At 32.7% G+C, this 103576-nt stretch overlaps 12 protein-coding genes, 1 long non-coding RNA gene and 1 pseudogene across 23 annotated transcripts; 5 read left to right on the forward strand and 9 right to left on the reverse strand.

Moving 5' to 3' along the window:
• Positions 1-700: 700 nt before the first annotated feature.
• Positions 701-6139, reverse strand: LOC100776683 (NADH dehydrogenase [ubiquinone] iron-sulfur protein 1, mitochondrial). Its single transcript, XM_003552963.5, has 5 exons — positions 5610-6139; positions 4363-4609; positions 3889-4183; positions 2477-2851; positions 701-1865 (listed from the first exon to the last, which is right to left on the reverse strand). Exons 1-5 carry the CDS (start codon positions 6034-6036, stop codon positions 969-971), a joined length of 2241 nt encoding a protein of 746 aa, XP_003553011.1. The 5' UTR covers positions 6037-6139; the 3' UTR covers positions 701-968.
• Positions 6140-8367: 2228 nt separating this feature from the next.
• On the reverse strand, positions 8368-9275 carry LOC100812692 (signal peptidase complex subunit 3A). The gene is made up of 4 exons (XM_006603042.2): positions 9268-9275; positions 9096-9189; positions 8753-8839; positions 8368-8666 (listed from the first exon to the last, which is right to left on the reverse strand). Exons 1-4 carry the CDS (start codon positions 9273-9275, stop codon positions 8541-8543), a joined length of 315 nt encoding a protein of 104 aa, XP_006603105.2. The 3' UTR covers positions 8368-8540.
• A 962-nt stretch (positions 9276-10237) lies between these two features.
• Positions 10238-16910, reverse strand: LOC100818367 (nicastrin). Its single transcript, XM_014770988.2, has 16 exons — positions 16600-16910; positions 16392-16505; positions 16149-16263; positions 15868-15950; positions 15691-15767; positions 15175-15252; positions 14811-14882; positions 14644-14717; positions 14076-14208; positions 13887-13958; positions 13282-13401; positions 13047-13118; positions 12738-12878; positions 11838-11922; positions 11289-11730; positions 10238-10732 (listed from the first exon to the last, which is right to left on the reverse strand). The coding sequence occupies exons 1-16, from the start codon at positions 16670-16672 to the stop codon at positions 10468-10470; spliced, it is 2016 nt and encodes a 671-aa protein (XP_014626474.2). The 5' UTR covers positions 16673-16910; the 3' UTR covers positions 10238-10467.
• Positions 16911-19544: 2634 nt separating this feature from the next.
• Positions 19545-20985, forward strand: LOC100813231 (agamous-like MADS-box protein AGL80). The gene has a single exon (XM_003552834.5). The coding sequence runs from the start codon at positions 20051-20053 to the stop codon at positions 20768-20770; it is 720 nt and encodes a 239-aa protein (XP_003552882.1). The 5' UTR covers positions 19545-20050; the 3' UTR covers positions 20771-20985.
• Positions 20986-22166: 1181 nt separating this feature from the next.
• Positions 22167-23823, reverse strand: 13-1-1 (syringolide-induced protein 13-1-1). Its single transcript, NM_001251665.2, has one exon. The coding sequence runs from the start codon at positions 23753-23755 to the stop codon at positions 22460-22462; it is 1296 nt and encodes a 431-aa protein (NP_001238594.2). The 5' UTR covers positions 23756-23823; the 3' UTR covers positions 22167-22459.
• Positions 23824-26289: 2466 nt separating this feature from the next.
• Positions 26290-30215, reverse strand: LOC100813768 (receptor protein kinase TMK1). Its single transcript, XM_003552835.5, has 2 exons — positions 27755-30215; positions 26290-27176 (listed from the first exon to the last, which is right to left on the reverse strand). Exons 1-2 carry the CDS (start codon positions 30174-30176, stop codon positions 26644-26646), a joined length of 2955 nt encoding a protein of 984 aa, XP_003552883.2. The 5' UTR covers positions 30177-30215; the 3' UTR covers positions 26290-26643.
• Positions 30216-34332: 4117 nt separating this feature from the next.
• Positions 34333-41542, forward strand: LOC121174026 (uncharacterized). Of its 2 annotated transcripts, none has more exons than XR_005889695.1 (6): positions 34333-34566; positions 39043-39111; positions 39902-39997; positions 40392-40536; positions 40678-40839; positions 40986-41542. It is a non-coding gene; the product is annotated as an uncharacterized lncRNA (long non-coding RNA). The 2 variants fall into 2 exon arrangements; XR_005889694.1 differs by having other exon boundaries at positions 40678-40830.
• Positions 41543-55303: 13761 nt separating this feature from the next.
• Positions 55304-58663, forward strand: LOC100815175 (zinc finger protein 4-like). Of its 6 annotated transcripts, NM_001255238.3 has the most exons (3): positions 55314-55732; positions 55822-55986; positions 57533-58663. In NM_001255238.3, exon 3 carries the CDS (start codon positions 57630-57632, stop codon positions 58383-58385), a length of 756 nt encoding a protein of 251 aa, NP_001242167.2. In that variant the 5' UTR covers positions 55314-55732; positions 55822-55986; positions 57533-57629; the 3' UTR covers positions 58386-58663. The 6 variants fall into 6 exon arrangements, with proteins under 6 accessions (XP_006601838.1, NP_001242167.2, XP_006601842.1 ...); XM_006601775.3 differs by lacking the exon at positions 55822-55986 and having other exon boundaries at positions 55304-55732; positions 57533-58660; XM_006601779.4 differs by having other exon boundaries at positions 55318-56128; positions 57533-58660.
• A 1848-nt stretch (positions 58664-60511) lies between these two features.
• On the forward strand, positions 60512-65149 carry LOC100814301 (protein GAMETE EXPRESSED 1). Its single transcript, XM_003552836.5, has 7 exons — positions 60512-60618; positions 62704-63232; positions 63326-63913; positions 63991-64117; positions 64205-64391; positions 64469-64616; positions 64694-65149. Exons 2-7 carry the CDS (start codon positions 62754-62756, stop codon positions 64944-64946), a joined length of 1782 nt encoding a protein of 593 aa, XP_003552884.1. The 5' UTR covers positions 60512-60618; positions 62704-62753; the 3' UTR covers positions 64947-65149.
• A 3291-nt stretch (positions 65150-68440) lies between these two features.
• On the reverse strand, positions 68441-70361 carry LOC100785424 (uncharacterized oxidoreductase At4g09670). The gene is made up of 2 exons (XM_003553019.5): positions 69714-70361; positions 68441-69307 (listed from the first exon to the last, which is right to left on the reverse strand). Exons 1-2 carry the CDS (start codon positions 70188-70190, stop codon positions 68687-68689), a joined length of 1098 nt encoding a protein of 365 aa, XP_003553067.1. The 5' UTR covers positions 70191-70361; the 3' UTR covers positions 68441-68686.
• A 5825-nt stretch (positions 70362-76186) lies between these two features.
• On the reverse strand, positions 76187-77183 carry LOC100814832 (uncharacterized; annotated as a pseudogene).
• On the reverse strand, positions 77064-79409 carry LOC100783829 (60S ribosomal export protein NMD3). Of its 2 annotated transcripts, none has more exons than XM_041012052.1 (2): positions 79236-79409; positions 77064-78796 (listed from the first exon to the last, which is right to left on the reverse strand). In XM_041012052.1, exon 2 carries the CDS (start codon positions 78768-78770, stop codon positions 77238-77240), a length of 1533 nt encoding a protein of 510 aa, XP_040867986.1. In that variant the 5' UTR covers positions 78771-78796; positions 79236-79409; the 3' UTR covers positions 77064-77237. The 2 variants fall into 2 exon arrangements, with proteins under 2 accessions (XP_040867986.1, XP_040867987.1); XM_041012053.1 differs by lacking the exon at positions 79236-79409 and adding an exon at positions 79027-79222.
• Positions 79410-86198: 6789 nt separating this feature from the next.
• On the forward strand, positions 86199-89382 carry LOC100799172 (uncharacterized). Its single transcript, XM_003553034.4, has 3 exons — positions 86199-86781; positions 87973-88210; positions 88934-89382. Exons 1-3 carry the CDS (start codon positions 86485-86487, stop codon positions 89080-89082), a joined length of 684 nt encoding a protein of 227 aa, XP_003553082.1. The 5' UTR covers positions 86199-86484; the 3' UTR covers positions 89083-89382.
• A 6077-nt stretch (positions 89383-95459) lies between these two features.
• On the reverse strand, positions 95460-101740 carry LOC100815360 (transcription repressor KAN1). Of its 4 annotated transcripts, none has more exons than XM_006601961.3 (6): positions 100274-101740; positions 99914-99990; positions 99340-99385; positions 98775-98931; positions 95767-95863; positions 95460-95680 (listed from the first exon to the last, which is right to left on the reverse strand). In XM_006601961.3, the coding sequence occupies exons 1-6, from the start codon at positions 101205-101207 to the stop codon at positions 95561-95563; spliced, it is 1431 nt and encodes a 476-aa protein (XP_006602024.1). In that variant the 5' UTR covers positions 101208-101740; the 3' UTR covers positions 95460-95560. The 4 variants fall into 4 exon arrangements, with proteins under 4 accessions (XP_006602024.1, XP_006602022.1, XP_006602023.1 ...); XM_006601959.3 differs by having other exon boundaries at positions 95767-95866; XM_006601960.3 differs by having other exon boundaries at positions 95460-95677; positions 95767-95866; positions 100274-101739.
• Between the last annotated feature and the right edge of the window lie 1836 nt (positions 101741-103576).

The raw sequence follows: 103576 nt of genomic DNA on the forward strand, positions 1-103576 counted from the left end.
ACATTTTGTGTTGCTAGTGCATATGCTCTGGAAAGGATAAATCTGACAATACAATAATAAAATGTTCAAGGTTTTGGAATGTTAATGCTTCTAGTTATAAGGTTCCGATCAGTATAAATATTTCTTGTACTATCAGCCAATTAGAAGTTAATATATAACTTTTAAAATTATTATAATAGTCAATTTTTAACAAATTTACTCTGTATGACAATTATAATTAAATGACAATATAAAATACTTTCATATTATCAGTACATTTTAATTAAATTCATTTGATGAGCCTCGTTTTTACCGTTCATAATCACCTTTGTTTTATAAATGTAAAGAATTCATGAAAAGAAACATACAACTGCTGAAGAATAAAACAGCGAGACCGTGAGAAACTAGAGCTGCACTTGAGAATCCAACTTTGACCTCAAAATGGCCTGTTCACAGCATGATAAATAAGATGAAAATCATAAATCAAGAATAAAGTGACATTTTGATATAGTTAGAACTCTGTCAACACTTCTACCAAATTCCCAAATTTTCAAATGTAATCTTGGACTAAAGGATTTGAAAGTTCCAACTCATTTTTCAATTTGCCACTTCTATCTTTCTGTCGCAGTTCCCCCCTTCGGTACCCTAGCACGTCAAATTTACCTTGGGCTTAAACTTTTCAACCTTGTATACAGCAACAGTAAATAATTTGCAACAAGAATTTGACTTTGCAATTTCCTGGCTATGGAAAATTGATGAGACGAGTAAACCTTCACAATCAGTCGGATAACTCAAATTTTACATGGCAACAGTTCTAAAAAGTGGTGCTTTCACACCGCATATTACAAATGGAAACAGATAAATCCTAGTTTTAATTTATTGGATACTTCAAACATCCAATAAGTTTTGGGCAAGCAAAGTCTTGCATGGCCAGGAAAGGAAAAACGTGAATCTTCATTATTGAAACCAAAAAATAAAAAATCCATGTTTCACTTCAACAGCATGGCACTGCATTGTGCCATTATCTTTGATGCCCTGGTAATGGCATCAGTCATATAGAAATTCTCAACTACAGTCCCGAATGGGGTGGTGTCCACCTTCTCAGAGAAGGTTGGTCTGAGTGAAGATGGCAATGTGGCCGGTTCTCTCTCATCCATGTTCACAAGGTTTGGGGCTACAGTACTGATTCGGGCACGAACGGCCCCAATTGTATCATAGGGCAAAGGCACTCCTGCCACCTCAGATAGAGCTCGAATTATCTTCCAATCATCTCTGGAGTCACCAACTGTTGGAACTGCAGGCAATGTTTGTTGCGTGCATCCGTCGGTATTTTCATAGGTTCCTTCCTTCTCACTGAATGCTGCTGCTGGCAAAATAAAATTTGCTCGATAAACACTCTTGTCACCATGGTGACCTTGATAAACAACAAAAGCATCATCTGGGATCTTGTCTAAGTTTACATCATCAGCACCCATCAAATATACAAATTTTGCAGACTCAAGGCTTTTCTCAGATTGTGGAACAAGTCCAAGGTCAAGGGCAGCAGCCTGGGCAGCATGGAGAAGTAAAACATTAAGGCCATTCCAGTCAGGTCTGACAACATTTGCTTTTTGCGCAATGGTTTCAACAGCGGCAAAAATTGCATCCTGGTCCTTCCTCTCAAAAACCCCAGCACCAACAATGATAACAGGGTTTTTGGCATTCGAGAGTGTCTTGAAAAATGGGTGGCGACCCTCAGCAATTTCGAGAAGTGTTTGAGGGCCAGTACCAAGATGTTTGTGGTCATAGTTGAAATCAGTAGCAGGCCCAATGTACCCAACTTTGGCTTGGTTTGCTCTGACAGTCTTGCGTATTCTGGCATTAACCATGGCAGCTTCCACCCGTGGCTGCAAATTTGAGAATGAACACATAAGATAATCAAAGACACCAGAAGCAACAAATAAGTATGCATACATAGAGAGGACCCCAGACCTATGTATAACTAGCATATGAGCTCAGTCAAAAACACAAAATACTTTAAGAAAGTTTAAATTGTTGAATAACAAAAGCTCCTCCATGCCATAAAGTATAAAAGCCCCAAAACAACAGTTCTCAAAATCAAATCCAGTGCAAAAGATACAGGATATTGCTAAACAATTTATTGATAGGAAAATACCATTTTCTACAGCTGCATGTCATTGTAAGACTTCAGACTGACCTCTTATAGCTGTTGTCATCAGAGTATAAAGAGAGAACTGAAGGTATCCAAGGGTAGTGATAACAGAATAGAATAAAAACCTAGGATCCCTAATTTGTTAACAAGCCAAAAAAATATGAAAAATCAACAAAAAGTCATAGACCTTGTAGAATACTTAATTTTACATAAGTGAATTGCTAAATAATTATGGGATGAAGTACTTAAGAAAAATTATTTAGTCTAACACAGGAATCATTTGACCATCTGTAACATTAAAAAACAGACATTATTAAAATACATTAGAGAGATAATGAGATATACCTGGGTACCAACCAACAGGAAGGCATCCGCTTTTTCAAGACCAGCAATGCTAGTATTCATAATATATCCGGATCTGAAATCAGCATTAGTATTTACACCAATGCCTTCACCCCATACATCATTTGACCCCATCCTATTTATGAAATCTTTTAGTGCAATCATGGACTCAGCATCCGAAAGTTTGCCAGCTATGCCAACAATTTCTTCCGGTTTAACTTGGTGGGCAATCTCTGCTACCACAGCAAGTGCATCACGCCAGTTAACAGGCTTAAAGCGTCCATCAGAACCACGTATCATGGGATCATTTAACCTTTGCCTTTTCAAACCATCATAACAAAAGCGGGTTTTATCCGAAATCCATTCTTCATTTATCTCCTGCAATGGGCAAGCAGAACAAGCTTTAAAAATAGCAAACTATGGAAAGAAGCCAACCTCTTCTATCCCTAAGAAGTTTTTTTTTCTTTTTTGGAAAAAGAGAGAGATCTTCCTAATGGTAATAGCTCTAAGTTTTCCCAAAAGCACAAACATATAATTTTTTTTTCCCAAATTAAGCATTAGAAAGGCAATCCAGAAAGTGATAAATGAAACCCCTTGGTCCCAAAAGATCAATCCTTACAGGGACTCCTCACTAGTTGCTCATTTAATTACAATGTGGATCCAATTAAAAAACAGATTTGGATTCTATCACGTGAGCTTTTCGCATGAAATATTAATATGGAGAAAGGCAAAAAATATTTGTAGCACAATTTGCGGGGTCCTATACAGTAGATGTGGGACTCTGTGCAGCCTTCTCTCCACATTGCCCTATCTTTGGCAAATTAAAATGAGAGGATCTCAATAACTGTAATGATACATTAACATTTTATAACAATATAGTCAAGGTGAGTTGAATATCATCACTCTTCATAAAGCAACTACCTAAGAAATTAAGATAAAAAAATATATATCATCAATTTTGAGTACTACATATATAGTTCCTTTAACCATGTGTAATGTGTTTCAGAGGTTGCTGGTAAATATAAAGTTTTGAAAACCATCTTGCTTATGCCATAAAAGTAACTGCCATACAACAACAAAAGCCGTATCCCACTAGGATGAAAAGTAGTAACTGTCATAATGCAATGAAAAAAAACTACAGTCAAATAAATAATAGATCAAGGCAAAAATTCATCAGAATATTGTTTTGGTAAAGCATCAATTCCTATTAAGTTTTAGATCAACTTAGTGAACAACAATTCCATTTTCCAAATAAACTCATACCATGAAAACAAGGGAGAAGTACTTCTTAAGCACCAGTAACCACGGGACAACAGTTTTTCTTGCAGAAATTAAATAATTTTAAAAACCACAAAGCAAATTGAAGCCTCAGAAATCCCAAACAGTTCAACAAAACATTTCCATGAGAATCTAACCTCATTTAAACGAGGAACAATGCGCATCACTTCAGGTCCTCTGCTATCAATTCGAATATTGGATCCAACCGCATCAGTAACATCAATTGTCTCTGTGCCCTTCAACTCCCAATTTCGGGCTTTAAATGCAAAAGGTTTTGAAGTGAGAGCTCCCACGGGACAGATATCTATGACATTTCCAGAAAGCTCACTTGTCAAAAGTTTTTCAACATATGTTCCAATCTCCTCTCCACTTCCACGACCTAACATGCCAAGATCCTGAACCCCAGCAACCTCTGTTGCAAATCTAACACATCTGTTGGAAGAAAGAAACATTCCACCAGAGCCCTTTCAGGCACTCAGATTAAAGTAATTGATATTTTTCTAAGAAATAAGTCATAATATGATTTCCAATGTGTAGCATGTTTAATAAAATCTGCATTCACAATAATCAGGTTTACAGGGGGAAAAAAGAAAGTTTAGTCCAATATTGACCTTGTACATTGAATGCACCGAGTCATCACAGTCTTCACCAGAGGTCCAAGATTTTTATCAACCACAGATCTCTTCACTTCAGTGAACCGTCCACGATCAGAGCCAAATGCCATTGACTGATCCTGAAGATCACATTCTCCACCCTGATCACAAATTGGGCAATCTAATGGATGATTCATCAATAAAAACTCCATCACTCCTTCTCTAGCCTTCTTTGCCACAGGTGTGTCAGTCTTAATTTTCATCCCTAAAGATGAGCATCTCATTAGATTACATCTTTAACAAGAATCATAGCAATAACTGGTTAAAAACCTCATTAGAACAAAATCCAAGGATGCTTATCTGTTTTTGTGTGCATAAGTGTATATGAATACTGCATGAGTATACAACTAAGATCTTATAGAAAACGAAGATACCATCAGCAAAACCAACTGACAAATTGTAATTTAATCTCAAAATGTCTCCAGAATTTAAAAAATAACAAATTATATTTCAAATGGAAAAGACAGAGTAGAAACCCAAAAATAATGAAACTATGCAAAGTATTTAACATAAAAACTGCCAAATTAGCAACAAACCAAACATAACAGATTACACTATCATCCAATCACAAATATTGTCATGTACGATAAGTTTGTTGACTTTTACAATAACTACCTTCAAATTCATCATACCATGATTTCAGATCGATTGACAGACCCAAATAAAATTTAGACAAACAGTGCATAGAAATTAAACTCTACTACATAGCACATAAATGTCATCTGGGCAACTTAATGATGTACTAAAATCAAATATAACTCGATTGAATTTCACTAGCATCACCATTATCCACAAACTACAATGTGCAAATAACATAAACCAATCAAAACTCATAACTACTACAACGAATTAGAAATCTGAACATAACAGGAAGAAACCAGACAGTCATCAACTAAGATCGATAATGTCCATCTAAAATCCTATCTATGCTATGGAAACCAAACAAAGAACAATTCATCAAATTAAAACAAATGCAGAATCCTTCTAATCACCAACAATATCAAACTCTAACGAACTAAATGTCCATCTAAAATCCTATGCTGTGGAAACCAAACAAAGAACAATTCATCAAATTAACACAAATCAGAGTATGCAGAATCTCTCTAAACACCAACAACAACATCAAACTCTAACGAACTAAATCACCAACCTATCAGATAATCACAAAAAACAGACACCAAAATCAGGAAATGGAAGAGGCTAACCAGGAAGAGCGGGCATGGCGCAAGAGGCGACGGGTTTGGGCGATTTCTCGACCTCGACGAGGCACATGCGGCAATTGCCGGCGATGGAGAGTCTGCTGTGATAGCAGAACCTCGGGATGTCGACGCCGGCGACCTCGCAGGCCTGAAGAACGGTCATTCCCTTGGGGATTTTCACGGGGTAGCCGTCCACGAAAACCTCGATGGAGTCCTCGGGGTTTGGGAAGTGGACGCGGGCGCCGGCGAGCGGAGTCCGCGGCGGGAGATCGGCAGGCGGCGGCTGCTCCGGATGCGCGGCGGTGGCTTCGGGATTCCGAAGCTGGGGCTTGGAGACGATGGTTCGGAGGAGGAAGGTGCTAGGGTTTTGGGAACCGAAGAGGAGCCTTGATGTGGGTCTCACGGCCTTCGAAGCTAACAAAGCCAACCCCATTTTTCTTCTTCTCCGATTCGCTTTCTCTTTTCTTTCGATAGATTTTGACTTTGTTTAGAGAGGGATTTGGGGATGCAACGTTGAAGCTGCAAAGTGAGAGAGTGTGTTTGGCTGAAGAACAAAATGGTCTTTCAGATATGGGTGGGTGGGCTGACCCGACGAGCTATTTGGGTTTGACCCGAACCGAAAATTTTAATAAATGGTTGAAAATGAATGACAACTGCCATTTCAATGTTAAAAAATGAAGTTACTAGATATCTTTGGGAGGAAGGCCCACTAACAACTGATTTTTTTTTCCTTAATACAACAAACTAAAAACCAAAACGGCATAGCGTTTATATAATAAATACTGATTTGGGGTCATTATATAATAAATGCAAAAATATTTATTAGTTTTATCAATAATTAATAATGTTTTTTTAATATAAAAAATAAATATCTAATACATCAAGACCAATAAAAATGATTTCATTGGTTAATTTTAATTATTAATATTATAAATTTTAATTTAATTCCAAAATTACTCATAACATTAAATGGGTGTAGTGGTGATTAATGTTCAAAAGATAATTTTTCAACGAATGGATATAATTTGTTTGGTTAGTAGTTCAATAAATACATCAACTTTCATCGAAAGTGAGTGCATATTATTAATAGGTGTCACAATTAATCAAGGAAAAAAATTAACAATTAATACACTTAAACAGTAGTCCTATATTAATTAAGATCCAAAAAATATTTTATTTTGTTTATTATATAAAGGACAGAAGATAATATTTGTTATGAATATGACCATACTTTGAGTAGGGTTTCCACTTACTAATATCTTTTTTTTTTATATATATAAGACTTAAATTTGAGATTTTGTTTAAAAAATTTAAACATATGACATATTGATAATATATGCACGGGTTTTACATCATTTAATTACATATGCAAGTTAGCTAACTTATTTTTAAAGTCATTCCTAAGATAGTTTGATTGATTGGGTAAAGTTTTTTTTACGGAGAGTGCCTACTTATTAGAATCTATATATATCATGTCTACTGCAGTTCAATTAAGTAGCGTTTTATTTCTATAGTACTGCTAACAATCAACCATCTTACTGTAAAAATTGGATGGGTCCTATTTATGGTCATTGGAGCCTCCTAAGAAGATATATTAAATTTATCAAGTTGTTCCAAAGGATCAAAACGATCACTTATTAATGGAATTCCTTGTGTTGACTCTCTGTAACATATTTGTTTGGGTAGGGGCTTCCTAATACATCGCAAGCTAGGCTCAGACAAATAACCAACATGCAAATGAATACGGAGAGCAGACTAATGTTGTGAATAATCTAGTATTGGATACTGGTAATAATATCAACAAAAGAACGTTCTGTTGTGCTTTCAGACATGCTGAACTCCACATATTCTTATTCTTGTACAGCAGTCAAGAGGGGGTCGATTTCATAAAAGATGAGACCAGTAAGTCAAAATTTACTGAAATGTAATCCTTGTTAGATCGTCCATTTTGTATCAACTGTGTCTTTTGAGTTTACTGAATTAGTTCAACTAATTGAGTTAGACATTCTTAGTACTAATATAACATTATTAAGAATTTTGTGTCATTGATTCAATTCGTTCAATCAATTAATTTAGCTGTTGAATGAGAATCAAACAAAAATATGACAAGTTGAGTGTGTGATTTGTCTGTACCATTAAAAATACTAATGTATTCAATTTTACTTTATGTACTATTGAGTTGAAAGTGTCAAATACCAAACAAAATTTCTACGTATCAAAATAATATTAACTTTTAAAATACATTCGCAAATGATATAACACTTATTGTTATTATTGTTTCATTTTGTAATGATTAAAATATCCATCATCATTCTAAATACTTGTTTGGATGTTTGGAATTAATACCGGGAGAGACAGTGATAGTTGATGAGGCCATTGGATTTGTTGGAGCAGGGTGAGGGGTTGAGAAGTGATCTACATCTAACAATTTTGATTTAACCACTGATTGAATATGTGAATTGGTAAATACAAATACTCCAAATCCATTTCCATGTCTAATGCTTGGTGGACAAACATGTCAATTTCGTTCTACAGATAATGTATTAGGCAAAAATAAATGATCGGGACATAACATTAATTAACAAAGAAGTACATTTAAATGCTAAAAATATTAAACTGTTATTTTCTACCTCAAGGTAGAGAGAGGCATGTTTTTTCTTTGTTTTTGGTACCAGTTTCAACAGTAAAGGGTTTCATTATAGCACAAAAATGTTTTCTTTTTCCTGGAGGTATGAAAAAAAAGTTAAGATGAAGCAAGAGACAATTGAAGACCACAATCAAACTTCCAATGTTCATGTAATTCATTGAAACGCTATTGATTTCACTTTCCAAAACACAAACTCCCTGATTCTAGTTCTTTGAACTAACCTTCTATATCCGTTATAGAAAAGGTTAAACCTACAGCAGCAAAAGAATTAACACGAAAAGTAGGCATCATCATCTATATTCCTCTGGCAATCGGTAACTTGGCATGACTATTTTATCTGCAAACATTTTGCTAGTTTTTGGCATAACATGCCAATGCAAAGTCAGATTATATTCTTTGCCACGCAAATTGCTTCCCTGGACATGAAAAAATAGAAATAAATAAGGCCTAAAGAAATCTGAAGCAAATCATAAATTAAAACATCCTTTGAGAGTTTGTATACCTGGTCAATGAAGCGGTGCTTATTTGATGTATGAATCCAAAACTTGGCATGCTCTTTAGAGGGAAGGATACCACCCCATAGAGATATCTGTAAAATGGCATTTCAAGAACCTAATCAACATTTGTGACACGACATATACGAAAAATGGCACAGATACAACACATTATGCAGCAAAAGCACAACTATCTGAGTGACATGCATAGTCTAAACAAACTCTGAAGCTACTATTACTATGGCTTCATTTTATTCTTTCCTTTATAAAAAGGAGCCGACAAGTGACAACCTTAATTACAGTTTAAATATTTTATTTCAAATGTAGAAGCAAACAAACTAATAAACTCACCTGATTGAAGGAATTCTTAGGAGTTTCATACTCAGCAGCTAGAGACACAAAAACCTGCAGCCATACAAAATGACACAAAACTAGTCCTGAAATTCTACATTCCAAAATGTTCAGAATAATAATTGATCATTAATAAGGATCTCATGGTTAAGTAAAATTAAGCAGTTCCAACATTTCCATAGAAATAAAACTTTGTACACAAATAAAAATGAAAGGGCTAGAAGATAAATATTCGATGAAATGAAACAAGATATAACAATAGATAAGACACGCATTATGATGGGAGACATAGAAAAGAAAAAGACGAAAGAAATGATAATGAAAAATGGGAATAAATAGTGATATTTGAATACGAGAGAAAGGGTTGATGAGACAATAATAGGATATGCAATTGTGAGAGCATGTGGTGAGAAATATGAGGAGCATGTGTTAGGAATCAATTTTATATGTCATCCTAGTGTTTAGTGTTGTGTTGTGGCCTTGAGGGAGTGGGATTGGGGAATGAAATAGATAATTTGGTGGGAAAAAGTGGGTGTGAAAATAGAGTTTAATACGTATGCAATTTTGCATTGAAAACAATTAATTCTTTTTATTTGCTCTATTTTTTGTTTTGATATATTTATTGTTCTTTACAGAGGTCTTAGACTAATAAGAATAAAGTAATATTAATTCAAATTGCTATAATTCAAAATAACTAATTAATTATTAGTGCTAAATTTGTTAATTAGAGTCATATTTTAACATTTTTAATTATTTTTTTCTTGTTTACTTTGAATATCTCACTATAATAGAATGCTATTAGGTTGATCTTATCCAACAGTTAAAAACACGTTTAAATATATATATATATATATATATATATATATATATATATATATATATATATATGTATATATGTATGTGTCCAAAAATAAATCTTAATTGGTATAATTATATCATTCAATTAAATAAAAAAAATAACGAAGTTCCAACCTCGTTTGTCAACGAGAGGATTGTTTCACTATACGTCCATTAAACAGTTAAACCCATATGATAACTCTCAATGACACCGAATAAATTTAAACAATGATAATAAGTAGTGAAAATAATTAACCAAATAAAAATCGTGTAGTCACTAACTACGCATTTATAGCACAAGCTAATTTTAACTAATTTCATTATATTTCCTTACACTTACCTACAAGTGACAAAAATGATCGTGTTATAGAGAAATTTCTGAAATAGAATTAATGAGCACAAGAATGCGGCCCCAAATACTGCACATCCTTGGAAATTCTTCAGAAACTGTTATTTTGCCTATCAAATGACCCTAATCCCCTATAGAATTTACTAGTTTCACAAAATTTACTAGTCAGATTCTGGAAGTAAAATGTCAATCCCTCTTCATTGCTTTGTTGAAAAAAGCTCTTGCGGTTGCTATTGCAAGGTATGCAAAGACGGTCAGAGTGATGCCCCCAAACAGAACAAGACGATCATAAGCAGCATTTTGTACTGTGTAGACCCGCATACCTATTGTATTCCAGTTGCTCTCTGTCCAGACAGGGTCCACAACCCCCATTTTGTCAGAGGAATTAGGGGGCAAAACATTCCACACTCCTGATTCAAATTTTAGCCGTGTTGAATATGCTGGAACATACCTGTAAAGGATTAAGCATTAACGTAAAATTACAGCACATCCATTTAGCCATTTATTCATGCCAAGGCAACAAGAAGCACATTACATGACCTGGCATATAAATACATTATGCAATCTACCCAATTGCGTACACCATATGAGCATACTTACAAGGCGCCAATTCGTGAGGTAAAGTCTAAATATGGTATAGATTGTAGAACACGATGAGACAAGTGATGACACCACCTCTTTGGAGGATGCAAAACGAGTATACATTAATCTGCATTAATACCTAGTTTGGTGAATATGACACCTCTCTTGTGGGTGTGTCAAAAGCTAAGTGAAGTACCTTTTAAAATTAAGCTGCACACCTAAGTGGCTTAGCCTCTCATTCTATCTCATCTAAGACTCACCAATGTGGAACAGAAAAACAAAACTATTAGTTTTAAAGGAGCTTTTGCTAGCTAAAACTACTAAATAACTTTATTTTTAACACTCTTATTTTAAGCTTTAACTTTAAAGTAGCTTTAAAGTCATAAAAAAGTTGAACCAAACATAGCCTTTGACAAGGAAAATACCTCGTTGTAGAGAGAACACAAACTCCCTTGCCATCTGTCTCTGCTTTGACACAAACTTCATCTCTACCATTGCAACCATGTTGACAATCTGAGATATTATTCTCCCTTGGGATAGAAGTTCTGTCGGCCAGAAAATTCCAGATGAACCTGGGAACGTCATTGATGTATCCTGCATATGGTGCAGATGAAGGTTCGTCCAAGATAACACCTACATAATGGCTTGGACATGTTGACATGGGTGAAATATATTTCTTCACCAATTCACAAGAAAGACCAGGATCACAGTCTAACAAGCAACCCAAAAGTTGTTCAACAAGTGAGACATTAACATTTATAGCAGCCAAAGTTGAATTTTGTACATCTTCAGTTTCACTAGCGAGCATGTAAAGGGTTCGGGCAATGAGAGAAGCAGCAGCAACTACAGCTGACGAATTTACATTTGCTGCATTAATCGTACAAAAATAAGAATGCATGTGACAAAAGAGGCAGCAATTATGGATAAGTCGAGCAAGAAAAAGAAAATAATGCCAAGAACATTGAGTAGCTCACATAAATCATCAAGATGACTATGGTAGAACTTGTTGACAAAGACAGAGTCAAAATCTTCTAGGACAACACCAGAGATTGCAGGATTCTGATCAAAAGGAGGGAAAGAACAAAAGAAAAAGATTAATAACCAATGGAACTTTTTTGAATTATATGCCAATATACAAATGAAATTATTCAACACAGTACATTCACAAAAGCAGTCAATTTATGCCAATAAGAACGATGTGAGACTTATTCATAAAAAATGATTTGACATGGCATATTAATAATGGGGTCAACAACATCTTCTGCCTAACTTATTGAAGTAGTTGCAGAGTTCTCATAACCTTTTTTTATTAGAGCATGTTATTGTAATTTGTCCACAGTACTGGCCCACCGTTTAAATATGGGGTTGACACTTACTGATACTACTCAAAATGTGATGTTCACATGTCTAATATCATGTACATGACTATATTGAGTGCCCATGTATCCAAATAAGGGCCATCTGTGAGATTAATATCAAATTAATTTCAGAAAATGTGCAGGAATCTTACTATATGAATGCTACAGATAGAAAAAGGTCACTCAAAGGCACTTAATGATCTCTAATGTAAGAAAGAATAAATAAGAACCATGAGATCAAGAAGGCTCCTTAGAACTTCTGGAACACTATATTCACAAACTTAGCTCAATCAACCACGTCCTTACCTTATGAAGAATTTCACCAATGTACTTTACAAAGTCTGAACTTTTAAAACGTTCATTTTTTAAGAAACCACCACTAGACACTAGTTACAAAGGATTAATATTCTGGTAACTGTTTCTGTGCTTCCTAGTCAGCTATTTTCACAATATCATTATTTGGGGGGAGGGTGGGGGGAGAAAAAAAGAGTAATATGACTAATATCTATCCAGCACCTTTTCCAAAAAGGACATTAAAGAGGATGGAGGTATCCCAGGATTTGAGGCACTTGCAGATGCTATCTTTATGTTTTCAGATATCAGTGACTCCTGTGCACGTTTCAAGGCAGCCACTGTCTGATTTGTGGCAGAAGAATCCTGCATTGATGAAGTGTTAGTCAAAAGCAGATTTGGCATGTTTCTCTAATTCTGGTAGTGCATACACAGAAACTATGTATCATAATGCACAATAACCCATAAAATTAGCAAAATTTTCTGTAAGAGTCATGAATGTGGACATAGTTGACAGATCAATCAAGATCTCACCCCTTTTGTATGAGCAAAAAAGTTTTTAACACCTTGACTGAGACCCTTTCCAACAGAACCAATTTCAATGACCTGTGAAATACCAACCAGGAAAGAATAAGTTAGGTTATTAGCAGAAAAAAATAATCAAGTAGAGGCATTTATTAACAGTCTAGCTTATAAATTTAAATGTGGCACATTAGATCCCCCTCCAATACTACCCAGCAATCATATTTACTGGGAAGATAAGAAATACCGTTTCAATTAATGTCTGATTAAGGCCATGAACAGCATCTGAGTGCATGTCAAGTTCTACCAAAAATCTCCTACTTCCAAGGTAACCCCATGCCTCTCCAGTGAAAACTGCAAAAACAAGCTGCATTGTGTTCAAGAAACTATCAGCAATGAAGTTTAGACTAGTGGAAATATGTCAGTAAAGTACTTTGTTCTTGCTTATTTTAATAAGCAACCCTGGAAGTTTGAAAGCATAAAACACCAAACAATAGGAACTATAATGTACATGTGTACGATAAACCCTATACAATTACTCTTCTATCCCACCCCCTGGGATGGTAAGAATAACCATAAGTTTCGTGTCATTGGTGTAATTAGTGCACTCCCACCAACAAAATATAACTCACAAGCCTCAAGAAGATTACCAGTAATTAAGATATTGATCTATCTGGATAATTTACCCCACAAAAAGATCTTGAGGTAAAGAAAGAAACAAAGACATAAAAGGAAAGTTAGATAAACTCACAGCTAAATGACAACGAACAGATTTAATTTAAGTTACACTTCCATGGACCAAAAACTCAATGAAAAAAAAGAGTAAAAATCCATGGACCATCTTGAACACACCTGTTTACTAAGGTCACCAAGACCATCCAAATGAGAAAGTGCATCAACAGCTGCTAGTAATGCAATTAAACCCTGTAAAGTAGTCAATACATTAGGCTATAATTTAATTTAGGGATAAGCAAATATCATAAAGAAACACATAATTTGGCCAGAAATAGAGAGAATTTTAGTAGATGCACATGCACTTACAGAAATAGGGGAGTCTGCACCAAGGCTTTTGTCCCGAAAAAATGAAGCAGAATCCATAGATGCCACTGTCAATAAAATGGGCTTAGACCGTTGTAAGGATGAAATGTTGATCGGAGGAAGAGATGACCAGACACTGCCTTCCATATGAAACATACACAAATTAACATAAAATATAATGGTGAAATTATAATTTTGTTAAGATATTCTTCATAGTTCATATAAAACCAGGATAGCTCATTTCCACTGTGGGAACAACGTGATGTTTAATCTTTTTGCATTTTGATGATAGTATCAATCCATCTGATCTAATAGTGGATACCATATTCACTCCATGCTTTCTCCAGTACATACTACATAAACACAGCTTTCATACAGCAATATGAAGTATAAACTCATAGCTGATCTTATTTTATATATGGCAATACTATATATACAGACAAAAGGATTGCTTTTGAGACTCCAAGAGATTATCAATAAAAAATCTGAATATTTGGTCTTGACTATCTTGCATGATTAACATTGTATCTAGTTTAACAGCATTTATAGAATAGAGTCCAAGAAACTTCACCTGTATCCACCTAAAGGAAGGCAAGTTTCTTCTTTTAAACAAGACTCTGAATCATGTGTTCCAGATTTCACTGTCTAATTGAAGATTAAAAAAAAAAGCAAATAATGAAACATTTTTCTTCATAAGCTAGATAATAACAATTCTTTACAAGAGAATCTGAATAATACCTGCATCACCAGGTCAAACTCAGCCACATTAGAAGTATAAGATTTCTTTGTGTCCTCATTCTTTGTTACAAACTGTACAAACAGGAGAGAGAATTAATCTACTTTATTTTTACATACAGAATAATAAAATTCTTATCAGGGCACTACAAAATTAATGGCAATGGAATTACAATATCACCAAAATTATGTAGATTTGTGTAGGTTAGTTTCTCTCTCACTCCCTCTACACACACACACATAGACAAGCCAATACTTGGTGCAGTTGGCTGTATGGATCAATTAACTGACTGACTACAATCTCAAAGTACAATGAATCATCACCAGTATTTTGCAAGTACAAGAACATGAAAATACCAAACAATACCTCTTGAAGAGTCTTTGAGCCACTTTCTGTGAGTAAAAATACAGGAAAATTGTAGGATTTCCACATAATACCAGAACCCTGCACATGTTGAGCCAAAAATAAAAAAACACCAATATACTAATCATTCTAAAAATTGATTGTGTTGTCTCAAGACTGAAATAGCATTAGCCAATATCGCACAAATAATTGGTAATATTCCCACCATAGATCTTCAAAGTCATCTAACATCACTATATGCTTCTGATCATAGTCGTAGACATGCTTGACCTATTAATTTGTTTCTAAAATAATAGCTCTATGTCACTGGATTTTAACAATGCACATCCATCAAAATTATGAACCATAAAAAGCAGAATGTAATCTGAATTACACTCTGTAAAAAATGATCAAGTTAAAGTTGGAAAATGATTATTGGTAACAACAAGAAAGGATAAAAGAAAAGGACAAATGATTTATGCTGTCATGAGCTATTAATACACCAAGAAACTTGATGAAAAGGGACAGTTCACATCATACAATTGGATTCCATTCATAGCTGGTATTATGATAAAGAGCGAATTGAGCTTGTGGAAATTTTTGGTCTGGAGAAAATCCTACACACGACAAAAAAAGCATTATCACAGATAGCTCTATACACAATGATCACTCTAACTTTGTTTGGAAACAGACAATGAGCAAATCAATACTATTTACCCTTTAACTTCTTCTGAAAATCAGTGCTTGGTTCAACCAGTACACCACCAACTTTACTAGCAAAGCTAGAGTCATCCGATATTCTGAAATGGAAAAAGATATTCAGAAAACAAACACAATTTGACGAATCACAACCGAATATACACTATTAACAGCCAACATCACTTAAAAGCAACTAAGCACCTCTTAATTCCAAGGATTCCAAAACTTTAAGTCAAACATAAATGCAATAAAGTTTAGCACCTCTTAATTCTTAAAACAGAAACATTGAAATACGATACCTAGTAAAGAGAGTTGGGAACTCATCCAGTGACACCAATACAGCAGAAGGCTCAGCTATTCTGTCAACATTTTCGAATCTTACAATCGGAGCCACAACCTTATCTCGTCCAGGATCTAAGAATTCGAAAACAATAAAAGCAAAGAAAAAATCATAATCGTTCATATATTTAACTTGCAATTAATCCTTAAAAATCGCAAAATAATCGACGATAGAGAGAGAATGCGAGAGCGAGGAGACTCACTTGAACAACCGATGGTTCCAGAGAGATTCATCAGGCGCACGCAAGGATAACCGTCGATGGAAGCGTACATAGTGTTCTGAAGATCAGGCACTGATTCCATGGAGCTCGATTGCCCTGCGAAAAGGAAACGCGATCAGTGAGAGAAATGACAGCTGAAACAAGGTTTTGCGAAGAAATCGCGAATCGGAGATTGAAGTCAACGAGGTACCTGAGAAGCAGGAGGGAAGGTGGAAGGTGAAGGAGAGGAAGAAAAAGAAGAGAGAGAAAACGGTTAGCGCCATGGATGAATAATATAAAACCCTAGTGATACTGAGAATGGTGTGCAGAGTGTGTGTGTGGTTTTATTTTCTTCTTCTTCTATTCCGTCTTCTCAGCTTTCTTCCTCTCTGATTCTGAATTTGGTAGGATTCTGTGATTTCATAGAGATCAAATGCATCGTACGGCTTTGATTCAGCTTCCAAATTACAAGTTAGGACTGCTTTGCTTGCTTGGGTGGAGTCCACTGCTTATCAAACTCCAATCGGAAATTCAATATTTATTTGGTGATTGTTTTAAGGACAAAAAATAGGTGTTAGGTGTTTTTTCAATATTAAGTTTCATAATTTTTAATGTAAATCATTGTTACGTAAATTATCAGAATAATATTCTAATTTTAATTAGAAAAAAATACAGACAAGACTTCAAAAACTTTTTTTAAAGGATTATATAAAAAAGTATTGTAAAGAAAAACTTTGTAATGTAAATTTTAGTTAAACCATTTTTTTCTATTAAACGTCAAAATCTAGTTAATTAAATTTGGTATAGGAATTTTTTAAGATAGGTCTCAACCTTTTAAAAAAACTTATCGTAATAAAACGTTTAAATAAGTTAATGCATCCACTTTTAAATGTGCCAACAAATTTAAGGAAAAAAAATTATACCCGAGAAAAGTTTTTTTATACTATTATTCAATTATACTTGTTATACATATTTTTTTGAAGGTGTTATGCATGTTAAGAATATTAATTTTTGTAATAATTAATTTAAAAATCATATTTAAGATGATTTTTAATTAATTTATAGCATAAAATTTTAATAAACCAATACTTTATCAATATTTTTTAAATGATTTAAAACTTTTTTTTAACTAAAATTTATAATAACTTAATTTGTTTAATAAATACACCTAAATCAAGTCAGAACTAATGCTATAATCCTCAACTTTAGGAACCCCGCTACAAAATTCCTAATTAATATCTATGCATTAGTTTAACTCATATATTTTATTGTTCACTTTCTCCGGATCATGACGATGGATAGATTAATTTGGTTACCACATTAGATTTGCATTCAGCAATTGAATATCTAACAAACTTTTCAACCTTGTATTCAATTTAAAATATCTCTCACATTCTATTATTTTTTAAGTTCGTAGTTTAAATTTATGGGGGAAATTTCTTTTTTTTTTATTGCTAAAGTTTTTTTGTTTTTTAACCACAAGTGGCGATCAAGCTAAATTAGGGTCTGTTTGGGTAAGTTGCATGTTTTTAGTTTTTGGTTTTCAGAAGCAATTTTCAAAATAAAATGTGTTTGGAAAAAATTGAATTTTTAAATTATTTTTTAAACACTTTTACACTCATCTTTAAACTAAAACAACAAGATTTTGTAAATTTGATTTTTAGTTTAAAAACACACATTTGACAATGACAATTTTTGCTATCACCACCATCAATACCAACTCCGTCGTTGCCATTATCATTATCATCGTCATAAATAATTGTCACCGCCACGATCATTAGAATTGTTACCACCACCACTATTAATAGTGACACCACCAATATTATTATCACTGTTATCATCAATGTCATAGTCACCACGACCACTAGCACCACCACCATTGCCATCAATATCATCCTCACCATTAACATTGTCATCACTTTCACTGTCACCATCATTGTCATCATCATTGTCATTGTTGTCACCAACATTGCCACCTTTATAACCGCCACTACAACCACTACCAACTTTGTTGCAATCACCATTGTCACTATCACCAGCATTGTTATCACCCTCACTAACAACAATACCACATTTGTCATTGTTACCACAACCGCCATCAACATTATCGCAACCACCATCATGACCACCACTTGTTGTCACCACCGCTACCACCAACATTGCTACCATCACCACATCGACAATATCATAACTATCGTTGTCGTTACCACTATCACAACTGTCATGTCATTATGACCACAACTGATATCTCTATCACTGTTATCACCATCATTATCATTTTCGTTACTACTACACAAAAACACTCGTAAACTAATTTTAATATGATATGAAACTTTTAAATTGAGTTTATTTGAAATTAATCATATTTTAAAAACTGATTTAAAATATTTTTGAAACTAAAACTAATTGTTATTTTTAAAAATTTTAAAATTCAAAATTAAAAATCACCCCAAAGAAAGACCTTACATGTTGGTTGACTAATTTTATGTCTTCGGTAGAGATGGAGCTGCATTCTACATCATTTTTTAGTAATGTTATATATAATTCTGTTATTCTTATACTCATCTCATAATTTATATAGATTTGCCCCCACTGTCCAAGGCATAAAAATAATACTGATTAATGTCACCTAATTAGTTAAAGGTCTTTTTAGTAATGGAAATATCAGAAGATATCGTGCTTTAATGATTTCATAGTTTTGATTCTATAAATTAGATGTGTAGTATCTGAAACATCAAAGAATATCGCAAAAAATATCATCTTAGGATTTTTTTTTTCAATTGTTAATTACATTACTACTGTATTAACTTTTTTTTTTGTTGATAGAACTACTGTATTAACTATTAAGTAAGATTTTTTTGTCAAATCAAGAAAATATACAATCAATCACACACAAATGTATAAAAAAATCACACACAGACACAGCTTTCACAAACGTTCCATTCCTTTGATAATAATTGATAGCAATTTTGTTTCCTTTAGATTTTCAAATGATAATTAATCCTGATTATCTTTATAGTAAGATATATATAACTTTATTCTTTAAACATGTGGTTATGTATTCTATTTCTGACTTGTGCCTATAAAAAATATCTATTGGAAGTCTCGGGGAATTAGTCTTTAGTTTTTGGCCGAGGGATACCGGGTTCACACAACAAAATATGGCTTCTCATAATTTTTTCTTTTCCTATTATATTTGATTTTATAAGTTGGAGGAATCTTGTATGTTATTGAGAATCTTGTATCTTTTATATAAGCATTTAACATAAAATGATGTGAGGCACTTACAATTCAAGACTGAAGCATAAAACTTTGAGACGATAAAATTTTATAAATGAGAATATGTTTTCTCAATGCACTCTGATTCTACTCATTGAATTTCATACTTATATTGCTTATTATTCCGTTCGAATATCTTAGTAACAAATATATTCTGTAGCCTCCATTGATGGAAGGACACTTAAACTTAACATCTCCCAGTCGTTAGACATATATTTGGTATTGAATGGTTCATGTTAATGCTGCCAAGAGTGACTTGATGTAAAATAATTTTGGTTACCACAAAGTGATCTATATAAAGAAGTGACTGCTTGAACAAGAAAACCACAACAAACAACGTTTCCAATTTCCATATTTTCTTTTACTGTTTTTTCATCAGCACCATGACTAGAAAGAAGGTAAAGTTGGCATTCATAGCCAACGACTCAGCTAGGAAGGCAACATTCAAGAAGAGGAAGAAGGGTCTAATGAAGAAGGTTAGTGAACTTAGCACCCTTTGTGGGATTGATGCATGTGCAATTGTTTACAGTCCCTATGATCCTCAACCCGAGGTTTGGCCATCCCCGATGGGGGTTCAAAGGGTGCTTGCTAAGTTCAGGAGAATGCCTGAATTGGAGCAAAGCAAGAAGATGGTGAACCAAGAGAGTTTTCTGAGGCAGAGAATCATGAAGGCCAAAGACCAGTTGAAGAAACAAAGGAAGGATAATAGGGAAAAGGAGATGACTCAGCTCATGTTTCAGTACCTTAGTGCAGGTAAGATTATGCACAATATAAGCATGGTTGATTTGAATGATTTGGCATGGTTGATTGACCAGAACTTGAAGGACATCAACAGAAGGATTGAGGTGTTGACTAAGAATGCTCAAAGTCAACCGCAAATTGCAGCACCAGCGGTGACTGATGTTGCTGCCAAGGTTGAAGACAAGGGACAAGGGAGTCAGCATGGCCATCAGGGGTTTGATATCAACATGGATCTCATGCAGAAGCAGAATTGGTTCATGAATTTGATGAATAATGGTGGTGGTGGTGGGAATGAGGCTATGCCTATTGTCGGAGATGTTAATCAACAAAATGGCTTTTGGCCTAATCCTTTTTTCCATTGAGAAATGTCACGTGCTTGGTTTGATGTTTAGCTATCATGGCACGAAAATAAGTGACCATGGATTCATTCATGGTCTAGGAGTCGCATGTTTATTTCTTTGTTTCACCACTATGTATATAGCTTGTTAAGAATGTTTACTTTTCAATAAGGGCCGTTGAGTAGAATCAATACCCTTTTGGTGTGGCTGTTTATTTGAAGATTTGGTATTCACTAAAATGATGAGATATTATTGATTTGAAGCTTTGAATACCCACTGGTTACCAGCCTATATTAAAAAGATAGTCGAAAAAAACTTTATCCTATAAATTAGTTTATAATTTCTTATCACCTTAAAAAAAATTATCAATTTTCATATATGGCTAGGCGCTTTGTTTAGCTGAATCTAAAATTGAAATACAGAAATTAGAAATAGATGACTTGACAATTGTATTTGATGTTTTTTAAAGAAAAACTATAGACAAATACTAGTAGTTTAAGATCTCATGAAACAAAAAAAAAAAGATCTCATGACATTATCACTAGGATTGTGGTCACAATTATCATTGTTTCTACTGTTATACTGTTAACTATCACCACCACCACCTTCACTATAATAAAAATCATGTCCTAAGTCAAGGTTTTTGCCCTCTAAAAATGTTCCGAAGGACTAAATGACAAATTTGCTTCAATAGCTTCTTTTCACCATACTTCTTAACTGTAAATATCTAGGATTTCCAATTGTGACTAGCAAGGTGACAAATTCTGATTTTAATTTTATCATTGGTAAATTAAACTCAAGATTGGTAGGTTGGAAAGGAAAACTTCTCAATAAAGGGTGAAGAGTAACTCTGGCTTCATCTGTCCTATCATCTATTATGATGTGCTGTAAGGACAATATTTGGAGATTATTTTCTCATGCTGCCCAAATTCTTAGGCCAGGATTCAGTTTTCATGTCGGCAAGGGTATATTTCTTTTCGGTACGATAATTGGATCAAGGAGGGTGCTATTTGTAACATGGTCCAGTATGTAAATAGAGTGATGGGTATTTTTGTTGATAATACTGCTGTGCTGAGGATCTTTCAATTTGGACTTCTTCCACAACTGCTGCTTATTCTGCAAAGGATGGATATAAGTAGCTTCAGCAAACAATCATGAACCGTTTATGATAAAGTCAGGTATTAATAGCTGCAAACAAATTATGTTAAATTACAGTGTAATGTACACACTTAATGTAGCAGAGTGAAAAGTTCAACTAGCCTAAAAAATTGAAGAATAAAGTACTTTTTAATTTTACCCTAAATCCTATCAAAATGTATTCAATCATTTTTATCTCTTCTTTCTTCAAGCTTAAATTGGCTTTAGCAGTGTCATAGAATGGTGTGATTTATCTCATGACTACGTCTTTCTGCACATTTGACTTTTAATTTTTTTCAAGTGCTTGTTGGTTTATTGGACTTGCTTCAAAAATCAATCGGAAAACAATACTACTACATACCATATGGAAGACAATGACATGAAGATACTTGTCTGTATTTGCCACAACCATGATTATTATATCTAACTAATTACTTCGAATCAATTTTCCAAAGAATGAATTCAAAGAATCAATTGATGTGTGTATCTTTTTACAGCAAAGAATTCTGTATCAATAAATTGACCTACACAAAAAAAAAAAAAGAATAAATGAATCTAGTTGCCATTCATCACTAATTAAAATGGCTTCTTAAGATGCTCGAAATTCAATGATGAGTCAGTGCACTCCGCTTTGTTCCTGTAACCATTCAACAGTTTCAACAACCCGGTAGCATTCTCCTTGGTGCTCTCATCACACCCAACCTGCAGCAGAACCAAGAGCTTCTGAAAAAGCCCAACTTGAAGTGCCTCAATCAGAATCCCTTCCTCCCTCTTGTCACAAATCTTCCTAAGAATAGACACAGCAAAACCTGAAGCCAATGGTGACACCCTCAAAAGCTTCCTAACAACAAGAGGCAAGGCTAGAGCATTGCTCTTCACAACCTCCTTCCCCTTCTCGCAATCACAAATGCAATCCAACACCCCAAGTGCCTTCTCACACACCCCTTTCTCTCCATCAACAATAGCCTCTAGCAAAAGTGAAACCAAACCCAACTCCACAAATCTTTGAGCAATTCCCTCTCTATTCGCAGCCAACGACACCAAGTTAAAAATTGTTGCCAAACAAGCCTTGGTGGAAGTGCTCCCAATAGGCTCCCTAACCATCTTAACCAAAGCTTCAACAACTTCTCCAACCTTGGCCAATTCTTGAACACACACTTCTTTAAGCAACAAAGCAGCACTTTGCCTTGATGCAAGGTCTTTCCCCTCTAGAAACCATACCAACGAATTCAAAGAAGCTCCTGAACTCAATTTAGAAACACCCTCTTCCCCAAGTGGGACCATCCATGTCATCACCTCCAAAACCTCCTCCAAAAGCACCACATGTTTTTCAATAGAGTTACTTGAGAAACAATCAAAGGCATATGCAAGAACAGCACCAGCACCAGCACCAACTATGCACCTCTTGTTCCTCTCACTCTCTCTACTCCAAACCTTAATCTTCCCGACCAACTCCTGACACCTCTTGTCATCTCCACGCTGGCAAGCCGACAAGATCCTGGTACACGTGTCGGAAACCTCGTATGCCGAGATAGGAATACGAGGTGTGGGGATTCTATCAATCCCATAAGAACTATTTTCGACACACCAATCCTGAATCATCCTGCGAATGGCGTGGTTGGGGATGATGTCGAAGGTTGTCAGCACCTGGTTGGTGACGGGGCAGGTTCTGTTCCCTCCCTCGATCCACTTCTCAATGCTCACACGGTCGTAGGTGATGCCGGTTGATAAAGTCACTGGGTCTGTCATCAGCTCCAGACTCACCGGGCAGTGAAAGTGGTTGGGAATCACAACCTCCACTTCCAATTGAGTTTGTGACTTCTCCTTCTTGGCACGGCGGAAAACGTTCCTTCTTGACCAAGACAAAACCATTTTTGATGATCTGATCTTACTACAAAGCAATGAACGATCTTTGTTTCTTTCTTTCTTTTTGTTGTGATGAAGGTGTGAGGTGAATGAGGAACAGAAGGTTGCGTGGTTGGTATATATATGTGAATGGGTCAAAGTAGCTCGGTGAGATGAGTGGTTGAATGAGGAATTTTTCAAATCAAATGAAATACTAATGTTTTTATATTTGGTTGAATGTTGACCGTTGAAAGGTTGAAGATGTGGAGGGTAAGGTTTGTGATTAAGGATGGAATAAAGATGCTACCAAACGATAGCGTCCTAAATTAATGGCTTAACAAAGTAGTAGTCATAGATATATTTTCTACTCTATTTACTTATATTTTATTTGATGAAATTTTCTACAAATTTTTTATTATTTAATATGATAAAAAAATTATTTTTATATTTAATATTAAATTTGAATAAATGATAATTTTTAAAAAATATATTTTTAATTAGAAATAATATAATTTGATGAAGTTAATTAATTCTTTTAATAAGTATGAAATATGTTTTTTTATACTATTATTATCAATCAATATGGTGTATATGATTGGTAAAAAAAAGTTTATTTTTTAAATATATGATCATAAATTCAATCTTAATTCATGCATATGAAAAATATCTATTAAAAAAGATCAACCTTAAATAAATCTAACTGTCTAGAATAATTAATCCTTAACTTTTAGCTTAACATTACCTTGTTTTAAAATTTAAAAAACGAGTACTATTAGGATTCGAATTTGAAGGACTTGGATTTGCGTTTTAGAGCACTGCGCGTGTGCCAGTATTGTAGCGTGTACGCGTGCACCTGCGTAAGCCTCTTTGCATTTGCCTTGGTTACACAAGCCGCGTACGCACAGTGAGATTTACATTTTTGTTAAGATGATGCACTGAGATTTACTGTACAACTACAACCTGAAAGAGAAATAATATATATAACAATAATGATATTTATACAATATTATTTTACCTATTTTTTCTTTTCATGTTATTATATACTTTTTAGTTGAAAATCTTATTTTATATATATAGATATATATTATCTTTTACTTTTTATTTTTTCTTCTTTATTCATCTCTCTTTTTGACATTTCTTTCATCTTAAAAAACTAGATGTATGAATAACATTATTCTTTACGAATTCCACGAATTACATGATACTTTTTTTGTAATCTCACACTTAAAGGAATTCAATCACGTGACTCAACTATTGGGGTTAAATCACATGACTTGTTTTTATTATTTATATTATCACTTATATCAATATTTTAGTTAAGTGCATATTCACATAGATAATGTTAATTTTAAATGAAATTAATTTTGAAGTGATATTATTTATACTTAGATATTTTCTTATAAAAGAAAGTATAATTTTTTTGAACCTTAAAAATTATCCAAAATTATTTCAACTAAAAAATAATTTCAGGTCCAAAATAAGTTTTAGATTCTTTTTTTATATGAAAAAAAACATGTGAAAATTTATCTAAAATCAATTTTGAGCTTGAAATTCATTCTCCTCCAAGTAACCAAACACACACTAAAATATTTGGAGTTGTATACAATATAATTATCTCCATTGTCATTGTCAATACTATTACTAATACATCATGATTGTGGTGATCATGATGATGATGAGGGATGATGACGACGATTATGATAATGAATTAAGGATAATTTTAAAAAGAATGATATAATTAATTAAGATATTAATTATAAAATCAATTAATCGTTTGATTTGAGATATTAATTCATTAAAATCAATTACATGTCACCTTTTCATTATTTTAATCATATTTTCTGATTTAAAAAAGTTATAATTTTAAAATAATAATCATAGACTAATTTGAAAAAATAAAAAAAATTAATAAGAAGATAACATGCAATTTGATTGATTAAAAAACTAACCTTATGAAAACCCTAAAAATTATTAGAGTTAACATAGAAACTCTCTGTTTGTAATTGCTATTCTATTTAGTAGTTGTTTTATATAGATGAGTGCACAACATTTGTACTCAGCTGTTGTGATCATGTTCACGCACAACTTGTGCTTTGAACTGAATTTTAGTAATATCATTATTACCTGGCCTTTAAAAAAAAAACTCAAATATTTGGTTGGATGTGCACTTTATATATCTTGGCTTCGTTTGCACCTGCACGGCTGCACCTCACGGACACATCTGTTTAATTTTCACAAGTCACATAGTCCCGCTATGCGACCGCATTAGGTGAGGAAAAGGTTCAATCATCTAATCTAACACCTCCATAAAGAATTAAACAACACACATCTTCGTTGAATTTCAACCTCCCCAATCAAAATATTCTCAATATGCTAACATATATACTTAGTTTTTAGTCAAATTAATTGAAGTTCATTATTATATATAGATTATGGTTGCCTGACAAAAAAGGATAAAGCAAACAAAAATGCGTGTGTTTTTATCAGTCTCATTCAATAACTTTCCCATCAACTGTTATAATTCACACTTTATCATATAAAAAGGCAACCCCATCACAATCTCGTTCAAATGATCTACATTCATGTAATTCGACTTGGAACTCATTGGTTCAAAAGAATGTGATATCATGTAAAAGAATTAACCATGACATTTTATTTACATCTCTTAACATTAACTTAAGGATTAAAACATGAGCCTAAGATGAGAAATGAATATTCTGCTAACAATATTCTATTCTCAATTTGGCAGCATAAGGCTGAAAACAGACACTGAAGAAGTACAAGATTAACCGTGGAAGAGACTACAACATGAAAAATGATAAACAGCTTCAAATAGAAAAGCCAGCAAGAAGCATTCAGAATGAAAATACAATACAGAACCACCGACCATTAAAAGTATTTACAACCAATCATGATCACCTACCATCTGCTGATGTGAAAGACTCCACAAATCCATTCGGACGCGTAGGTATGCTTGTATGAGTGTTATCCAAGCTAGGAGGTAGGAGTGATGAAGAAGAAGATTCCATTTGGCTTCTACCTTCATAAGCCTGCCACTTCTTCAATGCTTGTGGTAAAGACATGTCTAGGTCAATGCCATATACATCTTCAGAACTTTGATCAGATGGTTTCCAAAGTTCTACAAGAGAAGAAAGCACATTAACAGCATGACCTGCGTCAGGCCTTTGATATGGCTCCCTTGCACAACAGTGGCCAGCTAATTCAGCTACAGTGTGAATACGGGGAAGCGTTTCCTCATTGAGATCAATTGTGTGGTCAATGGCTTTCTGGAATGAGTCTTTATTTACATACATTCTACGGAACCATGTTACAAGGTGCATGCTATCCTCTGGTTGGGTATCATCAAGTGCTCTTCTTCCAGTTATCAGCTCCATCAATATTACCCCAAAGCTGAACACATCAACTTTAGTAGTCACACGACCAGTGACTGAAAGCAGATAACATGGCATTGTTAGACACCCATTTGCCTTGAACTTAATCAACAACAAAATTTTGATAGCAACAATTACAAGCAAAAATCAGTTTCACAGTTGATATAAGAAAAACGTGGTTACCTTCCTAATGAAATGAAAGTTACCAGTTACTTATAAAGCATTCTAGACACTATCTTGCTATTGAAATGCAAATCAAACTAGATTTTATGATATACTTTTCCCTGAGATACTTAGCCATTGACTTAAAACATATAGCCAACATCCAAACCACCAATATCTAGATCAAGGACAGACTATCTCTACTTGCTTCTTTTAAAATAATTCAAAGAATAGATGATATATATTATAAATTGACAATGTAAAGATAATCTAATCACAAATTGTCAATTGTCATGTACTGTAAATTTGTTTACTTATATATTAACTAGCTTAAAATTCATATCAAGATTATTTCTAATTAGTTGACAGTGTAAGAACTTCCGCACTAACATTGCATTTCTATTAAACTCTAATTCAAAATTGATCTAGAACACAAAAAGTGCTTAGAGAAGGGGAATAAAAAACAAGATACCTGCATATTCTGGTGCCAAATATCCAAAAGTTCCAGCAATCCTTGTTTCTACGGAAGCTTTTCCTTCTGGAGCAAGACGCACAAGACCAAAATCTGAAACCTTTGCTCTCATATCATCTCCAAGGAGAATGTTTGAAGGCTTTAAGTCTCTATGAATAAAGCTTTGATGGGCCAAGCTATGAAGATACTCAACAGCCCTTGCCACATCTAAGGCAATGGTCAATCTTCTGTTCCATTCCAGTGGCTTCAGTCCTTCTTCCATCCAGTTAAAAAGGTGCTTACTTAATGTCCCCTGAGGCATGTACTCATACACAAGAAGCTTCTCATTCCCATCCAAGCAGTAACCAAGAAGGGAAACAAGATGCCGGTGGCGAACTTTCGTCAAAACAGCAATTTCAGACTTAAATTCTGTTGCACCTTTCCCACTTATTGCCCCAGATTCCATCCTTTTCACTGCAATCTTCGTGCCATCATGCAGTTCACCTTTGTAAACAGTTCCAAAACCTCCTTGTCCCAGTATATTCTTCTCACTGAAGTTGTCAGTGACATTCCTCAGAACTTGAATAGAAATAACCATGTTCCCTGCTTCACCCATTTGAATATCCCCTGCCTCACTGCCAGCCATGGTTTGCATTCCAATTCCACTAACATCACAAACACTGAGACTTGAACCTGCAACCGTTATCTTCACATTTTCATTATCCGATCCAGAATGCCGCGGGTGAATAACCAATGCATTTGGACTCTGCACCTTGCTCAACCGTTTCTGCTTCATCCTAAACAGACAACACACCAAGAAACTAATCACCAAAACCAACACCACACCACCTATCACAGCAAGCACAATCACCCCTACATGTGAAGATCTTTTGCCACCATTTTCTTCACTTCTGTTTGGAGCTCTTGAATTTAGTGGACCTAAAGGTGATGATCTAGGCCCCGGGTTGGGCTTATCCTTCCCTATGTCCTTATTCCCATTTGTGGTAAGAACCACATTGCTCTTAAAACTCGGGATCTTCCCATAAAGCCGATTGTTTGCAACATTCAATTCAACAAGTCCAGGTAAGGAAGCTAGCTCTTCTGGAATTGACCCAGTGAGATTATTATCAGCAAGCACAAGCCTTTGCAGTGATTTAAGCAAACCAAACTCAGGAGCTATAGTACCCTCAAGACCCATCTTCTTAAAATTAACAACAGTAATGTCCCCACCACCACTACAAGTAACCCCAATCCAATCAGCACAAGGACTATTCCCCTTCCAATTCTCAGCAAACCTCCTAGGATACCCTAAAACCCTCACAACAGAAAGCAGAATCTCCACCCTTGGATCGCACTTCCCTCCACGTGACAAACAGAAACTGTTAGAATCATCACCCAAATCCAAGTCCACCTCAACCCCAGAACCAAACTCAGGCACTGCCCCCTGAAACAAGTTATTAGTCAAGTTCACAGCTTTAAGCGATTTCAACTCCACCAAAGACCCAGGAACAGGACCCGTGAAGGCGTTATCCCTCAAGTTCAAATCTTGCAAGCTTACCAAACCGGAAAAATCAGGAAGAGGCCCAGTAAAAGCGTTGGAATGCAACCAAACCTGCGTCAACGACGTCATGTTCTGCAAAACATCAACATTGCCGCCAAGGTTGTTGCTTTCAACACCCTTTTGCCCGTTCAACCAGAGAGTCTCAATCTGAGACCCGGAAAAGCTCAAAGGCAATGCACCCTGGAGGTTATTGAAGGCCAAGTGCAAGTGGGTCAACGTGGGAAGACTCGAGAAGAAATCCGGGAGTGTGCCGACAATGTTGGCGGAATTCGCAGAAAAATTTTGGAGGGAAGAGCAGTTAACAATGCTGTCGGGGATCTTCCAAGGTTTGAAGGGGTTGTCGTCGATCTCGACGCTCTGAAGCTCCGACATGCCGGCGAAGAAGTCGTCGGGGATGGAAGAGAATTGGTTGTTGCTGAGAATGAGGACTTGGAGGGAGCCCAACCCGTTTAGGCTCGGGAGGGGACCCGAAATGTTGTTGAATTGGAGCTCCAAGCGTTCCAATTGGGTCAGGGTTTGGATCACGGTGGCGTTGGGAAGTGTTCCCTGGAGACCCAAGTGCCCGATTTGGATACGAATGATCCGTTTGACCTCTTCGGAGCACGCGACGTGTTTCCACTTACACGGGTCCGGGTCGGACCACCCGAGAGATTCGGGCGGGTTGAGACTGTCTCTGAGAGAGAGCATCGCTGAAGCGTCATCTTGGGAGTGTGCGTAGAGGATTATGGAGAGGAAACAAGATAGGTAAGTAGCGATGTGGGACTTGTGGTTCTTCATGGTGAAGAAGATGGAGGGAGAAGGGTGGTGGTGGAAATGGGGTGGGGGAGGGTGTTTGGGAAGTGAAGTGGAGCAGTGAGACTGTGAGCAATGGGGGTGGCACATGGAGGTGGGGACCACGTGGTTTTATCATGGCTTGTGACATTGGAGGAAGAAAAGGTTGGACTTTACTAGTAGTGGCTGTGGTCCTGCCAAGTGGGGGCTACTAGCCAACTTGGCATGTTGGAGTTGTGTTTCGTGAATGTTTATACAAATATTTATAGATTATCTGTTAAATTTTTTTACTTTTGTTTGTGATGAAACACGTTGTGAATCTTATCTAACTGCATTTTTGTTGATACGGTTGAGTTCTATCGCTTGTTGGTGTAGCTGAGTTGAGATCATGTGTTTGTGTCTTTTACGGAAAAAGGGAAATGGGGAGAGAACGAAACAAATGATTGATTGGTGATTGTGGTTTGATATTTTGTGAGATGTGTAATCATTTTGTGCAGGGGATATTGATCTTAATCATTTGGGAGATATCAAAACTCTAGGCTAGTTTAGATTATACTCTATCATCAATAATAGCAAAAAATAATAATTCCAATCTAATATTTCTTTCAAATATCAACATGAAGATTCATTATGTGTCATCCACTCTAAATTGTGTTATTTTTGCGCTTTTTAGTGTTAAAAAAATTATACTAAAATCAAAGCACAATTACCTCCTTCGTGAGTTGTTTGTTTTTTACATACTAGTTCTTTCTTTTTCTTTTTTCACAGGTAGTTGTTCTAATCCTGGGTTATCTCTCAATTGAGATCATGATCGATTGCTTGAATCTTTGTTGACCCCAAAAATTAAGATCATCAATCCATACTTGCTCAGCCTACGATAAATTTAAGATTGACAAAAAATTTAAATATTTGGATTAGAGTCCAAACTCAACCTATGTGGACCTAAGATTGGCCTAATATAAGATCAACCTACACTGAATTTGGCTTATGATGGACTTAAGGTCACCCTAATACTATATTTGATTGAGAAGATGAGAATATAAAAGATAAAAAAATATAAAATATAAGAGAGATATTTAAATTAAATTAGGCTGTAGAAAGTGTAAAACTTATCATATTTTCATCTTTATTTCTCTCTTTTTTTTCCTCTACCAAACATGAGAGCTCATAATGATCCACAACTACTTGACCTTGAACATGAAAGGCAAAGAGAGCAAAAAGGTATGAAGAGGTTTTTCTAAAATGTGATTTGCCAACTTAGTTGACATTATACTTGAGCTTAATCCAAAAGTTAAGTATTTAATCTAAAATTGATGATAGAAATATATTTTTTATAAAATTGATTTTAAATAGATGATAATAACTACAATATATAGTTATATATATACTACAATCATTTTTAACTATACATTTTTTTAATAGTGAAGTGTATTTCAATGGAAAGAGTTTAATATCCAAGTTAGACAAAAAAAAAAAAGCTATTCACCCAATAGCAGTAGTACATGTCAATATAGAAAAAATATAATATCTTGGAAATAATAATAATAATCCAATAACAAAACGTTGACCGTGAATAGTGAATACTACGTCAAGATCAACACGTGGACAGCTAAACAAAAAAGAATTGATACAGCAAATTGATAATAGCCAACACGTGGACAGCTAAATAAGTTCACTTGGCATGTAGTGTAGTCAGTTAGAAGGAAGTTGAATTTATAATAAATAAATAGAACAATAATTGAATAATAAAATGAATTTAATTGTGGTGAAGTTGTTTATTGGAGGTTGGGCTCCATCTCTCACAAACACGAGCATGATCTCTTGTAGTTCTACGGAGACTTACTGGGCTGGTATTTTATTTCATTTTGACAAAGTTTCTTACTCATCTTTCCTTGCATTTTCTTACCATCTTGAATATAAATGATAGATGATATTAAATTGTAACCAAAAATTATGATCTTATGTAAATTACTTAATCTTTTCATTGCTAGGTTCAATCCTATATTACTTTATTTTGAAGTATAAAATACAAATAGAACAGGTTAACGCCCATATAATAAGTGTAGTTGGGGATTGTGAGACAAGAATGCATAATTTAATTTTTAATCTTTTATTAATGAAAGTCATGTATGTGTTTAATTTACTTTTAGTCACACAAAAAAACGTGTAGTTTATTATGCTGAACATATTTCTACTGCCACTCGTTCATCAACCAAGCATCAATAAATAAATTGTGTGAAGAAAAGTTCTGTAGTACGAAGATGATGCTACTCGCGAAATACAATAGACGTTTGATTGAGGGATAATTGTTAGCATTGTTTCTTCTACCTCTTTCACCTCTTAAAATATGCAAAACCGTAAAAACTTAAATGAGTTTACAATCTTAATTATAGCTCCAAGTTTAAGTGATTAGCATCTTTGGGAAGCTATGATAGCAGTTTCACCGAAAAGAAAAGAAAAAGAACTACGATAGCAGTTGGTAGCTATTTTTGGCTTGGAAAAGAGCAAAAGGTTCAAAACATTACTTATAACGGGAAATTTTAAATAGAGTTTCAAGAGTTTTGATTAAAGAAAATAAATAATTTTCTGATTTTTCCAAAAATATTAATCGAGTTATGTACTTACAAAAAAAAATCATTCTTCGAAATATATTCTTATACAGTATTATATAAATTTGAAGTTTTATTTTTGAAAATTATGAAATGACATATATACTTTTCTCATTTTGTAACACATATCTTTGATTTTCTTTTTTTTACATCAAATGAATGATCTTTATAGTTTTCATTATTATGTTAATCAATGCTTAATTTTTGTTGATGTAAAAAATCTTAATCCAGAGTCCATAGCCTAGTGGAATGTCCCTAACACTTCCAAAAGACCTTGTAATTTTCAAATAATGTAATTTTTGGAAAATATCTCAGTAACCACAATGTTTGCTATGGTATGGTGTGGCACGTCTGCCAAAGGAGGTTCACTCATGCTCTCCCTTGCATAAAGGCAGTAAAAAGCAATCATCCAAGGAATGATTAATCAACTTGACATAGGATGCTACAAAAATAACATATCACTGCACTATTTGCACAAATTCGTATTGACCATAAACACCACAAAACTTGCTAACAATCCCATTTTTTATAACTCAAGATTGCCTGAAAAATATATAACATACATATTTCAGAATTTCCTCAAACATTCATTTCATCAAATAATAAAAGAAGCACAAATGAAATAATCAAATCAGGTTCCCATACTTTGTCTAGCTGCTTTCATAGAAAAATTGTATATTTTCACTGCTTTACTTTCAATAGTAAGTAGAACCTCCAAGAGCCCCCCCTCTTTCAGAGTGGGATATATGGCTTCAACTCTTTCACTAGCCTATACAAAAGCAACATATACACTCAAATACAAACATATGAAAATGAAACCAGCTGAACATCTACCTTTACTGTAGTTGAAAATGGAAGGAAAGTATACCTTAATTATCAAAATTTCAACCTTCAAACCTTAGTTACTAGCAACAAGATACCACTAAATAGGTCACAATGACTTAAAAAAAATTATGCCCCGGAAAAAACAACAGTCGAGCTTGAAATTAAAAATAGAAACTGATTTCTTGATCTTGTCATTTACATTATAATGCCTTGAGCTTGACATTTTATAGCAAAACAGAGTGTATTTGGCTGCCTAAGATATAGGATGTCTGCATGAGATTTGAATGAAGTAGAATAATAAAGTCTTTCTAAGAGATGCAGTACCTACATCTAGAATTTACTATGACCAAGATGTAAAGATACAAAATGTTTCTCACAAATGACTTTTACATCACTCTTCTTATATTCTCATCTACATCTTAGTATATTTGGCAAATTTTGTTCAAGGAAGCATTACCATAAAACTTTTCAGGAGTTATAAGATTGGTCTAGTGGTGAAGGGAGAAGGAAAGGAAATTGGAGGTTTGAATTCTCTGCTAATAAAAACTAGCAATACTAACAATTAAGATTTATTGATAAAAAAACCATCAAGCTTTTCATCTTTATCCTAAAACTAAGAAGAATTCTATGAGCAAAAAGTGTCATCCCAGCTTTTCTAATACATTTTTTTCAAATAATTATTGGGAATGATCTGTTTTTGAAATTTTATGTTAATAGAATAAGAATTTAAAACAACTTTTGTTTAATTAAATTTAGAAAAAATTGATAATCTTGAATAAACTTGATCTGGTGCATAAATTTTTTAGTAAAACCGAATGTTAATTAATGTGATATCTTCTGTTTTCCCATTTCCTTTAAATTCAAAATAACTTGATATATTTTTGTTATCTTTGCTTGCTAATATAATTAACAGTTTTTGGTTTCCGCTGTTTTGCTCTCCAAAAATCAAATTCCGTCTTTCAAACTTTCTTCTTCTACGTTGCTGCACTGCACTGCGCCCTGAAGAAGAAGCGAGTTTGGTGTTGTCAATGAGCTTCATATGTGTGGGAGGAAGTTCAATCCATGTGGTAACTGTACTTGTGTTAAATTTTGCTTCATGAATTATTATTGATTGGGATTGAGGTACTGATTTCTGTGTGCCTTCTCTAAATTATGTAACAGAAGCCAAGAAAATTTATCAAAGAAAAATATTTGTATCTACAGAAGCCACATGGGGGCCTGGTAACTGGGCTACTTGGCTCTGAAAATTAGCATTGTAATTGTAATTATAATTGGTGCTTTGTTAAATATGTGATGATGAAGGTTCCAGAGCTCCTTGGCTCTGAATTTAGCATTGTAATTGTGTATTTCTGTTGTCGCGTATTTTATCAAGAAAGGTTCATGAGTCAAGACATTTTGTTGGATGCTTGGCAATCTAGCATCCACGATTCCCAAGATATTTCAGTGTTCTATCTTTTTTTTATCGGTAAATGTTAACTATTAGGTTGTTACTTTTTGTTAGTCGGGGAGATGGAACTCGTGACCTTTTTCTCCTTCTCTTTCTTCTTAACCATCTAACCAACCTTATGCTCTATGATAATATGTGAGCTACTTGTTTGAAATAGCAGCCATCAAAATACTTATTTGTTGGTTCCTCTTACTGGTGCTATGCATGTGTGAAAATAGGTCAACCCTCATAAGGACATTTAAGATGTGTTTGGATAAATAGCTTAGTTAAACATTTATTGGATAAATTTACCCTATGAGAACTTATGTCATAATTATGAACATAAAATGAGAACAAAATGAATTAAAAATAGCTTATTTTGATAAGTTTAGCCAAGAAACTATTTTAAACAAGTTAAAAAGAGTGTGTAGGAGTTATAAGCCATTGTCATAAGCACAGATAAGCTCCACAAACTCCTCTAGATGCTCCCTTAGTGAATACATGGAGGGTTAAAGAATTGGATTAGAATTACTCTGAATTATGCAATTTTATTAGATTGTCAATGTTACGGGTGCATAATAATTGATACACTTCAATTTTCAACATGTTGATATGGTAGTGTTAGTCTGCCGTAGTTAATTTCTGCTTCTGATCATATCTTGATTGGATGTGCAACGAAGTTTTAGCCCATGAACAGATTGCTTCACCAACTAGCAGAAAATCTGCTGCTTTGCTCCCGAAGAGCATATTGTTTTCTTGAAATATTGCAAAGAAGTACTAAAATTCTGCAAGAATACTTTTCTATGTTTTTAAAAGGTTGAGTTATGCAACTGACATATGAACATAAAATGATGAGAATCATGAAACTGGCCAAATACAGGCTAAAGGCCCAAGTGGAGAAGGACGAAGGCCCAAGTGGAGAAGGACGAAGGCCCAAGTGGAGAAGGATGAAGGCCCAAGTGGAAAAGGATGAAGGCCCAGAGGCAGAGACACTATCAAGACTATTAATTGTTGCTGAAGACCCAAACTAATTTGAAGGCCCAAGTTAAATAAGTTTTTAGTTATAATTTATTTTTTATTGTAATTTTGGCCCAAACTGTTTAAAAGGCCCATGTCTATTTTTATCTTTTTGTTTAGCTACACTATAAGTATGGGTTTGTGTTTTGAATAAAAAAGACTTTTGGCATTTTGATCAAATTTGGTGAGAGTTTCTCTTCGGGTTCCTTGTTGAACCAATTATCAGACTTATCAAGGTAATCCTTGTGGCGTCTACCCAGACTTATCTTCCTTTACTGGAAGTGGCGTCTACCCAGACTTATCTTCCTTCACTGGAAGTGGCGTCATCCAAACCTTCGTAGCCTATATCAAACGATCCGCCCCGTAAGATTCACATCATTTGGTATCAGAGCTTCGACTCTTGATACAGGTTCTATCTTATCCTATTATTTTTCTTTGTAATTTGTCTTGGTTCGTGTTTTGTCCTTGTTCTGTTATTTGTTTTTCTTGTTTGCGTCTTGTTGCGTTCTTGTTTGTGTCTTTGTTTCGTTCTTGTTCTTGTCACGTTTGTGTTCTTGTTGTTGTTCTTGTTTCTAGTGTCTTTCAGACTTTGTGTCGTAAAAAAAAAATTGTTTGGGTTCTGTTTCAAGTAAAAAAAAAAGTTGCAGAAATTTTGAAGAAAAAAAAAGAGAAGAAAAGAAGAAAGAGAAAAAAGAGAAAGTGGGTGTTTGATCTTTCAACACGAAATTGAGGCAGTTAGAGGCTTTTTTTTGGCAGAAAATCGTGTACCAAATCCCCTTATCTAGATTCTCCTCTGAATTCTGAGCGTTTTGATATATAGTGGGCCTCAAACGGACAACCGTAGCAAAAGTTATGAGCATTTGAAGTTTACTTGTCATATCTGTTATCTTATCTGTTATCCTATCTGTTATCTTATTTGTTATCATATCTGTTATCCAAATTAAATCTAATTTGTTATCCAAATCTGATCTATTATCCAAATCAAATCAAATCAATTTTTTTATCCAAATCAGATTTGTTATCCAAATCTAATCTGTTATCCAAATCAAATCCAATCTGCTATCCAAATCAAGTCCAAGTTGTTATCCCAAATCAAATCTGTTACTCTGATAATTATATTGTCTTTCCTTTTATTTTATATTACCTTGTGTGTCTAATTCAATCCATCCAGGAACTTAAGAGGGAGTGAGTGGTAAAAGGCAAGAGTGAAAACATCACACAAAAGCCTATATTGAGAGCATCAAACACGAGTGAACTACCATTAAAGAGAGAAACACGTGAGTAGAGTGTGGTGAGGTCCTGAATTTTTTTTAATTTACTGCAAAATTCTTTGTTCCTTAATCATGGCAAGAGCTGGTGACAATGGTGGTGTATATCATCAACTAGAACGAATCTCAACGCTTATTTCTGGACGCGTGGACTACACAAATGCAACGTTTGTTGAACCGTAACAAAGAAAAGCCTTACAGACGAATAGCCAAATCTTCCTCATTTACTCTTAAACCTCTATCCCCTAGAGAAGTGTGTGATGACCAAATCAGAATTGGAGAAAAGAGAGAACAAGAGAAAGAAAATAGTGAGGCACCACAAAGGAATATGAAAAAGAAGAGTGATACACATGAGAGAAAATTTAATTATTTTGCAGAGGCGAGTGAAGTGAGGAAAGTGTTACCTGCTCATGAACCACTCAATCTACAGTATTGCAAAGACAGTAAAATTTCTACTGATAATTCTAATGAGTTTACTATTTCTATTTCTCCTAGTGTTCAACCATTATTGCAGGAATTTAAAAATGTCTTTCCTAAGGAGATTCCTCATGGACTACCACCTTCAAGAGACATAGAACATCAAGTTGATGTCCTCCCCGGAGCTTCATTGCCTAACAGGCCAACTTACAAAAGCAATCCCCAAGAGACTCAACGTAAGGATGCACATGCCAAAGTTGAGTATGTGAAAAGATTGTATGACCAAGTGAAGGTGCAAATTGCAAAGAAGAATGAAAGCTATGTCAAGCAACCCCACAAGAAAAGGAAGGAAGTGGTACTTGAACCCGGTGATGATCCTGAACATTTGAGGACAAATGTTTTCCAAGAATGAGGGAATGATGAGAATCATGAAACTGGCCAAATACAGGCTAAAGGCCCAAGTGGAGAAGGACGAAGGCCCAAGTGGAGAAGGACAAAGCCCCCGAGTGGAGAAGGATGAAGGCCCAAGTGGAGAAGGATGAAGGCCCAGAGGCAGAGACACTATCAAGACTATTAATTGTTGCTGAAGGCCCAAACTAATTTGAAGGCCCAAGTTAAATAAGTTTTTAGTTATAATTTATTTTTTATTGTAATTTTGGCCCAAACTGTTTAAAAGGCCCATGTCTATTTTTATCTTTTTGTTTAGCTACACTATAAGTATGGGTTTTTGTTTTGAATAAAAAAACTTTTGGCATTTCATAAAATTGGGTGAGAGTTTCTCTCTAGGTTCCTGGTTGAACCAATTATCAGACTTATCAAGGTAATCCTTGTGGCGTCTATCCTGACTTATCTTCCTTTACCAGAAGTGGCGTCTACCCAGACTTATCTTCCTTCACTGGAAGTGGCGTCTACCCAGACTTATCTTCCTTCACCGGAAGTAGTGGCGTCTATCCTGACTTATCTTCCTTCACCGGAAGTAGTGGCGTCTATCCTGACTTATCTTCCTTCACCGGAAGTGGCGTCATCCAAACCTTCGTAGCCTGTATCAAATGATCCACCCTGTAAGATTCTTATCATAAAACATTGTCAAATCTTTATGAAATGAATCTACGGTACAATTGTGCTAATTGTATAGATCCCAAGGCATTGCTTGAACTATTCATGCAGTTGATTCCACCTAGTGCTATAATGCTTGGTTGGTGTTGTTGTTGTATTCTTTGTTTCTATTTTTTCTTTTTATTTGTGATATGCTAAACCTTTTTGTTTGTTAAATTGCCTGACAAACTTTTAGCACACAAAAATATTTGAAGTTGGTGCTTGCAGTTGAATGTTTTTTGTGAACTTGTGACTTTTATTAGAAAAGCATTATGTTATGTACTTTGTAAGTATGATGCATTATTTTTAATTTTATTCAGACTTTATCGACTTCGTGGAAGCCATCTCGTGCAAAAGGATGTGCTATTGGGCTTCTTATGGGTGATAAGGTAATTATGTCTCACATTCTTTTTTATGATGTATAATTTAGCTTCAAGGTGATATATTACTTGAACAACATTGTATTAGGTATGCCTTTCCAACATGGAAGGTTATTGTCCTATTTATTGAACATTTAAAACTTCTTCCAATAATTTAGGATGAGTGACTTTCATTGAAAATACTTCTGAGGATGAGTTTCTTGTTTTTAGATGAGATATATCTTATCAGGACTTGAAGAAAAGTAGGAGCAATTACTTGATGTGTTTCTTAATGAAAAAAGTTCATTGAAAAATAATTGAACATGCTCCTTTAAAGACATATCAAGTATGAGGAGGAACTTCTAGGATTCCTACAGTAACAAGCAATATTGGTGTGGGGACTATGGACTGCAAAAAGTTCATTACTATATCCTCATGGTGGCATGAAATTTCGGCCAGAGATTATGCGCTACTATTGTTTTGCAAGAATTTGAAATTTCAGTCTTCTAATGTGAATGTTTTAGTTGAACTTGATACTCCTGTGAAGAACTGCCTGAATATATTTGGCTTGGAAAGATCTGATCTTAATAAATCTACTGGAAAATCAATTCCTTACTTGAAGCTCAGAGAGCTTCCTGATGAGTCATTCAAAATACTCTGTCCAAATATTGTTGAAAAACAGGAAGAACTTTTCAAAGGTTTGGAACAACAGTTATCTGGTTTTGCTTCTAATGTTGGAAAATGTAAAATTGGTAAAAATGCTGTAGCAAACCAAGGTGTGAACAATGTGGTTGCTAAATCAGAGAGTTCTGATCAACAGGTAACAAGTCTGTGGGAGAATCACCATGTCAAATGAAACCCAACATGCTCTGCCAATTGCCCTCAATAAACTTTTTCAGACTCACAAAGTTTGCAGGTATAGTTATAGAGACATCTATCTTTTGGTGATTTTCTGTCTTCAAATGATCATTGAGATAATATTTGGAAGCATATTGGTAGTTAACTTCATACTGCTTTACAAGGCTTTCATATTTCAACACGCTTCATGTTTGTCAATGCTTAAGTGTCAGATCATGCCTTTGATGGTAATTTAATGTATTTGCTAAGAACTAGAAGAGATCATATTTGTCAATATTCTTATATAAAAACAAAAAAAAAAATGTTTTATGTCTGATTCAAATGTCTTGCTAATTGGGATTTTTGTTTTAAATGGTTTGTTTTGAGTGATAGAGAAGATATTGAGGGATTTGATGTGGACATGGGCGGGTAATCTAAAGAGATAATCTTTTTGATTGGGATTTGTGTTGCAGAAATGAGGGGGCTAAAATTGCTGTGGATGTAGCTCACAGTCTTGATGGTCCACATAATGAGTTGAAGGCTAGCTGTCTTAAGTGAAGTTGCACGCGAAATCCATGGTTATTATGTGTTGAGATCATCACTGAATGATCCATTCAGGTTGTTTTTCTCTTCTCCACCCCACCCCCAAAATGAAAACAGAACATTGTTTTCACTCCATGGGGGAAGTCAAAGAATTTTAAAAGCAAGTAGCACATTCCTTTTGTTATATTATGCTCAGGACTGTATTGGTCTTTGCAGAGATATTGTAATTGATTTGCTTCGTGGAAGTGGACCCAAAGCCAAGCTGAAGAAGGCTGAGATACTTGAACATACTTGAACCTGCAAGGAAAAAACACAGTAGAGAGGTCACTAAAAATGAATATAACAAGGCAATTTGACCTTTTTCATGAGGTGACTATGGTATACTATTTAAGTTTTGTCTCAGTTTTATCAGTGTTTTCCGTTATTAATTAAGGCTCATGCACAGGTTTGCTCAGCCTTTTGATAAAAGTTCACAATGTTTCAATTCAACTAATTTCACTCTGCTTATTATGGCTCATGCACAGGTTTGCTCATTCCTTTTGTTATTAATCAAGGCTCATGCACAGGTTTGCTCAGCATTTTGATAAAACATTAGCAAAGCACCAAAGAATGATCATAAGCACAGCCAAGTCCCAGAACATATTGAGAGGAAGCGACGTACCTTTTCAGATGCAAGCACGTGGCTCTAGCCAAATGAACCATATGGCTGAAAAAATTGCACATTGTCTGTTTTTTTGCTTCCTTATTGCCAAAGTCTTTATGAAATGTAACTAGCAGAGAAACTCATCTAGAGTAAGATACCCTCACCTAAGTCTAACCAAAATTCCCCAAATTACGTGTTCCATAAGAAAGCACAGCTATTAAACGTCCAATATATTATGAACTGGCTAGAACAATACACGATGTACAAATTACAAAATAGGCTGGGGCCTACAAATTACAAAGTATTTTCTTCTCCTATAAATACTTATTGAGATATAGATAGGAGCAGCCATGATAATAGAGTTCTGACGCTAGAAGCAATAGATTATTATCAGTGATCAACTCATCATTAGAAGCAATGAAAAGCTCTCAATGTTACATATGCCCTGTTAGGATGAACTTTTGATGAGTGGATCACTGACAAATAATATATTGCATATTTGCAGTTGAAGATGTTGAGCTTTTTTGTTTCTGGATACTTAACTTATGGGCTCTTGATAGTTTTACAGTTTACATCAAGAATCTCTGTGCTGTTTACATCAATATGACTCTCCGTTGTTAGTAATACAGTTTATATCAAGTATCATTAGATTAATCGCCTATATTATAATGACATTCTTGCATGCTTAATCACTGCTCAATTAGTTCAGTATCATGGGCTGTTGATCAAGTTGAATGAATTTAATGTTTCAGCAACCAAAACGAAAGAGTTATAAACTATGTACTTGATCATTATATTACAGGCTTTTGATTCATTATTAAATTTGAAAAAGTTTTCATCATTGACATGTATAAAACTAGTAAGTTTTATCCCATTGTTCCATATACTCATGCATCTATGTGTGTTCACTTGGACTGTCAATGGCTAGGGTTATTGTAACATTCAATTTTTCATAAAATAAATTAAAAATGATTTTATTTAAAAAAATAGACTTTTAGGAAAATAATGAGGTTTTCATAATTAAATGAATAAGGAAAAATAGTTTTATTAATTAAAATAATGGTTTTAAGGTAAATAAAAATAAATATATGTTCTTAGAAAACAAAAATGATGTTTTATTTATTCATTTGATAGAAAGTAAAATAATGTTTCTACGTTCTCTTTCTCTCAAGTTCGTTTTCCATTTTTACTTTCGCAAAATCCTCTCTTTTGTCCACATACACTTAAACATGTCCTAGTAAATCTGCAATCTCGGACTCGTTAACCGTTGGATCATCATGAAATTTGAACACCAGGTTCGAAACTCATTTTCGCACATTCCCAACGTTGGGGTTTACGAAATAATATCTGTGGAGGGAGAAATTTCCCTCGCACGCAGACAGTGAAATTGAGACTCAAATCCCTTCTCCTTCTCTCTAAAACTTGGAAACCCTAGTAGAGCAATCAGAGGAAAAGCTTGAGGAATTTTAGAGAACCACTAGAGACGCCACTATCAATGTTGGACTACACACATGAGTCTGCTTAGAGGTAATGAGTTTATCACAACTGAGATTAGAATAAACATGTGTAGGGATTCTTAGAGGATCAAATTAAGGTTTATTTTGGAATGTTTATTGTATTATAATTCTTCCTTTACGATTATATATATGAGATTGTTGTGTTTGACAGACCAATTTGATGCTCTGATGCGAATTGGTTGATAAAATTGAGTGCTCTTGACATTTTTGTGTTTTTGACCTATGATTTTGATTCCTTTGATTTTGATATAATTATGTGAAATTGTGTTGAGAGGTTTTACTCCCCATGTTGTGAAAAATATTTTTATATAATTTGTTTGTGTTTTGGAAAAAATTTACAAGATTAGCATGATAAATTGTTATATTGGGATCATGAAATTATGATTAAAATTGTATGTGAGGGATAAAGTAAGCATGTGTTAATTTGTGGAATACAGGTGAACATGTGATGATGGATTGTGACATTGTGAGATGTTAAATTGTGAACATGAGATATAATTGTGAATAAGTGTGTGGTTAATACTTGGTGTGACAATACTTGTGTTGTGAGTTGTGAATTATACAATAACCCAACTAGTGTTTACTTTGAGAAAAATGTTTATGCACAAATACTTGTGTTGTGAGTTGTGAATTATACAATAACCCAACTAGTGTTTACTTTGAGAAAAATGTTTATGCACGAGATGTTAAAAGAAAAATATAAGGTTCCAATTTAGGAAGCTCAAGTGTTAAATTGTAGCGCAATGTATTAAATGTGCTCGAAAATAAGTGTAAGACCGTGGATATTGTATAATTCATGAGCAATGTCTACGTGCAAAAGTTATTTTAGGGGTTGGAATTGGTGAAATTGGTGAGTATTGTTATGTCTTAAGTCGAGTGTGTGATTCATGTGAAATGTGATTGGTGATTGGTGATTGAAAAATAAATTTTAAATGATCAAGTGGTGATGTGACGTGTAATGTATTAAGTTGAGCTATGTTATAAATATTTCTATAATGTATTTTGCTTATGTCTTTTTTTATTTGTATTTTATTTAGAAATGTGATAACTCACTCCTTATGTGTTGTTTGTGTTTGGATCATGTGATGATCTCGAATCTTGTATTCATGAGAGTAAATGACTAGGTGGATGAATTTAAAGAACCTTGTACTAGAGGATGCTGGAACACAATGCTCTGATAAGATGTGATATTGAAGCATGAGTTTCTGTTTTAATTGCATAATGTTTCAAACAAGTTATTTTACTTTATTTTATTCTGCTGCTTAACTTGAGTTCTTTTATAAACTTAGACAACCTTTTTCGAGCCGAAAATATTTTTAATAAATTTTATTTGATAACAGTAAAGTAAATGTGATCATTTTATCCACGTGAATTTGTTTAGATAATTTAAATAAAATTGATTTAATTAAATTTCAAATTTTTACATATTTTTCTTAATTATATATATGTCAGTGGAGAAGATATCACAGCTAGATATTATCGGTTTTGTTTATTTACTTATTGTCAACAATAGAGCATTGAATACCGGAACATGAAAGGATGTTAATAACTTAGCTATAAACAAGGGAAGGGAACCTTGCACGACCTAAAACAAGTAGCTTCAGGCTTTGATCAATTGCTTTATAAACAAGATAAAAAAAAGTAGAATGAATGTCACATGCTTAGCCATATGAATTGAAATCAGATAATGATTTTGACACGGAGGGAATGCAAATAAGTATTGCAAAATCATTCGTACATATGATCGTGTTTCCTCATTTTGCATCAGTTATGATTATATTGCTCATTATTCTAATGGTTGTTTTGTTTGTTTGTCTTTTTTTAAAAAAAATCAGGTCATGAGTGAGTTATGTGTCTCATTTTGGTTCTGTTTGGGTCTTGAAAAGCGGTAATGGAAGTAAGCAATGATCCGAGAATTGAACTGCCCCCCTGCTTATGGACTTTGAATCGGATGAATGGAAGTCATACTACTACTTTCTCATGAGACTACGAGAGGTTGTTGGTAATAGTCATTATTCTCAAATATGCAAATCTTTTCCAACTTTTTAGCTTTTTAGATAAGGAGATAAAATAGAAGGAAAACAAATTAAAGAATTATATATGATTTTGGTCCTCCAAATATTGACCCATATTGATTTTAGTCTTCTAAAAATAATTTCATTCCATTTAGTCTAAAATTTTCAAAATTCTCATGTGCATTGCATGGAAAACTCAATAGTTGCAAGTTTTTAATTTTACATGTACTTATGTTTTCAACTTATTTACCGTTAATTTCCCTATTTCTAAGTAAGTTTAACACCTTTTGATATGACCTAATACACATATTTGGGTTTCAAATTAAAAGGTATCAAAAGAACTCTTGGGTAGGAAAGGAATAATTTTCAATTGGATCTATTTGTGAAAATTGCCATAGTGAATCTATCTCATCAAAGGGATATTGAAATCTCATCATCCAGCCCAAGGGGTACCCTTTCTGACCACTGATGAGGCTTAGACATGGAGTTGACAATAGTATTGGATGCCTAGGGATGTTTTAGGAGATGTTTGGTGGTGTACCTTTGTCAGTTAGGCGGTTGTATTCCGTATATATATGTATGCCACAGGTGCCTGCTCATTCCTTTTGTAGACCTTGATGCTATTTCATTACAACTTTGATAAATGCATGTAGATATGTGTGTTATCTTCTACAGACACGTCTATTTTAGATTCAGTTGTCTTTATAAATTGTTTATCAGGTATTTGCAGACGAAACCACTTGCAAAGTGTATCTTGTGAAAGTATATCTAGAGTATCTATATGCCATATGCTTCTTTTACAAATTACTTTATATATAAGAGGTTATTCCCTTCTCTTTATTCAAATATAACTACATTGCGAAAATAAAATCTAAGTTATGAAAAATGTGAAAAATTTACCCGCTTCTACATCACATTAAAAACTACAATTAATGTTTATTTTCACTACCCTTGGACTAAAAAGAGAGTTAGGTCCTAATTCTGGTAGCGGTTACGGCATATAGTCGCCATGGTTCTTACCTTCTTCAAAAGTGTGGTTGATCCTCCTTTCAAGTTCTATCTGGCAAGAGTACATATTCGTCTTACCATAGTTGTGTTATTGTTTCTGTTGCTTCTAGCAGGAAATACCGTAGCAAGAGCTGCTTTATGAATCACTTTCTAGACTGAGATGCTTGTCTGCATCTTCCCAAGCCAATTTTACCCCCCTAAAATTTCCCAAAACTCTAGTCATTTTAAGCCTTTATCAACTTCAAAATTTGGAATTGAATTGGTTTAATTGATAAATGGTAAAATTACTAGTGCATGAGTACCAATAGATAAAAAAAAAAAAAGAAGCAAACATCATAAAGAGGAAAAAAAGACAACTGTGAGATAGAATATTATGCAAGCTCTTGTGATTTGAGTAAAGGAAAAATCTGAAAGGGAAAAAAAAGAGATGCCGCATGGCATAGGATCAACTTTAAGATGTCAACATGGAATGAATGTGGTGTATAGATACAAGTTGACTTTAGATTGGAAGAATTCTTGAACACACATGGCATCTTATCATGTCGTGATCCAAAATAAAGAGAATTAAATAATAGGTTTGATTCGAGATTCATTATATATATATATATATATATATATATATATATATATATATATATATATATATATATATATATATATATATATATTCTAAACAGTATAACTATATTTGCTATTCATCCAAGGTATATGTACCCAAAAATATTTAAAGTACAACCCACCATTTTAATGCTGATGTTTAATTTGGTCATAATGTCATATGCCAGCACCATATATCCAATCATCTATTGTTTTTATAAAATGCTCTTAGCATAAACCAATAGTTTATCTTTTGATCTCCCAAACCAACGATACCAATTGGTATCTAAAATTCAAATTAGTTCGGCAATCTATCCAATAGATTGGAATCATGAGCATGTATTTGATAGAAGGTCCAATATAGGAAAAGGCATGGCTATGAATGACTAAGCCTAGTCTCTGGTGGGCTCTTACTAATCAGCACTAACTAAATGTTTATACTAAACAACTGTAAAGGAAGGAAGCATGAGAATATATTAATAGTCACCAGACCAAGTGGAAGAAAGAAACTGCCTTAAAATACATCAATAGATTAGAGACGGTAATTATCAAATTAAAGAGGGAGTTAATATTTATATCTTTTTATATCTTCTGCACTAACCTATGAAGTACGGATTCTGACGCTGACATCGACTACGATACTGACATCGACAGTGATATCGCGGCACGATTAAATTCTAAAACATAAGACAGGGGACACGACATATATAATAATAATAATAATAATAATAATAATAATAAGCATAAAAAATTATATTAAGTAGCACCATTATCATTTAAAAGAAAATTTCACAAGGCAAAAACTGTCTCTTTAAAAAATAATTTAAAAACAAACTTATCAATATATTTAATAAAGAGTCTCACCTAAAAAAGTACCAAGATAAATCATCATAATTGAAAAGATAAATAAAATACTGTAAATCCTAATTTATCTAAGTTCTTCCTCTTCCTTCTTGATCATTATAATTGAAAAATATAACTTTTAATTCTGATTCATTAAGAGATAAATTAGCAACTTCAAGAATTTCATTCTCATCAAGTGATCCAAACTCATCTCCTGCAATGTCTCACATTTTAGCTTCTTCTTGATGATATTGTGAGAAATTTCTTAAAAGAAGACGAAGATTACTATGAAGAAATACTAGATCCGCTGCTCGATGAGGTGTTTTCTTGTTTCTTTTGATTAAATGAATGAAAGAGTAAGTACTCTAGTTTCTTTCACAACATGACGATGAACAAGGTTGTCCTAGTAAATTAAGAGCAATCTTTTGAAGTGTTGGTGCATGAGCATCATGAACTAGCCACCAAGACTTTGCCTTCATTAGACATTTATCTCTTAAAGAGTCAATATCATTAAAGCCTTCTCTTCCACCATAAAAGTTTGCAAATTCTACATTAACTTATCTTCTTTCATTATCATCATCGAAATATCTTATGAAGCATTTCAATCTTTCACAAGTAAGTTCTCCATCTTGGTGTGGAGGAATTTTATTTGAATCTTCACTTAGCTATTCACAACTATAATATCTATAATAAAAAATGATTATAAATTAATATAACATATAAAAACTTATGGAAAAAATAGATTTTATAAATGAAAGAATATAATGTATCACATTGGATTTAAAGAATGAGCTAAACAATGAAGAGGTGAGCTACTCTTAGTTCAATGATCAATTAATATTTCATGTACTACCTTATAAAAGATAGATTCTTCACCTTCTCCCTTTCTTTCATGTCGATATATGACCTTCTTCATATTTTGAATCATTGAGTCTCACATTTCACACACCAAATGAAGACAAGTTGTATCCGTATCTATTTTTCTAAGAACATCATAGATAGGAGTAGTGAAAGAAAGTATATAATCAACATTGTTCCACAAAATGTCATCCAACAATGTCTCTTTCACATATTTTGTCTTATTAATATAATTTGCTTTATAAGAAGACCACTGCTCACTAATAACCATCTCTTGAAGTCCTTTTTTTCAAATGTTTACCTCTGTAGCATCACTATGGTGGAAGCAAATCTTGTGGGAGCAAGAGCTAGCAACTTCAATGTGTTGGTAGTCCTGAATTTGCCTTCCTATAGTAAGGATTCCTTGCTAAATGAAATGGTAGTCCTGAAAGAATAAGACATTCTCGCAATTTCATAATCAAGGGTCTCTCTAACTTGCGTATTAAAAGAACCTTCAAGAATCTCTCTTTTTTGGATCAACATTGGTTGTCTCTTGGTTAGACATAGGAGGTAAAGAGACAAATTTTTTCTTTGACCTCTCTATTCTTAATGCAGCCTCATTGTCTATCTTTGTGAGTTCCACAAGCCTTGAAGGAGTTATCTTCTGACAACTTGTAACTCTTTTTCTTGTAATTTTTAACAAGTGTGTCCTTACTCTTGTGTAAGACTCATTAAAAACTATTTCACAGAAATTGCATCTAACTTTAAAATTTCTATCGCCTCCACTTAGACCTTTAATCTTTGAAGCATAATTCCATAAATGTTTGGTGTCATCACCTTGTTCTTTAACTTGATTAGAAGTAATCATTTCTACAATTAATCAATATAATAAAATAAAAAATAAGAACACAATGATCAATTTAAAAATAAAAACCTATGAATGGTTAGCTGTTACACTTAAAAACTATTATCAAAATAGGATATAGAATTAAAAATCAGAAAGTATTAAATGTATTAGTAGGTAAGAAAGTAAAGGAAAAAAATATTAAACTAAAATTTTTTACAAGCCTATGAAAAATGAAAAAAAATTAGAAAAATTGAAAAATAAAGAAAAAGTTTCAAACTGCAAACCTTACAAAGTTAGAATGTAATAGGTCAAAACCAAAAGGTTTCAAATGTGCATTTAGCCTTTGTAATGAATTGTGGTGTGTGGTGGGAACCACCTTGCCAGTCCAGGGTGTGATGGGAACTGCACTAAGCGGCGGAAACATGCACATGTCTCTAACTGCCATGACCAAAAGGTGGAGTGTCACTTGCTCACGTGCCATTTGTGTGATCAAAATATTCAGTAAGTGAAAACAAAATAAGATACATAGGCATCAAATGTGTAATAATGTTGTTGCCTTTACCACGTGTATTATAAGCTTCGGCACCGTCTTATAATTCTGTTCGATTACCGAGAAAAAAGAGGTATGAAGAAAAAAATATGTTATTTGATTGTATTGTTTATTACTTTCTTGTGAGATCTAATTTCGATTGGACTAAGATAGGACACAGGTGGCTACAATGTTATGCCTAGTCTACATTGTCGGACTCTTAAAAAAAATGTTTTTCTTGATCACTCTGTGATTTGATTAAGAAAATCACTAATATGTTTTGAACATGTACTTTGGCCATAATGGACTCATTGGTTGGTATTCCTCCATATTAGAAGTCCTTTTAAGTGCAAAATCAATAGAGCATTTGCTTTGATTTGAGGAGCCTGTCTATCTTTTAACACCATTTTCTACTTCATCTGACTAAAAAAAAAAAAAAAAGAAACCAATCCCCTTTTAAACACGTGATTAAGCTTCTTATAATTTTCCATTAAAAAAATTGTTTTTTTTTAAAAAAAAAGTGGTAGAACATGGGTCACTCTCAATATTACTGTACTAAACGGATTAACAGAGTGGCAATGGCATGTTGATGAATCTTTAACTACTTCTACTTGTATTAACCTACATTGACTTTAACTTTAGTTGTTTGAACCCAAACATGGCTACTTGTTTTGTTATTTACTCTTAGTGCACTATTTTAATGCTCTTTCTTTAGCATTTTATGTTTATATTAATGTTGTTGTGCATTTTCAATTAATGATTCTTTAAAAGAAAGAAGAAACATGATGTGAGATCCAATTGGATATGTATATACTCGTCATAAAGTACTTTTTGTATTGGAAAATTATGTATGAGCATTTTATGTTAGTAGACACTTACAGAGACAAAAAGATAAAAGAAAAAGAATAGAAATTTAATAATTACAATAATATAATATGATAAAAAATATCAATAGAATATTTATACTCTTAAAGTGAGAAAAATAATTACTTTTCTAGTTTTTATACTTACTAGGTTTTTTGACCGCGTTATGTACGTCATAAATAATTTTTTTAATTATCTTTATTTTTGTTTTATTTTGTATGTACTTTGACAGAAAATAACATTATGTGGAGAACTACTGTTATTTGCTTAAAAATGATTTTAGACATTAATTTTGCATCAAGAAAACATTAGTGATTACGTTACTTTAATTTAATTCTTGTTATGTAATTAAAATTATATTAATTGTGCAAAATAAAATTATATTAATTATGTAATTACTTTATGGAGTAATAGATAGCTCTTCATACACCCTGCCTTGTCAGCCCATTAGCCAAGTGCTTCCTTTCATATTTTTTTTTATATTCACGGTATTGCTGTGGGTTTCGTTCCAATTTTACCTTTTTTTTTGGGCCAATGTAACTATGCAAGGTTGGTGCTTTAAAGATTACAGTGAAGCACAAAATCCTAACACCAAATACAGTTACACAGACACAAGAATCTTAAAAATTGACAACCTTAAAGTAATTGATCACTATAGTCAGTTAAAGCAAAACAATTTATTTATTGGAAGATACATTGGATCTGGTCCATCTATTAATTGGAATATATAGATATTAAAATAATACTTGCTTTAGTTATCTGCCTGAAAATTTTGTCTAAAATTAGTATATGTTTGTCAAAAAAAGTATATGTTTGCCTATTGTTTTTTTTTTTTACCAATTGAAAAGATTATTTGATTTGATAAACAAAGTGTCTGATAAATAATTTTTTTTAATAATTTGTGGTATTTTTTATATGTTCTTCAAATACTGCTAACTTCTAACATTTAATTTCTTATATTTTATTTATTTTTAACCTTAAATATTTATTGAATTTTCTATATAAGGCAGAGTTTTATTGTTATTTTTTGTTTTTTTCTTCTTACATGACTTATTTTAACTATTACATTATTTATTATATTATTTTAACATTATACTTTAAAATATTTTAAACTAATCAACATAACGAAAATATGTCATTTACTTCAATATATGTTAATTTCTTTTATTTAAAACTTGGTTGAAAATATTTTAAGATATATTATAAGGTTAGAATGCATAAAAACAAAATGATTATGAGCAAACACAGATTCAATGACTTCAAGGAGAGACAATTTTCTATCATTTTAGACTATTACATTAATATCACCATTTAGACTTCCGAAAATGGTTGTAATTTTTTTTTACGGTTTAAAATTACTATAGAATTTCAAACATTTGCAAATCCGCTAGACTTTTTTTTATTGTACAAATAATTTATGGCAGTTTAATAACCACAAATTTAAAAAACAAATAAATATGAAAAAAGAATTAATAATTAAACTAGAAAATATTTTCTAAAACAAGTGGGAAAATCTAAGCTATTAAATTGATTTAATAGACTGAGATGAGCAAAAGTCACGACCACTCCCTTCCTAAAAGTCTCAGTTCATTTCCATTCTGATTATAAGTTGCAGGTCTAAGATTTCTGGACAATAATAAAAAAAAGGACATGGGCATTTTTATATGTTTATATAGATAAGATTGTAAGGGCTATGAACGCAGGTATTGTTGGGGATTTTGTGAGACCCATTTGTTTCCTAACCATGTCACAAGCAGTAGTATCATACTAACTCGCGAGGCTGAAATTAAAGATCAAAGGAAGAAAAAGGGTGAGTCCCAAGTTGAAAAGAGCAAACAATGGACCTATGGCCATCATGATTCTATAATTTCGTGCGTGGAATAATGGACCATCCCATTATCTTCCTCAAAAATGTCAGTTTAATGAGGGAGTTGAGGGCCATGATATCCCTTCAGTCTCTTTCCATGGTGGGTTAATTTGCTATTTGTTTTTTTAGGTATTTCATTGGAGTTTAGCTCGTTGAGGATCATTAAATATTATCAAATTCACATCAAATATTTTCTACCTTGGCTGTGTTTGATAAGATACCCTGGAAGTTTATGAACTATTTTGATTAGTTTATGAGTTAGTTTGACCAATTTTGTTTGATAGATAAATTTATTTTAGTAGTTTGAAACTTATTTTCATAAATTATCTGATAAGCTAGTTTATAAGTTATTAATTTTTTTTATTTTCATTAATTTACTTGAGTCATTTTTTACCTTTTAAAACTAAATAATTAATTATATTTTTTATGTCGTTTTACATTTATCTGTTAATCTTATCAAACATTTTCAATTTAATCAGTTAATTTATAATTTTCAATTAATGCATAAGGTTCAATTAACTTACTATTAGTTTTATCAAACACAATAATATTAGTTGTTATTCAATAGTCCTTAAAAACATTATATTTTCCGTTAATTACTATAAATAAATTTTGTGATTTTACACTCAATTTTTACAATAAAATTTTATTCTCACTTATATATGAACATAAGAAAGTTTTATAGTATCACAAACCATTTACTCATAAATCACTAAAATCAGTATTCTAAGAATATTTTATTCTCAAAAAATATTTCATTCGATCTCTTCTATCATTCATGATAAACATACATTTCTGTCATTTTTTTTAAAAAAAAATATTAAAATATTTCTTGTAGAAACTGTCACCCTAAGGCTATGAATCAAAATACAGCTGCATTAGACTCCAATAGATAATACTTAAGTTCCAAATTCCTTTATTTTTATCATTTTTTTTATATTCTCTACTCAACGGTGCTATATATTCTGCAAGGTGACTAGTGATCACGATGTTGATAAGTGTGATATTTTTACCTAGAATTAGGTTAGCTAATGTTTCAATATAATTTTAGACGATTTAATATGAATCTGAACCCGCATTAACAACATTATCATTGCTAACATGGTCACATGACATTGATTGTACTTTTCAAAATGATTGTCATTCATGACCTTTCATTTAAATTGTTTAAAAATAAGATTTTAGATGTTTTGCGCTAATTATTCAACCTACATACAATTCATGTAAACAAAAAGTTGCTAAGATATTATGCAATATCTGAGAAAGAAACTAAAACTTGAAGTCTTTTTTATAGGAAGTTTTATTTCATTATTAAACCGTCAAATGGTTTCACTCACAGTATTTAGATCTTGATTGATCCAAAACTTAAATAAAAGACGTACATGTATACACAATGAATAGAGAAATAGAAAAAAGTTTGTTTAATTTGGCGATTTTTTTTCTTAACTAAGTTTTTTTGCCTTAAAAAATTCGAGAATTCTCATTTTGGTCTTTTATTTTTATTTATTTTATTTTTCAAACAAGTTCTTTATAAATCTTTTTTACTAAATGGTTTCTACGTAATTTTCATTTTACATAATCATTCTCTTTAAATATTATAGGTTTCCATTTTTAATTCCTTTAAATATCACATTTGATCCTCTCAAATGTTACAAGTTTTCCATTTCATGTCCCAAACAGAAGTATCACATGAGAAACTTAAGATATTTAGAAAAAAATGAAAAATAAATAAAAGGAACCACTAAGTAAATATATATTTACAATAAATTCATTTTCAAAAAAATCGCAAATACTATAGATACTAAAAGTTTAATTAATTTTGTGTTATGAATGTCATATTTCTGGCTTTGTTTTATTTAATTGAATATAGATGGAAGAATCGTGAACGAAAAGAAAACACGACATTAGGAAATCCTTTCATTGTTTGGAAATAAGGAAGAGATTGATGCAGTAAAAAACGATTATGTGGGTCCCATACAACAATTGTTCAATTTAATTTTAGAGAAACCTGAAGGATATCAAGTAACAGGAGTGTGTAATTGTAAAAGATGAAAGCATTTAATAATTATTGTGATCAAAATAAATAATTTATATTAAACTATTTACTTCAAAATTTAGTAAAGGCTCGTGATAATTAAAATCTTTTATATATTTGATTTTTATTTGGTGAATTTTTATATATTTAATAGTATATTTAAGATTTTAATGAATTTTTAAGTATTTTAATTTAAATAATCTATTTTGATATGACGGTAATGATTGAATGTTCTTATCCCTTACTATGAGACACTCCTACCACTTGATATGATATATATATATATATATATATATATATATATATATATATATATATATATATATATATATATTATTTTCACTTTCTACGTATTAAAAAATAATATCACTTTTTACTTTTTTTCATTTTCTTTCTTTTATAGATCAAACATAAAATACTTTACTTACAAATCATTTCCCTTTTAACTACTCACTCGTGAATAGGAAAAAGAAAAAAAAAACTGATTACTTAGTGCGTATTTGGTTGTGAATAAAAATGAGAAAAAATTTTAAAATTATATGTATATTTCTTAACCTCTTTTTTTCTTTTACTTTAATTTAAATATTTTTTTTTCTTAATTCTCTCCCTTTTTTTCTCTTCTACCCAACCAAACCAACTATTAGTGAGTTATAAACACAACCTGGGTAAGGGAAGAACATGTGTTGTATTGTTTATGGTCCAATCCCAGTGTGTAGTTAAAAAATAGGAGAAACAAATAATGTTATAGCCTTGTAGGCCATATCATATAGTTTAATTTGGACGTGATTGATGGAATATATGAAACTATGAAAACAGACCCGACCCCATGCATTATGGAGTTATCTGAAGCACTTTTGAAGTGGGGATGAGAGAGAGAAAGAAAAAGAGATACAAGAGAATCTTTGGTGAGAATAATGACCACACTGTTACCTTGTTCTTACTTCTTTCCTATACTATGTTCAATCAACCTAGTTGATCCTTTCAACTTTCAACCTTTTTACATATGTCATGGAACCGAGCAGATGTTGTTTGCTTTCTCTAAAAAGCCCAAAATTCTACCAAAATTAAAAAAGGACATATACTATGCCTCGACACTTTCAAAAGTATAACACATTTTTCTTTGGACAACACGTGTTCCAATCAGATAAAACTATTAAACTATTATTAATAATAAATTTTTATATTTAACATAATTATATGTCTAAATTTAACTCAAGAGATCACTTCATTCATTTACTGATGAAAGTATAACACATGATCAAATTCCCTCTTTCTCTCTCTTTAAATTTTGTTTTTCCCAACACCTTTTCCTCTGATTTCTCTGTCCCCCCAACTCTCCACTCCCATCTTACCTTTGCTTTCCCATAATTAAACACCCACCATCTCTTTGTCTCTATTTACTCTTTCTTTATTTTTGTTCCTTTTCAGTTAAATTGTTTTTTAGTATCAGAACAATAAAACCTCTTAGCTCTCACTTTAGCCTCTATTAGTGGTGTTTAAGGAGCATGAAAAACACATAAGACTTGTTTTGTCTTCTCATAATCAACCACACCAAGAGAAACAACAAACAAGGGAAAAATACTACATCATACATGTCTCCAATTCCAAAGCAGTTTATAGGTGATCTCATAAGCAAGCCACTTTCACTTGATCTTGAAACTTGAGAGAGGTTATGTGATACTCTTTTACTGTCATCCCTGTAGTGAACTGCTGCTTGTCTTCTTGCTTTGATTTTTCTACTTTTCTCCTTGTCTTTAGTCTCTTTCTTGGTTTCTAGACAAGTTTGAATCACTGGAAAGACTACAACATGTTTCTCTGGATCCTACCTTCAAACGTTCCATCAACCCATCTGTGCTCTAGTTTTGCCTTGTTTAACCCACCACCAAAATTCTGAAGTGATTTTCCTCTCTAAACTATTTACAAGTAATTCTTCTTTCCCTCCTAGATTTGGCATTGAAGAAAAATGAAACAAGTATCTGCATGCAATTCTGGCTTGGGATATGCACAAGTTATTCTTCAATGTGTTATCTTTTGTATTCTTTCTCTTGTGTGCTAATAATAACATGTTAGTTACTCACTCTATCTTTTACATGTTACCTTGCACTTAGAAACTGGCAGCGTAACAGTTTTTAAACTGGGAGCTGGGTTCTTTCTCTGTCTTTTTCTCTTCTTTTTTTCAATGCTAAAGGATTGACTGAGGTACAATCTATGATGATGTTCAGTATTATCGATGATTTGGTCGTTGGAAATCTATAGTTAGAAAATCTTCATTAGAGATTCTAGATTAATTTTAGATCATAGGTGAGTAGGTTGTTACTAATTGAAGTAGTAGGAATTTGATTTCATGGATTCATCATAGTACTCAGACCAAGGTGAATGTAAATTCACTATTTATTGGTCAACTTATAGTTCATGGCATGTCTCCTAGCTACCTTATTCCAGATTTTCACATACCTACAAAAGAGTGGGCCAGATAACAAACATATATAGGTAAGATTCAATTAGGAACAGTTCCCTGCATGAAGAGTTCAGTGGGATTTTCCTATCTGAATTGGCAATAGGTATCTAGTTCAACATTAAATTTCAATCATGCATTCAGGATTCTTGTTTTATTGATTTTTCTTCTTCTTAGAAGAGCCTAAAATTGCAGAATAGGCTAGAGATAGTGGTATCTCAGCTACATAAGATAAGATCCAGAAACCTTGCTTAGGAAGAGTGTAATTAATTCATATTGCACTAGCCAATATTTTGTCTCTGGGTCATAGACTAAGAAAGATGGATTTTGTTTCAAAAAATAATTAAAGAAAATATCTGACCATTGCATTGCATTTGATTTCAGATCTACCATAGGTAAAATTCAATAACAATGGGGGAAAAACTGAAAGGCTACAAAAAGAAAAAACCAAACTGGTTTTGTAGATGTTTATCATTATGGGGTTGTAATGGTATCATGATATGCGTCCCATTTGTTAGTAACAAGATAAGGTACCGATGGCTTTTATTGTACATTCTGCTTTCAACCAATACACAAAAAATTTCTAATCATGTACTAATGTTAGATTTTAGTGCCTGCTTCTTTTACCATTTGGGTAGGCCAACATATTGCAAAACAAGCAAAGCAAGTGCCTAGTACAAATGCTTTTTTAGCAGAAAGTCCACCTATCAAGGCACATGCCATCATTTCCTTGTCAATGAAAATGTGTCTCTGTGCCAGGCTGCCAGCACTAATCGTACATCTTCCACAAAGGAAAAGATAAAAAGCATAGGATGTTTGTTTTTATCCCCATACTGGATAACTAATACTCTTTCTCATAAATGGAACCTCTTCTTTGGGGGGATGAGAAGTTTTATGTTCTTTCAAGTTAGATTGGATACCTGTAAAATTATGAGTGTGGTCAAATTGAATCAAGAATTTAGAATTTCTTGCTATGATGCTTACTAAATGTTAACTGTTGGATTTTCATTGCAGGACCAAACATATAGAATTTCTTCAATGGATCTTATTCTGATGGTGGATTGTTGCACTTATTTGGCTAATTAGCTTGAAAACTTAGCACAGCTAAATCATGAAACAACACTTTGATCTTGAAGTGGTGGCCTCAGCAGAATATGAATCTGAAGTTAGCAGCAAGGTTGCTTCCAATATATCTATCCAAGAAACCTATGCAGGTCCTTGCAGTGACAACCTCACCAACTCTTCCAATGTGACAAATCCAATAGAGCTTCATCTCCATTCAGATGCTATCTCCCTTGACTTAACTCTCAAATTCAACAACAATGACTTCTCATTCTCAAGCACAAGTGAGAGCAGCAATGGTCCTCTCTCTCAAACTAATTTAGCAGCCAACCCGCGAGTCTTCTCTTGCAATTACTGCAAGCGCAAGTTTTTCAGCTCGCAGGCTCTTGGCGGCCACCAAAATGCGCACAAGAGAGAAAGAACAATAGCGAAGAGAGCTATGCGAATGGGGATATTCTCTGAGAGGTATGCAAGTCTAGCATCTCTCCCTTTTCATGGTTCTTTCAGGTCCTTAGGAATAAAGGCACACTCTTCACTGCACCACGGCTTTTCGCCAACAATGAGGCCTCCTGAGATGAAAAGCAGTGCAAGATTTGAGCAAGGATATGTTGGTCTTCCAATATTCTTGGAGGAGGATGAGGCAGAACTCTTGTGGCAAGGTAGCTACCATCAGGTTCCCTCTGAGGGAGGCCATACTCATCAGAATTTCACACTCAGTGGAAGTTCAAATTTGAGTTTTGTTGGTTCGAGTCTTCCACCAGTTGACTTAGAGAACTCAACACCTGAGTTGACATTGAAACTTTGAAGGGGTTATTTGACACTTATTCTGGCTTCTAGTTGTCTGTTTTATTTATTACATTTTTGTACAGTAGGACATGCATGCAAGGCAATGGTGTCAGATTGGTCAATATTGTCATTAAACTGGCTGGATCTTATGTAATTTTCTTCTTAAGTTTTCTCTTACAAATCACTGTTTTGTTGTTTTGCTCTGTATGTGCTGTTATTGTATAATTACTCTGGGAGGACAAGTTTGGAGGTTCTGTGTTTAGTCATATAAATCAAGTTTTTGTCTACTTTAAATTACTGAGCTTCCACTGTGTTCTCTGTATCATTTGTTTCTACTATGGATTATGTTGAATAATGAACTGTTTAGCTCCTTTGATTATAGGAAAAAGAAAAACAATTGAGATTTCTAAGTTTACATCTTCTACGAAGTATGATATGTGCTCAAGTAATCACGGATATCTATCAGCTTGCAATAGCAACTTGGAGGTGGTTAATTAGGACTCATGTTGACAAATGAAATTCTACTCTTCTAACATTTTATCTTATATGGTCAGAAAAGACATGGTATATCACAGTTTTTACCAAACCATGAAATGAAAGATAAACGCAACATATTTGATTAGGAGTTGTAACACATAACACACAAGAACCAGAACAAACAAGCATAGATAGATGGTTCACATTAGATCTTCAGTCTCATTTGGAGAATAATAGAGTTGGATTGGATCATACTCCTAGAATCATGCCAAATATGGCCACGAATGTATAACCAACGCATCTGAAAACGTTCCTGAACATCATATAACTGTATAGAAATCAATTGGATCATACCTTATCCTATGCGAACCAATCATCTTATTTATAATTTTTTTTCACTCTTTCACTTTCTTAAAACATAGAATTTTCATTTTTTTTTGTTTATTATGAATCCATATATGTTTTGCATTTAGGCAAGCATTAATATATATATATATATATATATATATATATATATATATATATATATATATATATATATATATTTAAATCATTGTATATTGTTAAGAAAGCATTAGAAAATTAAAAGCTAAATATTTTAGGATGTTCTGGAGGTGTAGAAAAAAAAAACAGTAATATATTGATTTTAAAATCCTCCATTATAACTGTATCCTTCGGTCATCAATGGACCAATCATGTCTAGCCCAATAGACCTTGGATCGATCATCACAGGGAGATCGCCCCTCTCGTAAACATTCTTTTCAATTATAAACGATGGAATCGTCTATTTCGATATATAAAAAATAATCGATTTGAAAATGTCATAAAAAATGAAATTTCAGAATTTTTTTTTCATACATGTCAAAGTGATGGAAAAGAAAGAATATCTTTTATGTATCCACCAAATTTATCAACTTTTCATAAAATGATGGAAACCAAATTTTATCTCTTCACAAAAGATAAAATTTCCTATGATGAATTGTCTAATTATTGGAGCTATACTAATGAAGAAAAAAGAAACAAATTGAGCAATGAATTTGATCATACATGTATTAACTATATCCGAATATATCTTATTCAAATTATATATTATCTCCATGTTTTATGGAATAGAGACAAGATATAATCATAAAATTCTTTAAGTATATCTTATTTTCATGATTTATGGGTTAAAATATAATCTTATCTTACTGTAATTAGAGAGCTTTATATAAATCATGTCTCATCTAAGAAGAAGGGAATAATACACTTTATTGTTATAGAGTAGGAGATCTCTAGCGTTAGGAGAAATCATAGCACAGGACAACAACCATAAAAAAAACACCAAAATTGTACTAATTAGAAACCTAGTAAAAATAGGAAATCATGACAAAATAATAAGATTAGAATAGAAGAAAGAAAATAAGAAAACAGCACAAAAAAAAGTACTGGATATACTTAAGATTTTTATGTTTGCAAATCAAAATTCTGACATTTTAATAAATAAATAAAAACCTGTACTCTTTTAAAAATAATATGAAAAAGATGAGTAATTATTTATATGTAATATAATATATTATTATGACTACGGCCATTAGGTGGTTCAGCTTAGTGAGCAAGCTTGAAAGTTGAAACGGGTTGTAACGGTTACGCGCCTTTTCGGACAGAACGCACCGTTTTAACGGGCAAGAGTTGTGTCCCATTGTTTCCTTCGTCCTATGTAAGGTTGACCACTTCAATTTCATGATCTTTCAAACGCAACACACAGTGAAACGCGCCCTTTCCACTCAATAGAGGTTTGTTTCTCTCCCTCTCTCTGTGTTTTTATCTTTTTATCATTTTCTGGTGCTTGCAAGTTTTTGTGATTGATACGTGCATTCACACAGAAGAAGTGAAAATTAGTCTCTGGGTTTGTTTCATTTGTGTGGGAACTCGAACAATTTACATGGAATTTTTGCTGCTTGACTTCAAATTTATTCATTCAATTCGTAACTTTAATTAACGTACAGCCCTTTCGCGTTCTTCTTGGTTTTCATGAGGACAGATTCTCCTTGTCGTTTGTTTTTGTATTGCAGCGGCAAAACGGTGCAACAGTTTTTTTTTAAGCGATAAATTTACTTGTTATTTAGCCATCAAATTCAAAATCCAGATTCTAAATTCATGTTAATGATTGCATAAAAAGATACGGCATATTTTTTTTTTAATAATTTCTTTTTTGATTTGGTTTTGTTTGGAGATCCTTGATATTATTTTTATGTAATTCAATGGCAGTTACTTTATTTTAATTGAATAGAATTTTTTAACGGGTGTTTGATGTTGAATGCTTTCACATTATTTTTTTTAAAAAAAAAATCTTCCTTTCTATATTTTTTTATTGTTTAGAAATACTAAATTCGATACTATACTTTCACAAAGAATGATAATTGATTGATGCGAACCCTTTCATGATGTGAAGTTGTAAAATATTTTAATTGTGATTTACACTAGTGACTTGTTAAAGGGAAAAAAGAAGAAGGAAAGTTTACTCTCAACTACTTTCAGTTTGTTACTTTGTTTTGTCTCTATCTTATATTTCTTGGTTTCCAAGTTTCTCTTTTCTTATATATTTCTTTTTCTTGTTAAAAAATTTAGTTGAATTGATTGAATAGGATAGTGTGTAATTATTATAAACTTTCTTACCGTGTCTTCGATTTTTACCTATAAAATAAACATATCCCTTTCAAGCATTGACCCCAACAATAAATTATTGAACACACTATTGAAAATAGAGGATCTGCCGAGGTAGACTTTCCTTACAAGTTTCTATTCTCTCTCTCCCAATTTAATTGTGATTTGTGAAGTGCATATACTGCATACTACTACCCGGCATGGAGATTTGTGTTTTTGTTTTCCGCGTTAAAAAGAAGGAAAGAGAATAAAAGGGTATCAATGATGTTTATAGTTTTGCTTATGCTACAATTAGAAAGCCACGATAAGATTTAATTAGCCATCTTCACTCCCTTCCCTGAAGTTAACCTTTTCAAGACTCAAAAGGGCACAATGGAACATGGGTTGATTGGTTTACTTGCCCCAGTTGATTACTACTTTAGGTTCGAGACATCCAACCAAAGGTCTTAGGGGTTTGGCATAGAAAAACCAAACCAGTAATGTAAATTAAGAGTTTCGTTTCGATAGTCTCCAAGTTTTGTTTCCCTTTGTCTTCAAAGAAACATAAGACTGGGTGTTGTCCACAAAAAAGAACAAATAATTATTTGCAATTAAAACAAAACAGAATGAAAATATTTAGGAGTAAATTATATTAAAAACCAATCGTCATAATTCCCAGTGTACCGTTACACCCTTTATAATATAAGCAGCCAACCAGAAATTATTCATATTCCTTCTTTTCCCAAACAAACATTTTGATTTTGTAGTCCTCTACTGAAAAACAACCTTTTGCTTTGTTGGTCAAATTTATATCTTAATTTCGACATGCGAAGCTTATATGGCATGTTTCAGCTTCTCAATTTACTTCGTATTCTGGGTTTCGTCTTTTATTTTTTTAGTGATTGTGTGGAACATGATCTCTATAACCGTTTAAGTTGTGAAATATAGTGCGTGTTTGGTTTGATGTTAGGAATTGATTTTGGATACAATTTCACTACATGTTTGATTTCACATTGAAGAAGAATTCAAAACTGATTTTGAGTCAACTTTGAGTTGCATTGGATCCAAAACTATGTACTGAATTTTACTCTTAATTTTATAATAAAACATCCAAACATAAATCACATCACTTCAAAATTAATACCATTCAAAATCAATTTTGCCAAAGTCTATCCAAACACTCCATAGTTTTTTGTAACAAAAAGTTGATTAACTTTATGGTGTGTTTGATGCAGGCTTGATCATCGCTGCAGAACTTGGACATAAATTCTGATAAAACTCTCCAATGGATCATCAGGGTCGTCTTCTTGTTTTTATTTTGCTCTCGTTCTTATTAAGAGGCGAGTCATGGGGTTGGTTTTCATCATCTAAGGAGACTCCCTCTAGTGACAAGACTCATACCACCAATGAAGGCAATTTTAGAGGTTCAAGTGCTGAGTTCTCTATTGAATCCTTCAATGACCATAAGGGAGTGAAGTTAATAGAAAATGCTAAGAAGAAAATGATTAGCTCAAACTCGTGTTGGCAAAATGCTTATCAACATCTTTTTGCTGGATGTTCTGAAATCTTGGCTGTTGATGAGAAGAGGTCTAGATTGGCTTGGCACCTTAGTGATTGCTTTCAGAGGGATTCTGGCAGGTCTCCTTTTCCCCATTGTGACCCCAAATCTTCCATTGCTGTATGCTCAAGATCCTTAGATGACCTTGCCCATAAGGTTTACCTTGAATTCTACCTCGAAACCAATACCATTTGTTATCAGTTGCAGTTAAGTGCAATTTCTTTTCTTATTTGTGTTTTTACTTTTTATTTTGATTTGTTTGTGTCTCAACTTGACTAAAGTTTTATATCCTTTTATAGGACACATGCATTCAAATATGAAACAGAGAGACTTGTGACTGAATTAAAAAGTTCGGCCCAGTATGTTGAGGACAAGTTAGATAGCATTGAAGAGAAATCAGAACATCTATTACAAGGCTCAAGACAAATTCATGATTCTCTTGATTCAATTGGTAGCCACACAAAACAAGTAGCTCAAACTGCTAAAAATTTGGAAGGTCACATTGATTCTGTATTAACGCATTCGAAGAGTGTTTACGAGCAAACTACAAAAATTGCACTATCACAAACACAGTTAAAAGAAGGGCAAGAGAATATGAAGAGAAACTTGGAGGATGGGGTAGGGATGCTCAAAGACTCTTACAATTATTTGGGTAGAGAAATTGAAAAGTTAAGAAATGAAGCCATTGAGATTGAGAATGAGGTAATTAAAGTTGGAGATGCTATGTCATCAAAAATGGACAACCTGCAAAGCAAAGCTGAAGATATTGGGAATATGGCTGAAATTTCCTTAGATAAGCAACAAATTCTTTTAGACGGGCAATCCGCAGCACTTGAGGGCCTAAACTCATTGACTGAGTCTCAAGCTAAAGCACTAGAAGAGAGCAGGTAGATAAGTTAACTCTCATAAATTTGAATTCAGAAATTATATTTGGAAAAATATTGACCTCCTTGGTGTATTACAGGAAGACCCTACAATATTTTGCTGAATATGGGCATAGACAACATGAAGAGCTTCTTCAGCGTCAGCAACAGATTCAAGGATTTCATGATCGTTTAATGGAAAACTCAAAGGAAATACTGTCTTCTCAGGTTTGCAATTTCTTGTAGACTATTGGTTTTATATATATATATATATATATGAAATTTTAAACAGGACTTTCTATTTCTACTTTACAGGAATCTTTTGAATCAAAGCAGGCTTCCATGTTTGTTGTTTTAGACAGGATTTTTGCTTTGCAAAATACCTTGTTACTTGAATCTAGAATGATCAAAGCTTTCTTCGTTTATTCCGTATTAATCTTTGTCATCTTCATGTTGACCAGTACAAAGCAAACATACAATATCAGACCATTCCTATATATTGGTATGTATTCCAATTAGTGCTTTTAGTTTATAAACCTCTAATTAATTATTTGACTAAATATCATTGGCTGTTTACAGAGCTTTGTGCTACTCTCTTTGTGGAAGTACTCATTATCCGTTTAACCGGTGATAACATTGAGCACCAAACCTGGATAATAAACATGGCCCGATTATTTTTCCTGGTAGCAGCTTTAGTGCAACTTCTACATGCAATTTTCACATACAAGTAAGTGTACAAATATTAGAAGTTAGCTATTCAAATGTAAATTATATATCTTATAGAATTGCTTGTTAATCATGCAGGAACTATGAGACCTTGAACCATCAAATGCTGCTAACTCTAATAAACAAGGTTAACAGCATGCAAAAAGAAAAGGAGTTGTCATGGGACTTGTATACTGATTATGAGGATTGGTCTGAATGGATAGATGCCGATTTACCTGATGATGTGAATTGCCTTGATGATCCTGACTATATACTTCCACAAGAAGTTGCAGAGAATTCAATCACAGTTACAAAAAATTATAATCTACGCAACCGCAATCTTTTTCATTGAATTGTTACCACCCCAATACTAATTTAGTAATTAGAACTTTGATGTCATCAGTGCATATCCCTTTATTCCGTTAACTAGTTTCATGATTCTGGATTATGTACGTACTAGTGTATGTGTAACTTGTTATTTCACTACATATGAAGGTTGGTATGTAGTGGGAGATACTAATATACGTAAATATGAATATAAATGTAGTTTGGCAACTTACGATGACTTAAATCTATGTCCCAGAATTAGTTGTGATTAGGAGTAGTTGACTTCTCAATTTTTGCTAAAATTATGCACCTTCATTCTGATGGTAGATTTTGCATGTTTTATTTAAGGTGTTATCAAACTAGTGTCTCAACCGGTATTTTGTCTTTTTCAAGTTTAAAATGATATAAAATAGACTTTAATATTTTTTTATATGTTTTTAGTCCTTTAAATTTGAGTTAATTTTTTTTAATTTTTTAAATTTAAAGTTATTTTTTTAGCTTATAGAATTTGCAAAATATTATTTTTAGTCATTCTGCACAATGAGTCAAAATAGAAAATAAAAAATTTATAATTTGTGACAATTTTTTTACCGTGAGAATTTGATTTTATATTTCATATTCTAAAACACGATTTTTTTGGTGGTTTAAAGTTCATAATCAATAAATAAAAAAATTTAAAGCAAATAATGAATTTTTACTTTTCTTATTGACTTGATTATAACACAGGAAATTATACTTTAAAATATAAAATAAAAAATCAATTTTTAGCGGTAGTTGATATAAATTGTGAATCTCTTATTAATTGTTTGATTAACATTATGCATAAGATCTAAAAGGAGCATTTTACAAATTTGAGGACTCTAAAAATAATTTTAAATTTAAGGGATTAAAAACAAAATTATTATAATTTGAACAACTAATAATATATTTATTATTTAAGGTTATAAAATGTAAATAAATTTAAAAAATATAATAAAAAAAACGTTTGTATCATTTAACCATGTGTTAGGAAGTCCGGACAACTTTGTAACATTTAAAAATTTAGTCCTGAACCAATCTGTCTAAATAAAAGATAATACTAATATTGCATGTAATTACAATGCCTAAACCTAGTTGGAAGTCTCAATTACGTGCAATTCAAATAAACAACAATTGACACTTGGAAATGCATAAGACACCATTTTCAATTTGTATGGGTTACACCTGTTTTAGTCCTCAACCAATATATTTATATATATAATATTTATTTAAAATAAATAGTAGAGCAAATAAGACAGAAACATTGTGAGGAATTAACACAAAAATGTGATATCCTCCCCAAGTGAATCATGGATTCTTCACACCCCAAGCACTTGAACAATCAATTTCTGCAAACACAACCTTATCCATGAGTCAAGTCAGCGCTTTTTCCATCATAATTCAGAAAAACCGAATACCCTATACCTGAGGATACTCCACCCAAGGGGCCCAAACAAATTTACATATACACACAATATCATAGGAAGTAATCAGTAATTACTTATGGTAATTATTAACAGACTAAACATAACAAAAATAGACTTGATAAATCAATAATTCCTATTACATAATAGTAGTTTGAAAAAGTTAAGATAGGAAAATATAGATCCATACCTCCAAACTCCAGCCCCCCCGACAGAAATGAAAAGCTCGAAAACAAAAATTTCAGCAAATTTAAAGAAATGGAACGACAATCTGTTCCTGCATCAAAGAACCCTCAAAGCTTCCACGGAGGAGGAGGAGCTTCTTGCGGGAGAAAGAATAATTCGTACCAAAAGATGCTTCTAATGAAAAAAGGCACTGGCTAAAGGGTAGTCAAAATCAAAAAGATGCATTCTGAAGCTGACTGGCCAATATTCCTTCAACTCACCAAAAAAAAATTTCTTCCGATACTTCCTTCCTTCTCTAACCAAAAGATGTTGAATTGGAAATAATAAACGAGTGAAAAACCCTTGTAGATAACCCAAACCCACTCTTTCACTACCTACAAATCAGTATGGACCTCAACATTCCACCAAACCAAATCCATCCATTGCAAACATAGAATTAGTGAAGAAAAAAATAGTAGGAAAACAAGTAGGGAGAAATCAATCAGAAAAAAACAAAAGAAACAAAATCACCACGGACCATGCTCTGATTTATCGTTGTCAGAGAGAGAGGACAGCGCAACATTGCACGACGGCATAGGAGAGGCCGCGGGGCGGCTGCGGCAGACGGAGAGAGGGGCGGCATCGACGTAGGCAACATAAGGCCATTTACTAATTGGAAAAAAGAAATGAAAATAATTACCCAAAAATTGAACAAAAAAGAAAACCAATAATGGTGGCACTGACGATGAAGATTGCATGATGGTCTCCCTGGTTACAACATTATGTCAAGTCTGTGGTTTCCAATCTATATACAAAACACAGTCATAGATAAAAACCTAATAAATGGATTTGTATACTAAAACTGGTCCATCAAAATAGATTTAAAGTAAATTGGATAGGTGCATATATGCACTGCGGTCGCGTCTGAGACACATGCGCCCGTCAAGATCCTATTTTGAGGGATTTTATAACTTTTTAGAAAAAATTATTAACTTCATTATTTTCGTAGAATTTTTAATATATAAGAGTTTTGTGTATTATTTTTTTATAATTAAATTTATAAATTTATGAAATTTTTTGTCTTATTTATGAAATACGTCTGTTGTTGTTTAGGGATCCCTTTTTAGTTTTTACTCCAAATTTCAAAAATATCAAAGATGACACTGCATATATGATATCAAATATACAATGAAATTGTGAAATCCTTTTTGTGAAGTCTCCAATTTTTTTACTTGATCCACTCAACAGAACACATGCTGTACCTCTAATTTAAAAGTACTTAAATAACTTTAATTATATATAAATTAGATTACTCTGGGTAGAGCTGATACTACTTGCTGTTAACCGATGGCGCACTCATGGAACCCGCATGGATGGTGCATTGCCTGAGATCACAAAACAAATAGAAAAAGGGCGCACTGATTTGTGAAACCCTTGTAGACTTTGGCCGGACTTTTACGGGCCAAACAAAAGAACCTGACCCTCATTTCTTTCTCAACAGTAAACAAAAAATGCAAAGAGAGTCCAACATGAAAAGAAAACGTGAAAGGATAAAATGGGATATCACTGTTATCTCAACAGTAAAAAATCCCTCAACCAGAAGTCTACAAGTGTTATGTTATAGATACACTCATCAAATTTGTGGAATTTAAGTTCAAAACCTACACCAATATCAATTAGTAAATTTCTATTTTTCGCAATAGTAACCCGCTGCATCCAGAAGTTATATAATGATTTCTCCCCTAAAGTTTCCATACCTCTTTACCTCAGCATCCCCTAATCGGTTACAGTTTTCACTGAACCAAAGTTCAATGCTTATCAGTTACAGTTAAATTCTATTTTTCAAATGGTTTTTTTCTTAAGTTTACTAGCGACTAAATTGAAACAAAAACTATAATTAATGGAAATTGACTTATAAATAAGCATTGATCATTGATTCCGATGGCAAATTTCATCATCTATACTTACAGTAACATGAACGATTCTGATTAGGAATTGCAGTTTCAAAAGATGGCTTCCTTGTTACAATTCATGACTTATCTATTCCAATTTTCAAACACTCGGTTGGCTTAAGGGTGTTTCTGATGGTGGCATTGGATTAAGGATGTTTGGTGAAGGATCTGTTGGATTAATGACAACATGCTTTGTAACCATCTATCTACAAGCAAACAGGTTTGCAGCCAAGCTCTAGTGACTTGATCACTGCATCAACTACTAGTTGAGTCTTTCTACTGATTTCAGGCCATTTGGTAGAGGGTTTAGATCCACAATCTCTAATACCTGCAACAAGCCTAGAAAACTCTTGCACCATTAGAGCCTCTTGTGGGAGCTCATTGGCCACATGAACTTCCTCTGGTCTCACATTCCACCCAATGTGAAGATCAACAAACTTAGCACCAAGTGTGAGATCGAACGAAGCACTAGTCTCACCATATGGGATTATGAAGTCCCTGAGATGCAGAGAGCCATTGGAACCACATATGGCCAGGTCCATGGAAGTGTGGGAAAGAAAGGAGCAGTGAATGGTTGCAAATGTTTGGTTTGGTTGATCCCACAGCAAAGAGGCTGTGATGGACACGATGACTCCAGAATCGTTTCTTGTAGAATCAGGAAGAGCAGTGACAGAGGTTGGTAGTTGGTAGCCCTTTGCCCACAAGGAAGCACCAATGCAGTACCAGGCCAAGTCACCAAGTGCACCAAGACCATCCAACTCTGGCTTTACTCTAATGTCACTCTCTAGGAATTCAGGTGTTGCTGGCATTGTTGATGTGCTGTGGATCTTCAAAACAATACAAATTATAAATGTGTGTCAGTTTATTGATAATAGCGTTCATGGTTTTAAATTGTGATCCACAATGACTAGGTATTTTGACACTCCACATTTGCGACCACATCAGCCACATTTTTCACATTTGCTACAATGTAAAGGTTTTCTGATTCACCACAACCGTAATTTAAAACCATGATAGAGTTTAATCTTTAGGCAGCCAAAAAAAAAAGAAGTTGAATTTTCATATCCTGTGATTATAAAAAATTTAACATCATTAAACAAATGTATAGAATTGGATGTTCAGCAGCAAATATTTAATAAATTGGATGTTCTGTAGCAAAGATTTCTTACAAAACCTACAATACTAAGAACTAACTAAAAAAAAATTCAAATGATTGGAACTTGGAAGACTTACAAAACGAACTGGTCCAACGCTACTAGCAGAATGAGGAACAGAGAACAAGCGTTGTATGTGGGCAGTTCTAGGGTGATGCAGCCACATGCTACCATCCATGAACTGCACGCCGTTGGATTCAACCGCATCCAAGATTCGATCGAGTTCCGCCACGTCAAGAGCCACGGGCTTCTCCACCAGCACGTGCTTCTTTTTACTGGCGGCCATAACCGCCCACCGCACGTGCAGACTCGTGGGGAGGGGGAGGTACACGGCGTCCACGCATGGATCCTCCAACACCTGATCGTAGCTCCCGTAAACCCTCACGGTCGCCGGAAACCCGTTCTCGGCGGCGAACTTCTCCGCCTTCTCTCTGGAACGGCTCGCGATGGCGCAGAGAGTGGCGTTCGGAGCGAGAGCAATGGCTCGAGCCACTTTTCTGGCGATGTTGGCGCAGCCTAAGATGCCGAAACGCAGGGTTTTACTATTCTCACTCATGTTTCAATTCAATTAAGTTAGTTATCTAGATTTTGGAGCACCATGTCCATTGCTTTAAGTACTTTCACTTGCTTGTCTTGTGGATAGGATACTACTCTCTTGAGGATCTGCCACTAAATTCCTTTGGTGGATCTTTCCACTCATTTTATCATTCTAATTTCTAAATACTTTCTAATTCATTTTAAAGTGTACTATTTAATCATTTTATTATTTTTTTAATCTGTGGCCAAATGAAAAATATTTTCTAACAATATAACATAATTAATAAGGCTTTTGTTTAAATAAATCTCTTCGTAGATATTTATAGTAAAAAAACAATAAGAATGACAAAATTAATTAAGTTTTTATCATATACTAATGTTTTGGTCACAACAAACCTTTGTATCGCTTAGGGTGAATCTAACATCGATTAGGGGTGGTATGGTTGGGGTTAAATTAAGGAGAAATGTGCATGTGATGATGGTTTGGTTTTGAAGAGATTGCAAAAGTTTTTTAAAAATGTCAGGGTGCCGCACTTAAAATCTTTCACACAAAATTGAAGAGAAGTGCATGGAAATGCCTCTATCTCCGTGTAGAGGTTACTGTGCTCCCTGGAAGTAGTGTATCATCTCTCCAAAAAGAATGTCACATCCACGCCAATAATAATTTTTTTACTAATCTAATAATTTTAATTCAAATATTTTTATCTTATTTTTTATTTATTTTTCTTCAGTAAAATATCCTTTATTTTTATTCTATTTCTCTTCTCATCTATTCTCTTCTTTTCCCTTCTCTTCCCTCATTACAACCAAAGGATGGCTTAAAGATTGAACATGATTACAACATTCATTCTACTTGTACCGGTTTTGGGAATAAGTTTATATATCCACGATTTAAGTCATTAGGTAATTAATTCTAATTTTAATAATAAAGTATTATTTTATTTTCATTGTCATATTTCATTATTTAACCAAATGGTTCATTAGATAATGTTCTTGATTAAAATTAAAGACTTGTTATTATAAAAGAGATTATGATAATAAGAAATAAGTTTGTTCTAATTTTAATCTAAACCGCTTTTTATCATAGGATTATTGTAAATAGGATATTAATAATCCAGATAGATTAATATATATGTGATAGTATTTATTGGATAAATATTAATATATCTCATTTATTAATTTGCATATATAGATGAGTCACATGTTGATGTAATCATTGAACTGACTCAATTGAAATTTTCTAATGGTTAAAATTTATCATAAATTGTCAATAAAAAATTTTCAAGAAGAGGTATAATAGCTTTCTTTGACATGAGATTGTCATAGTAATTAACAGGTTATTTGTTGTATTTTAGACACCTAATGTTTTAGAGCACTTGTTGAATGGATATTGAATATGATTAAATACCTGTAGAATTAATGATTAATCAAGAAGGAATCTATCAACTCTTGGTAATGATTTTGAGCTCTATGAATAAAATTATATCATTGCCAGAAAAATTAAATGAAAGAAGAAATGAATTTCTTAAGTCATTATGAGTTAATTCAAAAGAGTTTGACAGTAATATCATACTTTAGAGTTAACTCAGAGCTGTAAAGATGAAAGAAATTATTACACTATTCTTCTAATAGTTCTTGAAAGTAAAATGCTACTTCATGTTATCCGGACGTTAAGGAGAATTGCTAGATACCTACCTTGATTAGTATATTAATTTGACTAATATATTACTGGCTTAGTATTGAACCTACGAGGTCACATACAAACGAGTGTTCTAATCTCTGTTAAAGAAATTATTTTAATATTTGGTGATTAATTAAATTAGATAATTTAATATGATTAAATGATTAATTGATTTCAAAAAGGTGGAATATTATTATATTTTTGCCAATACTGAAAATATAAATAATATAAAAGATTTGGTGAAAGAAGAGAAACAAACATATATGATTTTGTATTTAAAATTTGGATTGAAAAGACGGTTAGATACAAGTTTGACTTGGTCAATTATTATTTCAATTTTAATTGCTAAATAGTTAACAATAAAAGGTAACAAGAAATAATATAGCTTAAAAAAAGATACTATCAATAATAATTTTGATTTGATCAGAAATTTAGTATCTTTAGCGTGCTATAAATAGAGTTTTAGGTTGCACGTTGAACTAATCCTAATATCACTTCTCTAGTCTTATTTTTTCACTTGTCAAAGTTGTTGACCAATAGAGGTCTTACATGTAGAGTCTTCACACTATTGAATAATTTTTTTTTTGTTTCAAAAGCTCATCAACATGTATATTTTTTAATATATCATCTGTTTATAATATAATTTAAATACAAAATAGATCACTTTATTCTATAATGTGTGCTTTTGAACACCCTTTAATCCTACGGTACCAATGAGTGAATCTTAATATTACTTGGAGTGTAAAAAAAACTAATTTGAACCGAATCTATTTAGAACTAAACTTGAATTGAATCATTTTAAAAAGACATTATTTCGGGAGTAAAAATGCTATAAAAAATTACTTAAGATACTATTTTATAACTTTTAAAAAATAAAAGACTAAATTGTAACCTAAAATAAAAATAAAGGATTATGTGAATAATTTAAATTTTAAACTTATAAAGATATTTTTGTAAAATTTATCTGACTTAAATTTTCTATTTAATGAAAAAAAAAAGAAATCAAAGAAAATAGGCCACATATAACTGAAGTTTAAACTAAGAGAAAGTATCATAAGAAAAAGCATTGATATTTTTCAAATAATCCACCATTTTGTCCTTGATATAATATTGTCACATCAGTTCTTCTTGAAATTAAGAAAAATATTACATTAGTTTTTAAATTTTTATCTTAATCCTTAAACTTAAACCGAGGGAAATAATGTAGAATAGATGTAAAACATCTTGTTTGATTGATGGAAACAAAAAGAAATGATTCATGGTAGTTGAAAAACAGTGTGTTTTACTTATTTCATTATTTGATAACTTCTACTGAAAAAAAAACAAATATATATAAGTCTCACTTCATCTCATCTTAAGATTCTTTTATTAGAAAAGAAATTAAAATGATGGATTTTTTATTAAAAAAATTATAAAATTATCCTTTTTTACATTGCAGAATATTTTTTGATATATGCCGGTGATACTTGTTTTAATACTGTTTTTCTAGCACTATAGATTAGTTGAAATTCATTAATTTAAAATAGAGTGTACATTGATAAATTTCTAATACAATATAATAGGTTAACAATTCGACACCCTTCCTCTTGGCAGACATTTATGCTTTGTTTAATTGGTGGAAAGAGAGGGAAATGTTGTAGAATAGATATAAAATACCATGTTAGATTGATGGAAATAGAAGAAAAAAATGATTCATGGTAGTTGGAAAACAGTGTTTTACTTATTTCATCTTTTGATACCTTCAGACAAAGAAAAAATATATATATCTCGTCTCATCTCATCTTATCTTAAGATCCTTGGATTCCAAAAAGAAATTAAAGTGAAAGATTTTTTTATGTAAAAATTATAAAAAAAAAGTTACATTGCATGATATTCTTTGATAAATGTTAGCAACATCCTTTTTAACACTCTTTTTCTAATACCGTAAAATTAGTTGAAATTGATTAAAAATATCCATTTTAGTATTTCTTACTTCTTATATTAATGATTTTTTTTTCTCATGATTTAAAAATACAACTCATCAAAATTTATAATTTTAACTAATTGTATAAAGATGGTTAACAAAAGAATATAAAGAATGTCACTAACATTCTTTTTTTAGTTAGTGTATTTATATAATTTTATATATTTTTTCTTTAATTTTTACACATTCAAACCAGAGAAGAGAAATTTTTTCTTTCTTCTCAACCAGCTAACCATAAAATTTGTACTTGTTTTTATTAACAAACATAATCTTATAGATATATTCGAAAAAAGGGACAATTTTTTCTCTGGAGATCTTTTATCCTCTTAGTAGGCCCTTTATCATGGGTTTCTATGTTAAATTTTTATTAATATCAAAGATCAATCATTGGAACAAATTATAAATAAAAGAGTGATGAGTTTCGATAATATTGACTGCAATGATAATCCTAATAATATTTTGATAATTGTTCTAATAGAAATTTTGATAATAATTTTGATAGTAATTTCAATGATAATAAGAATTAGGGATTGGAATGGTAAAATTTTTTAGAAAAAATGAAAATTGAAAAAAGTAAGATTTCGAGAAGAAATGAATATTAAAAAAAAGTAAAAGGATTTAGAGAAAAATAAATACTGAAATTGTAATGTTGGTTGAAAATATTGTTCTAACTCATCAATCCATGAAAAGTTGAGGGGATTTGAGAGGATATAAGAATGTTAAATGTTTCAACCTTTATTACAAATATACAAACTATTATTTATAAACAATAATTTTTAACTATTTATAACTTACCAAATAACTTTCGGTCGTCATCTTCATTATCGTGATTTCTGTCTTTGATTTTCATCCTTGGTGGATAATAAAATTTGTAAATGATTAATGATGGTATAAGATTAATTTTGTAAAATTACTATTCTCTTTTATCTATTTATTAATTTTTTTAATCTATGTAAAATAACTTACGACAAGTAATTATTTTGGAATTAAGGGTTTTAGTTCTCGACCATGCGAGCTTTGCTACATTCATTGGAAGTTCACTAGTAGGCATGGGGATCAAGCTTAAGGAACTGAGAGATCTAGGTTATCTATGGAAAGATAGAAATAAAATAACTACCTTTTTAAGTATTTGCTTAATCTTATTAGGTATAGGTGCTCCCACTGAGGCTAGGAAGTAAGCCCCACAACCCAAAGCTGCGAAGAACAAATAGAATATGCTACAAAAGCCAACTAACAGGGGTATTCCTACTTATGAGAACATAGTAATGGAGAAGGTAATAGTCAAAATAGGATGCCAAAACTTTGACGAATGCTTGTCTCCTTTCCTTCATTTATCAACTTTATCAAATAAAATAGATTCGTAAAAAAATAACTTTGTCAAAATAGATTTAGTACTAATATTTTATATTGTTTAAAGGATAAAATATAAAAATATGTACCCTTTCATTATTGAAAAAAATTAACAAAATTACTCCCTCCTCTCTATTGCTTCCACCGAAACTTTTTCTTCTTGCTTTATTATTTTCAACTTGTTTAAATGTCCAAAATTTTCTCTTCCTAACATAGCCCAAAATTACATAAACAAAATCAAAGCTAAAATAATCTTGAATCGTCAAAATTTAGAAAACAACTATATAAGCACATATCAATAAATATAATCACAATACAATCATCAAAATAATTATATCTACCAACAAAACACAAATATCAACATTTCAAGGAAATTAAACCACCAAAGAAATCAATTCATCTTAGTGAAAATTGAATAGAAACGTTTAAAAAAACATTGAAATTTTTTTTTCTTCTTATTTTCTTCTTCTGCTAGAAGTGCTTATGAAGAACCTTATTCAAGTAGGTTCATATTCTTACTTACCAGTTAGTTATAGATAAACTTTTCTTTAAGGTTAAACTTATGGTCAAGGAAATCAAAGTTATAAAAAGGTTTTCATACATAAATTGAAACCTAAGACTCAGAATTAACTACTCTGGAACTATGATACATGAAGACTGAAAGAGAGTATACAAATTGATCTGTTTAAACAGGTGCAGTCCATATAATTAAATAATTATGAGAAAAAAAAAAAGGATGACAAGATTCCATTCTGCAAGAGAATCAAAATAATTCTGAATTATAAAATTTTGATTATAGCATATAGATGTATCTTATCTGTGTAAACTCACCAGACATAAATACCTTCATTTCCTCCAACATCAGAATGGGAAACTTGTACTCTTCTGCATCCCTGCCTATCTATATACACTCGTACTTTGAGAAAAACCATTTTATGCTATTGACCAAATTTCATCATATCTAACCAATCTATTACAATCTATAGTATATATCATCTACGGAAAATTTACTTAGTGGTCACTATGAACATGTAGCCATACAACCTTTTGATTGCAACCTCTCTTCTTGATCCACAGTGTCCTTAACTGCCTGATTAAACTCTATCCATTAAGAAGAGTTGGAATCCAATGGACCCCATGAAAATGTTAGATTTGGACTTGCAGGGCAAGCAGTAACCAAATCCAAAACTGAAACTGGTTTGAGGGTCTGAGGAAAATTGAATGCTAAATTATCAAGTTTGTGTTCATAAATTTTCTCATTTCGGTCCAATTTGTACCGTGAAGTACCCTGAAATTCCCCTTTAGCCTCCCATGGAACCCAAGGCACACCCCTCAGATTCTACCTGATCAATATCACATTCTCCGAAGGCTGGCATATCCTATACACATCCAGAGCAATCTCACGGAACAAAATTTTACCATGAAACCTCAATGCCCAGAAGATCAATTTGTACTTCTCAATACCAGTAAATGCGTTCAAAGGGTCTTTGAATGTTATACCATCCCCGAAATAATCAAATTCAACATTAAATGAAATCTACATTCCCCCCTAATAATGTTATATCATAATTTAACAGTTTAAAATATGAATTAGATGGAGTGGATGGTTTGGGTCAAGTTTAGCAAAAACGGAAATGATAAACTTTCTCTCTATTTTTTTAATATGTATTTCAGTTTAACGGAGGTGAAGATGCTCCATATATATATTTCTGCTAAACCCCTTTTGAAAGCTATCAATACTTTGCCAAAAAATAATTTAAAAGAACAATGATAAAAGGGACGAATAAATGCATTAATCTCAAGAGAAATTCTCCCTTCCTTAAAAATCCGGGAAAACTTAATAGAAAAGGAGCAAGACATATTTAAGGCAAGCTGATAAAAGAATGCTAACACCAAAGTTATTTATAAGTATTGTTACTACTGCCTGCAAAATTACTATCTTATCAGTCTTTCAATAAACAAACCATCAGAGATTGCAAAATAACACAACATAAATGGGAGGGGGGAGCCTTTGACATGAACAAAAAACCAAAATTCCTTAAAATACTAATCAAGATAGAAGAAGCTTTTGTTCATTCCGTCATGTTATCCTCTTCATCTTCGTGCTCACTCAGATCAAGATCAGCCAGCAACTCCTCCAATGGAACAGAAGAGTCATCACCATCAGAAGGCTTGTACTCTTTATTTCGGTACAAAGATATGTTGAACCTCATTTCAGGGTTTTCTTCCAGATCTTGAATGAATTGTTCATATTCTGAGACCATTTTATCTTGATCAACTCTTCCCTTATCATCAACCTCCATCTCAAGTGATTTAAGCTTCCATGAACGAGGCTTCCCACGCTTCTTTTGGTGCTTCTCTTCATAACTCTTCTTTATTAATATTGCTTCAGGAATGTGTCCTTTGTACTTGTCAAATTCCATGTCATTACTATTAGCCCCATACAGATCATAACCAAGAGCATAATCACCAGGATTTAAAAGATGGCCCAGATGAGTCTTGATGTTAAATATGGTGTCGTTCTTTCCAAAATCTGAAACACGAGCCACTTGAGCATCTGCTAAACGATATTTCGTGCCACCGATAGTAACCTCAGATGAAACAGTCTCCACATCCAGCACTATATATTCCACCAATTGTCTGCTAGTAAGTAACGACTTGAAGGATGCTCTCCAGTACTGATCAGCATCTATGAAACAGTGCCTCAAGGTAAATGGATCAAGCAAAGCAATGCTGCTAGTAACCTTAGTGCAAATCACAAGTGGACCAATATTTCCCAAACCAGCAGCAACTCTAGGAGGCAGACAGATTAAATCCTCACGGCAAATAGGGCTGATTTCAACAGAAAATGTATATTTGTAGTTGTAGTTATTACTCTTTGGATCATGAGAAACAAGCTGCTTATCGTGACGGCTCCTTACTGGAGCAACTTTCCCTATAAACTCCACAAATTTGACTCCATGACTTCGATTAGAGAAAAAGAAGTCAATACCTTGTTCCATCTGCTTGATTCTTATAGCAGTGGCAGCAGCACCATGCTTCAGAATCAGCTGCTCCAAATAAAAGAAAGTGCGCCTGTGAGAAACGTGTTGCCTGAGTTGCACAGAAGCAACCCACTGGTCAGGATTAGCCTGGACCCTAGAACAGGATTCACACATATGCTCTTGTTGAACATACTCTACAGGATAAGACTGTTCAAGTATTGCTCCATTCAGAACCTCCTTCTGAACCTTGACCTTGACTTTTACCCTTCTGGAATGGGGCTCAGTCCAAATAAACTCGGCATGCACCAACCTCACTTTATTCGAATTCAAATTCTTCTGCAATTTCTTCAAGCAAAATGTCAGCAACTCCTTTGATTCCAGCTGCAGCTTGACCCAACTTCTTGGTGGCTGCAAGTAACTCTCACACTCAGGGCAATGCACCAGCACAAGACGCTTCAGCAGTCCTTCTGTAATATCAACTTCCGATCGCAGACACTTGACACACATATTAGCAGCATTGGGTTGCATTGGAATTCCACATTTGCAGCACAAAACACTGCCAATTGTCTGGCTAACCATGAACATACCAGATTCCTGTGCCATGCCTGATGAACCAAACATATTGAACAAACGAAGATACTATTTCCCTGTTCCAATTTTTTAAAAGAAAAAGAGCATGAGCACACGAAAAAAGGATTAAAGGAAAGCTTTCAATTGGAGAATTAAAAATAAACAAAACAAAACAGACCAAAGCTCCCGCTGATTAATCAAAACTTGTGAAATATTTTAATTGTTAGAGAAAACAAAGGCACAAATTTCGAACATATTGCATGAAAAAATAATAGTAAATAAAATAAAAAAAATAAAGAGCATTCACCAAAACGAGTACGGAATTGACAAGTGAAAAATTCAGAAGCTTGGAAGAAAAATACAATACACCCACAAGCATAGAGTCGTTAGAAAAGATGGAATCTGGGTAGAAATTGGCATGGAGAAAATAAGAACATGGAAGCAAAAGAAAGCAGAAGAAAAGGGTTTCTAACAAGATTCATTGAATCATGAAAAACAATGAAATGAAAGACTTACTGTGCTGAGAAGATAGATCAAGGTGAAGGCAGCGGCGTAGAACAACAAACCTATTTATATTTATTAGTAGCGTGGGTTAGCTTATTAGGTCCTGCACGTCCTTATTAACCGTTAGATCACATATAGGACCTAATCAATGGTTTATATTATTTTTCGAATGTGCCGCACAATTTCGATTTGATTGTCGTTGATGTTTGCTGTTATCTTCATTTCTCGAAAGTTTTTTCTGAGAAAGAGAAAAAAACAAGGAACAAATCTTAACCGCTAACTTTTTAAAAAACTATATCTAACGGTGCTAAAGAACCTAATTAGGGATGGGTAAACAGGTTTATAGACTGGCCAGTGGGATCCGCGGTCCGCGTGGGGTATGGACCAATTTTTTTAAATGATCCATGATTATGTCATATTTTTTGGGTCCGCCCCGCTTAACCCGCGGACTTTGCAGGTTTGACCCGCGGGGTCGGCGGGTTGCTCGCAGCCTAAATTAGATTTGATTTGCGTGACCATGAACTAATCATATTAGGTTTGATTTTCTCTTTTTGACTTTAAATTTTTCTTTTAAAATAACAGATAAATAAATATATTAGATAAAATAAAGATTTAAAGATAAAAGTAAAAGATTTAAATTAAAAGATGATAAACATAAAAAAGATAAATGATAACATGCTAAAAATCTTCATTTTGCCATAAATAATAAAAATATCAATTCTTATCATTTAAGCTAAAAATAATTGTTAAATAAATATTTTTAAAGATATTTCAATATATTTTTATTATAAAAAATAACTCACATCCTATTTAGCCGTTATCATTATAGCAAACTAAAAATATTTTTTTTTTCCTCACGATTTTTCTCCACCACGTAGTCACGCACGCGCACAAGTCATACGACTTTTTTCCTTAAAAGGAAAACAAAACGCAACTCACATGGAGAAGGCTCAAGCTACTTCAAGTATGGAATCATTTGTTGTTGGAGATGTTTAAATTTCATATTTTAGATTTATTGCTTGGATTTTTTTTGTTAAGACATTATTTATTTTATTGATGTAATTGACTAATTATTGAGATTTTGTTTACATCTGTATTGAACTTAATTTGATTATATTGTATTTTTATTAAAATTAAAATTCTTTTAAAACTAGGCCCGCAGACCGGCCCGTTTGACCCGCGGGGTTCGCGGGGCGGGGACGGACCAATTTATTTGGTCCGTGTAAGAAGCGGGGCGGACTGGCCCGGCCCGCTGCCAATGCAGACTTATGCGGACGGGCCTTAGGCGGGACGGGCCGGCCCGCTTACCCACCCCTAGACCTAATTCACTTACGCATGGTAGAACGCGTCTTATTAGTATTGGTATATGGGACGCCGAAACACCGAAACAAAACCAAGTTCAAAACAAATTCTATGACGGTGTGACCATGTAGTCTTCTAGAACCCATGGGCTTCAAACCCTATTTTCAAGGTGTTGCTATTGGTTTCACCAAAATTGCTCTTTAACTCCTATTAATCTATTGTAAGTACCATTTTGCAATAATTAACACCATTATTTTCCATTTTATCACTCTTTTCTTCTTCCTTTTATCCTTTCCACTTTTTCTTTGTTCATTCATTTCTTCATTTTCTTTTTTTCCCTCTCTTCATTCCTTGTCTAATGCAACTTTTCCTTGTGAAAGGTATTTTTTTTCTGCGTTTGTAAATACAATGGAATTATGACTCCATTTTTTTTTAGGTTTTGGTAACACCACACATCAGGATCATATTTACAAAATTTGTTACAAAACGGAATTATGATTTCGTTGGACTGCAAATTATGCAACAAATAATTTTTTGAATGAAATAACCAAATTTTTGTATTGATTTTGTAAGTCAGTGGATTGGAATACTTTTATGTCCAATGAGGTTATAATGTCACCTAGACGTGAAAATATGGATGATGGAAGCCAAAGTTTCTTTTATCAACCTCATCTTTTACATGGAGCCGAGCCTAACGACACAGGTTTGAGGAAAGATAATGCTAAAAACATGGGTGATGATGACATTGATATGCAACCGCAATCCAACAATCCCGACTTTTCTAGTTATTTCATGACTGATGAGGTATATTACATGACTTTTATATTTATGTGCTTTGTGCAGCCTTGTGTTTTGTTACTGAATAATTTTTTTATTCTTTTAGGTTTTTTCAAGAGCACAAATTTTTTGAATTGGGCTCGACGTGTGGGAAATGAGCATGGTTTGTAGTTATGATTCAAAACTTAGAAGTAAAAAATGTTATATTGAATTGCGAAAAGGGGAAAGAAGTACAAACACTACAAAGATAAGTTAGTGCACAAGTCCATTGGAACAAAAAAAATGTGGGTTTCCTTTTAAATTAAAAGAGAGGCTTGTGAGAACCATACAGAGAAAACTTAATGTTGAATGTGATTTTCATAACCATAAAGTGATATCAACAATACTTGGTCATTCTTATACTGGTCGTTGAAGTAGTAAAGAAAAAACTGTGATTAACCAATTGATCAAAAACATGGTGAAGCTTAGTCAAATTTTATTGATAATCAAAGATCAGACAAATGTCAACATCATCAAAACCATATACAATGAACATCAGAAATATCTCGTGAACAAAAGGGGTCCAAAAACAAAAATACAACATCCCATGAAGCTGATATAACGCGATGAATATGTTTACTGGTTTAGATGAGTGGACAATGAAAATGTCATCAAAGATATATTGTGGGCACTTCTAGATTTCATAAAACTCCTAAATTCATTTCCAATAGTGTTGATTTGTGATACAATTTATAAGACAAGCTATATCATCTTTCGTTGTTGGAAATTGTTGGTATCACTTCAACAAACATGACTTTCGTTGTTGCCTTTGTTTATTTAAGGAGAAAATAAATAATTTTGAATGAGCTTTAAAAAAGGTGAAAGGATTGTTTGTGAAAGTTGATTTATTGCCTAAAGCTATTGTCAATGATATGGATCTTGTTTTCATGAATGCATTGGAGATTGTGTTTTCTTGTTACGTCCATTCCATATTACAAAGAATGTCAATGCAAAATCCATATGGATAAGGCTGAAAAGTGGTAAAATATAATGGATACTTAGGAACTATTATTGTAATCTCCCAATGGAGATTCATATAATGAATGCTTGAAAAGCTTTGCGAACCGGTGTACATTTATAAAGTGCTACTTGTTGCTGCACATTTAGAGTTACTCATGGTCTACCATGTGCTTATGAGCTTGCTAAATTTATTAGTATATATGACTCCATTCTCATGAAGTCCATTCATGTACATTGGAAGATGTTATCCATTTATAGTTAAGAAGACATGGGTAACTCTTGGGGGACTTAACGCTAACCCATGAACCTTCAATTTCAAAGCGTGTTGATGAAATGAACATGATAGTTGGTAGTTCGAGAACTCTAGGTGTGACATGCAAGGTTGGCCATGACAACAAGAAGACAAAAATGGATCATTATATGGATGAATTTTCCTATGAGTTGCAACAATACATTCTGAATGTTGTTAATGTCACACCAGATGAAAATTGTGGTTACAAGGCAATTGCAGTCTTGCTAGGCTAAGGTGATGAGTCTTGGTCTCTCGTTTGCCAAGATTTTATTTAGAAACTTCAAACATGACACATTCTTTATGTTGAATTAATAACCTCTTTGTATGTTGAACGTGGCCCAGTACTCGCTGTGAAGTGGATGACCATTCCCAACATGAGGCATGTCGTTACTAGTCAATATAATGTTGTATTGGTCTACTTATCTAGGCTGCAAAATTGTGTCTTCTTTCCACTTAGAAGTCCCGCACCATTTGCGTCCCATCTCATTGCAATTGAATTTGTAAATAGAAATATATTATTCATTAAAGATATCATTTACTTTTGTAAGCTAATATTCATTTATTTACTAAGTCTGTCTTTTGTATGATTTAACACCCAATTTTATCCGAATTATTTATATTATTGAGAAAAAAATGAAGGAAAGAAATGAAAAAAATTATGATAAAAAAGGAAGAAAAAAAATGAAAATAAAAAACGAGAGAAACTTTTACACCTTTCTAAGTTTAGTTGCTGGAAAGACCTATTAAATCAAAGAGCTATTGACCCATTAATCCATTGAAATTAATTAAAGTCAAATACCCTTGACCCAGCTTCCACAATCCAAACCCACTTTGAACCCAACTCACTCTTGTATTCGAGAATACCATAGCCTCTGCACAGCTACCACCCCACAACCCTTCTTTGTCCAATGTTCAACCTTGACAACCTCTAAATACGCAGCATCTCTTAGCCATCATCATTTGATCCTCCCGAAACACACTTCCGCACGCAATCTCTGCCACGCACACCAAGCTCGGGGGTTTCTTTTCAAGATGTATGTGACGACAGACTTGAAATAGAAGAAGCAGAGGCCGGAACAAGCAAAACAGGGCTCAAGAAAGAAAAAAAATGAAAGACTCATGATTGAAGAATAGTTGCAACACGCAAGACCCTTTTGGTGGTAAAGTCAACAATGACTCTCACTCTGATATAAGAGGAGGAAGACACAAAGAGGGGGAGGGGGTACTTTAGTGAGGAGGATGAAGGTTTAGGGGAGAATTTTGTATAAAGGAAAAAAAAATTGTGAGGAGGTAATAATTGTTCTAATTTTCTTGACTCAAAAAGGATCCAGCTTGTATTTGGGCATTGAATTATTAATAGAAGGAAACCTTCCAATTGGTAATTCATTTCTTTGTGCAATTTTTGTATAAATATGTTCTCTATTGGATATTCTTTTGATGTTCCCTGAGTTCTCCTTCTTGTTTTGAACTTGGAGTTGTTACTGACTTTGATAATATCACTTGTTTGATGCTATGCGATTTCTTAGTTCTTGCCAACTACTTGTTCGATAAAATGCATAGATTAATTGACTTAGCTGAATTTTGGCCCTTCATTGTTGTCCCTTGATTTCTGTCAGTTATTCAAAGTTTTCTCAACGTTTGGGGTTCAGCAATATCACGCTGGATGTATATGTATTCCCTGTACGTTAGAGTTGGAGTTTGTTTACTGATTCAGTAAAATGCATATATATATATATATATATATATATATATATATATATATATATATGAGGGGCCTAAGATGAGTGGCTCTTTGGTTTTAGTCTTGGTGTTCTATTCACTGCTTTAGCTCTCAGTGTGATTTTAGGTCCTGGTGCTCTTACTTCAAACCAAAAGACATACATACGCAGAGATTGATGAAAATGCTTTTGGCCCATTGCTTTCCGTTTTCGGTGCTTGTAGTGTCCAATGACTGAGTCAAGGAAAATGACTTCAACATGTTCTATTCCATAAGATTGGTCGTTTCGTAGCAATTACATTGTGGAAGGCTAGAAGAAATGAGTGTTGAAACATGCACTGTTGCACCGCGCCCCTCCATTCACTTGTTTTCAATTTCCTTTTCTTTATTCTTTATTCTTCATGCTTCATTCTTTTTTTTCCTAGCTAAATTCTCAGTTAGTTTTGTCCTCTTTATTACTCATCCTTTTTACCCTCTGTATGAATGATTAAGTTTTTGCATGGGTCTAGTCTATGTTTGCTGCATTAGTTAGGTCCCCCCCTCTTATTCTCTTTTTGCTAAGTGTTGGTTCATTTTGTTTTAATGCTTTTTTTCTCAATCAATAGTAGTGTCCTGATTTGGTCACTTAGCATTTTGGTGCATCTGGACGTCGCTTTTAAGTTAAAAGGTTTTGAAATTTATTCAAAATGAAATTAAGGCATTGGAATTGAAATGATAATGTAGATAGGTAATATTGATGATGTGAAAAAAGTTAACAATTATAACTTAATTAAATAAAAATTAATATTTCATAATTAAGTATTTACAATTTATTTTAACAAAATTGCATTAAAGAATTGGATTTGGTGTACACCTTTGTCAATTTTATATTTTAGAATGTATCTGTAAGAGTTCAAAAATCCTAAATTTATTAAATATAAATAACAAGATGTTAATTCTCTTTTTTATCCAAAAGTAAATAAATAAAATATTTTTTTGCCATTGATTTTCATTTTAGGGTGAAATAAATATTTTAAAAATTAAAAATAGTTTGCTTAATTAGAGGTAATCGTTTTCATGATGGGCGTTGTAGGGTGCTAAGATATTTCATGCGAATAATTGACTCTCGAATTCAAAACTTGTTCCAAAGATCATTTTCTTTTCAAAAGGTTTTTTTTTGTAAATTTTCTCTTAATAAACTATGGTGGTGACTCATCTATTCTTAAATCTATTTTTCGTCGTCCTGCTGCAACCATGGTTGTGACATATGATAATATAGCTTCTTTTAAAGGATAATTGTCCCTCACCTCCTTTTGTGCCGCAATATAGAAGATATTGCACACCCAAAGCCTGTAGCAAAAGCCTTACATGAAATGCATGCAAGCTTTCAACTCAATATAATTTTATTAAGCTAGAGGATCTTAATATGTAGTAGACATTTTTATGGATTGAAATAATTTTAAACATTGAATGTGTATCCAATTAATTTTATGGATACAAATCTTCATATGTAGTAAACATTTCTATGAAATTTGATTTAATACACAAATTATTTTCATCTCTATTAAAAAACAAAAAAAAAAGCATAAGGAAAGTATGATTCCGTTGTATAGTGTGCAATGGAATCATACTTCAGTTGTGCATGCCTTATTGATCCCACTTGCATAAATGAATGGTGTTTCCATTGTACATTTCCACACAATGGAATTGTAATTTTGTTGTCATGGGGATGCGAAAAAGTGTGCAACGGATTCCGTTGGGCATTGTAGGAAATAGGGTGTTTTTGAAAATTTTGAATAGTGGTAGGGGTCAGCAGAAAATTGTAGGACCAATAGCAATCCCCAATTATTACTCATCAGCCCAATATTTTTTTTTTAAAATGTCAGTTCAATCAGTTTTTTTTATACCAGTTTTGAATTAGTTTTAGAACAATTTAACTAATTCTCTCTAATTCTAAGAAGATTTATATTTTCAAATTAATAAACCTGAGTAAATTAATTCTTAATCAATTTGATTTTATTCTTTCATGTATTAAAACTTTGATTATCAATAAAATGATATAATTCCTTGATGCAATCTTCGCACCAAAAATATGTAGTCACGCTCACACATGGGATCCACCTTGATGCAACTTTTCTTCTTAAAAAGATAGATAGAATCTAATCACGCTCTTTCTCCGCTGCCTGTAACTCAAAATGGCAGAGAATTCCAACGGCAATGGCGTCTACGTCGATGAAGAAGAAGAAGAAGAAGAAATAAAGTTGAAGCAGAAAAAGCAAAGACTGAAAGAGACCTTGCCGGAGGTCCTTAACCGCATCGCCTCCGCCATTCTCTTCCAGGAACCCGCCGATGCCGGATCCCTACTTCGCCGGATCAAGGTCTCCGTCGCCGACAACGCTACTCTCCTCCCCGAAGCTTCCAGAAACTCCGCCCGCGACGTTCTCATCTGGACTCGCCGCGGCACTCCCTTCCGCGCGCTCTTCGTCATCTCCGTAAGAATAAAATTAATTATTCAATCCAGTTATATTTCTTCGATTTTGTTGATTGGATCGAGATTCCTCGCTGTTTATGAATCTTTTCGTTCTTCAAAAGCATTTATAGACTGTGCTTTTTAGCTTCTCCATGCGTTTCTCTTGGTTAAATATTTCAATCATATAGATGGACCTGTGTGTGAGTAACTGATTATCAACTTGAAGTGTTTTTTTTTTTTTTAAATTAAAAAATGTTAAGAATTCAATTAGGATGTTTATTTTTTACTGTGATTCAATCACAAAGGAATTGTTAGATTTTTTGTGTTTGGGTGAGTGTTTTGCAAAATTAATTCTAGTTAAAATTAATTTTAAAGTGAAGTGAATGTACATTTGCATGCTTTTTATTTTAAAAGCAAGTTAGTAGAAAAATCTTGATCTCACACAATCTGCCTGAAGTTACTCCAACTCAAAATTAATTCTGGACCAGAATCAATTTCTCAGTGTGTAACCTTTTGTAATGTGAGTTCAGATGATTCAATGTGAACCTAAACAAGCATAATAATTACTTTAAAAAATTATATTTAGCATGATTTGTGATTAGTTTGTAAACATGAAAATTATAAGAAAAAGTAATCGGTTGTTTGTTCTGTTCTGTTTTTGAAATTTTGTGAAATAAATCATTTCCTTTCGTTAAACATTGAAAATACTAGTCAACAAAATGCAAATAAGGAAACATCTTTATAGATGTTAATTGATGAAAATAATGAAACTAGAAAGTTAATAAAGATGCATTGTCTTGGATTAAGGAGTACTAGTTTCAAAAAGTTATGGCATTGCATTGTAGATGCAAAAATAAGCTAATGAAAAAGGATGCTTAAAGAGGGGTTCTGATGGATTTGTTTACATGCAGATTATCATCATTAGAATTCAAAGCATGCAGAGTTGTTTCTTTTCGTGATATTGAACATGGGGAAAATCACAAGGAGACACATGGTTGTCACTTATCAGTTTTTGTGTCGTTTAATCAATGTCCTTTTGTAATCAGAATTGTTATAATAATGATGAACCATGTTCTATATGTTTCTAAAATAAATAAATTAAAATTAAATAAGAAACTGTGTTATATTCATATGAAGGAAGATTTTATGATAAGATAAATTTATCTTTTGTTGTGAATGTTTATGATTTTGTTGTTTTTCCTTATTGCTGCAGGTTGGGACGGTCACTTTTGTTGCTTTGACAGGGCTGCTTGTGTTTATGCTTTTCTTTCTAGCTGCGACCGTAAATGCCATTGTCATATCGTTACTGATGTCTTTGGCAGCTGCAGGAGGATTCCTGGCTCTTTTCTTTGCTTTTGTTACAGCTATATACATTGGAGCATTATCAATTGCCATATTTGCTATTTCAGTTACCACATTTTGGGCAATTGTGGCTATTCTGATGATCACAGGTAACAAGTTGTTTGGTCACCTCATCCTTTTCTCTTTCCTTTTCCACGCGTTGTGCTTTAGGTTTGATTTTGTTTGCTATTACATTGTTATCAAAACTTTTATCAGTTGTGTGAAATTCAATAGTTTGAGGACAGCTATAGACATATATCTCTTCCACAAGATGTGCCTTTAAATAAGATTTAAAATGATATAAACTGCATCCTTCTGTTGCAATTAGGATACTTGTGTATACTAGCAGTTAGATTTTGCATGTTCCCATCCTAGTTTCTGCATGTATATTAGTATATACATTGATCAAATGGATGTTTACAACTTTGCATATGATTGCACTGGTATTGGGCTTATCTTTGAGAAAAGACCAACTGAACTCCTAATGAGCATGGGTGATGTAAAGGTAATGGCCTAATGGGTTATATGTCCACTATCAGAATTTTGCTTCATTTGGCAGCTTAAGCTTACCAGTCAAACAGTTGCCATAGACCAACATTGCCTGGTGTGGTGGATTCCTTCCTTAGAATTTCAATAAAATATAGACTAATTTATATGAAGATGAAAGCCACCAGAGAGGCTCTGTGGCATCAATTACTTAATTGCAGCTGATTTTACCCTCTTCATTCTAAAATATAAGATTACGTTCATGTTTCTTTGATGGATTTTCGTAATGTTTCTTTTTATTTATTTATTTTATTATTTTTTCTGTGGGTTAACACTGTGTGAACCAGGCTGGATTGGATTCATTTACACTGTGTGGCTGGTAACTAGAAAAAGCTTTGGATTTGCTAAACACTCCTTGGACGTGACCGGCTCTGCAATTTCATCTTACACTACTGCACGGCATGCCCGCTACCAAATACACACGAATTCAAAGTAGGGGATGATCACAAATGGAAACTTGTGTACAAACCCTAAGCTACATGTCCGTGTTTTGGAATGACGCGAGCTTCTGTTGGCTGGTATGAAGCCTTGTTCTTAGATCCTTCATAATTTGGTTTCAATCCCTATCCTTTGTTTCATATCTGAATAGAGAGATGTTTAGATAAATAAGCCAGATTATTGTGTGTTGTGTTTTAAGTTTGATGTTAATACAAAACAGTGGCTTTTCTTCTGTAGCCATCTAGTTACCTGGTGTAGTGCAACTTATAGCTGATATGAAATTACATTTGTGTGTAAATGATGTAATTTTGGAACAAGGTATGTTTGCTGCATTTGTGGGAACATTTGTGGGAGCAACTAATGTACATGCGGTACTTGTACAGCCACACGTCACATAATTTCATCACATCATATTCTGATATATTTATATTTTGTTATAAAGCTAGAAGGCAGAATTCCGATTTGACATTCCTATTTTTTTTAATCATTCCACTAAAGATAGAATAGAGATTCTATTCCACCACTAAGCTATAGCCAAAACAGGCTTTGGATAGGCACGAAAAATAAAGGGGAAAAAAGTTAGATCCAAGCAGTGAAAGGCATTACATCAGTGTCCGTTTGTTATTTTACAGAAATCAATTTCTCACTCCGCAATACAGTTCCTTCTGCATGTTGCACCCCAACCTCCCTTACACCGAACTTCGAACGCATTGTCCCCTCCGCCCTCGAACTCATCATTGTGATCCTAATGATTGAGACATTTCTCTTGCACTCAAGATCGTGGTGGTGATCGGTGAGAATGGTTGTGACAACTCCATTGTGGCTGTGCTTCGCCTCCAATTTTGAGACCACCGGGTCAGATCTCCAGTGAATGATATAATTCAGGATCTCCAAGGGGTTCCAGTGGTTGGCGAAGAGGCTTGGTATTGCGGAGGTGTTGACGAATCTAAGTAGTGGATTTTTCGCGTTAATTTTTTCTACTTTGTGCGTGACTAGATCTATGTTCATGTGTTGTTTTTGTTTGTATTTATTGCTGGATTTGTGATTTACCATCTCCATTTGATGTTTCCTCTTAGGTTTTCATTCTAATTTGAGTTAATTCTGCACTTCAGTATTCTGATTGTTCTTCCTTATTCTTGAGCAAATATGAAAATTCTTTGATTTGATCCATTTTGAAGTGCTAGTTTTAGAAAATAACGAAAAGAACGGGAAAAACATTTATAGATCATGAGTTTGGAAACAATCCATCAAGCAAAAAAGTGATTCAAGCAATTTTTATGTCTATCATACATCAACAATCAACATGAATTATATGTTAATAATAGCTTATTGTATATATGTATAACAGCTCTGCAGAATAACTTGAATTGAAGCACAAATAAGTGTTGGACAGATAAAAAAAATTGGTGATAAAAATTCTTCTACTGTAACTTTTGTTTTCCAGCATGTTGTTTTTAATGGATTAGGAACAAAGAGGGGAGAAACGAAGAAGGGTAGGGCATATTGGGGGGAAAATATATTTAATAACCATGTGCTTGTTACGTGAGACTCTTTGTAAACACAGTAAACGTCGTTTGGGATCGTAGGAGAGATCACTGTAACTAGATATCAAAATAAGGAGAGTTTTGTGTATGGTAAAAAACAAGAGGGGAGAGGAATGTAATAAGTGATAAGCACGTGATAGATAAGTGTAATTTGTTTTTTTTTTTTTTTGTTAAATCTGTTTTGCTCATAGCCATAGGCAATGAAATAGATTTAATTTGTTGTGTGTTTTAATGCTAAAATCATTGTTAAAGACATGAAACTGAATCTAAAATGTAAAAAAAGTAAATTTTAAACAAGTTTATAAAAATGAGACCCGATGCATCCGATCTAAACCAAACTAATTTGGTTTGGGTTTGGCAAATAAAATACAAGAACCTAAACCAACCTCATCCATGTACCTCAGATCTATTCCATCATCCTTAAGGACCATGAGAATCATATTCTCAATTAACTAGGAAGGTTTATGTACCTCAAATTTAATTATAGATGTTTTTATTATTAATCGTAAATATTTTATTTTATTATAGTAAATATGAATAAATTAAAGAAATAACACTTTTAAAATTGAAAAGGAAAATATGGAAATAATTTATTAAAATCAAGACACATCTTCTTTATTGATGTGATGTATCATAATTTAAAATTTAAAAAACATAGTCATATTAAGATTGATTAAGGTTACAATAACTTTAAAATTTAATAAATTTTAAAAATATATAATTAATTTGAAATAGTATATCAAATTTTAAAATTTAAATTAAATTGGAATTAAATTTAAAATGAATAAAAAATTTAAATATTTAATATAAGACACATCTTCATTTTGATTTTCTTATGGTAGGGGGAATGAGAAATCCCAACATAAGCTTCAAGTTATTGTGAATTACTTGGTCAATTCAGATTTATTTAGTTTGACTGATTATTTGCTTTTGTCGTTATTGAATTGGATAGTCTGGATGATGTTAGATCACTTATTAGTTATTATTATAACCAGTTGAAATTGAAATATAAACTAGGCACTGAAAATTAAGTTAAGCAACATAATTTGTGATAATCTAGCTAGGGACAAGGTATGTTATTTTGTGAAATATCAATGGAATCTTGATCTTGATTACTAAGGATTTGGGATTTTTAGTCGAAGAAAATATGTAGATCTACGGGAAGAATTGAATTTCAATTAACATGGCAAATTTGATGTTCAAGTTTATTTTTTAGAACTAAGGTCAGAAATATATATATATATATATATATATATATATATATATATAAACATAAGAACAGAGTTCAGTATATTTACCTATTGTATATCTTTTTAAGATTTGACCTGACTTATATATAAAAACTTGGGCTGACTTTAGAGCTTGTTTAAAAGCTTAAAATAATTTGACGTGACTTAAGTCTGATGTAAACTAAATCATAAATTTGTGTCGGATGACTTCACATATTTTCACTCCTATCTAAAACTTTGATTGAGATAAATCTTGGTTGCTTGAGTAAGGATTGAAAAGACTCATAATCTAACGTGTTGTGCATTGTGAAATTCTCTATTGACTTATTTTGATCTATCTCTTTTATCTCTATTATTTTACGTGTTGCCTTAGTTTAGTTGTAGAAATCGTAATGAAATTCATCACTAGCATTAAAGTTGAGTTTCAATATAACGATGAATTTGTAGCATTGCTACTTTGTACACAAATCACTTAGGACCACTCTTCACTCTCACTTTACATTGTGTGATTCAATGCACTTTGTTGAGTTTTTTATCAATCCATTGATATATCGATTTCCACTTGTATGATTTCTTTTAAAACTTCTTATTTTTTTAAGAAGGATAAAATATAATTTGGTCTTTGATAAATTAGTAAATTTTATTTTTGGGTTCTTAATAATTTATTTTTTGCATTAAATCTTTAATAAAACAAAAAAATTACTTTTGATCCTTAATATTTTGTTATAATAACTTATATTTTGTTGTATATAGTCTTATTGAAAAATACTTGATAGAGACTAATAACAAATGAACAAAATTTATTAGGGATAAAATATAATATTCGTTAACTTATCGTGGATAAAAATCATATATCAAAGACAAAAAATAATTTTTTTATTTTATTAGAAACTTAAATATAAATTATTTTTTTATTAGAGATCAAAAATAAAATTCACTAATTTGATAAAGATTTAAAATATATTTTAACCTTCTAAAAATAAATCCATGTTTATCACTATTAAGAAGTCCATTATTATTAAGCTTCCCCCTTATTCTTAGTTACAAAGAATGTTATTGTGCTAGTAAAAAGGATAAATAGAAAGTTGAAAGGAAAAGAGGTAAAGCAAAACCACTTTTTTATCTTTTCAATGTCAATAAAATGTGGAACCAGTTTTTAAAATTTCCCATTTAAAATATTTAATCATAATATATATATATATATATATATATATATATATATATATATATATATATTAAGATTAATAATATTAAAAAGTTGAGTTAAAATATAAATAAAATAAATCATAATTAAAAGAGAAAAAGATGAAATGAGAGGCCAATTTTTATTACCTTTCCTTGGCTATTTTGCTCTCCTTGACTTTTGGATGGTTAGGCTACTTTTGATCCTCAAAGTTTTGTCAATATATAATTTGCACAACATCATTCAACTCTTTTGCGCAATTCTTCTTCATTCAGCTAAATACAATTCCATTTAATGTCCAGATATTTTTTACTTGATTGATAACCTCCCCAATTTTGTTAATTATTATTATTGCCCCAAAGTGATTCTTATTTCACCATTTTAATTTGGATGTTACCAAAGTGATTCTTAATTTTTTCCTTCAGAATATACGTGCTCCATCTAGCTAGCTTCTCAAGTATGATATGATGCTATATTTCTTTGTAAAATTCTTGTCTTGAAATTAAACCACTCCTCTATAATTCTGAATGGCTAGCTCTTTAGGCCTCGATCAATTATATATATATATATATATATATATATATATATATATAATATTTTGAATGACAAGGTTACAACACAATGATTTGACAGAAACTTCTCTTCATTCCTTTCTGAATTAAGTTTTGTTCATGGAAACAGATTTCCTTTAGTCAGGCATATACATGCAGTCATGAATTGACATCGTTGGATGAAAATTGGATAGTTTAAATTTCAAATACATATTTTAAGACTAATTATTTATCAAGATATATAAAATATAAACTGTCAAATCTTCATCTATATATCAGTTCTAATTAGTTCACTGCGTGAATGCATTAAATCTCTAAATTGCAGGGAATTTGAGTCCCTTAATTTGTTCATTCATTCATTCTTTTGATATCAAAAAACCTGTTTAATTATTCTATTCTCATTGCATTTGTACTGGTTAAATTTCTTTCAAGAAAGTGGTTGATCTACTAATTAAAGATTGCCATTAAACTCACAAAACTCTTTTATTTCTTTGCTTCTTTCTCGATCGACATGCTTCCTTTTCTTTCACTTTGATATCTAGCTAATTGCACGAAAGTCTCCAACTCCCCACCACAAATTGCCTTGCAATTTTTCCTTCCACTGCATAATATCCCTTGCCACGCGTTTGCTTCTTTTTTTCTTTGTTTTCACACGTTGTTGCATATATATACATTAATAACAAGATGACACATTCTTGATTCTTCACCACAGTCCCTATAACCTGAGAATGAGCTCGACCTACAAGCTAGTTGAATGTTGTCTTCCCTGTTATATATTGACTCTCTCCTTTCTTTGCTTGACGCAATAATTCATTTTCCTTCATTGATCTTAGCTTTCTTTACGTGTTTAGTTTTAAAATTATTACAGTAATCAGTAATCACTACATATTTTATGTACTTTTTTTTAAGACATATTTTATGTGTACTATTTTTCATTATTTCTTATGACAATTTAAATATTAACTTAATGATTCATGATTTAATAATGATTTGAATATGTTTAAAATATCTCATAAGTGACTAAATTATATTTTAGATTCCTAATAAATATTTCTGTTTTTTTTAATTGTTATTATTATTTAAGTGATGACATATTATTTTATAAATTAATTTTTTTAATATTATTAATGATTGTGATGATGTCATATTGTGGGTTAGAGACTTAAAATAAAAGTTTTAATATATTAGAAATTTAAAATAATAAAAGTTTAATAGAAAAATAAAAAAAATTGATGATTAATGAGACCTTAGATGTATTTAAGTCTTTAATAATTATTTGGCACGTGGTTTTATGGTCTCTTTGATTTGTACGTAAACCTCAAATTTTTAGGAACGCCACTTGTAAACTGTAATTTACTTGGATTGTTGGACCTAATAATAAAGTTTACATTGCTCTCATGATTTTCTTCCCATGTAAAATGCCACAACTTTTACGGAATAGTGTATAACTGTATATTTATATTGAATTTGGCTAAGTATTTGAGTAGGGTTTGATATATATATATATGCTGAGAAAAAAAAAATGAAATAGGACAAGAGGAAAAGAAGACGAGAATTGGACGATTTAATCAAAATAAGTTTTCTATTTTCTTTCCCCTTCCTTTTTATTTCTCTTCATTGTTCTTCTGCAGTAATTTGCAGCTGCTACATCAGTTTCTTTCCCTGTGCCTCCTCTCACCAATAAATAAAATATTAAATACAAGAAAAAGGCTAAACAAATTTGTTCACGAACTCGTAAAACTTCCAAAAAAGAATCAACTTTATAGAACTATATAGGGCTTTTAATTTTATTTTTCTGATTGAATACATATATATATATATATATATATATATATATATATATATATATATATATAGTACAACACCTCTCTATTTCAGGAAAGATTACGAAGTTTGTCACATGTTACCGTGGGTTGTAATTAAACTAATTAAGCAAACTAGCTAGAGACAATAAGGGAACCAATGAAAATTAGGCTTGTCCTTTGCCATTCCAATCTGGTCTCCCTAATGTGAACTCCAAACTTGGGTTCTTGCACTCTAAATTTGATCCTGACAAACTGTTCTTGAGTTGGGTTGAATCACACTCCTGCTAAGGGAAACATGCAATCATTCATACATGAGGGATGATACATTAATAACAACAAATATAAGTATATAACCCATGCTAATTAGTACCTGAATTTGATGCCCTCCTGATATTTGTTGTGACTGGAAGATTGGGGGTCTGAAACCATCTACGTCATTAGAGTTATTTTGTTGCCATGTTTCTCTACTGCTGATCAAATTGATCATTAAGATCACAAGGACACAAGCAAGTAAAAAGAAATTGTATTAGTGCCATTAATGCTCCTATATATATATATATATATATATATACCAAACCGTCAGCTGCTAGAGTAAATAGTATATGTACTGATAATTTAAACGAGTTTCATACTGTTATTTAACTACAAATTAACATATATGTCTCACAAAAAAACAAACTATACATATCTTATAATGCATACTTATCATAATTATGAATGTCAATGCATTGCAAAACTACACTTTATGCGTGCTTTGTAATAAACTAGATGAATCTTCACCACAAGTTCAAACCACAAGCACTATGGAAAAGCTCATTAATTCACAAAAAATGCTCCTTGAGCATCTGAGCTTGGAGGGCAGGGAATACAGATGTTTTTGGCATATTAATTTAAGGACAAACATGGTTGGTAGGAGTGGAAATTTCTATTCTGGTCGAAGAAGCAATATACATCATATGTCCCAACTGAATTGCAACAAGACCATAGCATTCAAATCATGGTGGTGCAATAGAAAAACGAGAAAACACTTGGATTTAAGTAGCTCAAGGCTTTTAGGTTGAATCCACTATATATATATATATTGTGTTGGTGCATTATGTGTTTTTGTCTTGGACTATATTTATTCCAGAAGAGATAATCTTATTCAATTAGGGAACATTCACAGTAATTAGTAAGACTAATTCCAGTAGAATATTTTTTTTCATAGACTCACATCTTAAGACCAGTTCAAGAAGAATCAGATATCAACTATCCGTTGTTACTCTCCATTGATTGTCTTGTGAAACATATCATGTATCTTTTTGGCTCATTTTAACTCTTAATCCTAAGAGCCAGAAATACTTTAATGAATTACATATAAAAATATCAAAATCATAACTGACCAAGCAACAGCATAGCAGATTAAGAGCCAACACACAAGAGAATAAAAAATTAAGATATTTGTTGTCTAATCATTGTCACGAAATATCTTCCATATATTTAAGTTTGTGCTCGAAATATTGTTACTTTTTATCAGACGTAGTTAAGATATCAAGACCCTGGAGGAGCAAACTAATTTAGCTTCTATAAGCTATTAGTTCTGGACATATAAAATTTCAAAGATAGGATCGCACATATAATTTCAATGAAGAAAGAATCGCAGCACGTACAGAAATTTGAAAGTGTCTTATATTTTGTGATCCACAAAAAGAAAAGAAAAATAGATTTAATTATTATAAGCTATGAAAATTTATTTTTTGCCCTTTTATGAAATTATTTTTGACCTGATATGCATGTATAGTCTTCTATTTTTATTAACCAGTGATTTAGTGATAAATGTATGTATAAATATGTGATATATCAATATAAACATAAAAATTTTAGTCGTTAAATTACTTTTCTTTGTGTGTGAATAGATATATTGCATTCAAAGAGAATTAATTAAAAAAACCTAAGCCTACATATTCCAATTATGATAAAAGCTGTCTATTCAATATTCACACACACTATATATATATATGTGTGTATATGTATATAAAAGTAACAAAGGACTCATTGCGATGTGGTCAGGCAAGGCACATGCTAACTGCCAGTCATACGTACAATAGAACTCCATTATTCTAATTTACGATTATCAGCCTTTTGCTTCCATCAAAGCTGACATTTCTTTAATGAAATTTTAAAACCATTAGTTTAAGCTAGCTTACTAATTCAACCGTACGACAAACAGAAGTGGTGTTAGTCTAAAGTTTAGTAAATCCAGAAGCAGAGAGAGAGAGAGAGAGACCTCTCAATTTTTAGAAGGTCATGGTTATGATGAAGGTATAACTAGACGCATAACGTCAAAAGTAGTAAACAACTTGAAAGATTTTTATATGGAAGAACACCTTCTCCCCTCCCCAAAAAACAAAAGGTTACATGCTATCTTTACTTGCAAGAGAGGCAATTCATCCCCTCGTAGTAGTATAAATCTATCTTTTACTCTTTTTTGGGGGAAAAAATAAATACTTAAGTATGCACATGCATGTATTTATATGTGTATGAATGTTTCCATTGTTATGTTAATCACTTAGTTGTATATTTTGATATAATTTGGGCAATGGGTAGTTGCATGAGAATCCATCCAGCATTTTCTGTCTCAATCTTCAAGATAAAAGCAAAGAAATGCCATTTCAAGTGAACTTAAGAAGAATACGCACATTTCCCCACACTATATATATGAGATATTTCAAAATACATTGTTAATCATTAGTAATGTAATCTTGAAGGAAGACATACTCAATACGGAGGATTTAACCATTTGTGTTTTATGCATTCTATTCTATGCTAAGAATAGAAATCTATAGCATGAGGAGAATAACAATCATAATTTTTACAATATTCAATATAATTAAGATCAAATATGCATTGAGAGTCGTTATTAGTAGGTAGTAATAGGACACACACACATACACTTCTAAAGGGAGAAAAGAGAGGGGGCAAAAAGAAAAGCGAATGAGAAGCCTCGGGTTGCTTTCATTTTATCCTAATTAACGTTGGATTATGATGTCTTGTAGCTTTCTTTTGACATTGGCTACATATCTAAGGAGAAAAAAAATTAACTAATGTACAAAGATATATAAAGGAAGCAAAAGCGAGAAAGAAGAAAATCAAACACAAGTAGTAAAGCAAAAGCTGCCACAAGAACCCTTTTTATTCTTCATAAAAAAGAGTGTAATGGTTGGACGTGCGTTGATTTCTAGGAGATACCATGCAAAAGCAAAAGCAAATCAATCAACGCAGTGTCCCAAAACAAACATTAAAAATTTATGTCAATATAAAAGCACACAAAACATATGAAACAATTTTATATACATACTCTAAAAAGAGAAAGAGGAATTTATAATGGTATAATGTTACCTTGAAGAGTTACTCCATAGAGTGTTGTTGCCTGAAGAGTAGTCCATATCTTGTTGCAGTGGTCGATCAGAAAGGCTTCTTTGGTCTGAAAATTGACGCATTCCACCACTGCTTCCCATTGGAGACATGTCATCTTCTCCTGATCCATCTGAAAGGCCTACAACAATAACAATGACACAAAATTAATATTAAATATATGTATGTATATATGCATGCATGCACGCATCTTCATAAATTTTATATGATTTTTCTTGAAGTAATGGGCAAGTCTTGTTGATATCTTATATATATCTTAGTGAAAAAAAGCCTTAATTAGAAAGGTTTGCATATATACATGTGTAAGGTTAATAAAGGTTATATATATATATATATATAATACTTGGCCCGGTAAAAAAAAAAGACAGCAGCAGTAAAAAAATGTCCGAAAAGAACAAGGTATGGCATTTTCATTTATATATAGTTTTACATATGAACGAAATGAAATTAGCGTAAGAAAAAAAAAAGACAAGACTATATATGCTCAAAAAAGGAAAAAAACGGTTGAAGGTTGAGCAATATGAATTACCTGAAGAAGCAGCAGGCTTGTCAGTGGTCTTAACAGTTCGATACATCTGGGAAGTAGAAATCACATAAACAAGGCATTTTATTAATTTACAAAGGCATTTTCATTTCCACACTTTTAAAGAGAACTACAACAAGTACACACGTATAATATAATATAGTTATTCTTTTTTATGAAATAAATTATAAAGAAAAATAAATAAAATAGATGGTGATTCCCATTTAGATCCCCTTCAACATTGTCTCTCTCCCTCTCCCTCTTATGTTATAGCCTCTGGATTGTCTGTGGTTTCCTCATTAATCACGAGGTTTTGATGTTTGATAAGGTGGTAATGAGAGGTGTATTATTGGTAAATGAATATTACTTTTGTCTATTCTTTCTTTCTCTCTCTTTCTAGCTATAAGCAGAAGCTGTGTGTGTCTGATTTGTTTCAGACGATAAAGCCTCCTACTAAGCTCACATATACAGTCTTTAAATTCATCCACTCCCACATTCACTGCTTTCTTCATCGGCTAATGTGCCTCTTAGACACCAAAACAAACACAAGAGAAAGAGAGAGAAACTGAACATTGCATACCTGCAAATGGCTTTTGACATGAGCTAATGTGAGATCCTTCACATCCATGAGCTCAAGAACTGACTTTGGTGTAGCTCCTAAAATTCATCAGCTAAATAAGATTAGCCAAAAAGCCTAAAAGAGGAAAAGAAAGAAGAAGAAGAAGAAGAAAAAAACCTACCCAACAGTCTAATGCACATTCTTTCATTACAAGAAAAGAAGATATTATATGGCAAGTGAAACTAAAGTCAAAAGTTTTATAAATAAAAAATAAAAATTATATAGTATTTTTAAAAAGAAGGGACTGGAATTTGAAAGGAAAGAAGAAACAGTGGAAAAAAGTTAGGGGGAAAAAAAGATAAGTAATTTATCTTTAATTACTTTCATGGCCACCAAGAAGCTCCACAGCATGGACAAATCGAGCGTGGAGTGTGCTTGTCCACCGCATTCTCGGTGCTCTCATGCTCCTCTTTGCTGGCAACTTTGGCAAAAACCTTGATCTCATCAACCCTGCAGAGGTCTCATGAGAGGGTCCAAGTCCAACCCCATAGTGTGGTGATGATGAGTGATGGTGGTGCAATGGATGATGAGATTTGAAAGCCTCCCCGGAAATTCCATTAAACCTTGTGGCCGTGGCAGCCCTATACGCCGCGGCAGCAGCGGCGAAGTAGGGTGCAGCTGGAGAAGAAGAAGAAGACGAAGAAGAACACAGAGGGGAACAAGAAGAGGACAAAGAGGGATATGTTGGCATGTGATGATATAAACACATTTTGGCATGATGATCCTTGTTGTCTCTTGAATGTTCCGAGGGCAAGAAAGGGAATGAACGGTTGTGATACACCGGAATCCCCTTGATTGGCCTCAATCCTTCTGATGACACATCAAGCAAAGAAACCCCATAATTTATGTGACTCATGTGATTGGAGGAACTTGTAGTAGTGCTTGTCGTTGTTGTTGCTCTTGAAGCATTAGAATGGTGTTGAAGATGATGGAAATGAGCCTGTTGGGTTTGATAATAAGGGTTATTGTTGATGTTGTTGTTGTGGTGTGGTAGTGGTTCTTCAGGAACTCCTCCTCCTCTTCCTCCTCCAACACTGAAATTCCTTCCCAAAGAAAGCTCAATGTGAGCTTGTGAAGGGAAATTTGTGCTTGTTGAATTGCGTGCCTCATAATTGATGCCACCACCACCACCAGATGTGTTGTTGTTGTTGCAAATCGAAGAAGAGGAAAAGGAAGTGCTTGGTGGACTTATGTGAAGGGAAAGATCAGGTGTAGAAGTTGAAGTAGGTTCAATGAAAATCCCTTCCAAGGGCATCTTTTTTAGAAGGGGTATATAGCTTGATGGTTACAGAGTATATATGAGATATAGAGAGAGAGAGAGAGAAAGAGGGTGCTTCTCTTTTCCTTTATAAAAACCAGATTTTGAGATTAAAGTGCAATATTCACAGCAAGGGAACTATGTAACAATCCTTTTGTTTTGTTCTTCTTCAGTGCCCTTCAAACACATAGTGAAATCAATTTTTATTTTTTTTCTCTCCTCTATTTTTCCTTTGCTCTTTTTAGGCTTTCCCCGGGAAAGAATCTGGAAAGCTAAAACTCTTGCTATCTGAGAAGAAAACTTTGTGCTTTTGAAAGAACCAAAAAAAAAAAAGAATGATAATAATAATTATTATAAGAGAATTGAAGAAGATTGTACAAGAGAGAGAAAGCTAAGAAGAAAAAGGAAGAATGAATGATAGCAATCTTTAGTAAACAAAAACAGACATACTCAAGAGAAAGCGGAAGAGAGTGTGAAGAGAGAGAGAGAGAGAGGAGGCAGTGACGTTCACCTAACAGTGGAGAGATGAGAAGGGAAATTAATTTAATTTAATTTATTTTATAAATAAATGGAAGCAGAAAGAAAATGGAAAAGAATTCCAGAAAGGCATAGAAAAGAAAAACAGGTGGATTTGCGTTTTGTTTTCCTCGAGAGTATATCTTGGAAAATGACACTAGTGAGACGTATGATACACAAACATTATTATTTTTTAAGTGTTTTAATTATTTTTAAATATTTAAGACAAATGCTAAGGTACGGATAGAAGAATCTAAAGTAAAAATATTTTTATTAAAAAAATAATGTTATTTATGATTTTTTTATAATTTTATAATAAATATTTTCTTTTAATTTCTTAATATGTTATTAGCAGAAGATTTATTATTTTTTTACAAATGAGACATCAGAGGATAAGAAGACTACATATGCGGAATTTTCTTAATTAAATACATATTACAGGCGCAACAATCCAAGCTCAATTTGAGATAGACGTGATGAAGATGCATATTTGTGGTTGGTTTAGATGAAAGAAACCCCAAATTTCATAAACACGTGGTCTTGAGTTTAATAATATGCATTTCATGTGTGATTGTGAAAAAATAAATAAAATTAAAATTATAGGGAAGTCTGCGTTTTGACTTTACTGTTTCTCATTAATAGTGTTGAAAATTTTACTTTGAGTGGTTTGTCCCATATTAATTAAGAAAGGGTTGAATAAAAAATATATAAGAGATGTCATCCATATACTTAATATCTTACGGTTTTTAATAGAGATATGGTATATGATTTTTTGGTAACCCTTGTTATTAGCTTGTTAATTCTTTCATATGCTTCCTCAAACTCTTCAATAATTAGTATCGGAGTCTAATTAGTTAGGTTAGTCAAGTAGTGTGTGAGGACTCCAACAAATTGAATAAGGAAATCCCTAAAAAAAATAGTGACAAAATGATTTATATGTAATCTTTAAAAAATTCATCACTAAAATTTTGTAACCCAAGAATTAGTGAGGGAAAGTAATTTTAATTTGTCACTATTTTTTTTATTCAGTAGCTAAGTAAATATTTTTAAAAATAAAAAAAGAGATAGATGAAGTAATAAAAGTTTATGCCTTGATCTTCATTATCGTAAAATAATATTTGATGAAACCGCACCAGTGATATCAAATGTACACAGCTAACAGTAAAAAGTACAAGCAATCTCAGTCCGAGCCCAAACCCACAGCTGGCTACTGTATATTTATGCTCATAACTGCACATAAATATAAAGTAACCAAAAGTATAAAAAACACAATATACATTTCTCATTTTGTATATTATGAAATAAAAATTTGATTGCATTTAGCAACGAATTAATAAATTGTATGATTATTTCATAAAAAAATTAACATTTTTATTAAATTAATTATAATTTTAAAATAAGTCCTTTTTTATGATATCAGCACCGTTTACGAGAAGCTATTAAAACAATCCAATTATGAAAAAAAATTAAAATTATTTTTTTATAAAAATATATCAACTCAAGTCATTAAAAAAATGTTGGGGTAAAAACTAAGTTTGATGAAAAAATCACTCCAAACTAAAAAAAATAAAATTTAACTGCTATATATATATGTTAGATTTTAATTAAAAATATATTTCATTTTTTCTTTAATATAAGATATTGTTTTGAAACTTTTTTATCTTTATTTATAAGATTTTTTTAATTGTTCTTTATAATTATTTTTTGGATTTTGTTAATCAATGTCTTTATCACATTGATTAAGAAACTAAAAAAAATATTTATTATGAAAATTATTGAAGAAAAAAAAAATTATAGACCATATAATTTTGTGCATTTCAATAAAATCTTTCTCGTTTTAGTTTCTTAAT

This window comes from Glycine max, chromosome 18 (genome assembly GCF_000004515.6).
Source record: "Glycine max cultivar Williams 82 chromosome 18, Glycine_max_v4.0, whole genome shotgun sequence".
Lineage (NCBI taxonomy): Eukaryota > Viridiplantae > Streptophyta > Magnoliopsida > Fabales > Fabaceae > Glycine > Glycine max.

What these genes read in the sequence shown, in the direction of transcription:
- LOC100776683 (XM_003552963.5), bottom strand. Translation starts at nt 6,036, where the DNA reads ATGGGGTTGGCTTTGTTAGCTTCGAAGGCCGTGAGACCCACATCAAGG. An exon ending in CGCCATGCCCGCTCTTCCTG is followed by an intron (nt 4,610 to 5,609) that starts GTTAGCCTCTTC and finishes GCTCATCTTTAG; the next exon opens with GGATGAAAATTAAGACTGAC. An exon ending in TTGTTCCTCGTTTAAATGAG is followed by an intron (nt 2,852 to 3,888) that starts GTTAGATTCTCA and finishes TGCCCATTGCAG; the next exon opens with GAGATAAATGAAGAATGGAT.
- LOC100812692 (XM_006603042.2), bottom strand. An exon ending in CTAAGAATTCCTTCAATCAG is followed by an intron (nt 8,840 to 9,095) that starts GTGAGTTTATTA and finishes GCCATTTTACAG; the next exon opens with ATATCTCTATGGGGTGGTAT. An exon ending in AGCACCGCTTCATTGACCAG is followed by an intron (nt 8,667 to 8,752) that starts GTATACAAACTC and finishes TTTCATGTCCAG; the next exon opens with GGAAGCAATTTGCGTGGCAA.
- LOC100818367 (XM_014770988.2), bottom strand. Translation starts at nt 16,672, where the DNA reads ATGGCGCTAACCGTTTTCTCTCTCTTCTTTTTCTTCCTCTCCTTCACC. An exon ending in GCTATGAATGGAATCCAATT is followed by an intron (nt 15,253 to 15,690) that starts GTATGATGTGAA and finishes CAACATGTGCAG; the next exon opens with GGTTCTGGTATTATGTGGAA. An exon ending in GCTCAAAGACTCTTCAAGAG is followed by an intron (nt 14,883 to 15,174) that starts GTATTGTTTGGT and finishes CTGTTTGTACAG; the next exon opens with TTTGTAACAAAGAATGAGGA.
- LOC100813231 (XM_003552834.5), top strand. Translation starts at nt 20,051, where the DNA reads ATGACTAGAAAGAAGGTAAAGTTGGCATTCATAGCCAACGACTCAGCT.
- 13-1-1 (NM_001251665.2), bottom strand. Translation starts at nt 23,755, where the DNA reads ATGGTTTTGTCTTGGTCAAGAAGGAACGTTTTCCGCCGTGCCAAGAAG.
- LOC100813768 (XM_003552835.5), bottom strand. Translation starts at nt 30,176, where the DNA reads ATGTGCCACCCCCATTGCTCACAGTCTCACTGCTCCACTTCACTTCCC. An exon ending in TTTGGCACCAGAATATGCAG is followed by an intron (nt 27,177 to 27,754) that starts GTATCTTGTTTT and finishes ATCTGCTTTCAG; the next exon opens with TCACTGGTCGTGTGACTACT.
- LOC100815175 (XM_006601775.3), top strand. Translation starts at nt 57,630, where the DNA reads ATGAAACAACACTTTGATCTTGAAGTGGTGGCCTCAGCAGAATATGAA.
- LOC100814301 (XM_003552836.5), top strand. Translation starts at nt 62,754, where the DNA reads ATGGATCATCAGGGTCGTCTTCTTGTTTTTATTTTGCTCTCGTTCTTA. An exon ending in ACCATTTGTTATCAGTTGCA is followed by an intron (nt 63,233 to 63,325) that starts GTTAAGTGCAAT and finishes ATCCTTTTATAG; the next exon opens with GACACATGCATTCAAATATG. An exon ending in AAAGCACTAGAAGAGAGCAG is followed by an intron (nt 63,914 to 63,990) that starts GTAGATAAGTTA and finishes GGTGTATTACAG; the next exon opens with GAAGACCCTACAATATTTTG.
- LOC100785424 (XM_003553019.5), bottom strand. Translation starts at nt 70,190, where the DNA reads ATGAGTGAGAATAGTAAAACCCTGCGTTTCGGCATCTTAGGCTGCGCC. An exon ending in GCGTTGGACCAGTTCGTTTT is followed by an intron (nt 69,308 to 69,713) that starts GTAAGTCTTCCA and finishes ATTGTTTTGAAG; the next exon opens with ATCCACAGCACATCAACAAT.
- LOC100783829 (XM_041012052.1), bottom strand. Translation starts at nt 78,770, where the DNA reads ATGTTTGGTTCATCAGGCATGGCACAGGAATCTGGTATGTTCATGGTT.
- LOC100799172 (XM_003553034.4), top strand. Translation starts at nt 86,485, where the DNA reads ATGGCAGAGAATTCCAACGGCAATGGCGTCTACGTCGATGAAGAAGAA. An exon ending in GCGCGCTCTTCGTCATCTCC is followed by an intron (nt 86,782 to 87,972) that starts GTAAGAATAAAA and finishes TTATTGCTGCAG; the next exon opens with GTTGGGACGGTCACTTTTGT. An exon ending in GGCTATTCTGATGATCACAG is followed by an intron (nt 88,211 to 88,933) that starts GTAACAAGTTGT and finishes TGTGTGAACCAG; the next exon opens with GCTGGATTGGATTCATTTAC.
- LOC100815360 (XM_006601959.3), bottom strand. Translation starts at nt 101,207, where the DNA reads ATGCCCTTGGAAGGGATTTTCATTGAACCTACTTCAACTTCTACACCT. An exon ending in ATGTCAAAAGCCATTTGCAG is followed by an intron (nt 99,386 to 99,913) that starts GTATGCAATGTT and finishes TCTACTTCCCAG; the next exon opens with ATGTATCGAACTGTTAAGAC. An exon ending in CAAGCCTGCTGCTTCTTCAG is followed by an intron (nt 98,932 to 99,339) that starts GTAATTCATATT and finishes TTATTGTTGTAG; the next exon opens with GCCTTTCAGATGGATCAGGA.